The sequence below is a fragment of the Anastrepha obliqua genome, chromosome 2, assembly GCF_027943255.1.
Source record: "Anastrepha obliqua isolate idAnaObli1 chromosome 2, idAnaObli1_1.0, whole genome shotgun sequence".
NCBI lineage: Eukaryota > Metazoa > Arthropoda > Insecta > Diptera > Tephritidae > Anastrepha > Anastrepha obliqua.
The window spans coordinates 8337267-8481445 of NC_072893.1; the positions used below are offsets into that span (position 1 = coordinate 8337267).

The 144179-nt window shown below is 38.3% G+C and overlaps 5 protein-coding genes across 11 annotated transcripts; 2 read left to right on the forward strand and 3 right to left on the reverse strand.

Moving 5' to 3' along the window:
* The first annotated feature begins 11640 nt into the window (after positions 1–11640).
* LOC129238508 (clusterin-associated protein 1 homolog) lies at positions 11641–13733 on the forward strand. Its single transcript, XM_054873554.1, has 3 exons — positions 11641–11877; positions 11951–13312; positions 13377–13733. Exons 1-3 carry the CDS (start codon positions 11856–11858, stop codon positions 13484–13486), a joined length of 1494 nt encoding a protein of 497 aa, XP_054729529.1. The 5' UTR covers positions 11641–11855; the 3' UTR covers positions 13487–13733.
* Positions 13734–13778: 45 nt separating this feature from the next.
* Positions 13779–22156, reverse strand: LOC129238509 (uncharacterized). Its single transcript, XM_054873555.1, has 3 exons — positions 22047–22156; positions 21852–21971; positions 13779–14402 (listed from the first exon to the last, which is right to left on the reverse strand). The coding sequence occupies exons 1-3, from the start codon at positions 22068–22070 to the stop codon at positions 13914–13916; spliced, it is 633 nt and encodes a 210-aa protein (XP_054729530.1). The 5' UTR covers positions 22071–22156; the 3' UTR covers positions 13779–13913.
* LOC129238506 (ribosomal protein S6 kinase 2 beta) lies at positions 22055–58546 on the reverse strand. 2 transcript variants are annotated; one of them, XM_054873549.1, is made up of 2 exons: positions 56156–58546; positions 22055–22164 (listed from the first exon to the last, which is right to left on the reverse strand). In XM_054873549.1, exons 1-2 carry the CDS (start codon positions 58149–58151, stop codon positions 22061–22063), a joined length of 2100 nt encoding a protein of 699 aa, XP_054729524.1. In that variant the 5' UTR covers positions 58152–58546; the 3' UTR covers positions 22055–22060. The 2 variants fall into 2 exon arrangements, with proteins under 2 accessions (XP_054729524.1, XP_054729522.1); XM_054873547.1 differs by lacking the exon at positions 22055–22164 and adding an exon at positions 44949–56063.
* Positions 24399–28459, forward strand: LOC129238507 (protein phosphatase 1H). Of its 6 annotated transcripts, none has more exons than XR_008581794.1 (6): positions 24399–25682; positions 25918–26653; positions 26718–26886; positions 26958–27638; positions 27693–27764; positions 27867–27928. XR_008581794.1 is itself a non-coding variant. In XM_054873552.1 (6 exons), exons 1-5 carry the CDS (start codon positions 25321–25323, stop codon positions 27977–27979), a joined length of 2061 nt encoding a protein of 686 aa, XP_054729527.1. In that variant the 5' UTR covers positions 24399–25320; the 3' UTR covers positions 27980–28001; positions 28049–28459. The 6 variants fall into 6 exon arrangements, 4 of the variants coding, with proteins under 4 accessions (XP_054729527.1, XP_054729526.1, XP_054729525.1 ...); XM_054873552.1 differs by lacking the exon at positions 27693–27764 and adding an exon at positions 28049–28459 and having other exon boundaries at positions 27867–28001; XM_054873551.1 differs by lacking the exon at positions 27693–27764 and adding an exon at positions 28056–28459 and having other exon boundaries at positions 27867–28001.
* Positions 58518–60096, reverse strand: LOC129237005 (uncharacterized). Its single transcript, XM_054871357.1, has 3 exons — positions 59194–60096; positions 59006–59127; positions 58518–58668 (listed from the first exon to the last, which is right to left on the reverse strand). The coding sequence occupies exons 1-3, from the start codon at positions 60094–60096 to the stop codon at positions 58518–58520; spliced, it is 1176 nt and encodes a 391-aa protein (XP_054727332.1).
* Positions 60097–144179: the final 84083 nt, after the last annotated feature.

Genomic DNA, 144179 nt, shown 5'->3' on the forward strand with positions numbered 1-144179 from the left:
GTGAAAAAGCGGATATCCTCTAGTGATATTCTCTTTTCTAAGATAGTTTTCGCAGCACTGAACTCATAGGCAGTGAGAACTCGGAACATCAGTCAAATGGACCGTCGTTTTTATCCGCTTTCAATAGTATTTAGGTTGGATATTAAAGGAGGTGTAGGTACCAAGCCTAGGTGAGTTTTATTAAGTCGTTAACGAGATACACGCGCTTATCCACCGCCCGTTTTTCGGAAATTTGCTTGCACCATATTTCTTTTTTCGGTTCTTCATTTATACTAAATTCGAGCAATTTTGCTTCTTCATAACAGAGATATCATGTTTTTTTGCTAATTAGTTTGTGATCTTTGTAGAAAAAATGTATGTGGGAAATAAGCAGACTTATTCACCTATTTTGCCCGTTTCCAATATCAAACTTCCTTGTACTATTTACTCTTTTGCTCACTTACACAGACCGGATTGTATGGCAAGTTGGGATGTCTTGTTGGAACCAAATGTTGTGGAGATCACGAGCTTCAATTTCCGGCATTAAAAAGTCGTTTATCATGGCACGATACCGCTCGCCATTCACTGTTACATTGGCGCTAGCCACGCCTTTGGGTGTCGATGATTCCTCCAGCCCACAGGCCGCACTAAACAGTTGCTTTCAATAGATGTAAGGGCAGTTCTTGAATGGCTTAGGGTTGCTCCTTAGCCCGAATATGGAAATTTTTCCTATTGACGTAGCCATTAAGCCAAAAATGGGTCTTATCGATGATCATCGTAAGTTGACCTACAAATTATAATTTGTATAATTTGTAAACGTTGTCTAGACGTAAGTCTTTCCATGATGAAATTTCAATGAACACTGAAAAAAAAATGTATTTAGTTTGACACGCGTGATCTGTCAAAATAACTCTCTTGGAAAAAGTACCTCCAATCTGATCACCCGCAACTAAGTTCCCGCTGTTTGTCAATAGATGCCGCCAGTAGTGTGTGCTAGTTGATTCTAACATAAACTAAACGTCATAAACCAAGCTTAGACACATGGCAACCAAACTGTTTCGCCACATTAGTGATTTTGTTTTGGTATCATATACTTTTGGTTTTGTGAAAATGTCTGATTTTGTGCCGAATAATCGTAATTTGCGGGAAGTGTTGATTTTTCTCTTTCATTCGAAAAAACCGGCCGCTGAAGCGCATCGAGAACTACAAAAAGTTTATGGAGATGCTGCTTTATGTGAAACAACGTGCCGAGATTCAAAGACGGTGATTTTAAAGTTGACGACCGTCCGCGTGAAGGAAAGCCAAAAGCCTTCGAAAACGCTGAATTGGAAGCATTGCTCAATGAGGATCCGTGTCAAATGCAAGAAGAACTTGCTTCAGTATTAGGAGTTACCCGCCAATCCATTTCCAAGCAATTTCATGCTTTGGGAATGATTCAGAAACAGGGGACTTGGGTTCCTTATGAGTTAAAACCAAGGGATGTTGAAAGTCTTTTTTTTTTCTTTTTCGCCTGTGAACAACTGCTCCATCGGCAAAAAAGGAGGATTTTTCTTCATCGCATCGTGACGGGTGATGAAAAATGGATTAATTAGAGCAATCTAAAGAAAAGATAGTCATGGGGACTGCGCGGCCATGCTTCTACGATGTCGTGATGCTATGTATTTGGTGGGACCAAGATGGTGTTATTTGTTATGAACTGTTAGAACCAAGCGAAACCATCACTGGGGATCGGTATTGACTTCAATTGATGCACTACGCGAGAAGCGGCCGCAATACACGGGAAGGCATGAAAAATTTATTTTGCAGCATGACAATGCTCGGCCTCACGTTGCCAAACCCGTTAAAACCTACCTGAAAACACTGAAATGGGAAATCCTACCCCACCCGCCATATTCTCCACCTCTCACCGTCCGATTATCACCTGTTCTGATCGATGGCACAGGGTCTAGCTGGCCAGCAGTTCCATTCATATGAAGACATCAAAAAATTGTTTGATTGGTGGGTAGCGTCAAAAGATGAACAGTTTTACCGCGACGGTATACGAAATCTACCAGAAAGATAGGAAGAAATAGTAGCCAGCGCTGGGCAATACTTGCAAAGATTCACTTATGAGCATTTTTTTCAGAATAAAGTTGTATTTTCATCAAGGAAAACAGCGACAGCTTAGTTACGCACATAATATATATGTATATACATACTACAGAGTCCAATAAGTTCATAAGGTGAGGCATAGATGGCGGCGTCAATATCAAAAGCATATGGTATTTAGTGAGAACCGCCCTTTAGGAGCTACTTGTCAAAGTTTCATGACATTTTGCCGATTAGTATGTGAGTTACAGTCGTTTAAGTGAAGCTAGTCGGAAGATGGGTGCCGCGTTTTCTCACAATCAACCAAAAACAACAGCGAATAATGGATTCTGAGCATTGTTTGGAGCTGTTTCGCCGCAATCCAAGCGAGTTTTTGCGACGATTCATAACAATGGACGAAACATGGATCCACCACTACACGCCACAGTCGAATAAACAGTCGGCAGAGTGGTTGGAAGCCGACCAAAGCCCACCAAAACGTCCAAAGACGCAACAATCGGCTGGAAAGGTCTTGGCCAGCATTTTTTGGGATGCCTGCGGTGTAATCTTCATCGACTATCTTGAAAAGGGTAAAACGGTCACCGGCGAGTATTATGCCGTTGGGCCGTTTGAACGGCGAAACCAAGAAAAAGCGGCCTCATTTAGCAAAGAAAAAGTGTTGTTCCACCAAGACAATGCACTGGCTCACAAATCAACGCTTGTCATGGCAAAATTGCACGAATTGCTTCCCCATCCACCGTATTCTCCAGATTTGGCCCCCAGCGACTATTGGCTGTTTCCAAACTTGAAGACATGGCTTCAGGGAAAGAGATTTCGATCAAATGAAGAAGTTGAATGTGAAACAGACGCGTATTTTGAAGGACTTTCTATCGATAATTTTTTCGAATGGCATCAAAATGTTAGAAGACCGTTGGGAAAAGTGAATTTCGGTTGAAAAAATTGTTTTTATCCTCTCACCTTATGAACTTATTGGACCATGTAGTATATTTGATTATATTCGGCTGGCGCTTACATTCTTTATTGGGCATTTGGCGAGCTCCTCCTCCAATTTGTACTGTGAGTCTTGATGTTGTTCCACGAATGGAGGGACGCACAGTTTTATGCCTTCTCTGAGCAAATGCTTTTTTTTCTGAGTAGCCGGCATGCTCCTGTACTCGGTTTAATAAACCGCAAAATGATTGGCGACAGTATCAGAAAGCAAAAATCATTCGAAAAAATGCTGACAAAACCCAGCTTTTAAAAACTTCCAAAATTGTTTACTACTTTTGCTGCTGCTTAAACTTAAGCTTATGAGAAATTATCGGACACAGTCGCAGCAAAAACAATCGCTGAAATGGCCTCTGGTGACGATACAGCATGCTTGACTGCGCTTTGTATGTGTTAGTGCAGTCGGGTGGCGTCGTGTCACACATACTTCTTGTCGGTAAAAATCAAAAATTTTAGATATTAGCGTCAAGCACCCGACACGCACACATATAAAGTTCTTGTCAAACAATGCTTGACCGTCGCCAGAGGCCAAAAAAGACCGCGAAGTACTTCGGTAGTCGACAGCTTCGACAGTTTTTGGTTTGACCGACTGCAAATTTTGGCGAATTCCGAAGTTGAAGCAGCAGCATAGTTTCCCCTAATGTAACTGCAATTGCTGTTAATGGTTTTGTGGTGGTGCCTGTGTCTTTCTATTTAGCATTTTCATTGTCTGTTCCAATTTTTTCGACTGCTTGCTGCAACAAAAGCAATAAAAAATTATTGGAAGTTTTTAAACACCGCTAAAATTTGTTAATGTTGTTGTTGTAGTTTAGTAAACTGTCGAAGCTGCCGATTACTGATTGCCGAGCTACTTTACAGTTTTCCACGATCGTTTTTTGCTTTTGCTTCAACTGCGACGGATGAATTCTCAAAAGCGTAAAACAAAGTTAAAGCAGCAGTTCGTATTCGACTTAAGCGAATAGCTGCTGCGCAGACTTTTGCTACTTTGACTGCAGCTATGCACGCACTGCAAAAAGCTTGTGTAATTATTTTTTTTTTAACTTTGGAATAAAATATTAGCAGCTTAGTTTGCTAGTTATCTATTCATAACATTTACATATATTTAAAAAAAAACTACTCCAATAAATTCTTCTTCTTCTATACTTTTTCTCTCATTTTTCATGCAATTATTATTATTATTTTTTTCAGATGCATCATTTCAGAAAATCGCTAGCGAACCTTCTTACCCACTTTTACATACATATGTATACGCACTCTTAAATACTAGTGGATACATATATATGTATGTACGTATGTATGTATATACGCATGTATTTATTTACAAGCACTACACGCACCACACAAATTACTACGGATTTTTTTATTCGCTGCCGCTGCCTCTGCCGCTGCCTTAACAAAAAAAATAAGAACAAAAGACGAAAAAACAAACAGCAAGTCTTCGCTGGTTATGCCGCAGTCGACAGCTAGCGTTCATGTATTAATGCAAAGCTGTGTTACATACACATACGCACTCAACTATTTCGAATTCGAAACCTATTGTGGGGGCAATGAGCTCCATTCAACCACGTCGCGTTCCGTTGCTGCGCTCGAATGGTTCGTTAACGACTGCAACATGTTTGGAATCGAACAAAACACAACACGAGGGATGTACTAATCGCAGAAGGTTGGGAGAAGGTGGCGTATGATGGCGCAGAAACTCTCTCTGTAGCCACAACGCCGAACAGTTTTTTTGGTATCTGCAACATGTTGCTGGAACATATATTGTACATACATACATACTTATGTGACGAATTACAGGTAAAACTCAATAATTCACTTCGCTACAAAGAAATCCATTGGTACCAAAGTGGTTTGCTACTCGTAAATGTATAGCCATGACTAGTTCGCATTCATTTTATATGGTGACTTCATTTTATAATTTCAGAGTTTAAAAGTTTAATAATTTAAATTTAAATAAACTTTAAATGTGAAGAAAAAGTCATTATCTTCCACCACAACAACGAAGCAACAGCTTAGCGAATCAGAAGGCGTCGCAAACACTCGACTCCAAGTCATTATGTGCAAAGGGATTTGAACATACTTTTTTGCTTTGACACAAACACTTTTTTGCTATATTTGAGGTTATGTAACGGTAGACAAGGTACTCCTTTTCATTACGGTTTCCTTAGTATGATCTGGTGTTTTTTGTTTTGTTTATTTTTACTGTGAATACACCTCTTTGGTATGTATTCAGTATTCAGTTAATTTTTAAAATAAAAAAAATTGTTTTTATTTATAAAACGGTTTTAAATGTGCAGAAGAGTTGAGTGAAGAACTTCCAATATTCTTGCATAAACACAAAAGGAGCAAAAAAATATATTTGCACTTTCAAAACATCAAATTTTGTAAGAATCAACAAATTTAAAAGCGAAATCTTTAAATGTAAGAGTGGCCTTTTAGCCTTTTTTTTTAAATTATACAATTTTTTTAACGGACAATTTTGGTAAGCTTAAAATAAAAACCACATCAAGGCGTACACCAAAAAGAGGACGAGTTCGGCTAAATACCTAATAGAAGTGACCACTCCAATTACTTATTTGTTTACCTATTTTTTTAATAAAAAAAGCAACAAACGCCAAACTTAAAAGCTTTCGCGTTTTGGGTAAAAAAAAGCGCTAAATTTATTGCGAAGACCAAAGGGTAGGCAACACTCCACACCGCACTCTCTGATGGACACAAACTTATTTCTGTCATTCTTCGTTCAGACCAGTTCACACAACATCGAAGCGACATGAGTGAAAATTGTGTTGGATTCTTTTGCATACCACCGACGCAATTTCAGTTTTTTCATAAACAAACCGATGTCATAACCCCGGTTACGTCAGCCAATCAGCTCATTCTTTCAAATTCGCAGAGAGCCGGTTAACGATCTGATTCGACTGTCGGCCAATTGCGGTGCTTAACGCATTCAGCCTGACGTGCCTATCAGTTCAATGTAAGTCCAATGCGTACCTGCCGATAATTTTACGCGTTTTTCTTAAATCTACGTTTATCAAGTGGGCCGAACTCAAATCATTCGATTGAGGTAAACAAATTAAAAAAATATTTAGGCGCCCCGTGTTTGTAAACATTTATTTTTACTTTGAAAAATTATTTTGTACCGTATGCAAGTACAGGGCCGTCGAGGTACATCCGGAAAACATTTCGAAAGCTCTGGAGCAGTAGCGTTAAGTCTAAAACCGCTGATAAAGGGACATATTTTTAGTGTACTGTTTCCTGATTGACATTGGAGTGTCGGGGTAGGTGCTTCTGAAACGATGAGTCGAGAACAGGACAGAAGAGCTGCGATACTAGAGTCACTTTGCACCGGAAAAAGCCCTAGAGAGATAATTGAGTGGTTTGGCTACAAAAAAACGCAACCATGGATGGAGCGCGTGGCTGCTGGAAGAGAATATGTGTTTCAGCAGGACTCCACACCTGCTCAAAAGGCAAAGAAGACTCAACCTACCCTACCACTGGTCACCAGATTTTTGGCCACCTTCAAGCCCAGACTGTAATCCTCTTAATGATTACGTTGGGGCACAGTTGAAGCAAAAGTTAACGCGAAGCCTCATAGCACTAAGGGCGCTCTGAAGACAACCATCGAGGAAGTGATGACCACAATGGACAAAGAGGAGATAGCTCGCGCATGTGGGCGCTTCAGGTCTCGGCTGGAGTAGGTAATTGCACGAGATGGAGGTTACATTGAATAATTTTCAACTATGATACGTGTACTCACATTATTCAAAGTTAAGTGCAAATAAAATTATTTTTGAGGAAATAGTTTTGTTTTTAAGTTCAACTATTGCGGATTTACCTCGACGGCCCTGTGAAATCCTCTCTATTCGAACAAAAATGACGCGTGTCTCTCTTCCATTCTCTTATCTCTTTTATCATCGAATGGGACAAACTCCTGAAGTCGTTTTTTGTAGTGTTTGCGAAAAAGTTTCTGATTTACGGACTTCGTGAATATTACAGCCTAAGGGGCGCTGAGCGAATGGATTGAAATTTGTACTTTCTTTAGTGTTACAGTTAACACGAGAAGATAACAAGGCTCTTTTTTGAACTCCAAATGGTTTAAATCCGGAAGTACTAGAAAATTCCGTAAGTGAAAATATATTTCTAATACGAATTAATGTGATAAAAAAGTGAAAAAGATCATTATTAAATTATTTACTTATATTTACTTACATTTCTTCTATTTTTTCTTCATATTTTACATCATGATCTTCAGTATAACCCCTTGATGCAATTATTTATCTCAAAGCCTTTTCCGATTTTCCCAACATTGTCGAAATCGTTTTCCTAAACAATCTTTAAAATGCACGGCTATACGGTTCTGATCTCCTCAATTGTGTAGGCAGTGGGCCTTCAGTTTTACGCCGGCTCTGAACAGCAGACGATTTTCATGAAAACTTGTTTCATGTCGGAAATACACTTCGTTTTAGAGGTATGGTTCCTTCGGAAAAGTTTCTTATTTTTATCCCTAGAATATGATTTTCACAGAGCAATGGGCGATTTTTTTGCCACCCCACAAATCGACCCGGCCTAATCTATATATATAAAAATGAAATGATGTTCGTTTGTCCGCATTTTTTTGGGCCGATACGAGGCCAATTTTATTCGTTCTTTTTTCATATTATAGGGATCCACTAGGGGAAGGTTTTTAGCAAAAAAAAATTTCTTTTAAATATTTTCTTCATATAAAAAAAAGAAAAAATCAAAATATTGTCCAAAACAAAACTTGCTCGATTGTTAGATTAAAGTAAGTTTCGAATCGACATTCATTTTATGTGTAATTTTATGTGTACAACTTTTTTTGAATTTTTTGTATTTGTATTGTGATACAGAAATGTATTGTATACAGAAATTTCAAATGATTCGAATGAAATTTTTTTTTTTTTTTTTTATTTCTTCCATAAAATATTACACCTGTCGTTAGACAATAAGTAATTTGATTTACAAAAAGATGGAATGAGAGTGATATTGAAGGGCCAATGCCCCCAAGCTCATTTAGAGAAATATATACATATTATTTAAAAACAAGTGGTTAACAAACAATGATATATACGATTAGTTGACAATTGATTACAAGGATTTTGCAAGATCTGTTGGTGTTTGACGGTTAAGCCGACTTTGGGTAGATTTTTCTTTATTTGGTAGTCTTCTCATCATAGGATTTGTATGCCTTAATAGTCTATTTATGTGTCTTCTGCTAGCGCTTTGTATTGTTTCATCAATAGTATCGATGTCAAGGTCGCGATGAATATCTGCGTTAGGTATGTACCAAGGTGCATTAGTTAAGGTCCTAAGTATTTATGAAAATAATGTTTCAATTCAATTGAGCAATGCTTTCTTTGACAAATTCTATATGGAAATGAATGCGTTTGCAAACGATGTTTTCGGCTATGAATGAAAAAGGAAAGAAACGCGAAATGATAAAAAAGATTCTTGGAAAATTTAAAATGAATGGTGCTTCATTGGAAAAATTCAAAGGTAATAAGAACATACACAAGATAAAGTTAGAATTCGAATTTTTAGATTTATTTTGTTTATTTCTCATTTTTTCAGAAGTACACCACACAACAACTCATTCCAACTCTGATTTTGAAATCCTGTTGGAATTGGTGATCGATAATTTTGTCACTATAATGGTCAATGGAAATTTGCGTGTATCAGACCCTGCATATTATTTACCATATCAACTTTTTATGGAACATATGGACCAAATGAACACAAATAATTTAGTTTTGTTTTGATTTTTTGCAACATTTTGGTTTTCAGTTAATACAATAAAAACAATACTGTTTTTTCGTGAACACAAAATTCTAAATTTATTACGTTGTTTGTTTAGAATTTTTTTAGAAAAAAAGTAAATTTTTTGGTTTTGAGGAAATTTGTTTATTGTTGCTATTTGTGAAAGCGTAGATATTTGTAAGTATTTGACTATAATCCTAAAAGTTAATGGAATACCACTATGACACATAGAAAACATTTTTTCAAACGGGTGTTTTTCGAAAATTATAAATAAAATTGTTTTCAAAAATTTTGAAGAAATAAAGTAAAATAAAAAAATTTCGAAAGCATGAAATTTTTTCAAAACTAAATTTTCCTCAAAAAGATAAAAGAAATTTCTTCGAAGAGGTGTTTTTCTAAAATTACAAAAAAAAAAAAAATTCAAAAATTTTAAACAAATAAAATAAAATAAATCTTTTTCAAGGGCATGAAATTTTTTCAAAACAAAATTTTCAGAAAACCAAACAAAATTAAAAAAAAAATGGTGTTTTCAAAGCATTTCATATTCCACTATTAATAGAGAATACATTTTTTCGAGGGGGTGTTTTTCAAAGCGGAAAAAAATCTTTTTTAACAAATCAATTTATACTTTTACAAAAGTATGAAATTTTTTCAAGAACAAAATTTTCTCAAAAACGTTAAATTAAAAAAAAATAGTTTTTTCAAAATATTTAATTTTCAGAAATTAACTGAGAGAAAAATTGTTAGAGCCAAGTGTTTTTCAAAACTTCAAAAAAAACTTTTTAACCAAAAAAAATAAACCTTTTTTCAAAAACAACAGGAATGATAACATTGCCTAACAATTTCTGCACTTTTGCACAGTCTAAAGAGGCATTGATACAGAGTGTATTTCCAAACATAGTTCAACATTACAAAAACCATGATTGACTCAGCGAAAGAGCAATTTTAGCTGGGAAAAATAAGGACGTCAATGATATAAATTCAGCTATTTTAGATCAAATACCTGGTGACATAGTTGCGTATAAGTCAATGGACACTATTACTGATCAAGATGAGGTCGTAAATTATCCAACTGAATTCTTAAACTCACTCGATTTGCCAGGCTTACCACCTCATATTTTACGATTAAAAATTGGAGCACCGATTATTATGCTGCGCAATAGTAATGTGCCCCGACTTTGCAACGGTACCAGACTCGCTGTGAAGAAGCTAATGGGTAACGTTATCGAAGCAACAATTTTGAAAGGGAAGTACAAAGGAGAAGACATTTTGATACCCTGAATTCCACTGATTCCGGCGGATTTACCATTCGATTTCAAACGTTTGCAGTTCCCTATTCGCCTTGCCTTCGCTATGAGAATTAATAAGGCGCAAGGACAGTCTCTACAAATGTGCGGTATTAATTTAGAATACCCAATTTTTTCTCATGGACAATTGTATGTAGCTTGCTCACGAGTAGGCAAACCATCGTCATTATTCACGCGAAAGATGAAAAAACCAAAAACGTTGTCTACCAAAAAGTGTTACAATAAAGTTCGAATGAAATTGTATCAAAGAATTTGCTTTGTTTCGTATTAATTTTATTCTCTTTCAGCAAATCATTGAATTTTTCGCCTAGCGAAGCGGGCGAGGGTACGCTAGTATAATATATATATATATATATATATATATATATATATATATCCATATATATATATATATATATATATATATATATATATCCATATATATATATATATATATATATATATATATATATATATATATATATATATATCCATATATATATATATATATATATATATAATTGGCGCGTACACCCTTTTTGGGTGTTTGGCCGAGCTCGTCCTCCTATTTGTGGTGTGCGTCTTGATGTTGTCCCACAAATGGAGGGACCTACAGTTTCAAGCCGACTCCGAACGGCAGATATTTTTATGAGAAGCTTTTTCATGGCAGAAATACACTCGATGGTTTGCTATTGCCTGCCGAGGGGCTATTAGAAAAATCTTTTTCTTAATTTTGGTGTTTCACCGAGATTCGAACCGACGTTCTCTCTGTGAATTCCGAATGGTAGTCACGCACCAACCCATTCGGCTACGGCGGCCGAGGCAATATATATTTAAGTGAGGATTTTCTTGCCTACGCTATTTTCGCTTAAATTTTCGTGTAAGGAGAAGTATTCTTAACCTAAATGCGTAACCTTTGAAGACTGTACTTTTTACCGCCGGTAACTTGGGTGTCCCTGAAAACGTCATATGCAACTGCCCAATTTATAAAAATTTTCGTTTAGAGCATTTTGGTCAAAGGCGTTTTATTAAGATTAGATTTGTCCTGTTGTCTCAAATATAGGGAAGCAATTTGAAATGAATTGTCATAAGTCCTCTCTTGAGTTTAAATAATAATATTTTGTGCGTGCAGAAGTTTTAGTTATTTTTACATTATATAATACAACTTTTGAACCTGAATTCTTTGAATTTTATTTTATTACAAAATGGCTATTTGTGCATTAAGTCCTAAAAAGATATATTGCGCAGCCATGTAACCTACTCAAACACCCTAAAACTGCTGTAGGCTTAATTTCCTTCCAGGAGGTTTGGATCTATAACACCGCTTCCCAGGTAATTTAGTCATAGAGCATAGAACATGTTCTGTTATTTCTTGTGCCTCTTTACAGAGAAAATGATTCTTATTTTCTGGTACACCAATTTTTTTTCTTGTGGTAATTGAGTTTACAATGCCCCGTTAGCAGTTCAGTGACTTTGACTTTGAAAATTTAACGCACCATTTCTCCCGTTGCAGCGAAGGGTTAATATGGCATTTGTTTTGCCCTCAACCTGTTGCAGTGGACGCTACGCTCCAAGTAACAGTAGCCTAGCAACGGGCGCTTCAATGAGTCGTAAACAAATATTTTAGAGCCACAACAAACCGTTGTTAAGTGGGAAATTAAAGGTTTACTAAATTTTGACAGCAAGAAAAAATTTCATCTCCTCAAGAATAAACTTAACAAGAGCCCAAATAAAGCGATAATGTCATTCAAGGATGTGCGCGGTAGGTATTTGAATAGGAAATATATGAATAATAGCTTTATGAAAGAAGCTTCGCGACTTTATTACTTTTGCAGACCTTGCTGAGCACCTCAAGCTGCTCGGCTATCCGCATGTGTTCCCTCTGCAAGCACTGGCCAACAATTTCGGCAGTCTCGCCTCTTTTCATGTCGTCGCTGAGCTGCTGCAATGGCTGGCCGGTCTACTTGAGCCAGGCGCTGTGCTGGCCGGCAGCGTAGAGACCGAGAATGATCGCGTGCTGCTCATCCGTTCCGCCACCGAATTTTTCGTCACCAAATCGGCCATCAAACTGAATCCGCGCAAATTGTATGCCTCCTCCGCCGTTACCGCCGTAGAGCTGCAGAAGATCACGCGCATGTTAATAGCACCGCAGCAGTCGGGCGCAGACAAGGACGATGAGGAGAATTACCGCAGTCTCAATCAGGTGGATATCGGTGATAAAATGGACGATTTGCGACGCACGCGTGAGCTCTCGGCAGATTTAACGCAACGTGGCGCTGCGCTGCATGAGTTACTCGCTAAGGAAATGTTACACAGGGAAGCGCGTCTCGCGCAAGCCAATCGTCCCATGGAGCTGTCATCAGCAGAGCGCACGCTGAAGAATGCAATAGCGGCCGCTCAATTGAAATTGCAATCGAGTCGTGCACAGCTGGAGAATGCTCGAGTAGAAATGAATGCGCTCACTTCGAAATTGCAACGTAAACGCGCCGAACTGGAGCGTACTAAGCAGCGACTGGAAGCATTACAGAAAATACGGCCGGCACACATGCAAGAGTTCGAGGATTGCGAAAAGGAGCTGCAGGAGTTGTTTCAAAGGTACTTCTTGCGCTTGCACGTACGCGATGCGTTGCGCGCGCAATACGAGGCGCGCACCAAGCGTAGCACCCCCGTCGCCTCACCGATGTTGCAGAAGGCGCAAGAGTCGTCGATGCCCTTCATACCCGAAGGACTGATTGAGGATGATGATGATAATAATGGCGAGGCGGAGCTGGATGGCAGTGGCGTGTTGCGACATGGCAACTTCGGATTGGATGCCGAGATACCAGACATCCGGGATGAGGATATGATGCTGCGCAATAGGAGCTCATATAGTGGTTTGTTGGATGAAGCGGCACGAAAGATGAACAAGCGGCCCGGCACTGCCACTTCGCGTAATGGACGCCCAATTACGGGGCGCAATCGGCGGCCTCAAGCAGAGCGCGCAGCAGCCGATGACGGAGGTGATGGCGGCGCAATGAGCAGCATGCTGAGTAATCGCGCTACGTTGGGCGGCGTGGGCGACGAAGATGACAGCTCGTTTGGCAGCACCGATAGTGACTTGGGAATGGGCGGGATGCTTAGCATGGGACGCGGGCCGGCACCAAGTGGCTTATTGAGCAATTTGGACTCCGAATTGGGAGACTTTGTCGATGATGATTGTAAGTGTGTTTTGGAAAATAACTTGGACTTATTTGTGCTGATGTTAATTGGTTGCAATTACAGTTGACCTCAATTCAATGGACGATATAAGCATTTCGAAGATAACTGGAGAGTTGCCGTTGCGCCCAAAGACCGCAAGTAAGCCGGATCATCACAGCGATGAAGACTTCTAACACATTCCTCATGTAATTGAAAGCAATACAGTTTGTGAAATCCATAAAACGCCGTGGATTCGTAAGCCAGCACAGATTTGTTAGTGATCCTATCATTCCCGGATGGGTAAAAAACCTAGTTTGGGACCACTTATGACCTTTTTTTTAACATACATATATTTTTATATCAATATTACAAACCTATAATTAGTGTACAACATACAAAAGTTGCTATTTGCAGAAAGCATCATTACATCCTCGAAAAACTAAAGAATAAGTTTATATTATAGAGTTATTTACAATAGCAAACACGGAATAAGACATACGAATATTACAACATTACAATAGTACAGTTAGATATGTAAATTATACATAATATTTCGTTAGATGGTTCCCCGGATCGGACGCAACCCGCTAGAATGACTCGACTCAACTCAAAATCACTGGACTACATCACCACATCGCGACAAACGATTTTCGTCTTGGACGACGAGCGCGAACGCTGCTTGCCATATGTCTCACTAGCCGCCGTCGACGAAGATGAATAGTCTACGTGACTACCCGGCTGGCTATTTGTTTGCTCCTGACGCGCCAAGAAATTATCTGCTATATCGCGATCGAGCCCCGTATACTGGAAAGCTTCATTGTCGATCATATCCGTCTCAGATTTGCGTCGCTGGCGACGATTGGCGTTCATTTTGCCTGTGCGTAACGGTGGTGGTCCGGGACGGCGGCGACGATGTGGTGGTCCAGCAGATTTGCTGCTCTTGTGTGTGCGATAGGTGCCACTGGGCACACTGCCTGTGGGCGCATAAATCACTGAGCCAGGACGCATGTACGGTGGTAGAGTGTAGGTCATGCCAGGACGATATGGCATGCCGGGAACGACCATGGGGCCAGGTACAGACGGCACAGGTGGCGGAGGTGTGTTCAGCATCTGGGGAAAAGTATAAAATATAAGTTGTAAGTGTGAAAATAATTTGAGAAATGAAGTGAATGTCTGCATTGTAACGACGCCTAAGGCGATTGCATACTTTTGTTGCATGAATTGATGCCCTGCAGGAAAATTCTGAGACAGGGAATGGGATTTCTAAAAGCAAGTGCTATTCGGGTATAAATTAAACTATTTTTTTTAGTTACTACAATAGTTTCTGACTAGTTGAAAATAAATCAGTATAACTGATTGAATTGCGATAAAATTTTGCAAAAGTTTGACTTGTAAGAGTTTTATTCTATCATACTGTTAACACTACCAACGGCAGTCAATATGTACCCACACTAACGACTGGTATCTCTGGATATTAGACTATTAGGTGCAGTTTGTCAGTTAAGGCAAATGCTGGATTGTGCAGTTCGCGGCTCCTTCCGCTAACAAAACTCGGCTAGGAAATGCACCACTCAAAAACACCAATTGAAACCAATTAGAATCAGTTTAGCTGAAATATCCTATGATCTGAAAGTACCGGGAATGTTTAAATAAAACCAAACAGAGTTAAATTTCAGGCATATTTATTTTATCTCCTTCAAAATATGACCCTCCTGAAGCAAAACACACATGTGACAACGTTCAACCCAGTCCTCAATGCACCCCTAGTAGGCCGACGAAGGGATGGTCTTCAGCTCCTTCGTCGTATTCTCTTTGAGCTCCCCTATCGACTGAAATCTCCTCCCACGAAGTGGTAACTTCAAAAAGGAGTCGCACGGGGCCATGTCAGGTGAATACGGTGCTTGCATGATGGTATTTACTTGGTGTTTGGTCAAATAATCCAGCACAATTTGGGCTCGGTGCGAAGGCGCGTTATCATCATGCAAAATCCAAGAATTGTTTGCCCACATTTCCGGCCGGCAAGACAGACACTAATGTCCAATGGCGCTTAAAAGTGACAGATGTGAGTCCTACAGCCCTACCAACATACGAAAAAAATATGGACCGGTCCCCCGTGCGCGGTTCGTTTAAATTAAAAATTCCCAGTACTTTCTGATCATAGGTTATAAATATTTTTTCTTTAATAGACTACCAATAAAAGGTAAACTTCGAAATGATTGTAGATATTGTAAAAAATTAGATGTACCATTTTCAGTGGCACTCTCTGTATATTGTTAAAAACAAATATTATACATAATTGTATATTTGTAAACACAAAAACCTATTTGTAGAAAACATATATTGCAATTTTTTTTTTTTTTTTTGGTTTTTTGTATTTTTTTTATTTTTTTTTTTTTTTGAAAATTTGTTTTGTTTTTGCAAAATCTTTGTTGCAGAAAGATTTTAAATTTAGTTTCTAATTGAAAACTACGGATTTTTATATTTGAGAGCTGGTGTCTGAGAACCACAAACGTCTAGGGCCGTATAAGGATGCCAGAAAGGATTAAAGCTTTTACCGCCACTTCAAAGGCTGGAACTCATTTATTTCATTACGAAAATTGGCATTAACTTCATTTCTACCGAAAAAATAAATACTAGAATATTTTCCATGCAAAGAGGTTTGACGGATATTTTCTTCTGGGTCCAAGAAGGAAATAGACTCTGAAGCCGAGTGGACTTAAACAATATAAATAAGTATCATTACGCTATGGGAGAAATGGCAACTGTTTTCCCAACGGAAATGGATAATTGAGAGTAGATGAAGCGGGAAACAGATGGGAGTCTTTCGTGACAGTCAGGCTGCGCTCAAGGCTCTGGAGAATGCAAAGTTAACCTCAAAGATTGTTCTTGGCTCGACTTTTCGAATTGTTTTTATTTTCATAATATTTTCCGTGGAGTATTTCAAACAGTAAAAATAAATTCAGTGGCATCTCTTAGTCTAGTTTAACCCTTTTGCATCACCACTCGAAATGCGCGATGTACTCAAAAATCCGACCCTTAGATGGTCGCTGACAAACTGATAACTAATCTTACAATGCATAGAAGTCGATTCTAAGAAATAAATATAAGCCGTTATTTGCGGATTATTCCGCTCTTGTTGATTAAAGAGAGTTTTTGTTTGCCGACTTTTTCGTCGGATGATGCAAAAGGGTTAAGGTCACAGTAGCCATAGCTTTAGGCTTATTGTATTTTGTAGTTAATTGTAAATATGATATAATTATCAATAAAAAAATTTAAGGAGAGTTACCTTATAGGAAAAAGATTTTGGTCTTCAGATTAAGTGTGGAGATTTGTCAATATTCAAAGAGAGATAATTTGATGCATATCAAGAGTGGGCTTTATTAGGTTGGGGAGGAGGAATAGCATTAGAGTCCTGCAATTTTTGATCTCTTCATAAATATATGTATATCTTAAGTCCATTTGTCCAATGAAGAGGGAGGGACAAATGGAGGGGCCTACAGTTTAAAGCCGACTTCGAACTCCAACTGGTTTCTTATGAGGAGCTTTTTCATGGCAGAAATACACTCGGAGGTTTGCCTTTGCCTGCCTAGGGGCGCCCGCTATTAGAAAAAAATGTTTCTATTATTTGATGTTCATGCACGAAGATTCGAACCTACGCACCAACCCATTCGGCTACGGTGACCGAATAACTGTCTTTTTATAACTCCCTCACTGATTTTCGACTCAACTTTTAAATTTGTCAAAATATACACTCTGACCAATCAATTTAAAATTTAAAATAGCAAAGTTTAGTTTTAATTTTACAACTTTAATTTTCAACAGCCTGATATTTTATAATTGATTGATAAAACCGGGTTATGGTTGGTTAATGGTTGTAAAGGGTTAAGGTGTGGTCCTTTAGCACTGCGACCATATTGATCTATTGTGCACCCTGTGCTGTCTATTGACTGTTAAGTATGCTTATGAATTGTACCAGCTCCTTCTGAGGGAGTGATTGAAGGTATTCATCTGTAAGCATGAACTTGTTTAGAAACCTTTTCCTTCTATGCGTCCACCCCGGACATTCGATAATGAGATGTTCTATAGACATAAAACCGGGTATTAGGGCCAGCTTATCAGTGTTCATTTAAAATTTTGTGAATTTATAGACAGAGCTTACGCCTGCAAAGTTGGTCACTTAAACTTAGTTTAGCTTAAAGCCACAGAGAAACTACAATAGTTAGCACCACCCAAAAACTGGTCGCAATTCTGCCCTTGAAAAACTACGCCGTTCATACGAAACAGTAATCCTATAAAATTCACAAATCCGAGTATACCGAATACACCAATACTACTAAACCCGTTCAAAACCACCCAGCAAGAAGAGTGGCGGTCATGTTACCCTTCACGTAACCGCCACGCGTGGTCGTTAAACTATCACTAACCACGCCCCTTTACAATCACGTTGTTAAAAGCGTTGGGAAAATCGTGCCAAAAATTTTGTGTACGTGTGATTTTTTATCCCTTTCATACATATGGATTCGTTTGCCAGTGCCAGTTTCATATAAACGTAGCGACGAACAAAATAACTTTTAGGCCAGCGGCGACAGCACAGCGCGATAGCCCAGCGGCTAGCAATGTGGGCTTCCGATCCGAAATCCTTGGTTCGAATTACAAAAAAAAATTTTTTTTTTTATACATTTATTTCATTTTGTTTTATGATATGTTTATGAGCAGATTTTTTTCATGGTAGAAATACACTCGGTGTTTTGCCATTGCCTGCTGATGGGCGACCGCTACTAAAAAATGTTTTTATTAATTTTGCTTTCACCGAGATTCGAACTGACGTTTTCTCTGTGAATTCTGAATAGTAGTCACGCACCAACCCACTCGGCTACGGCGTTTGTTTACTTTGACTGATTCAAAAATGAGCAAAACTATATGAATGAAATTTGCTTACTGCTTACATATTTGCCAAAGGTTGACAATTTGATTCTCGGCCTACTTTGATATCAAAAAGAGAGAAAAGATATCTTTTTGACTTATGGCTTTGACAGCCACTTGCCGTTTTTTTTGTTTTTTTTTTCTATTGATGCAAAAATGAGAAAAAATATATGAATGAAGTTTGCTTACTGCTTACACCTTTTCCAAAGGGGACGGAGCATAAAAAAAAAGTCGATTTCCAAACAAATACGAGTGCATATGTGTTAGTAACATACAAAAAAGTGTAATTGTGTTAGAGTTTCGGTCACGCAGGTTTTGCTGGGCAATTGCTTTTCACACAGGGTACTTCAAATGTCACCATACCAAGAACGATGGAATTCTGTACCTACAGCGTGTCAGTGTCACTATATGTACATATAATATATACATACATACTTTGCCACGGAACAATGGCTTTTGATAGCAATGCTCCATTGAGCTTCAGGCAATTAAATGGATATGCAACACGAGAATCGTCCATAAATTGTCAAGTAAAATGAAAATAAGGTGAAGGGAAACATCTTCCGGAGTGACGAAATCTGCCGGAAAGGAAAATTTATTGCCTCATTAGTGAGGAAGAAAGGGCTGGTGCATTTATCGCTTTAAATGTCAGAATAGAGCTGCCTCTCTACATTGTAAATTTATGTAAAATAAAAATTTGATACTGTAAAAATGGATTTAAAAGGTTCTAAGGAAAAATATATCAATTGAACTTAGCTGTTATGTTTTTTTTTTTGCATTTATTTGTTACTATTTTTGCTGTAGTAAAATATTGCCACTCTTTAGTGCTCACATGTACCTTATGGGAAATGGACGAAATTAAATCCCCCAATTATATTTTTTTTTCCTACGCATAAAAACATAATTTAACAATTTCCAATTATATTAAGAGAAATCAAATAATCTCTAAATTCAATAACTGTCAAAATTGCCTAGAGAAGCAGAGATTAGAGCGAATATATTTAAATACATCCCCTATATTTTTGCATTTAAAAGCTGTTTCTGTGTTTGTGAGTTTTTAAAGGCATGATTCCTTGGTCACCGATATGTATTTAGGGTGGAGGCTAATTGAACTATTAGTCAAACTCAAGATCTGTATTCAAGTCTTAAAGATTTTTAATGGTATGGCCAATACCCATGATTCAATAATAAAAGGTTTGCTCAGTAAGCAGCTTTCTCATTCCCTCTTGACAAATCGGCTCCCTTAGCAAGACACTGGGTTGCTAACTCTAGAAATTTTTAGCAAAAGTGGAAGAAATGTAAAATTTGTAGGAAAAACATTTCGTTTTCAAAAGCGTGTATAAGCACTTGCTCGGTATGTGAACAACCAAGACGATATGGAAAACATACTGACATACAGCTTAAATCAGGATATCACAAAGCATCTTTTTGGGGCAATGAACGTGAAAGATGGACGTCTTGACAATTTGAGTCCAATCCCTTTCAAATACAGGTTGGGGATGTACTTACTACGTTACTTTAAAGATATATAAGTTACCAACAAGAGCTCATTTAGCACTATGTAATTAATTATAGCCTCCTGATGGCAGATGGCTTTTTAGGAGGAGTTTTTTCATGGCAGAAATACACTCGGAGGTGTGCCATTGCCTGTCGAGGAGCCTCTGCTATTACAAACAACACTTTCTATCATTTGGTGTTACATGTCCGTGGTAGTTTGTCAAGTAGTTAGGAATGAATAATTGCGACTTGGGGGTCAAAACTCCAAACTTACGTGGGCATAGCATAGTAAAGCAAGGCGCAAGGAATTCATTACGGCCATACTGTTTAGGTAATATAATAGATTCATATTGGTAAAACTTCCCAACTTCGTGATCAGTTTTCAATTTAAAAATTAATTCACAAAATATCAATCTGGGCTTAACTTAATAACATTTTTTTTAATATCATTCCTGGCTATTTCTGTTTGTACCAGTTATAATTTAAGTAAAAAGAAAACGTTTTTGCTACCATTTTTACCAAAAAGGTATTTAATTTTTCCACTTTCTGCGCCCTTCTTAAATGCGACCTTTTGTAAGGGAGTGTCAAAATTCTAATGCCACAAGTGAGCAAACCTTTAATAATTGAATCATGGCCAATACCACACCGTTAAGCGGCTCTCAGCGAATTTGACAGAATCAGCTGATGGGCTGACATAAGGCCTCTTCTGTTCGTCATTTCCTCGCTCCCTATCTCTATCGAAGTCAAGCAAGTAATGCCAGCCTGCATTTGGCCAGCACCTATACTAGTGGGTTTTCCAATAAGAGGTGTTATTCCCAATGGTTTCGTTGCTTATTTTGCACGTAGCGCCGTCTTGTTGAAAATTAACGTTGTCCAGATCAATATCATCCAATTCCAGCCATAAAAAATTGTTAATCATCTCTCGATAGCGCAATCCATTCACTGTAACTGTTCCTCCAGCTTCATTTTCGAAAAGGTAAGGTTCAATGACTCCGCCGGACCATAAACCGCACCAAACAGTCACACGACATCAACAACAACAATAACTCTTGGATTTTCTGAGCCCCAGATCCAACGATTTTGCTTGTTGACGAAGTCACCGAGATGGAAATGGGCCTCATCACTCAAGATGATTTTTCGATTGATTTCCGGATCATTTTCATGCCTTTCAACGACCCAATCAGCAAAGATACGACGTTGTTGATGATCGACCGGCTTGAGTTCTTGTGTTAACTGGCCTTTATAAACCTTAAGACTCAAATCTTTAAGCAAAATACGGTGTAATGACGTTTGTGGAATGCCAAATTCCAAAAAACGACGAGGAATTGACAAACCTGGGGTTTCTTCAACACTTTCGGCTACAACAGTAATATTTTCGATTTTCGGCTGTTCTTGAGCGACGTGCACGGAATTTATTCTTCACATAACTATCTTGTCCCAACAGCTCGAACTTTTTCACCAATTTCTGTATTGCGGTCCGACAAGGTGCTTCCCGGTGGCCCAAAAGTGTTCGAGTTTTACGAACCGTCTCTGCCAATGGCGTAATTTCTACTTGTCAAATATCAAAAAATTACATCTTCAAAAGTGACATCTACCGAAATAGCGGGAGGTTCAAAATAACACCTGTTATTGGAAAACCCTTTATTTTTAAAAAAGCTTGGAAGCTCAAACAAAATTGAGAGAAAAAATAGCTCACTAAATGAAAAAAGGTAATAAAAGATAAAATAATTTTTTTTTTGATTTTTCTGCTTGTTTGTAAAAATTTACAAAACCAGTTGTTGAGCTGATGTCATTTAAGTAGTTTGGTTCGATATTTTGAATTACAAATAAGCTTTCCTTTCCATGTTAAACATGTTTTCTTATTAAGCTAACCTAACTTTAATTTTTTTTGTCACTATTTTGACAGTTTTCTCTCCACGGTCACCTAAAACTACGTCATTATCAAAGTTCTTCTCTAATATGTTATCTTTTCTTTCCTAATAAGGGCTACTAAAATAAGTTGCTTGCCATAAAGAGACCTGAAAATATATAGTACATATGCACTTTGACCTTCTTTAAAAACTAGAATTCTGATTTTTCTAATTCTCTTCTTTTTTTTTTGTAATAAGTCCTCAATATTTTTTATACTAGTTGGCTTACATTTGTGCTGCCAGCGGGGATCAACATAATCGGCCGACTACCTCCAGTTTGTGCCAAATTGCGAGAGCTGCCCATCTGCGCTGTGTACATCCATAGAGCGGCCAATTTTTCCGCATTCTCCTGTTATTTGTAAGTAATAGCAGTTTGATATTCGGTTAAAAAAATAGGGTATAATACTTTAAATTTTTAGTTTACCTTCTCACTGCCAGTCAAGGACATAGCCTTAATATATTGATCAACTTTTTCCTGATCCAATACAACTCCGGTAGCTTTTGAATTAATGATGACGTCGCGCAGCTCAGCAGTTTCATTTCTGGAAAATAAATTTATGTTTGTTAAATTAATTTGAATCTGAGGCAAATGGGATCATAAATATAAGTCTTTTTTCGAAATACTTGACAGCAGCGACATCTAGTGGGATAAAAAATTAACTGAAATGTGTGCTGAAATGTCTTCGACTTGTCATAAAGTGGTTTTGGTTGAGATTATGTTAATCGGAATATATCAGAACTTAACTGAATACGCAATAAAGTAAAAAAAAAACAGCAAAATGCAATATATTCTAAAATTTATTCGGACCTCCAAAAGTAACTTTGTTTTGCTTTATCTGAGGCGAGTGTGTCGAATATTGAATGCTGATTCAGCGCCCAGAGTAGCAAGTCCCCGGTTTTTGACGAGCGTAAATGGTAAAAATTTTCCAATGGTTTCCTTTTTTTACAATTATCGAAAAATCCGAGCACACCAGACCGAGACGAAGTGTATTATTTATAGGCTTTCTTTTTTTCAATTTTTATTAAAATGGCGGGATGAAAATCCACCAAACGCGACCGTATTCCACCATTTGTGAGTCAAATTGTATTTTGAAGTAATAATAACCGTTATTACAAGGCAAACCGATTAAAGGTGGTATCAGTAAATCAGCTGTTTTGTTTTTTTTTTTTTGAAATGAAACTTCTCAGGCGTCGATGGACGAGCGAGAATGAAGAGTAAAATTTCAAGGCATTTTCGTTCCGCGAGAAGGAAAAAAGATATAACGTAGAGGAAAAGGAGAAAGAGAGCTACACCTTATATATTATATTATATATCTTAGATACACTTTAGGCTATTTTTCCTGAATTTTTCCTTGTGGTTGCTAATTCCTAGTGAGAAATAACACTGCCTACATTTTGGTGCTTGTTTGTTGGTGCAAACTTGTAGGAAATATATTTTTGGTGCCTACTTTTTGGCGTTATATTTCCTTGATGCCTATTGTTTGGGGCGTTTTTTGTCCCCAATTTTTAGGCGTTTTTTTTGGTGCCTACTTTTTGGCGCTTAGTTCCGTTCCCTGGCTAGTGCTTGTGCGTACTAAAAAGTGCTATCCATTCCGGTGTCGGATTTTTTGGTATTGCCTTGCGGTAATTTGTGCCGTGGCTGCGGTCCTGGAATCGCTGCGTTTGTGCGGGTGATAAACGCTCGGAGTAGTGCACGTTGTTGCCACGGTTTGTGTTCCGCGTTTACCTACACCGGTCGACCCTTCTCCGTATTCTGTAAATTTTGTCTATTTGTATTCTCTGTAAATGTTGTGAATTCATTTAGATATATATTCTTTCTCTCTCTCTCTCTCTCACTCTCTCTCGGGTCTCTCCCTCTTTCTTTGTCTGCTTTGAATGTTTCACTTCTGTTATGTGTACTACGCTAAACGCACTTTTTTTACTTTCGCCGTGTCCATGTGGCTGTCAGCCCAGAATAAAGCAAGGCGAATACATTGTTTATTTTCCACATTGCCAAAACTTTTCTTTGACAATCAAACGTACAAAATTTTGTTGTTGGACTAGTGCCACCACCTTTAATAAATGCGCCTTGTAAGGTAACTTCTATTTTTTTTATGATTTCTGTCATCTAATTTTTTAAATTAAATACATTTTTTTATTTTTATTTTGTTTCATTGGCTAATTAAATTTGATTTGCTAATTAAATTTCATTTAATTTTGCATATGTTTTTATGTTGTCTTGGAAGCATATTACTTCCCGCCATTTAAATAAAAGTTACAAATAAAAAAAAGTATATGCATTAACTTTAGCGAAATTGTCTTGTTATTTTATTTATTTTTATGTCGTTGCGGTTTCTTTAGATAGATTGGCGTGTATGTATGTATATGTAGTTGTTTATTTCTATTGTACTCGCAATGTCTACACGACCTTCTAATCGGGTAGCCATTTTGTAACTGTTTACAGACTTTCGTATATTATTTATTGCTTTTTATTTCATTTAATATTTTCTTCCAAAATTCTTAATTCAATTAAACTTAACTATTTATTTATTAAAATAAAGCAGAAACTCTGAAAAACCACCGATTTTAAATATGTTTCTAATTAATTTATGAATTTCTTGCAAATTTACTATATTATTGTACCCGCATGCATACAAAACGGCTCACGGCTCTTCAAAAGCCAATTATTAACTTTATTGCTATCCGTACAAATATCTCTATACAAATACACTTCGAAATGGCACATCAATATTATCCGTTCTCTTCTGTGTATGTGTCAAAATAATTCTGTTACACCATTTCCGGTTTTTAAACGAAATAAAAAATATTCATAAATAAAATTCGTATAAAATTTCTATGTATACTACATCAAATTCTAGTGAAAAGCTCAACTGAGAAAAGCTTTGCCGTTATAATAAAGAGCTTTTTAAAAATTTGCAAAGAGACCTGCGTATTTGACACTAGCGACAGCTTGCGCGGTGGCTGATGGCAATTTGACGTTTAACGTTGGCAATGTAAAAACAAAAAAGAGAAGAAAATTAAGAAACACGAAATATTCAGCGAAGTGAAAAGTTGCTTAAGGCAGTATACTAGAAAGAAAACAAATATTTTACCAATAAAATTTGTTTATATCTTCAATTTTGATGAAAAACACGATAAACTTTGTAGCTGCTGTGCTCACCAATGTTAAAGAGATTAGGAAATCTGCGGTGGATTATTGATTTCTGCGTACGCTGACGAAACAACAAACACGGACGTGGTGGCAGCAGCAGCAATAGCAGTAGCAGTGGTTGGTTGGCGAACAACGAAAAGTGGACAACGTAGTGACAAAGCTACGAGCAATGTAAAAGGTGTCGAGAACAAAAACATTCATTGTGGTACTAAGTAAACGCGCGAAAGTGGAAGGGGAAACGTTGCGAGCATCCAGTTACGTAGCGAACATAAACAGACAACAAAGGAATTGGTGCGATTTTCTATCGGCCCTGTGATCTTTAACAATAGTTTGATAGCTCACTTTTGCGTGTGCAAGTGAGAGATTTAATTGCTGCGCTGGCGAGGAGCGTTATTGTCAACAAAAATTACAAGTAACTGCTGTTGTAACTACTACTCTGGTCACCACTAAATAAGCAGCTGTTAACATATCGGATAGCTTCCAGTGGCTCACATTCCATAAACTCAGTTCAGTTTTTTTTAGAACATCGCTTGCCACTGGCGCAGAGATGTCTAATATGTTCAGCATAACCAATATCAAAAACCGATTGATTTCGGTAATTGCGCCGGATATACCACCGCTGCCATCAGCGCCCAGCCATCAGCTACATCGTGGTGGCATAATCAGCGCTGCATCAAATTACCAGATGCGAATGGCTCATCAACAGAATAAACGCGACAAATTCGCGTATGCACGTCCGCCATTTCTGCAACTCTTGACAATCGACGAATTGCGCGCCTCTGCCGACCACAATGTACGCCCCATCATTGTGCCACGGGACATCTACTTACTGCCTTGGGGCACTGGCTACGCAGAGTGCGTGAATTCCGGCAAATCGGAGTGGAATGAAGACCAGGCAGCCTTTTGCAGGCAAGTTCAAATACTTATGGAATAGGCAAGAAAATGGATCAAAAACAGCTTATCGCTTGTGTTACAACGTTAAACAGAATGCTGAGTCAACGCTTATCAGTTTGCTTTGTATACCTAATTCCACAAGCATTTGCATAGTTTTAACACCAAAGTAACTGAAGCGATAAGGTGATCCATTTTCCATTGTAAAATAAGTAAAATTTGAGTTTTTGTTTTTCTTTTTTCAAACCCTTAGGCGAGTACTTTCTGACCCGACTCATAGCCACCCAGGCTTACCATACACGTATTATGGCATTTTTGATGGCCACGCCGGCTATGGTGCCGCTTTGGCGGCCTCGCATCAATTCCACCATATTCTACATGAAAAACTGGTGGATTGCTTAGAACTACTACTTCGTCCGGATGAGGAGTCAGTCAATGCAAATCCAAATAGTGGCTTCCTGCATCCCAGTCAATTACATCGGCGCGTCTCCAAGGATGACCTCATTATTGGTGCACTTGAAAGCGCTTTTTTCAGTATGGATGCATTAATTGCACAAGATCGTAATCGGTATCGGGATGCTGGCGGTTGCACAGCTTGCGTTGCGCTGTTCATCAATGGTAAGCTGTTTGTGGCTAACGCTGGCGACAGTCGCGCCGTCTTATGTCAGCGTAGAAGCGGCACCGCGCATGATGAAAAACACAAGTCGGCTACTAGTACGACGTCGGTGATTAGTGCTGAGCGCAATGCCGATGCGCAGGAAGTTTTTGCGGTGCCGTTTTCATTCGATCACACTCCCGAGACGGAGAGGCAACGCTTGCTCACAGTAGCACTCTTGGTGCCACATTTGATAGGGGAGCAGTATACCGCCATGGAGTATTCAAAAAGACCAAACGCAAAGGATTTGGGTCAGCGCATACTTTGCCGTCAAGGCACCATGAAAGGTTGGACTTACAAGACATTGACCAGCGAAGATTTGCGAATGCCAGTGGTGAGTGCATGCGTTCGTTTACATTGCATGCATTTTTTTACCCACGTTGTTGTTGTATTTGCAGGTGACGGGCGAAGGAAAGCGTAGCCGATTGTTGGGCACACTGGGCGTAACACGTGGATTCGGCGATCATGATCTCTTGGCCATCAGTACAGGCACCAAAATCAAACCATTTCTGACGCCCCATCCGGAAGTGGTTGTGCGCGACCTTTCCAAAATCGTCAGCATTCCAGGCGAGTTGTGCAAGCAGCAACAAAGTAAAACTCAATCATACCCGTGTAAAATGTACAAATTTTCTTTTTAGGGGAAAATAACGAGGATGGTGACTATGGCATACTGGTTATGGCCACCGACGGTCTATGGGATGTTTCCGAGAATGAGGCAGTAGCACGCACCGTTTTTCAAACACTGACCAAATACCCTACAGAAGAGCACCGCTACACAATGGTAGCACAGGAATTGGTGGCGCGAGCGCGTGGTAAAATCAATGATTCGGGTCATTGGCGTTTGGCCGACAGCAAAGCTGCTGCAACAGTTGACGATATCTCAGTGATTGTGATTCCCGTCTATCAGTATTACAAAGAGGCTGCCGAATGGGAAAAGAAGTGTGTACAATTGCAAAAAGAGCTTAAAGAGCGACGCGCTAAGATGACACAAAGCGCCACCGAAGCGTGTGAGGATGAGACATTGGTGAATGGCGTGACAAAAGCACAAGTAGAAATAGGACACGACGAGGAGGAAGAGGAAGAAGTGGTTGTAGAAGTGAATAGACAACAAGCACAGGCCACTGTTGAGATAGAAGAGGATGTACATAAAAAATCCGAAAATGGCGAACAAGCGCAATTGGCCAATTCTGAAGCAAGCAAAGTTGGCTTAACAATGACGGCAAACGATATGAATGAATTGATCGAAAATGAGCTGACTGCGGCAATATCTACCTTGGATGCTATTGAGCAGGCGGAAGATGATAAAAAGGAGGAAACAGGTGCGTGAAATATTTAGTCAGTAGCAGTTACTCAACGCTTTTTGTCTTTTAAAGGCTTCGAATAAGTGCAGAGGGCGCTTGCCGATGCGCTGAAGAGGCTCAAATTTTTCATAGCAAGTGGCTAACGTAAAAGAAGATGTACAGTGCATTGTTGATGACATTATTCATCTCCCTATTTCACTCGTTCTCTCTCTCTCTCTCTCTCTCCCTCTCTATATGTTATTCCAGGAACGTTTGCCACAATTCAGGAGAAGACGAATCAAGAAGAGAAATCAAAGCAGCACCAACAGCAACAGCAACATCAACAACATCGCAATCGTAATCGCAAAGATAAGCGTTGAGAAAACAAAAGCGTACGCTTAGGTTAGCGTATATATTTTATACTAAATAAATAAATAATTAATAATTAGTACATAGACAGCAAACTTAACTAGCAAAAAGAAACGCACTTAAATAAAGAAATCAAGTATGAGAAGTACGCGAAGTAACGTAAAAAGCGAAGTAAATGAAACGTCAAAAAAGTAGCGCAATGTTGCGGAAGTGAAATTTAGCAAGTGAAAGTTTATGAATCATTACCAGAGAGAAACTAATAATCGATAATATGAACATAATAATTTATTTTGTTTACGTACACCTGCGTATCTTATGGCCGCATTTAAGGTCACAAATCGGCTCTAGCCCCAACCCGCTACCATGCGAACTTAAATCTTTATACTGAGTAGAGATGAAAGTCATTTATAAATTGAAAATTCAACTTAACACTACAAATGTGAGAAAAATTTATAAACATTTTAATATTGTTCAATAAAAAATGTAATAATTCATGATTTTCAAAAGAATAGAATTATAGTTTTATTAAGAAAAAAAAATGGCTGGGTTATTTTGGTATTTTAGACTAATTTTAGTATTTTAGATTAAAGGTTGAAAATATTTAGCTCATTTATTTAACACATTTTTCGTTTGACTTGAATCACCCCACAGTGGTTCCGCCATAGGACATTGGATGAGAATAGTCATGTTAAAATTATGCAACAATATTTAGCTAAATGTTAGTTCATTAGTCATAGTAACTTAGAGTATAAAAGAAATTTCAACTGCACAAACAATTCACTTGTAATTGTGCCTCCAAAGTAAGAGAATTTGAAAAGTGATAGTTAGCGTGGTCTCCGCTCCGTACTTACGCCGTTCCGGGAAGTGTTATTTTTCTAAGCATTACTGTGTTTATGACCTGTTGTACAATGGAAATTCAAGTTGAAGGTATGTACGACATGTTGAACGTTTTGTTATCTTTTTTAATTATTATTTAATAGGTTTTCAGACCGTACGAAATACGTACTTTAAAATTTGCCGTTTATTTTTGAAGTGAAAACCTCTTTAGAATCGTTGGGAGCGATTTGAGAAAAAGTGAAACGAAAAAAGCGACACTCTTGGCTACGAAGCGTTATATTATATGTTGATATAAACGTAGCGACGAACTAAATAACTTTTAGGCCAGCGCCGACAGCATGGCGCGATAGCCGAGCGGCTAGCAATGTGAGCTTCCGATCCAAAATCCTTGGTTCGAATCACAAGAAAAAAAATGTTTTTATACAGTTATTTTATTTTATTTTATGATATGTTTATGAGGAGCTTTTTTTCATGGCAGAAATACACTCGGTGTTTTGCCATTGCCTGCTGAGGGGTGAGCGCTATTAGAAAAATAGTTTTCCTTAATTTTGGTGTTTTCACCGAGATTCGAACTGACGTTCTCTCTGTGAATTCTGAATAGTAGTCACGCACCAACCCATTCGGCTACGGCGTTTGTTTAATTTTACTGATGCAAAAATGAGGAAAAATATATGAATAAAGTTTGCTTACTGTTTACACATTTTCCAAAGGTGACGGAGAACCAAAAAAAAAAAGTCGATTTTCAAACAAATACGAGTGCATATGTGTAATTGTTAGAGTTTCGGTCACGCCCCAGCAAAACCTGCGTGCATATGTGTTTGTAACATTCAAAAAAATGTAATTGTGTTAGAGTTTCGGTCACGCAGGTTTTGCTGGGGACGCTCATAATAGCAACCGCGTGTGTATTTTTATATTCGTAAATATTTTCATTTTTAAATATTTACCGCAATTATGCCGAAAAATAATGCAGAAAAGTGTCGTGAATATCGACAGAAAAAAAATCAATAAATAGCATCACGGAATTCATTCACGAAAATTTAATAAAGTATACACCAGAAGTATCGCGGATACTTAGAAAAGATTATGATAAAGTTCCAATGATTTTAAGTGGCGATTTTAACGTAAATTTTGCATTGGACACAGCGGTTCCTTTAATTGACGTTCTCAATACAACATTCAATTTAAAAATGTGTAACAATCGAACTGAATCGACAACACGATCAAGAACAACAATTGACGCGGTATTTCAAAGATATGTTGACAACATCGAAACCAAAGCATTTGTATCATATTTTAGCTATCATAAGCCACTCGTATCATTTGTTGAAATTGAAAACATTGAGGATGAATAATAATAAAATGAAGAAAATAAAATATAAACTTTATACTTTGGTAGTAGTATTATAATGAACCTATAATTATCCCGCTCCTAATGCTGCTTTCGTCTCATTCTCTCTCAGTTTGTTTTACGGAAGGTTTCACTTCTATCGCGTCTAACCGTTAGACTGGTATTTTTTTTTATAAGAAGTTTGTAAAGTTTTAACTAAGTTCACACGAATCTGCACAAATGAAACACACATTAAAATATTCTTACGTATGTCCTCTTTAAGGAAAAATAATTTCCAAGTGCGATGACCTGCGACTGCGCTTGATATAGGGTCTAATCTGTACCTATGTGTAGGATTTTGAAAAATGTGATTCTACCAAAATTGTTGATAAAGATTTTTTTTGTTTTAGGTGTAAATTTGAAGTGTTCATTTACGCGCATGCATATTCTGGGCACGTGGTTATGTTACAATAGCATTAATAATGATGTTGATAGATGTCGCCACGTACTGAAGAACATAATTCAAGCTTTACCAAACTCTGAGAATTTAACCTTAGAAGACGTTGAAAATCGTGTTTCTTGGATCTGTTCACGGATTTCTCGATACTGGAAAAAAGTGCAAAGATCAAAAACAAGGCTGATTGCCAAGTACAGTAATTGGTTAACTGGTTAATTTGTTAATATATTAAGAGACTTTATTCATTCAAAATTGCCTAACGCTTTACCATCTTATAAAAAAGTTCTTGACCCAAAAAAAATGGTTTTACCCAACAGGAATTGGCGTTACAGAATCATCTGCCGAAATTAATTTACAATGTTTGTTGGACCACACATGCTCTCGAATTATCGAATCTCAAAAACCAGTATTGGTAAATATATCTGAATCAAGTTGCACTGAGTATGAATTAGTAGGTAAATGGGGTTTCGATGGCAGCACTGGAGATAGCGAATACAAGCAAAGTTTTTCTGATCCGAGAACGGAAGATGGAAGTTTAATTGTTACATCCTATGTACCCTTGAAATTAATTTGTAAATTGATTACCTCTGACCCAGATAAGATAATTTGGAAAAACCCTCGCCCATCGTTCACAAGGTTTTGTCGGCCTATGCGTTTTCAATTTGCTAAAGAAACTAAAGCTCTTTGTGTTCAAGAAGAAGAGTATTTTAAAAAAGCTATTAGTGACTTAAATCCGACTGTTGTTAAAATTGATAACCATAGTTATAAAGTAAGTCATTCTTTACAATTAACTATGGTTGATGGTAAAGTGTGCTGTGCTCTTAGTGACTCATCTACGAGTAAATGTTATATTTGTGGTGCGACACCTAAAGAAATGAATGACTTAGAAAAGTGTAGAAACAAACAAGTAAACTCCAGTAGATTTGAATTTGGTTTATCACCCCTGCATTCTTGGATTCGATTTTTTGAATACTGTATTCATGTTTCTTATAGAATCGAATTTAAAAGGTGGCAAGCACGTTCATCTGAGGAAAAAGCACTTTTAGCTAAGAGAAAGGAATTTGTTCAGAGGGAGTTTAGAGAACAATTAGGCTTGATAGTTGACAAACCGCGATGTGGAGGAAGTGGCAACTCTAATGATGGAAATACAGCACGAAAATTTTTCCTTCATTCAACCATATCATCCGAAATCACAGGAATATACAAACACGTTATAGACAGATGTAGTTGTCTCCTACAATGTCTTTCATCTGCTTTTAAAACTAATTCGAATAAATTCAAAATATACGCACTAGACACTGCTAAAATTCTAGTTAGTAAATATTCATGGTATAATTTACCTGCATCAGTTCATAAAGTGCTCATTCATGGGTCGGAGGTAATCGATCATTGTTTATTATCAATTGGAGAATTATCAGAGGAGGCAGCTGAATCATGTAATAAATTAGTGAATCAATTCAGACGTGACAATACCAGAAAGCACTCAAGAACTGTAACTAACACGGATCTTTTGCACAGGCTTCTTCTTAATTCCGATCCATTTATATCTAGTCTACGAAAACTACCATGTAAAAAGAAATCTATGATGTCAAAAGAAGTTTTAGATTTATTGAATTAAGAGTTTTGTATTTCTAAGTACATTAACTTTTTGGGAAGTGAATATTTTATTGTTTTCATAAATAAGAATAAGTTAACTGGCATCAAAGTATACTTTATGCTCATCCTTTCGGAATTAATGTTTTTTTCTATTATTGTTTATAATTTAAGATTTATGCAAAACTTTAAACGAAACAAAAAATTTTATATAAAAAATGTGTGTACCTAATTTTCCTTTGACTTTTTATATTAATTACAATATATATTACTTTATTATATTATATATTATAATTATTATATCTTATATATATTCTTATTATATATATATATATTACTTTTTATATGTCTTAATGTTTTTTTAACAAATAAAAACATTTCTCAACTTAAAAACATACTAAAAAGTCATTTATCACGCCAAAAGTTCTTATGACCGCTCTTCCTACGCGGCGGGACCACTGTGCACCCGTTTAAAACTCGTTTGTAGGCTTGTAAGAAATAAAAAAAAAATTATTTTTATTTTTTTATTTTTAAAAGCTTACATGATAATAAAATTATAAGTTAACTTAAGCAAACGCAGCGCTAGCAGCAGAGGCTTTCGGCTGGCTGGTGATGTGAGTTGTATCAGATACGACGGAGTAGGTCGGTGTCCTTCAGAAATTTGTAAATTTGTTTAATGTTTTCTTCAGTGGCTTCTCTTAAAAGTAGGAGAGGATCCGTGTTGCTGAAGTGGTGATGCCTTTGAGAAGCAAGTTCTGGGCAGGATACCAGTAAATGATGTACACTGACTGTTGCTTGGCAGAAGGGGCAGGTGTTGGATATCTTACCCTATAATAGGTGTACGCTAGTAATTATGGTGTGCCCGATACGGAGTCGTGTGTATGGGGTAATGTGGTTGGTGGGTGTGGATGATGGATAAGCAGGTTTTGAACGTTTGGGGTTAATGTTCGAATAATGGTGTTTGTAATACGACCATTCACGAAGTAACTTAGTGTGCCTCTGTTCATGAATAAGTCGGTATATGTCGCTAGGTAGGATGACTTCTGATGTGACTGTTGGTGTAATGGACATGTCTTTGGCAATTGTATCTGCCAGTGTGTTACCCTGGATGCCGGAGTGCCCAGGTATCCACATAATTTTGATGCTACTCCGATGGGTAATTAGTATGTTTTTAATACTGTCGATTATTTTGCTTGATTTTTTGTGATTTTTGATGGCATGGAAGCAGGACAAACTGTCGAAGCAAATTATATGTTTACCCTTACTTTTGGCGCAGTATTGAACGGCTTGTAATATTGCGATTGCTTCAACGGTGAAAATAGAGCAGTATGAAAATAGAAGGCCGTACACGATAACCTCCTGATTTTCCTTTACCACTGCGTAAGAAGTGTGGGATCCTTTTGACCCGTCAGTAAAAACCAATTGCTACCCGTTAAATTTGTAGTCTGCGATAGATTCGGAGAACTTGGCCCTGTAAATGGCGTTTGGAGTATTATCTTTCCGTAAATTAACTAGGTCGTTGATAAGATTTTTTGCTAACCGCCCACGGTGGGTGATTAGTGTACCGCAGAGTGTGTAGTTTAGAGGGCAGTTCCGCATGTTTAGCAAATAAGGCGCATGTGTGTATTGATGAAAAGTCTTTGCCAATAAGAAGGTTGAAAGATTGAAAGTCTTTGCCAATAAGCAGGTTGAGGCTTAGAGTAAGTTTTGGATAGAGCCTGAATATTTTGTCCTCCATGTTGTCGTATAGAGACGGAAGGCCCGATTCGGCAAGAATGGCCTTTATGGGCGATGTAGGAAACGCGCGTATGGATCCGCGCACTGCGGCATGGTAGGGGGCAGCAAGCACCTTTAGATTTTGTTTGCCGTGTAATCCATAAACAGCGAGACCGTAATTAATGGTTGATAGGATGAGGGTTTTTAATAAAATTAAATTCACTAAAATTTTTCACATTAATATCCACTCTAACTGCTAAGCCAGTGGTCGGCAACCTGCGGCGCGAACCACATGCGGCTCTTTGGATATGAAGTTGCGACTCTTTAGTTCCATACGCAAATACTATTTACTTTATAAAAAAAAAAAAATTTTATAATCGTTCCGATCCGATTAACGAGAATTAGCCATCGATTCCATCTTTTAGCCACTTGTAGGCGCAGACTGTAAAGAATTCTTAAACGAAGTGAAGACTCAGTATTCCAACTTCCTTCTTCACAATAACGTGCGTTGGCTCTTCAAAGGTAGAGTGTTGAAACGTTTTGCTTTGTGCTTGAATGGAATAAATAAATTCCTAAATGAAAAGGACAGTAATCACCTTGAATTAGAGAACGACAAATGGTTACAAAAATTTTACTTTATGGTTGATATCACAGCGAAATCACACGAGCTGAATCTAAAACTGCAAGGAAAGGGGAATCCAACCTATGTTTAGGTAGAAGAATTGATTTGTTTTGTAGAAGAATTAATTCTTTTTGCAGATATTCATAAATATTCATAGCGGTAAATTATTTAATTTTTTCGTGCCCGCGAGAGTTGGTTCTACGTAACCGGAGCGGCCCTAATTTACATATATCCAGCAGAGACCTGCACCGGTTGAGTGTAAAACATTCATACGCTTCGCTTGAACAAAAAAACAGGCCTTTGCGTTCAAACGATCGAACTTGTTCAAATAAGTTATTGTCACTGTTTATTTCAGCTCAATCAAATCATGTGCTGCGTTTTAGCTCTCCGATGTTATCACCAATCGTCTTCATAGCAGCCGTTTCGGGTATTTGCTCGTTCGGCTGTACATTCATTTTTTTGAGCAAGAATAAAAGGGCTCTATAGCCGGTTTGAACACGTATGATCCCGCATGAGTTTTTGCATGTAACGATAGCAAAGTAAAAGCAAAATTTTAAAGCAAAGACACTATATTTTCATATTTGTTTTTTTTTTTCTTAAAACTTATAATAATCGTTTGACATTATTTTACAACGGCTGAAACCAACTAATCCTTTCAAATACGAAACGCAATTTACAGCGCACATTGTACGCCAACGCTCGTTTGCTCGAACATGTGCTATTTACAATAATGACAATTACTTCTTTGAACAAGTTTGATCGTTTGAACGCAAAGGCCGATGCTAATTTCATTCAATGCTGCTTTTTGCTCAATGATTAGATTTGAGCCGAAGACATTAGATCATACATACGTGTTGACTGAGCTGAACTACGCGTTCGCCTGCATGAGCTGACTGCACTTGACCAAATATTTTGGTTCAATTGACTGAATGTGAGCAAGAAATTTAGCGTATGAAGAACTCAAGAAAACAGTGAGCCATGCAGGTCTCTGATATCCAGCCAAGAACTGTCACTTCAACAGCATTCCCCGTATATGTATAGGGAATACTTATGCTACTACAACAACAACAACTTCCATTTCAATTTCTATTTTCAAAAATCAGTGCAATAATATCCGTGCAACTTTTGACACGAGTTACTTCAGCACAGTTATTGGAAAAATTAGAGGTGAATTTGGCAGCAAATCTGAGCAATTCAAAACCAACAAAACCACCCTACGATTCATAGTAAATTCTGTCAACACAAATAGTAGCCACATCCACATGGAGCTATCTGGAATTGATACTGGATCTCTAGAAATGCAGCTGATCGATTTAAAAAGTAAAGCTTTGTGGAGTGGAAAATTTGTAGAGTTTAAAAACAAGTTGGAGTACTATTAAATGTTGGCCAGAAAACATATTGTGGCTCTTTAAACACTTTGAAATTTTATAAATTGTAATTTTTGACTCTTCCGACTCAAAAAATTGCCGACTCCTGTCCCAAGCCAATTTCTTTGCAAACCAAATATCGGATAATCGCATATCTATTAAAATTTTAGGGTGTGGATTGAGTTCAGCGATCTTTTTGACTCCAAATTTTGCCTGAAATGTATCAAGCAGGTAGACACACAGCCGAGTATTTCGTCAACCAAGAGGGTATGACATGCGATATTTCTCCTTTCCTTAGTAGTGGCAGCACTTCACACGCCCATATTAGCCCAGCAGCCTACTATCGTGCAGTCGTCAGCGTATGAGACCAGGGATACTCCCTTTGGTAGTTAGGGGAGCTTCGATAGAGACAAGTTGAACAGCAAGGGTGAAAGGGCACCATCCTGCGGAACACTTTGTTTGGATGCTTGTCTCCGAAAAATCACTGACGAGTGACGACCGCTCAGATAGTTGGCGGATCACCTCTTCAGCCCTGGCGGGAGTGTCGACTAAAAAATATCATCTTGTAGCGTGGAATGGCTGACAGTATCGAAAAACCTCTTCAAGTCCAACGCAGTCCTCTTGCAGGGGGGTTTTGGTTAAGCCCGCGGTTTATCTGGGCGATAATGACGGTGAGTACTGTGGTGGGGCTGTGCACTCATCGGAAACCATACCAATGTGGGGCTGGGACCAGGTGTTTCGTAAAGAGTGGGAGTAGGAGGGCTTCCAGTGTCCTCACTACTGGGGAAAGGAGAGTTATCGGCCGATAAAATTCGCCTTGGTTGGCGGGTTTCTCAGGTTTCAGTAGCGGCACCACTCTCTCTGCTTTCCACTTGACAAGAATAATGTAAGTGGCCAAGGACAGATTGAAAACCCTTGTAAGAAATCCTACTCCCAATGGACCCAGGTGCTTCAGCATCAATTTGTTAAGTCCGTCAGAGCCAATCGCTTTAGATGGTTTGGTTTTGTTGATAGGCCCTCTGAACTTCACCACAGGAGAAAGTAAGTGGCGCACTGTCGTTCGTCAGTTTGTGCAGCCGTCTGGTGGCACGGCGCTTGAATCTGTCTGCCGGAGGATGCAATGTGAATAGTCGGCTAAAATAGCTCGAACATCTCTTCGAGTTCGACAAAGTGCAACTGTTAAAGGTGATGGCCACTTTGTAGTTGTGCTTCATCGGGTTCGACAGTGACCTAACGATGGATCACACAGCGGGTGCATTTTTCTCATTTGCTGACGAAGACGATATTGATTTTCGGTACTGGCAACTGCTACAACAACAACTTAACTTAAATATGTTGTATGTCATTTATGACTAAATATTGTACTTAGGCGTAGTATTTAGCATAAATAACGGATCCGTCCTTATCAACACAAGACCGTACTCAGGCAACTAACAGATCATACTTTGGCTATATTAAACTTTTGAAGTCTTCATTGATATCAAAGGAACAAAAGCTCCAGATGTACAAAACTATAATAAGACGGTTTCTTTCCTGGTTCCTTAAAGTTAATGACGTCAATTTGCTGATGCGATTTGAAAGAAAAATTCTCAGAAAAAACATCCGGTCCTATACGATTAGAAGACGTTACATACCGTATACGATGTTACCACGAGCTTAGTGCTTTAATCGCGGGACGAAATGTAACGCGGTTTATAAAGTCGCAAAGATTACGGTGGTATGGGCACGTCCTAAGCGCGACCAAAAAAGTTTTTGCAGCAAATCTTAAAGAAGCGAGAAGGGGAGGCCGGCCAAGGTGACAATGATTGCAAGACGTAGAAGATGATATGCGAACGTTAATCACAACGTAGAGCGAAAGCGGGCTGAACCGAGAAGAATGGGGACGTATTGTAGAGGAGGCAATGATCCACCCCGGACTGTAATGCCAATATGATGATGATGATGACTCTTCTTCCATAGGGAAGGGATTCATAGAGGAAATGGAAAATCATTTATTTTTTCTCTGGTTGTGACGGATGCCCATTTTGGCTGCTTGTTCCCCGACAAACCAAAAGCCAGTTATGGCTGCCGTGAATTTCCAAACGTCTCGTCGTTTCATGTTTATCAATGTTGACGTTTCTTTGTGGTTGTAACGCTCTGCTAATTGTGCGTGTCGTCTGGTGTTTCTCCATCTACTTATACAATCTGCGATTCGGAAGTATTTGGAAGAAATAGTACTAATGATTGCACCCAGTGGTGTGAATACCGATTCTGCAAGAACAGCAGGTTCCCTCTTCCCCCAGTTCATCTGCCTTTTCGTTACCTTCAATGTTCCGATGTCCCGGAACCCAGATGAAGTTGGCGTTATGGTATTCACTCAAGGTGCTAAGGTCATTCCTACTTTGTTGGACCAGTTTAGTTGTAGCTGAGTCCAGTGCCGGGATTGCAGCTTGGCTATCCGAAAGAAAAGCGATATTGCCCTTAAAAGAGAAATCTGTGATTAGTAGCCTACAAGCATCCCCAATTGTCAGTGCTTCCGCCTGGAAGAAAGTATTAGGAAGATGCATAGATTTTTCAATTCTAAGTCTATGAGAATATGTACCAACTCCGACACCACAATCCATTTTAGAGCCAGCTGTATAGACTGTAGTGTCCGTCCCTTATTAAGTGAGAGTCCCTTCCTTCATTCCTCCTGAGACGGAAAGAGAGTGACTATATTCCTGTTGAATGTCACCGTCGGGGCGATGTAATCCGTGCTGTCCGAGGTGTACAGAGCTCGTCGCAATAATAGACTGGTATGACCATACGTTTTTTCCTTCCAGCGACCCGCTTCATTCAACCTAAATTCACTCAGGGTTGCCATCTTCTGGGTATGGAGATCTACCGGAATTGCAAGAGTCAATGCAATAACACCCTCCCTAGGACTTTGATCTGATTGCACTATTGCACAAGCTGATCTTTGTATTCTGCCGAGTAGTTTGGTATTGTAATCTCTCCCTGGCGGAGTCGGCTTAAAACTGTAGGTCCCTCCATTTGTGGAACAACATCAAGTCGCACACCACAAATAGGAGGAGGAGCTCGGCCAAACACCCAAAAAGGGTGGATATATATATAATCTCTCCTTGGAGCTTTCTACCAAACTACCGATCCGTATGATAAAATTAGTCGTATAACCGTCTTATACAGTTATAACGGATACTTAGGTTGAAGACCTCAATTTCTTCCTAGATACAAAAGCGATTTCTACTTCCCTCGTTGTTGTTGTTGTAGTGGTTGAGTGTTCGTAATTAGCGACCAGCACCGTTTTACTATCACTATTCTCGTGTGATGATGTCTTGTTTTTTTTTTTTCAGATCAATTTTGTGAGATACAAGTACAGCAGCAAATTCTTTACCTCGATGTCTGAGATCTCATTAATTTGCTGTAAGAAAGGCTTACCGAAAGAGCGAAGTCGTGCCCTAGCTAGCCCTAGAAATTCACATAAGTGGAAAAGACTTTCCTTCACCTCTTCCGCTTGACAGTTTCTGCAGATGGGATTGAAAGGGAGGTTGAGTCTGCCTGCATGATCCTCTTCCTTCCCCTTCCAATGAGCTGTAAGGGTTGCAGTTATACGTGAAACGTTTGGCCGAGAGCATCCTAACAGGGAATACGTCCATTGGATTTTTTACGATGGCTATGTGTTTCTTTCGGCTAAAGCATGATAGTGTGAAGCTATGGATGCTTTTATTGTGTTGAGTGGGGTGGCGACTGCCCCCGCCTCTACTATGTCTAGTGCCGAATCTTTACTTGCTAGCTCATCCGCTATCTCATTACCCTCTATGTTCCTATGGCTGAGATCCCATATCAGAGTAATTTTAAACCGTTGACCAAGCAGCTCTAATTCCTTTCTGCACTGTAAAACTAGCTTGGATAAAATGGAATTGGAATCTAAGGCCTTAATAGCTGCTTCACTGTCTGAAAAGATAGCTACTTTTGCAATATTTTATTTCTAGTATTTTAGTGATTTGCATGCTTCTCTGATTGCTAGTAGTTCTGCTTGGAACGCTGGTATAGTAAGGAAGTAGGATTGATTTGGATATGTTGAGCGGCTCAGAGCAGAGGCCAGCTCCAACACCACAGTTCATCTTAGAACTATCAGTGTAGATTTCAATGTCGAATGTACCAATCACGTTTCCTTTCCTCGGCTCTCGTGGAAAACGTACCCTAAAGTCTTTCTTGAAGTTAAGGTCGCGGACGACTGTGTAGTGGGTGTAGTGGGCTGTGGGAGGGTCTTGCTGTGACCGTACGATCTTGTTGTCCAGCTTCCTTTATCTCTGCAATCTCACCGCGCTGCAAATAGTACTTCCCTTATCCGTTCTTCAATGTCCAGTTTCCAGCTAAGTTGAGAGTCCAGGATTACCCCAAAGTACTTTACACTGGGCGCAAGTGAAATTTGGTACCTTGTATCTGGTGGTAAATAGCAAAAGTTCTTTGAATCTCGTATGTGGCTAAAAAAAATTGATAATTTCTAAACTTTAATCATCTCAGACGCGTCTACGTCATCTAAGTGATACGGATTTACAACAGCTCAAAGTCCGCCACTTCCGCAGCATTCTCCAAAATTTTATGTGCGAGAGTTGTACTCTGTGCAAACGACAAATTCAAAAGCTATTTTTGTAACAATTTTTGTTTAGCTTTTAGTTTAAAATTTGCTTGTACTGCCTCGCTGTTTTGTGAGTAATTTCCTGTATAATTAGATAACTAACAAATTGCGGTGTTATCAACCTGTGAAGATAAGCAGCTATCACCGTCGAGCTTGGCACGAACTGGCTTTCATTTCCTCTTGCGGCTATAAAATGCCTCCAGATAACAGTTTGAGATCAGGAAATGGTTTATTACCATTGCGTAAATGGTTGATTGCCATCGGTCATGGTCGTGCACCTAATGTTGCATTAAATCAGTAAGCGCTGCGGCTTGATGCCAATTTTTTTATTTTTTTTTTGAATTGAAATATTGATTGCATATAGTAAACCGACACAATTTTATTCGTCTGCAGAAATAAGAATAAGACAATACTTTCTGGTAGGTTTTTGACGATGAATTCGATTCTGAACTGCGTTGGATTTCCAAGATATTAAAAAATGGGAAAATATTTTTTTTTTACAATATTTTGGGTCGCTAATATCAGGAGATAATATGATACTTTCCGCTCAAAGGGTGTTTTTTATTATCATACAAATGCCAACGTTTGACGAGTCAACTCAGTAAATATTTCTTGGTTAAAGACAAAGATTTTTTATACCCCAAAACTTTTTTCAACATGAAGACTAGTACCTTCAGACCCTGCTATGATTCTTTTGAGAAAAAAGTAACTTCAGTAAAGCCTAAAGCATAATTTTCACACTTTCAGAGCTATTCTTTCAGCGAAATTCGATTTCATCTTTAGGAATGCAGGGTGTAATTCTTTGTTCCAAACTCTATCGGCCAGTGTTCAGTGTTGGTGTGACTCTATTAGCGCGCGAATATCTTTTCCCACGGATATTCTGATGAAATTTGGCAATTTCGACAGCCCTGAACTGTAGATTTTCATATTATTTCGATTTAGGTGGGTTCACCTACCCATAGGTGAAGTACCAGACTAAAGCACTAAAACGCCGTTTTGATACCATTTTGAGACCGTCAGCGCGCAGATATCTACAGCCAATCAGAGCTGTTGATGTAACGCAGAAGGTTGATGGGATTTAGGTTGGAGCACTGCCTCAGGTTGCTGAAGAAAGGAGTACCCAGTACCCTTAATCATCTAACTGCCAAAACTGGGCATTTACAGAGAAAATGCTCAAGAGTATTCTTCTCTGAAAGCCCCCCACAGCTTCTGCAAAGGGGATTATATGGTAAACCAAGCGTTTCTGCGTGAGTGCCAATCGCACAGAGTGACCGGTAAGCACAGCTACAAGTTTAAAAATTGAATCGCGTGAACTACCCAAGACTATCTGCGTCCTGCTTCTATTGCACGAGGCCATAGATTTTTCGAAATACCAAACACTGACGAAATGGAGCTCCATCTGTCCAGCACTCTTCTGAGAAATAAGTTGCAATTTTCCTTTCTTATAAGCTTCTTAATCCGCTCAGACTGGATATAGTTGTACTGTAAATAACCGTTAAACAAATTAGTAACAAGGATGTGGCAACAAAAAGGTGCGAAAACGCTAGTTGAATGCTGGATGAATCACCACTTCAACCAACCAACGAAATTCAAAGATTTCGATGTACTCGGGAAACTCCTTAGTCGGGAAGAACCCGAGTCAACTACTGGACCGAACAGTATTTAGACGGACGCTAAATGACATTCATCGGGAGACACTTACCACCTGAAGGGAATGAAATTGCCAATGAATTGGCCAAGTGTGCATCAGCGGTTCCCCCACAGGGACCAGAGCCAATAATCGGAATCAGTTCTGCAGGAATCAAAAAGTGGATCAGCGACTGCAAAGTATGCGGAACTGCAAAGTATTTTGAATTTTTGAACAGAAAACTGTCGGACTTTCTTCTGAAACTTGGACGTTTCGGTTGATGGTCGGTATTATTATAGGACACAATTTAATGGAGTCAACATATGACCACCATTTTAATTATTGAGGACCCGATTTGCCTGTCTTGCTTAGAGGGGACTAATAGCACTGAGCACTTTCACTGTAAGTGTTCCGAATTTACTAGAACAAGGTTACGAATTTTGGATTCCGACGCCATGAGAACAAATTAAAATCGTTTTCAACAAACTGGAGGATATTTTCAGATTGATCAAAGAATCTGGAAAATTCTCACAAATCTAACTACCCATATTCCTCTATTCTATCCTATCTTTTTCCTTCTGATACTTCTCTTCTTTCCTCCTTGACTATCTACCTTTTCACTTTCCAGAGCTTTAAATACAATGGGCTTTTTAGCCTGAGTGTTTTAAGAGTTGCCAAATCTGTCAGTGCTTCTTGGCTCGGCTTTTCAAATTTCAAATTTCAATTTCTTCTTCTTCTTAATTGGCGCGATAACCGCTTACGCGATTTTGGTCGAGTTTAAGAAAGCGTGTCAGTCGTTTCTTTCTCGTGCTAACCGGCGCCAATTGGACACACCAAGTGAAGCCAAGTCCTTCTCCACCTGATCTTTCCAACGCAAAGGAGACCTTCTTCCACCTCTGCTACCACCAGCTGGTACCGCATCGCCGGATCGTTTGTATCCATTCGGACGACATGACCCAGCCAACGTAGCCGCTCGATCTTTATTCGCTGCGCTATGTCTATGTCGTCGTAAAGCTCATACAGCTCATTGTTCGCTCATCGTTCCATCGCCTGCGATATTCGCCGTTGCCAACGTGCAAAGGTACAAAAATCTTCAGCAGAATCTTTCACTCCAAGCGTCGCTTCATCGGATGTTGTCATCGTCCACGCTTCTGCGCCATAAATTAGGAGGGGCATGATGAGAGCCTTGTAGAGTGATATTTTCGTTCGTCGAGAGAGGACTTTACTACGCAATTGCCTACTTAGTCCAAAGCAGCACTCGTTGGCAGGAGAGATTCTTTGTTGAATTTCAAGGCTGACATTGTTATCGGTGTTGATGTTGGCTCCTAAATAAACGAAGTCCTTTACAACCTCGAAATCATAACTGTCAACAGTGACGTGGGTGCCGATACGCGAGTGCGCCGACTGTTTGTTTGAAGACAGGAGGTACTTTGTTTTGTTCTCGTTCACCACCAAACACATTCGCTTTGCCTCTTTATCCAGTTTGGAGAAGGCAGAACTAACATCTCGGTTATTAAGACCGATTAAGACATCAGGTTAAAGAAGTCACACGACAGCGAAACACCCTGTCTGAAAACTCGTTTGGTATCAAACGGCTCGGAGAGGTCCTTTCCAATTCTGACGGCGCTGCTCGTATTGAACAACGCCATCTTGCATAGCCGTATTAGTTTTGCGGCGATACCAAATTCAAACATCGCGGCATACAGGGAACCCCTTTCCGTACTGTCGAATGCAGCTTTGAAATCGACGAAAATATGGTGTGTGTCGATTCTCCTTTCATGGGTCTTTTCCAAGATTTGTAGACGTATTGTGAATATTTGGTCGATGGTAGACTTTCCAGGTCTAAAGCCACAGTGATAAGGTGCAATCAGTTGGTTGACGGTCGGCTTCAGCCTTTCACACAATACGCTCGCTAGAACCTTATAGGCGATATTTAGAAGACTAATCCCGCGACATTTTTCTAATAGCGGTCGCCCCTCGGCAGGCAATGGCAAACCTCCGAGTGTATTGCTGCCATGAAAAAGCTCCTCATAAAAATATCTGCCGTTCGGAGTCGGCTTGAAACTGTAGGTACCTCCATTTATGGAACAACAACAACACACACACCACAAATAGGAGGAGGAGCTCGGCCAAACACCTAACAGAAGTGTACGCGCCAATTATTTATTTTTTTTTTTAATCCCGCAATAATTGGCATAGATTGCAGGAACGCCCTTCTTATGGATTGGGCAGAGCACACTTAATTTCCAATCGGCAGGCATGCTTTTTTCAATTCAATTTCAATTTCACCACCTTCCTAAACTCCCGACCTCTGAATGTCCTAATCGGAGTCCAACCACCACCCACAAGAGATGAAGAGCTTCAGCCACCCCGAGACTTAGCTCAGCGTAACTTTGGCACAATTACGTTCTGGATACTGTAGCAGACTAAACTCCTATCTAGAATTGACCCCGACATACCCATACCACGTTTTCACATGTCCCATCAAACCTACTCACCTAACACCCCTCTCTCTCTGGACCCAACCTGTCGAAATAGTACGTTTCCTGCGCCTACCGAAGACGACCGGTAACTACATTGAGCTGACAGGGTTTAATAAGCTGCTACAATAACAACAACATTCAAAGATTTCGAAGCAACGTAGCAAGACCTTCAAAGGGATTACTCCAAAAAATATGAAAATTTCAAATAAAAATCAGTGGTCATTTTTCAAGATATCAACTTTATTCAATCGATAATTAATTAATTTTAAATTAAAGGAAAACATGCAATGCATCTTTATCAATTTTAAATACTTTTAATTATCTCTTCTTTTAATTTTTATATATTGAATCGTAATAAATCTGGAATATTTAATGTGGAAAAGTACACAACTTTGTTAATCACTGATGCATAGAATTTTCGTAATTTTACAATTTTTGTTTTTTAAATATGTATGTATGTATGTACGCACGTACATATGTATGTATGTATATAGTATTAGAAATGCACGACAATACGAAGCAAATATTTGCCGAAGTATTGGCGCGCACTTGAATGTGGGCATCGAATAACCGATATACTCGCATGTATGTATGTGCGTGTCTATGTATGTACATGCGACAGCAGTTTTGTAAAATTCACTAATAAGTATATAAAATCTAAATGCAAATGAATGACCTTTTGTTCTAACGCTAAATACAAGTCAATAAATACATTTTGACGTATGAAATAAAATTAGTAAATACAACAATAAAGTGAACTGCATTCACATACAAGTGTATGTATGTATGTATGTGAGTATGTGTGTGTATGCAAGGTGCGTTTAAAATGATATAAATGCTTATATAATGCAATATATGTATGCATGTGTGTACATACCAGATGCGTATGTATGTATGTATGTGTGTAGTTGAATTCTTCACACAATCGTAAATATTAAAAATGTCACACAAAACATCAAATTTTCAATACATTTTTTTTAATACATTTGTAGGTAAAATGTTAACAATTAAAATTAGTAGTAGTGTGTTTGTAAAATGTCATAAAATATATGAATGCACATATATAGGGTGTAAATGTAGGTGAGTAAACATATTTGCACAATAATTGTAGAGTGAATTGACAACTTAGTGGGGCGGAGGATATACATAATTTTTCTAAAATTTTCTACTTCACTGATGGTCGAACACCACAAAAAATGCATTTGTCGCAAATTTAATTTGCTTTTTATTTTTTATTATTTTTTTTTTTTTGGTAATTTTGGAAGCGATTTTTTCATAATTTTTCACTCATTTCAGCATTTTTTGTTGCTTAGCTTGGCACTGATACGACGCGAACGCAAGCCAATGGCGCGCAGAAAGGAAATGATAATTAGCGTTTAATTTTGCCATTTTTTTTTTAGTATTTTTTCATTATTTTAAAATATTAGCGCACAAGTGGCGTTTGTGGTAAATGATGGCGCCGGTGTAGGTGGCAAAACAAATGTCGTATCGGTGCGATGGGAAGCTTTAAAATTTTGACTTTTTTGAATTCTAGCTGATATATTTTTAATTGGCAAGCAAATGTTTGTGATTGGCTTTTTGAAATTCACTGCTAAAAGCGCCTACATGGGAAATAAATATTAGTTGGCAGAATTTGAACCGAAATCGCAGAAAAAAATTAAATACAAAAAAAAAAATTATAATGATAGTCTACCTCAGCGAAATAAATAATGAAACAAATAGTTTAAAAACTACTGGGTTGCCCATATTCGACGGACCCGACGGATTTCGATGACTCTTTGGGCCCATTCCAATCGACGAGGCTTGTCCGCAGGCAACAATCTTTGCGTCAATTGAATCTTATACGGGAATAAATGCAAATCAATGCGGATAATTCATTGTAAAGTGGTCCGAGCAATGCCCAACTGCTGAGAACGGCGATTTCGGGATGGCGACGTCTCAACACTGGTCCGTACAAGAGCAAGGTCGGTTTTGATTTGACCTCTTTGGATTAGAAAGAGCATCACCAGTCGAAAACCTTTCGTACAAACGTTTAATGGAGTTCTTAGAAGGCGCACTTTCCACATTCTTTAATTTTTTATACGCACGTTGAATTTTCACAATTCACTTCTTTTGTTGAATGTAAATTTCAACAATTTGGGAGCGCTCGCGTGGCATGTACTGCTCCATGGTAAAAATCTGCTTGGACAGACGCTTCCAACCCGGTATGTCATTAAGCGATCTGACGTCTCTGTCAAAAGATACAGGGCTTCCAGATGGGTCCGTCGAATATGGGCAACCCTGTATACAACTGGACCGGACAGTGTTTAGACAGATGCTAAATGGCATTCATCGGTAGACACTTACCACCTGAAGGAGATGAAATTGCCGATGATTGGCCAACTGTGACCAACAATTTATCCAAACTGTGACCAACAACTTAGCCAACAACTTAACCAAAGCCGATAATCGGAATCAGTTCTGCAGAAATCAAGAAGTGCATCAGCGACTATGTAAGCGAATTTACATAAAGAGCGATGTTTCGGTCTTGAACGCTGCAGAACTGCATGGTGTTTTGTGACAAGACCGAACAGAAAACAGTCGGACTTTCTTCTAAAACTGTATCTTCCAAGTTCGGTTGATTGTCAGTATTATTACAGGATACAATCCATGAGGTCAACATATGACCATCATTGGAATCATTGAGGACCCGATTTGCCTGTCTTGCTTGGAGGAGGCGGATGGCACTGTACATTTTCTCTGTGAGTCCCGTGCATTTGCTAGAGCAAAGCTACGAATTTTGGGTTCCGATGCCATGAGAACAAATAAAATTCGTACTCTCAAACTGGATGATATTTTCAGATTTAACAAAGAATCTAGAAAATTCTCACAGGTCTAACTACTTTTATTCCTCTATTCTATCCTATCTTTCTCCTTCTGCTACTTCTCTCCTTTCCTTTTTGACTCTCTACCCTTTCCAGAGCTTTAAGAACAATGGGCTTATAGGCCTGAATGTTTAGGAGTTACCAAATCTCTCTGTGCTTCTTGGCTCGACCTGTCAAATTTCCAATTTCAATTTCACCACCTTTCTAGACTCCCAACTTCTGAATGCCGTTATCGGAATCCAACCACCAACCATAGCAGATGAAAAGCTTCAGCTACCCCTAGAGACACAGAGAGAGAACAGACTAAACTTCTACCTATCCAGAATTGATTCCGACATATCCAATATATGTTCACCATGTGAAGGCACTCCGCACGGCACTTACCACCTTTTCACAAGTCCCATCAAACCTACTCATCTAACACCTCTCTCCCTCTGGACGCGCCAACCTGTCGAAACAGCTAGTTTCCTGGGCCCACCGTTAGATGAGCGAGACGAAGACGACCAGTAATCTACACTACACTGACAGGGTTAATTATACTGCTACAACAACAACAATTTTGATAATATTTCTTACGACATAAAAGCAAAAATGCCGTCCGGAAAGTCACTTTCAGAATTCACGATAAAAAACTAGTTGTCCATTTGAGTGAGGAATGTAAAAAAAAAATAAGGGAAATTGCAAAAATTGGTGAAATAAGTGCAACTACTGTGGGAAAGATTCTTACAAAACCCAAAGATTACTTAAAACAAGGAACGCGTGGCCGTCCTTCTATTACTGATGACAGAATAAAGCGCCGTATTAAGCATTTAGCAGTTAATACGTCGTTAAGTGCAGGTGAGACATTAAGTCCCAGTTATCATTAGAAGTCACTGAACGTCGAATTTAGCAAATTTTGAGTACTGACTTTAACATCATATAGGAAAAAGAGCTGCACAAACCTAAGTTAAAACGTGACATAAATACGCTCGAATGCAACTCGCTGCAAAATATAAAGAGGGATCGGAAGAGTGGCTTAAAACCATTTTTGGTGATGAGAAAAAGTGCAACTTGGACGAGCCAGATGAAAAGATGAAGTATTGGAGGGCACACGCCTCGAAAGCAAAAATTGCTATGCTTGAAATTTTGAAAAAACAAAAAAAAATCATGCCTGATCGAAGGAGTTTTTTTCCCAAAAATTTCGATTTTTTTTTAAACAATTAATTGTCGGTTATTTTCTCGAAAATCTGAAAAATATTTCCTGAGGCCGCCATATTGTTAACTTTGAGAAAAAAAAAGCTATTAATAAAACTAATTTCTCCTGTCCGATTGATTTTAGTTGAACCTCCAAGCACTTGTGGAGAAACGGGCTCCACACAAACAGCGATAACTTTTACAATTATTAATTTTTTTTTTTGAAATTTTGTTAAAGTCAAGTCGAAATATGAACTGTGAATGTTTGGGGACTACTACCTAGTATTGTTTACCAAAACGGACGGCAATTTGAACGTTTAATTGATTTACAAACAAACAAAAAACATTGTGGAAGAATGGGACAAAATTGAGGTTACGTATCTCGAAAAGCGCATTTCCTAAATGCCCAATCGTTTAAATGAAGTTCTTTCTAACAGTAGACGAAGACACTAAGTACTCCTATGCCACAGGACAGATGGAAGTCTATGCCATCTTGAATGTGGCATACTGGCTAATTAAGAAAAAGTGGCGCGGTAGCAGTATTGAAATTTTTAGTGACAGTCAAGCTGCACTGAAATCCCTTGCTAACCCACGCTGCTCTTCGAAATTAGTCGGCGAATGCAAGTCAAAATTGAACAGTGTTGCAAAACACAACAAAGTTAGTCTTATTTGGATGCCTGTACATTGTGGTATTGCAGGGAACGAGTTAGCTGATAAATTGGCTAATGAAGGCTCTGCAAGTATGCCACTAGGCTCTGAACCCTTTCTAGTTGTCAATTCCGCATCGATTCAACTATGAATTGACGACTTCATGAGGTCTACCCATAGGGAATGTTGGGTTGAACTCGTGCAGAGTAGCCAAGTGCTTTTAGAAAGCACCAAACAGGAAAATAGCGACGCGACCTTTCTCCTAAAACTCAGTAGAAAGTACCTAAGAGTACTGGTGGGTGTAATCACGGGGCACAACACCTGTGGTCAGCAAATAGCTGCTTCTGTCTTGAGGATGACGACACTGCAGAGCATTTTCTCCGTAGCTGTCCAGCGTTTTTCAGAATCAGACTTAGGATATTGGGTTGCGATATACTGAATATGGATACAGTTCATGCTCGTCCTCTTCCGGATCTCTTAAAATTCATCAATGAATCCAAGAGATTTGTGGAAGAGTGACCTCGAACAAAGTTTTCCGTCTTACCACCCACATTTTATCTTTCCTATGTCTATTCTTTCTACTGAAATCTATTCGGGTGTAGTATAATGGTCTCCTGGCTGAGTGCTTGGACTTGCCCAACCCTCCACAAATCTAATCTAAAAGTGGGGCCAGCGCACACTATTAAATATTAAAAAAATTTTTTTTTTTTTTTTTATCAACTTTACAAGTATTTGTTACACTAATAATTTCGTATTGTTTGGTTATGTTTCACTTATGAAATATAAAATGAATTTTTATGAAATTGTCCTCAAAGCCCTGTCCTTTGCTTCCTTTTTTATGCACTTAGAATTCCAAAAAAAAACCCGAAGTACGCATTTTGATTTCTTAAAAAAACTGTTTGTTTAATTATATTTTTTTTTCGCTGAGGTACTGCAATGAAGTGAAATGTTTTATGCGGGCGTTAATGAATGTATGAAACAAACAATGTATGTATGCATGTATGTGTGTACGTATGTATATTTGTAAGCTTTCACAGCATTCGGTCACACAGGCATTGAGCGTAAACATCTAATTTTTCTTTATGCCTTCTATTTATATACGTTTTATGATCCATGTATGTATGTGGCACCCCTGCCCACCCCAACACATGTGCAACCGGGTGCTGCTCGCTTTAACATGGCACTGACCTTACTATTCTTTTATTTCTTTAAAAAGTGTTTTGCTAACAATTCGTTTCTGAAATCGAAATTCTATACCGTTTTGTTCATTTTGCATTTATATAAGTGTGTTTGTATGTATGTATGTACATATTTATGTTCAACAACAGCTGTGTGTGTGTGTGTGTGTACTTTCTTGGCCAAAATGTATATATATTTGCATGTATGTACATGTGTGTGTACGCATGTTTGGGTACACACTTCAACAATTTTCGTAAAATTACTATTTCACTCAGCCAGTGAGTTGTAAAGCCTAAAAGTTGGCTACATAATACAACTTTACAAAGCTCGACAAGTGTGGTAATTGCAGAATTTATGCATTAATGCAGATTTTATGTAATTTTCTTTGGGTAAATAATATGTATGTATGTACACATGTAGGCGGCCACCGTAGCCAAAGGGGTTAGAGCGTGACTAGCATTCGGTAGGGCACGAGTTCGAAACCCACTGTGGGCATGAAGTACTAAATGATAGAAGGTGTTTGTTTTTTAATAGACAATGACAAACTGTCGAGTGTATTTCTGCCATGCAAAGACGCCCCATAAAATCCATCTGCCGTTCGGAGGCGGCATAAAACTGTAGGCCCCTCCATTTGTGCAAAAACAGCAAGACGCACACCACAAGTTGGAGGAGGAGCTCGTTATGTTTAAGTGGTAGGTAGTTAGTTACATAAATTTTCTCTAAATATATATGTACATTTATTTATTAATAATATAACGGGTGTTTTTTTAGCTGCATGAGAACTAGCGATTTTGATAACGATGGTTTGACGGCGGAGAATGGCAAAATGTGTCAAATTTCGGATCGTAAGATTTGGCAAGTCTTCATGATTCGTTTAATGCCAGAAAGCCTCGCTTACAAATTGTGGAAATTTACTTTACAAAAAAAAAATTAATCTGTTCGCAAAGCTCATAGATGGAAATGTTGAAAAAGTCACCGAAATGTTGCCTAATCGCGTTACGGATATTGTAGCAGGTTAAACTCATACCTATCCAGAATCGACCGCGACATGTCCAATATACATATGTTCAACATGTCCAGGCAAGACAGTAACTATTTACATGCGCTATCAAATAGATGGTCACCTAACACCCCTCTCCTTTCGGACCCTGTCGAAACAGCACGTTTTCCGAGTCTAGATAAGTTAGACGAAGATGACAGGTGACTACATCGTACATACACGGTTGGGGAAGCTGCTAGAACAATATCACCGAAATGTCGACTCGTCGTCGTACTCAACTTGTTGGTTGCCTTTGTCATTCGACTATGTGGAAAATTTTACGCAAGAACCTTGGCTTACGTGCCTATAAACGACAGCTTGTGGAAGAGGTTAAAGCAAATGGCCATGCGGTACGGTGCACTTGACAGCGCTAGTTTATTGGGTGGCGCCAGCCCTTGGTCGGGGAAAAAACCGAAGCATTCCCTTAACGTAGAACCGGCTGTCATGGGAATCACCAAATGATCATCATTGCCTCGCATTTTTGTTGTTTGGCGGTATTTAGATTTATTAATCAGATTTATTAGAAAAAGTAGTCTAAAAGTACGTATAATTAAAAATAAATCCACAAAATCAATCTGTCCGTTAACATATGGCTACTAGATTAGATTAGATTTGTGGAGGGTTGGACAAGTCCAAGCACTCAGCCAGGAGAACATTGTACGACACCCGGATAGATTTCAGTAGAAAGAATAGAGCTAGGAAAGATAAAATGTGGGTGGTAAGACGGAAAACTTTGTTTGAGGTCACTCTTCCACAAATATCTTGAATTCATTGATGAATTTTAAGAGATCCGGAAGAGGAAGATTATGAACTTTATCCAAACTCAGTATATCGCATACTAAGTCTGATTCTGGAAAACGCCTGTCAATACTGCTTTGAAAGGTTTTTCTTCATATGAAAATTGGTTTTATTCCATTTTTTGGAATTTGGTTTTGGAGTTTTTGGTTTATTTAATTATTACTAACGATATGAAGACCAGGTGAAGGAATAGCCAATTTAATTGCGCAAATGGCTACTATATATAATAGTAATAAACATTTGGAGGAAATCCGTAAACGACGTTTGCTGAGGTTTCAAAAATTTATGGCAGCAATACGCATGCGAAATTCGATATTACACTTTATAGTAAGTAATAAAGGGACAAAGCCAAGGCGAATCTCTTAAAGGTGTTGGTAAAACAGCTGAGTTGTTTTTCTTTCCTTCGCCGTGGCCATGTGGCTGTCACCTCAGAATGATACAAGGCGAATTCATTATTTGTTGTCTAGTTTCTCAATACTTTGCTTTGACAATCAAATGTACAGAACAGTGTTGTTGATCTAGTGCTATCCCCTTTAATGAATGCGCGCCTTGGACAAAGCGTCTATGGAGTCACGCTTCTTTCTGTAACACCACTATTAATATTTCTGCTTTCTAAAGGGTTTTCCAATAACAGGTGATATTTTGGAATGGATTGCGCTATCGAGAGATGATTTAACGATTTTTATGGCCGAAATTGGATGGTATTGATCTGGACAACGTTTATTTTCAACAAGACGGTGCACGTGCCACACAAGCAACGAAACCATTGATCTTTTACGTGAAAACTTTCCGGACCGTGTTAACTCTCGAAGAGGTGATCACAATTGGCCACCGAGATCTTGTGATTTAATGCCTTGTGACTTTTTTCTTTGAGGCCACGCCAACAGCCCCGGGTCGATTCAAGACCCCAAAGTTGGAATTCGTTAGGCTATGGAGGACATAGGGCAGCCACTTTGCAATTCGGTTATGGAAAATTTCATGAAAAGGATATTGTCTTGTAAGCGTGGTCATGGTGATCATTTGCCTGATGTTATTTTCCACTATTAACGGCATACCTTCCTCTTTATAATGAAATAAACATCCGATCATTTATATAAAAAAATAACACTTTTCTTTGGATATCAAAATAACACCTCTTATTGGAAAACCCTATATTATCATTTGAAGTTCTCAAGCTCTTAAAAAACACCCTTTATATAAATATATATAACTGTTATGTGTGTATATTTCATATATATATATTATATTATATATGTACATACCCATACACAGCTATGTATGTATGTATGCTTAGTTATATGCATTTTTTTGCAGTTTGTTTTTAATAAATTAAACTTTTCTTCCTTTTTTTACATATTGATAAAATACTTAGACTAAAATCTTTCGATAAGCTGATTGAGTTGAATTAATTATATAAACTGTTTTCGACCACATTTGCTTCTCTGTTATACTCATATGTACGTATGTGCTGGTTGTTTTTTTTTTTTGTTTTCGTTATCAATTATTTTCAACATCAAATTATGCTCTTTTTACTATTAACATTTACATTAACTTGTATCTCTGTATGTATGTATATTATTTATGTAATTAGAAGCGGCATTGTAAATACAACATATATGTATGTATGTATATATACGAGTCTACAGCCGAGTTATAAAAGTTCGAACTTTAAATTTACTAAAACTACAAATGTCTGCTTGTATAATTATTACAATCACTCAACTATTAATCTAAATCCTCTTTTGTGTTACTTGCAGAAGCAGTGATGCTTGACATTGACAGTTTTACATTTTTACTGTTTCACACAACATTTTAGAAGCACAGAAACTGCACAGTAAATATTATATATATGTTTGTATGGAGCAGAAATGTTATTTATTCACTATAGTGAACGTCCTTTATTATAGCTTTAGCTTAGATCTCGAATTGGCATAAAATCACTGTTGCTCTTTGCTGCACTCAAATTTGTGCTTTTGTGTGTGTTCATCATTCAAGCAACACCACCACCTTCTTTAGCTAAACTTTTTCGCATATCTGTATGTACATAATTTAATCTTTTTACAAACAGTTCTTTAAATGGCCTTTATATATACAAATTTGTATGTATGTATGTATGTGTGCACACATGCACGTTACCAAAGTCTGTATACTTATTTTCAAAAGGCAAATCACAATCTTGTATTAATTTCACAATGCAATTTCAATACAATTAAGCATGAAATTTGTAACTGTAGATACATATTTATGTATGTATGTATTTATCAACTTTTTTTATATATATAAATTTTGCTTGTAATTCATTAATAGTTAAAATTCGCGTATATAATTCGTGTATAGTTTTTGATTTCAAACGCAAAAGTGCTCTGAGAGTGACAATAAATTTGGCATAACCGTTAGAAAGTCAATGGGAATTGGATTTAGGGAAGGTTTTCGAATGTTTCTTCTGCTGAATTGCAGCAACTTGCATTGCTTCGACTGTCCACTACGAACACTAAATGTGATTGAAATCGCTTTAGACATTTTCTTTAGAATCTTAAAACAGCGCACGCTGCGAGTACCAATATACAATATACACATATATTTTCAATTATTTAGCATATTTTTGTCCGTTATGTATTTTTTGTGTTTTTTGGTAAGCATCTTAACTTTGACCATTATTTACGGGTAAATAGCTTTGCAAAAAATATCTTTTGTTACGTTTATCTAGTCAATAATTTTATAAATTTGTATTCGCATTATAGACAACAATTATTGTTTAAAAAATACATAATTAACTTGTTCACAAAATGTTGAACTTCACATACGCGCAGCACACGCACACACACAAAGCTTACTCCTTCCCCTATGTGCCGCCACTGATTGTGCGTACATATGGAAGTCGCGCGTTGGAAGCCGACAAAACGCCTAAAAATATATATTTTGTGCCTGCTTCGCGCCCCCCACTTCTAGTTAGTTTACGTGTTTTATTAATAAATACGCTAACAATGTGTGCTGTCGTTGAATGGTGGCTATTTGCTGTTCCACGCACGCACCAACAGCTACTATACAAATTTCCAATCAGCACACAAAACAGCTTTCACATAACCGCCAACATGATTCACTTAAGTTTCGCCTAAAAAATTTACGAGTGCAAGTTGGCTCGGTCTTTGGCACGTCGTTTTGCCAGTTTCGACATTTCTACTGGTCCCACATTGGCCGCTTGTGGTATTGCAATTGCGCGGAACGTAGCATCAACGGCACCGCGTAACGCCGCTGTCGCTTCGCGCACCGAATTGGCGTTGGGTTGCGCCAACCCCACGCCACCTTCGCCTGCGGCATTGTTGCCCGCAACCGACATTTGCGTGGGTATTATGGCGTATTCTGTGAGGCGCACTGAACCCGCCGACTGTTCGCGCAGCCAAGGATGTTGCAGTATTTGCGCCGCTGTTGGTCTATTTTCCGGCACGATGTGTAGCATTTGACGCAGGAGATCTTTCACTTCGCTGCCGGTCATTGCCCAACGATTTGAGGTGAAATCCACATGCCCGGAACCGATACGTTTCAATATCACCTCGGGTGAGTCGTTTGGTGTTGAGGCAAAAGGCGTGCGGCCAGAGAGCATAATGTAGAGCAACACGCCCAATGACCAGATGTCACAGGCCAAGTCATAGCCTTGACGCTTTAGCACTTCCGGCGCCACAAAGTTGGCTGTGTAGCAGGGTGTCATCAGCAGGCCATTGTCGGCACGTAGTTGCTTTGCGAATCCTAAACGTTATCAGTTTACATAAGTGGAAGCACAAATCATAATACGGCGCGTTATTATTTGTATTTTCTGCAACATTTAGTTTATTACTTACCCAGGTCACATAGTTTTAGCGTCTCCGGCGTCTGTCGCATGCTAGCGTAAATCATGTTCGATGGTTTCAGGTCACGATGCACTACGCCATGCTCGTGCAGGTACGCCAAGGCCGACACGACCGTTCTTAGCACTGCACTCGCCTCGCTCTCGCACATCTGCCCCACGGCAAGTATGCGATCGAGCAGCTCGCCGCCCTTCAGCAGCTCCATAACCAAATACGCTGATGTCACGTCCTCGTACACTGAGAATAAAGTGACAATATTTGGGTGATTACCGTAGCGCAACATTATTTCCACCTCCTCCCAACAGTCTGCGGAACTAGCTGATGCTGCCGCAGCGGCTTTTTCAATAATTTTGACAGCAAAATGCTTTTTCGTTGAGCGATGTTCGCATAAACGGCAGACAGAAAATGTGCCACGTCCTAATTCCTGCAGGAGGTTGTATTCGGAATGAAAGTTCCCGGGTAGAACACCGGGCAAACTGCGCTGCTGGGGATGTGCATTGGGCACGAATGGCGACAAAGGACTTGAACTGTTGGAGGTTTGATCCAGTAGCACTGGCGCTACAAAGCTAAAGCCGCGAAAAATCTCATGTGCCGAAGCCGATATGGGACCGCCCGGCGAGTCGCGTGGTGACTTTGACGTATATTCGACATCAAAGTAAAACGCATCGTCACGTGACACCGCTGGTATGAATGGTGGACGCACTTCTTTCCGTTCCAGCCTTACCCAGTCAATCGTAGCAAAAAAACAATGCGCCTTAATATCCAGTATGCCGTTGGGTCCAGCGCCTAGTCGATTTTGTGGATTCCTCTTGAACAGTGCGCGCAACAGCGATTGCGCTTCCGGCGAGAGATTCTCGGGCATGCCCAATTTCGAGCGTAATATTTGGTTCATAGTTTCTTGTCGCGTTTGCCCGTGGAATGGCAAATTTCCTGTTAACATTTCGTACATCAGCACGCCAAACGACCACCAGTCGGCGGCAAAGTCGTGTCCTTTGCGATTCACAATTTCCGGTGCCATGTACTCTACAGTACCACAAAAGCTGTAGGTTTTCGAACCGTCTAAAGGTTGTTTCGATAGGCCAAAATCAGTAAGCGCTATGTGGCCATGTTCGTCTAGCAAAATGTTCTCTGGTTTCAAATCGCGGTAGATAATGCCCAGCGAGTGCAGGTGATTCAAGGCCAATGCCAATTCGGCTAGATAAAATTTGACATCTTCCTCTGTGAACATAACCTCCTTGGACAGTCGTGTGAAAAGATCGCCGCCCCGCAGAAAATCTAATATCAAATACAATTTGCCGGGTGTCTGAAAGGCGTAGTGCAATTTTACAATAAACGCATGGCCCACGTCGGCTAGTATTTTACGTTCGTTTGTACTACGCACACGGTCCTTAACCTTCAGTGTGGCTTTTTTCAATACTTTCATGGCATACAATGTGCCTGCATCCTTGCCAATCACCTTGCGCACTAAAAACACTTTGCCGAAGCTGCCCTCACCCAGCACGCGCAGCAGTTCGAATTGCGAGGGGTCGGCTTTTTCATGGCCTTCCTTGACTACTTCGCGTAACTCAAACTCATTCTCACGCAACTCTGTATCTCCGGCAGCTGGTGCATAGCCTTCCGAGTCACTCAAATCCATTAACTCAGCCGTGTCCGCTGTAACCGAACTGATGTGATGGTGCTCCAATGCTGCCTGCAGTGCTGTTTGCTGCACCTGTTGCAAATGTTTTTGTTGCTGCTGCTGTGCCTGTTGTCTGCGCTGGGATGACGTCACGGTGGTCACACCCCCACTTTCTTCGTCGGTGGGTGTGTGCTCCATCGGTGTCACGGCCAGACTACTACATCCGGACGATGTGATCTGCATGCGCTGACGCAGATGCTGCTGGCCCAAAGCGCCATTCGCATTGTCCAGGTGAGCATTGTTGCCAATGCCAATGCCCACGCCTAGCTGCTGCTGTTGGCGCAAATCTTTATTCAAATCAGCCAGTGGCATTGCACCGGTAACGCTGATGACCTCCGTAGACGTGGGCGTTTTTGATGTCGCCGTGATCCAATTAAAATGTGCTATGATTTTCGGAACTTTCAACAGTTTTCGCTGAGTTTGAAGCTGTCACAGTGAATGCAATCGGGGAGGGGGTATTGTGTGTATGGTTAGTGGGAGGAAGGCGTGGGCGAGATTTTCACAGGTCGTTTTGTTTATTTGTACACAATCAATTTGTTGTTACACACACAGCGTTATAACATTCAAATGCACACGGAACACAGCGACGCGACACTTACACGCTATTAACAGCATTTATACACAGTTTTCCACATTCTACATTAACTTTTGTTAAATTGAATGCATTAAATGACTTTTTCACTTCACTACTACTGCTGCTAGCTTATTGTCCGATTTGCACTGATTCGTCAGCATTTGACAGTTTGCGAAGCGCTGCCACATATGACGAAATGAGTACGTAAATTGAGGAATTTGCGAGGTACTGGTGGCAAATTTGTTATGGTAACCACTATAATACAATATGAGTTATGAAAGTAATTAACAATTAAATAGTCTTTTAAACATCTAAACAATTCTCTGCTTCGTTCTGTTTACCAAATTCTGATATCTGTTACTGATATGAGATGCATGCAATCTCTAGTAAATTTTGAATTTTAATACACCTGGCATCTTCAACATTTTTGTAATAGATTTTGTCAGTTGCCATTTGATCTAAAGCATAAATAACTTTAAATTATTTGAACATCCGTGTAATAAACCGGATGCAAAATTTGTGTTGAATATTTAACGTGTTTTATGAAAAAAGAAACCGTTTAAGTGTAATTACATAAGCACCCCTCACTTACCTTGAACATATCTGCAATGCGCATCGATAAACCGAAACAATACTAACCACGAAATGCAAAAACAAAGTCAAAATCAAACCCGAAGCAGCCGAGACTACACTGCTCGCATTCAACAGGTCAAACTAATGAAAGAAATTTTGAAAAGTCAAAATATTTGCTCATCACGCACACCCACACATTTGTCTCACCTTTTCCTCCATGCGGTTGACATCCCTAGATAGGCCCACACCGGAAACTGCCAAGGCCAAAGTGCTCGTCGCAATGCACACCAGGCTCAACGCCAAGAAGGCAGTCTGTGTCTTCCGTATGCTTACCACACCCAGTGAACCCGTAATGGCGGCCACCAAACCAGTCCAAATGCCACAACCAGCCGTGGATAGTGCTGCTTCGCGCACAATTAGCAGCGAACCGAGCGCCACCAGGGTAATGGCCAGCATTAGCTGTAATGAGCCCAAAACGATTTGCCATGGGAAGGCCGAACAGCAGTCGGCGCTGGATTTGGCACGTCTTTGATATTTTGCCGCTTTTGCCGAATTCAAAGAGCTGCCGTCGCCATCTTTGATTTTAATCAATCCCGGTGGAAAACGCTGCTTCTTGCTGATACGTGAATCGAGTGTGGTAGCACGTGAAGCAATTGTTGCCTCTAATTGTTGTTGGAATTCTTCGTGCGTCATCAATTTCGGTTTTTTTGCATCATCCGTGTTATTGCCTGTGCCAGTGTTATTGTTGTTGGTTGTGACGGAGGCGACCAATGTGGCGGCCGTTAATTTCAGTGGTGGCTTCTGATCGTACACAGGGCTCGAGTAGATGTGACTCTGCGCATCGGCGTGTAGTTGCTGTTGTTTTTGTTGGCTTAACTGTTGTTGGTGTTCCTCGGTATCACTGCAACTGCTGCTATTTGGCTGCAATATGGATTTTTGTGAATTAGTGAGACTGTCATGTTGTGCATTCGTCGTATTCATGCTCTGCTCAATAGCAGCTTGCAATAGCTCCTCGCGATTAACGCTGCGATCCACAATCGTGTCCATGCTGTCGACGGTAGAGTCGTGCGAATCGATTGTGCGTGCCGGTGACTCTGATTGCCGAATCATGTCGCTGCTGCTGCTGCTGCTGCTGTTACTATTATTATTGTTGTTATTGTTAACATTGCTCGTGCTCATATTTGTGTTGCTGTCGTCGTGATTACTGTTTGACATACTAATGAAATTGTTGGTGTTGGCGTTCATGTCTTCCATTTTGTGTTTGAGTGCTTGTGAGTTATTATTGGTGTTTGTTGGTTGTTGGCTCGTTTCCTTAACTTTAATTACTCATTTATGCTGTTTCCGGTGGAATTCGAGTGTGGGGTATTTATATTGTTAATTGTTATTGCGGAATGCCACTAGCGACTGTAAGAAATTTTATAGAAAAAATTATAATTATCAAATTATATTTAAATACTTGTGGGTTTTTCATTACTGTGGTTTTTTTTTCATTTATTTTTTATTTATCTTTTCTGCATACATATCTGTTGATCAAAGTTATGAATGGAAAACGAACATAAATATTCCAGTAGCAGGCAGTAGACAAAATTACAAAATTATGATTAAAATTTTACTGAAAATTATTATTATGATTGCAGATCGATACGACGATAAATGTGTTGGAAAAAACCTTTTATTGGTTTGCACAATGGGTCTGAAGCGCCCATCTTGATGTGTGATATAAAAATTGTGGTAAGGTGGTCAAATAAATTTTTTTATTAAATTATAAATATGTGTATTTTTATATTTGAAAAAAAAGTGTTTTTATTCAATTTTCTGCATAAATTATATAATTTTGTTGTTATGGATAATAATTCAAATTTATTATGAAAATGCGTTAAATATCTAGCGAAAAAGAGGCTATGTGCAATAGCTGCCGTAGCTGAATGAGTTGAGAGGAGCTCCTTTCCAAATAAATATTTTTACTAATACTAAGTCTTAAAATACAGTTAAAGGATAACATAGTATGTGTACAAGTTTTTAGATCAATAAATTTAAAAGTTTTTTCAGAAAAAAATCTGGAAAATTCGCTGTTTTTTGGCCTTCTAACTGTATTGAACCCTTATCTACAAACTGATGAAGAAAGTCGGTTTAAAATCTTCTAGGGATGTACGAGACGTACTTTTATTAAATTTATACATACATATACATATGTATAAGAGCTAGCTGTTTGAACTAACTCGCACTGATGCTGATGTTAACTAAAAAAAATAACAGTTGAAGTTAAAGATCAAAAAAGCTCACTAACTTGAGTTGGCGGATGTCTGCCACTGGAACTTAAATATTAAAACTTCTCTATAACAAACTATTCGGTAAAATACGGATCCATTAACAGCAACAAATTTGGTTTACAATTAAGGAAAAGAAAATCAAGCGTAAAAAAAGTTATAGCAAATATTCTGGTCTTCAAAACCAGAGCCGTGCGAATAAAAACAAATTAAATGAACTAATAATACAGAATTTAAAAAATCAACACAAAACGAAAGAGAAAATATACTGTTTTGATTTTAAGTTTCCTTTCTCTTTTTTTTTATAAAGCAAAAATGCCTCTTTAGAAGTGCTTAATTTGTCTGAGTTTTTTACTCTAAATTTTCTTCTCACTCGCAACTTCGAATCCGCTTTTACTTTCTAATCGCTTACTATATTCGAGGCGGAATTTAAATGAAGCATATAATTACTAAAATTCTTCAAACTTATTTCAGCTTTCTTCACTTACTCAGCCTCTAATGTTTTAAAGTCACAAAAGAAGGCGATCTATGCCAACGACCTCTCTTAAAAATCTACAGGACGCTAATAAGTCCGTTACCAACATATGGCTGCGAAGCATGGGTACTGACATCTAACATAAAGAACTACTTTCTCCGCTTTGCGTAAAATCCTAAGAAGGATATTTGGACCAATAGGGGAAGCTGATGGAGCACAATGATTAGATCGAACAGCTGATATCAGGTCAAAATATTGTGCGTTTCGCTAAAGTTCAGCAACTGAGATGGTTTGACACCTACTCAGGAAAGAGGAAAGAAATACCTTCAACTCTCTTATTAAGTGTAGTAAAAGGGTGGAAGACCGCCAAGAAGATGGGCAGACGATGTTGATGCAGACAATATTGTTTGTGTTTCCATTAAGCGCTATTCTGTTGCACTGGTGACGTTCTCAATAGCGTAAAACGCACCAGAGAGTCCGTTGAAAAAGTTGGTTTTATGTTTCTTTCGTGCCCAAATACTGTAATATTTTTGCGTGTTTCAGAGTGCACTATTTTTAAAATAGAAATTCGAAGGGATGTAGTTTTAGTGAAAAGAATTAAAAGTTAAGTTAGAAGTTTTGTATTTTAAACTTGCCCTTAACACTGAGTAGACTCTTTCCATTCACGGAAGAGCTAAAATATGATTCAGTTTTTTTTTGTGTAACTTGTTTTGGTTCTTGTTTTTTGTTTCTTTGTGAAACTTGGGCATAGAATACGGAATGGGAGTTATTCACAGCCTATGGGTTATTCATAGTGCTATTTACAGTTTACCCATTTCCGTTTTATATTTTTACTTTTGTACGCTGGCTATATGAATTTGCAAAATATATCCACTTATGTTTAAAAACTTAAAAACTAAATTCTTCTTACGTAATCAGCAGTTTCTATCCGTATTCTACGAATTCCAGTTCTATTCTTCCAACCAATTTTAAAACTCTATAAGTAATATCCGTGGATAATTTGGAATTGTTTATTTACTGTGCAAACCAATTTTTGCGATCATTTATCAAAGTATTTGAAATAAGAGCGATTGTCTCGGGCAACTTGTTGCTTTGAATAAACCTATAATCAACGCAAAATGACACACTTGTTTGCTTTAGTTCAAATGCAGAATAGGCAAAGAAACGAGTATGGCAAATTACGCCTAACAGCGCTCAAGGCGAACGAAAATCGAACAGATCAAACTCAAAATCTAGCAGACACAATGGCGCAACTAATGGGCCACTCAGCGCGGAATTGACACTGAAAACAGGCCAATGGATGACGAAATGGCTCAATTTACGCCGAAGGCAACAGAGAGTGACAAAAACGAGTATGGGTAGTTGGCAATGGAAGTTATGTGCTTTGGGGCAGTTTTGGGGGAGGTTAAATGTTAGGAAATGCCAGTAGGTGAGGAGTAATTGAGGTAGAATAAAAATTTAAACAACAATAAAAAATAAATAAAAAATTAACAACAGCAAATTAAGTAATTTCACAATAAATAAAATTTACAATTTTCAGTTGGAGCAAGCGACCTGTTCGTATTTGTGATCGAAATTTGACGCTTAATTTAACATACTTAGAATTATACGATTCAAGTCAAATATGCCCCGTTTTGTTCGCAAACTTGTTGCCATTTAGAGGCAACTTCATTATTCCCCCTTTATAAAAACCCCCCTCCTTATTTGCAAAAAACTCAGACAACCAGTTTTCGCAAGCCTCTTTTGAGGCCAACTTGATATCACCAAGGGCGTTTTGCATGGACCGGAAGATATGACAGTCACTTGGTGCCAGGTCCGGACTATATGGTGGGTGCGATAGGACATCCCAACCGAGCTCCCGTAGCTTCTGGCGGGTCATCAAAGATGTGTGAGGACAAGCGTTGTCCTGGTGGAACACAACACCATTCCTATTGACCAATTCAGGCCGCTTCTGGTCAATCGCCTGCTTCAAACGGTCAAGTTGCTCATAGTACAGGACCGAATTAAGGGTCTGGCCATAGTTGAGCAGCTCATAGTGGATAATTCCCTTCCAATCCCACCAAACACACAGCAAAACCTTCTTGGCGGTCAATCCGGACTCGCAGTTTCTCGACCACGATCTTTTTCGCTTGGCGTTGTCGTGCGTGATCCACTTTTCATCGCCAGTCACCATCCGCTTTCAAAATGGGTCAAGTTCGTTCCGTTTTAACAGAGAATCGCAAACGTTGATTCGATCCAAGAGATTTTTTTGCGTCAATACGTGTGGCACCCAAATATCCAGCTTTTTTTGGAATCCAATCTTCTGCAAATGGTTCCTAACGGTTTTGTGGTCTACACCTAGTTCCTGACTAATCGAGCGAATGCTCACATGCCGGTCTCTTTGGATAATTTCAACGATTTTATCAGTCTCTACGACGGTTGGCCTACCAGTACGGGGTGAATCTTTGACATCTACTACACCAGAACGAAATCGATCGAACCAAGGCTGTGCTGTGCGAATTGTTACAGTATAAGGCCCCTAAACTTCACAAATTTTTGCCGCCGCCTTCGTTGCATTTTTACCTCTAAGGTAGTAAAAACCTCAAATATGACGAATATCTTGCTTGGTGGCCTCCATCTTTGACGCGCTTTAATTTAAGACTGAAACGAACGATCATAACACTGTCAAAGAGACACTTATAGTAAAGATTGTCGTCTTCAAATCGCCGTTTAGTGTGACCCGATGCAATAAGTACAACGCAAGATGTTTAAAAGTCCCGCTCAATTCACAAAATACGACTTTACTTTTTCCCCAACCCAATATATCATGAGTAGACCATTTTTTGTAGAACAAAGCTATGGTCGAATATGTCTCAATTTTTTACAGTGGTCAAGGTTTCTTAAGCTTTGGTTATATAACTCTTCATATTACATATTATTATTTATTTATTTATCTGAGATAAGTAAACAATTGTTCTTACTCCCTACTTCAATCCATGAGGAGTGCAAGCAATAGCTTTTATTGCAGGTATAATTTGTTCTGAACCTACTCGGGTAGAAACGAAATTTTTTACATAAAGACCTGGTAAATTTCACCTATGAAAATATTAAACAAAAAAGACAGTGGCAAAATCGTGGTTTTACTTTCTACTTGTTTAAGATTAACTAGAAATAGGCGGGATTTATTTGATGGGTCAAGTTGATTTTTGAGGGATATATTTGATATATAATTATTTAATAGCTCACAATGATAATTATATACACTTCAACTCCCTGGATTCCCTTTTTTCGGGTATCCTGAAATATAACATCGGCATAGGCCATAGACCATATCTCAGTATTTTGGAGTTAAGCTTTTATTGATTACCATGCTGATCTTCAACAGGAAAATTAGAGGGTATTATATCATCGCTAAATATTTAGAAGTAAAAGAATTGTGGATAGAACTGTGGGCAAAAAGTAAGGTGAATTTATTTGTCAAACTTCGCTCTAGTTATTTTTTTCATGAGTTGGCAGCACTGTTAATAACATCTGGGCCAACTTGCATCTGAATGTCATTATCAGTAATATATTTACGCTTGTGTTTACCAAACGACCAAGAGTGCATTTTTCGATTTTTACAATGTCTGATTTGATTGAGCAGAGAAGTGCCATCAAATTTTGTTTGCGGAATGAAATTTCGGCTGCGGAAACGTTTAGCATGTTGCAGAAGGCATTTGGGGATTCGACCATGTCGCAGAAAAATGTTTATAAGTGGTACAAAGATTTTAAAGAGGGTCGAGACCGTGTTGATGACTTGGAGCGCTCCGGACGACCATCGACGTCAACAGATGACCAACACGTGAATAAAGTGAAGGAGTTAATGCTCAAAAATCGTTAAAGACCTTACTGATATGATCGGAATATCAGAAGGATCTGTGAAAACCATTTTGAAAGACCATTTGGGCCTACGAAATGTCAAATCTCGTTTGGTACCGAAAACTCTCAATATCTTGGAAAAAAGTCGTCGCGTTGATGTGTGTGAAACAATGCTTTCAGACTATCAGGACAAGTTCAAATGCATCATTACGAGAGATGAGACTTGGATTTATGCTTACGACCCTGAAACAACCGACCAATCAAGCGAATATCGTGCTAAGGCGAGGCCAGACCGAAAAGAGCACGTCAAAGTCGTTGAAAAATAAAGGTCATGATGACAGTTTTTTTCGATTTTTGTGGTGTGGTGCACTATGAATTCCTTCCACCTGGCCAAACTGTTAATAAGGAATATTATTTGAGCGTTATGCGTCGTTTACGTGAAGCGATTCGTCTAAAAAGACCAGAATTATGGGCCAACAACTCTTGGTTTTTGCATCACGATAATGCACCGTCTCACACTGCACTCGTTCTTCGTGACCATTACGCCAAAAATTCCACGCATATCGTTCCGCAACCACCGTATTCGCCTGATTTGGCTCCGTGTGACTTCTGGCTATTCCCAAAACTCAAGAGACCAATCCGGGGAACGCGTTTCGAGTCGATTGAGGAGATAAAAGCTGAATCGAAGAAGGTGCTGATGGCTATACCGGAAATGGACTATTTGGCATGTTTCGGGGATTGGAAAAGTCGTTGGCATAAGTGTATTTCATCGAGAGGGGTTATTTTGAAGGGGCTGAAATTAATTTACAAGAATAAATAAAGATTTTTCATTTTACAACCTAATACACCTTACTTTTTGCCCACAGTAGTACACTCTTCATGCACTCCACTTTCAACTCCAAAAGGCTCTAGCAACGCTCTTCGCTGGAGCACACGGCAGTTTGCACTGTAGGAGCTATCTTTAAGAATAGTTACGAGTTTTTCTGGAATACCCCTTCTCCGGCTCATATTCATTCACTTCTTCGAAGTTAATGAAAGAAACAGAACAGAAACTTTAAAATAAAACATATGGAATTAAACCTTAAAACGCAAAAATTAAATTGGCTTATAGGACGAAGTTCATCTCAATCGAAAAAGCTTTATAAAAACGCAGCAAACACACCAAAGTATGTAAGGAACACTGACTTACATCGTGATTTCAAGATAACTTCCATATCAGAACATACGAACCCCGAAGCTCGGCTATTTGCCAACCCAGATGAGCAATGCCGGAGACTTAAACAAAAAAATCTTGATCTTTCCAACGCAGAGGATGTCTCAATCTTCCTCTGCTACCACCAGCTGGTACCACATCGCATACTTTTAGAGCCGGGGTGTTCGTTTCTATTCGGACGACATGACCCAACCAACGTAGCCGCTGGGTCTTTATTCACTGCACTATGTTTATGTCTTTGTAAAGCTCATAGAGCTCATCTTTCCATCGCCTGCGCTACTCGCCGTCTCCAAAGTGCAAAGCTCAAAAAATCTGCCGCAGAATCTTTTTCTCAAACACTCCGAGAGACGCGCTGCTTATTCACATACTTATTAAATCAGAAGTGACGTGAGCTAAGTAGCTGAGTAAGTTTGATGCATAAAATACGAGTTTTGTAAACGCCATTTCCGCAATTTTTAAAGCTGCTCGATTTATTAGTCTTTGTGAGAGAGAAGGGTGATCCTCAAGAAGAGCCCATAGCCCTACAAACTAAGTAAAGCACCGTTGGATTAGTCATATTAATGTCGCATACCAGGTCCTATCGAGCGTATTATGTGAGAGACTGAAGCACATCGTCAAATAACTGATTGGGCCTTATCAGTACGGCTTCAGGCCTGGTAAGTCTACTATTGACCAGATCTTAACGATACGCCAAATCCTTTTCTTCGATTTCAAAGCTGCTTTCGATAGCACAAACAGGAACGGCCTCTATAGCACTACGTCTGACTTTGGTATCCCAGCAAAACTTGTACGGCTATAAGATCCGTTAGGACCAGAAAGAACTATCTACTACAAAGGTTCATGTTATTCGCGCATGCTAACGTTATTTATATAACCTGCCTGAACGACCGCGTCGTGTGGTTAGCTTGTTTCAGTCTGGAAAAGGAAGCAGACAAAGTGGGTCTTGCGATGAACGAGAAGAAAACAAACTACCTGCTGTCGACGGACCCATGTGTTTTTTTTTAATTATTTAAATTGTTTGATGTTGACGATAGTAATCATTTTATTTGATTCAAGTAGATTTGTTGACATCACTTTTTGAATATGATATCTCTCAAATGGCCGCCTTGAGCCTGTACGGCGTATTGTGCCCGTTTTGCAGCATTTTCCATAGTTTTAGCTAACATTTCGGCTGGAATAGCGGCTATTTCCTCACGGCTGTTGTTCTTGAGCTCTTCTATGGTCTTTGGCTTATTAATATAAACCTTTGATTTTAAATATCCCCATAAGAAGAAGTCAGGTGACGCTAAATCGGGCGAACGCGGTGGCCAGTCAAAACCGCAATTTTTCGGCATCAAACGACGAGGAAACAATTTCTTCAAAAAATCGATTGTGGTGCGAGCTGTGTGTGGTGGAGCGCCATCTTATTGAAACTAGAACTGCCTCATACGCTTTCGACGAATAATTGGCATCAAAATTTTCTTCTTTTCTTCTTCTTCTTTTCACAATTGACTTCTTGTGTTGAATGTAAATTTCAACAATTTGGGAGCGCTCGCGTGGCGTGTACTGTTCCATGGTAAAAATCTGCTTGGACTGACGCTTCCAACGCGGTATGTCATTAAGCGATCTGACGTCTCTGTCAAAAGATACAGTGTTGCCAGATGGGTCCGTCGAATATGAGCAACCCTGTACAAATAATTCTCGCGTCACAGTTGGCAACCGCGCATTTGAAGTGTGGAAGGCCTTTTTTTATCTAGGACCCAGTATTAACAGCCAGAACGACGTCAGCCTAGAGATTAAATAAAGGATAACTCTTACTAACAGGTGTTACTTTGGGCTCACTAGGCAATTGAGAAGTAGAACCCTCGCTCGAAAAACGAAAACAATGATGGACAAAAGCCTATTCATCCCCGTCCTTGTATATGGCGCAGAAGCTTGGACTATGACAGCAACTGCTGCAGAAGATTGGACTATGACGGCACTGGAAGCGTTCGAGAGAAAGATTCTCCGGAAAATCTTTGATCTTCTTAGCGTAGGCGAGAATGAGTTCCGCATCCGATGGACCAGCGAGCTGTATGAACTATACAGAGATGTGGACATAGTAAAGCGTTTGAAAATACAGCGGCTGTGCAAGCCTGGCCATGTGCCGTTATGAACCAAAGTGCTCCGGTACGGCAGTCCTTCGAGAGGTAACTCACTGATGGATGACGAGGAAGAAGAATACCTAATTTACGTTGAAGAGATCAAGTGAGGCATAACCTGGCAGCACTTGGTGTCACCAACTGGCGCCAGCAAGCAACGAACCGAGCTGGTTGGCGCTATGTTTTAGATTTGGTCAAAACCGACATATGGTTGTAGTGCCATCTAAGTAAATAAGTAAGTGTGAGGGAGAGAGAGAAAGCTTTTTCGGAGACTAGTATAGAAAAAATTCAAAGGTATGCGCTTATACGTTTAGTTAGACCAGTTTTTTGGCAAGTGCTTTTATCAAACCTTCCATGCGTTTAAAAAAAGCACCCGTTATGTGCATGATAAACTTATATGAATATATTTCTACCTTTCCAATTTCGCTGCGAATTTCAAAGTCACTCATATCTTGGCTGAACGCAATATAAAATGTAATTATACAACAACAATGCCAACAACAGTGACGGCTAACTGCTGTATAACAAGCGCAGCAACATTTAATAGCTTAATAACTAGCAAAAGTTAACATTTTCAATGTAGCAATGCGTAGCGCGAAAACCAAAGTGGTTCTCCTTAGAACAGAAAATCACGACGGCAGCAAGTAACCGGTTCCCGGCACAGCATAAAGACCATGACAAGCGCGGTGACGAGAATTTTTCGCTTTCAAAAAACAATAAAAGTGAAATAATGCAGTGAAAAAATCTCAAAGAATACAATAGAAAATAAGAGAAAAAACAAAACGAACAGCGGCTAAGCGCGCAATTACATAAACAAATGGCGATGGCTGAGATAAAAGAAGGACAGTGAGTTCAGAAATATGTGTATGAATTTGAGAGCAAATGCATGTATGTATTTGTGGCAGCGATAAACAATGTATGACAGCTGCAGGTTGTAGATATGTATATGTATTTGTAAAGGGTGATTTTTTAAGAGCTATAGAAAAGTTTTTCAAAAAAATACTCGTAAAATTCAGAAAAATGAATGAAATTTTTAATTTAATTTAATTTTTTAATTTCATGTTTGAAGATTATTTCATGCAAATGTTGACCGCGACTGCGCTTCAAATGGTCCACCAAATTAGTCCAATTTTGGCATACTCTTTCCAATGTTTTGGCCGGTATCTCACATATAAATGCTTTAATGTTGTCTTCCGATGCGTTAATTGAAGCAGACTTGTCTGAATAGACATGAGCTTTAAGGGGGTAGTATGGTTAATTCGGTGTAAAACAAGCATATTTTTCGAAATTTCTTTTGTCGACACAGTTGATTTATTCAAAATTTTAAAATTACTTCATTATAAAGTCATATTTAAAGAATATTGTGTGAAATTTTCATTGATTTTTATGAAGAATTGAGTTGGTGGAAGCGAATCTTCGCGGACGTCTCATAAAAAAGTTTTATTGCGGTGTCCCTCAGAACTCATTACTGGATCAACTAAAATCAAAAAACCAAATTGATTTCATCAGCTAATAAAGTTTCGCAGGTAACAACGTCGAATTTTTTTTTTTTTTTTTTTAATTTTTTAAAGCGCTTTGAAGTCAAAACACCGATTTTTCATAAAAAAAACTTGAAAACTTTGTTGTTTTAAAATATGACAAAATTAAAAAAAAAAAAAACTTGACGTCATTACCTCGTGAATAAAGTAAAGAAACAAAAAAACCAAATTTGAAAAGAATCGGTGCAGTAGATATGAATCTACAGTGGACACCGACCGTAAAAAAGGCAAGTGTGAGAAAAATGCGTTTAAAGATTTTCGGCAGCGTGAAATCCGGTTGGAGAGGTAGATACTTAATCCTTTGTGTCTTTGCCAATTTTACTCTAATGCACTTCAAACTTTCACACAATAATCTTAAGATGTTATAGAATAATTTAAAAAAAAAAAAAAAAAATGAAAAAAAAAAATACCATACTACCCCCTTAACATAGCCCCACAAAAGATAATCTAAAGGCGTTATATCGCACGATCTGGGTGGCCAATTGTCCCGAACGTGAACTAAAATGTTCACCGAACTCGCCCGTCTTGCTGAAACCACATGTCATGCAAGATAAGCTCTTGCATTTTGGGCAAAAAAAAGTTGGATATCATTCCACGGTAGCGTTCACCATTCACAGTTACGTTACGATTCGCAGCATCTTTGAAGAAGTACGGTTCAATGATACCTCCAGTCCATAAGCCGCACCGAACTGTGACCTTTTCTGGATACATTGGTAGCTCTTGCAATTCTTCTGGCTGATCTTCACTCCAAAATCGACAATTCTGCTTAATTCTGCTGAACACAATTTTTCGATAAAAAAGTGGATCTTCGGCCAACTTTCCAAGAGTCCATTCACCAAAAATTCTGCGTTGCGGTAGGTCGTTCGGCTTTAATTCTTGCAGCAGCTGCATTTTGAAAGGCCTCACACCTAAATCCTCTCGCAAAATTTTCCACGTTGTTGAGTAACAGAGACCCAATTGCTGCGAACGGCGACGAATCGATTGATCGAATTGATGGTCATCATTAACACCGGCCGATACAGCTGCGATATTTTCGTCAGTTCGCACTCTACGTAAGCGTGTTGGTGGTGGTTTGATGTCCAATAATGTAAATTTGGTTCTAAATTTAGTCACAATAGCTCGAATAGCCGCTTCAGTGGGTCGATTAAACTGGCCATAAAATGGAAGAACACGCATTTTTATAATAAAATTCAAAGATTTGCAAGCGTTGTTCGTTTTAAGACGATTCATGGTTAAATTATAGACCAAACTGAAGATGTTTGACAGTGAAACAAAACATAAAACGTGCGTCAGCTGTTTAAACCAAGTGTTTAAAAAGATAATAGCTGAAAAATCACCCGTTATAATGAAAATAACAGCGCCAACAGCAGCAGTGGTCGTAAAAATGCGAAAATTGTCAACAACATCAGAATTGACATTTCGCATTGGCAGTCAAATAAATATGAAAATAAAACCAATTATGTGGACACACAAGAATTTATGTTTAAACGGCCCATTCGCCAGCAGGTGCTTTTGCTGCTGAACCACTTAGAACTGCATGAACTGTTAACCGCGATTTATGTGCAAAATAACAAACCATTTTTCAATTGCGCACTCAGCATTGCGTCATTGCAGAATTTATTGCGCTTGCACAAATTACACAAGCAGACAAATAAAAACTATGTACAAAATACGTCGAATTAATAAGAGTTAGTTTTATATGCAATTAAATGAGGAAATATGGCAGTCTGCATACAAAAGACTTAAGTGCCGAACTTTTACCGCAGTACCTCTGCGCCAGCAAACTGTTGAGCGAATCATAAAAAGCTTCAATATACATTTGGAGACATGCGTAAAGGCCATAAATGTGCATGCAAATCTGACAGTTATGTGCGTTTTTTATGCAATCCTAGCGCATACTATGTTGCCGTCAGTTAGAGCGCAAAAATACTTAGAGTATGTAAATTTTCCCACCATTTTCGGGTATTACTAAAGTGACGCCGTTTTAGGCTTAGCTGCAACTATTGCAATTACACAGATAACAAGTACCATTAGCTCAGCCACAGGCAAAAGTAGCCGCTTGGCGGTGATTACAAAATAAGTAAATTTAAGAAAATAAGCGCCGCACTAAAAATCATAAACTTTTTTCTTTTTCTCAGAAGTAGCTCTTAGCCAATCTGCAGACAACCTGCAACAAATCGATTTTGAGGTGTACTGGTGAAACCGATTGAAAATGGGAAACGCGTCGAAGCGCAACTGAAAATGAAACCGATACGGTAACGAAAAATCATTACCCTGATAAGTGGCTCGTATGTAAGCAACTTGCAACCAGAATAAAGCGAAAAAATCATTATGACTGCGCTGAAATATCGATTTCGTTGTCATAAATTGCGAACGCAGTGTGATTGGATTCTCGATTGCAAAAGATAATTTTTGTTTTTTTTTGTACCAAGGTATTAAATTGAGTTAAGTGGGGTGGGCAAAAACTAGTATGCACTACTGGAAAATTTGGGTTTGGCCGAGAATCATTAGAGTCAGTAGATAAATCATCTTCATTGTTGGCTGGTCAACCCTGGCCGGGTCTTCGACTGCCGCATATACCTCCAATTGTCTCGGTTTCATGCCTGTGTCCTCCATGCCCGAAATCCCAATAAGCCTGCGTCTACTTCTATATATAAATACGCTACACTAAAATATTTAGACCTCTTCTTTAAGTGTCCAATTCACTCGATTTCAATGAAATATGCGCCGATTTGAAGGAAATAATTTCCTTTAGCCCTAAATGTGAAAACCAACATATATCTGAAACCAATAAAGTAGGTGAACTGAAACTTGGCATACATCCTTGGCATATATTCCGTAATTATAGTGAAAAATGGTAGGTATTGTAAAAGTGGGCGTGGTACCTTCTATACAAACTGAAATTTCCACATGGCTTTTCTCCGGAACCAGAAGATAATGAAATTTGATGCAGTTACACAAATTGTCAACGACTGTATATATGGTGAAAAGTGGCAGATATTGGGAAGGAGGGCGTGACACCTCATATATAGAAATTTTAAACAATTTCCAAATCGCCTTTTTTCCTTCATATAACTTTTCCTCGGAACTAGAAAAGCTGAGATAATGGAATTTGATACAGTTATATGGATTTTCAATACCTACCTCATGGTGAAAAGTGGTGGGTATTGGGAAAGGGTGGCATAGCACCTCCTATACAAACTGAAGCCTTTTCATAGCTTTTCTCCGGAACCACGAAAGCTAAGGTAATAGATTTTAATACAGTTACACAAATTGTTAATAACTATATAGTGGTGAAAAGTGGCAGATATTAGGAAGGAGGGCGTGGTACCTCATATATACAAATTATAAATTATTTCCAAATCGGCTTTCTTTCCTTCATATAACTTTTTTCCGGGTTTAGAAAACCTAAGGTAATGAAATTTGATACAGTGAGACAGATTGCCAATACCTACCTCATGGTGAAAAGTTGTGGGTATTGGGAAAGAGTGGCATAGCACCTCCTATACAAACTGAAGCCTGCATATAGTTTTGCTCCCAAACCACGTAAGCTAAGATAATGAAATTTGATACAATTAGACAACTTACCAATAACCTACCTCATGGTGAAAAGTGGTGGATATTGGAAAAGGGTGACGGAACAACAAAAGCTAAGATAATGATAGGAAGAAATAATTGCCAGCTGGAGAAAAAGAACTGGACAGATCTGGCTAAAACTAGGTATGTATTCTTTGAAGTGATGCTACTCACTAAACATAAAAACAGTTGTCATCTCTCTGACCTTGCATGGACGTTTCAAATGACCCTCGAAAGCTTTTTTACATTCTTGACATTTATAGAGCTGAGTTCTTTAAGTTCATTAAAGAAGTGCATTTCGATGGTTTAAACTTTTTCCCCAGATAGTGCCAAACAGTGGCACGCGCAGGCAAATAGTATCACACTGTTTTGTAGTTCGACACTGAAGTCTTCGCAAGTTTTTAATTTGCAAACTATTTTCAGCGTTTTTCGGTAGATACTCATTTCACATACTAAGTATTTTTTACATTTTCAAAGTTTATTTTTTTTTATCAATTCTCTGCTCGCTAGCAGGTTTACTCCTCACAAAATGAAATTAAAGTTTTTTGCATTTAAAATTTTTGTTGCCTCAAATTGCAATCACAGCCAGTTTCGGTAGTGCGGCACACTAAAATAATCACCAGCTGAGTGCCACCAATAACACGCTTGTCTCGCTTTTTGCTGTCGCCGTCGTCGCTGCTGCTGCCACATTTGGTCAGCGACTTTTGGCTGCTCAAAAATTCACTTTCACTTACCTCTTGGCTATAGCAAGCATATCCATGTATGTGTGTGTGTGCGTATGTATATTAGTTGGTTAACTTAACACGCCAATGTCTAATTTAGTTAAAGTGATTTGTAAAAATCGACTTTTAGCTGAGGCCAGCGGCAAACGAATAAAAGTAATGAAAAACTATGCGCTGCTGTTGTTGTCTGCTGGTTTTGCCTGCCTGCCTGCCTATCTAAACAGCAACTAAACTTAGTGAAGCGAGCCATATCGACCACAAGAAAGTTTGATTTCATCTCGTGAGTTTCTGTTGATACATTTTTCCAATCATTACTACGTTTGAGGTTTTTCTATTTTGTTTCTGTTTTTGTTTTTTTGTATTTAAGCCACATTTGGTAACCATTTGGTAAGTTTCGGGTGTGTTAATCACAAGAATTCGGTAATTTGACCCTAATTGCGGCTCTTGTTGTTGTGTACAAACAGTTTATAGCTGACATAAGATTTTCGTATATTGAAAGGGCTTGCACAGGGTGCATCAAGTACGAGTATATTGCTGTTAGCTGTTTATTGACATATGTACGAGGGTCGTTTGAAAAGTTCGTGCAAAAATAAAAACTACTTTTTTGTTTGGGGTAAATCACACTTCGTCTAATGATGTTTCAGTTTGTTGATCCCTTCGAATAATAGGATTTGCCCAATATAAAATACCCAGAGCCCAACTCCCCTCGATGGGGGGCACTCCGTTGATACTTTCTGACAAGGTGAAGTACCTAGGTCTAATCCTTGACAGTAAGCTAACGTGGAAGCCCAACATTGAGGAGAGAGTAAGGAAGGCAGCAATCGCCTTGTATTGATGCAAGGGCGCAATTGGCCAAAGGTGGGGCCTCTCGCCTAGAGTTGTACTTTGGCTCTATAATACCGTAATAAAGCCAATCTTGTTATATGGAGTCGTTGTCTGGTGGAACTCACTGGAGAGGATGACATCAGTTAAAAAGCTAGAGAGAGCTCAAAGGTCTGCACTCATTGGAGTCAGTGGGGCGCTCGAACTACTCCTACTCTAGCGCTTAATGTAATATTAAATGTGGTACCTATAGACATCGCAGGCAGAATTGCCGCTGCACCTACCACAATCAGACTAAGAGGCTTGGACTATAAGCTCAATCTCCCACATGGGCACTCAAGCATCCTCAGAAACTTTGAGCTCACGTCCCCCCCGTCGACGGATCAGTGTGTGCCCTCGCTTAGTCCAAGCGGAACTTTCTTCACCCATATTCCATCAAGAGAGGAGTGGCCCGGGGGCAACACTTGGGGGCAGGGCCTAGTTAACCTGTTCACGGATGGCTCCAAGTTGGACGGTAGTGTTGGAGGAGGAGTATTCTGCAAAGAGCTCCCAATCAAACTCAAATTCAGCTTTCCGTATCACTGCAGTGTGTTCCAAGCAGAGGTGGCCGCAAGGAAGCAGTTGGCTGGCTACTTACTTGGGTAATAACTGATAAGAAGGTAAATATTTACTCCGATAGCCAAGCGGCAATTAGGGCCCTAGGCTCTATTATGGTGCATTCGAAACTGGTCAGGGAATGCCTGGTCTCTCACTCGATTGCATCAGAATTCTTCGATATAAAGATAATTTGGGTACCTGGTCACAGTGCCATTGCTGGAAACTGCGAAGCCGATGAGCTGGCCAGACAAGGGACCTGTGAGGTAGTGTGCCCGTGAAAGGAGAGGATCGGGATCCCCTTGACAACCTGCACTCTATTCCTGGAAGGATGGGCTTTGCACCAACTCAGAGAGAGCTGGGAAAGTACACGAAAGTGTAAGATCGCGAAATCCTTCTGGCCACGTGTGGATCTGGGGCGCTCGAGGGATATTCTGAGGATGACAAAATCTCATCTCTCAAATTTCGTGAGCATCCTCACATGCCGTGAGACTCGGAATTACTTCGAGCCCTTTTTGCGGCAGCTGTATGGAGGATGAGGTGAAATCATGTCAGCACCTGCTCCTTAGCTGCCCAGCATCTTGGTTCTCACTACTTTGCGTCTGCTGATATAGCAGGTCCTGATACCAGCAGCATAAAGAGGCTAACACAACTGCAAATTTGTCATCGTTCATAGTCCACAAATACTCAACCCTCTCCACCCCTTTCCATTTCATCCTGCCGTTTTTTCCTTCACCTATTTTTCCCCTCTTGTAATGGTATCACAAAAGATGAACCAAACTTCTTTCGTCATAGGAGAGTGTGATATGAGTTGGAACCCAATTTTCAAAAATTGTATGTCCTTACCCATAATTGCTGAAATATGAGCTGGTGCATTGTCGTCTTTTAAAAGGATCATACGAATTTTTTTTTCCGTCAATTTTTTTCAAATTCACTCGACTTCTTCGACTCAAATGAATACCAAACACAAAGAAATGGACCGATCTGGCTGAAACTTGGTGTGTGTTCTGCCAAGAGATTCTACTAACTAAACGTAACCTCGATAAGTGCCAGTAGTGTCACTCGGACTTTTCAAACATGTCTGGCATTTGCATTTTTGAAGAGAACTTAATCCTTTGGATATGAATTTAAAGCTAAATTATATTACGAAATTCGAAATTGGACATACAATTAATTCCTTGTTCAAGTATTCCTTGTCTATTACAAAGAAACTCAAGCATATTCGTCTCTATATGCAGTTCATCTTATTATTGATTTCTTCCGCTTAAATTTTGATGTAAACTCGGACTTGATTTATGAGTGTCACTTGAACGTAAATTACTAAGTCAATCTGGGTTTGTTAGCCTTAATGCTTTCTGATGTTGAAGATGGAATTTCCAACTCAAGGCAACAACAAAAGCTGATGCAGATTGGCTATTTTCGTATCTTTTTAAAAACTGCTCTGCGGTTGCCTATCTACTTTTATTAATGTTAAAAAAATCCCTTGACAAGAGTTCATAGATGCCTGGAAAGTAACAACTATTATTGCGGTATTAAAAAGTGGTTAGAAGAAAAATCCAATTAGCAATATTTTATTATTAATATATTTAATATTTATAGACCAATCTCCAAATTAACCAAGATTTCCTATTGTGAACTTATTAGAAACTTATTGAGATGATATTCGGTTTATAAATCATGCGCACATATGAAAGGGTAGCGAAATTTTGCTACCTTATCTGCAATTTTGCTACCAAAGGCGGCTCTGAGGTAAATGTTGAGTGTAGCATTTCATCCTTTGGCAATGTTCTACTGACTCTAGCGATTTTGGAGCTGCCTGAATATCTGAGTAGACTTCTCTTATAGTTATAGTGTCTTCTTTAAGAGACAATAAGCCCTCTCTTATGGCGACAACTTCTGACTGAAAGCCACTACACTGATAAGGCAAGCGAAAGGCAGCACTGATGCCCAATCTTTCAGTGTAAAGTCCTGCAACCACCTGTTCGTCAAGCTTAGATCCGTTAGTAAATACACTGACTCTATTTTTATCATCTAGCCTACGACTGTCCCACTCTTTTTTTTTTTTTTTCTCCATTTTTCTTTATTTATTGAATCTTTCTTGTATAAGAAACTAACAATAAGTTTACAAATCTTATATACTAGAGTAATATGTTTCCTTGCCAGTGCTAAGAAACGAATTATTTGCTCAAATGAACATATATTTACGTATATGATTAAATCGGTTGTGAATCTGCAATTCTTCATAGCTGGGAGCCGGAAAGGCCTAGTTTCCAGTCTCCCTTAGAGCTTCCGTTGTCCCTCATGTCGATTGTGAAAATGATGTTGTTTTTTGTTTTTTTTTTTTCGAATATGATAGATGTGGTTGGAGGACTCTTTTGAAGTGAATGTTGTGGTAAAAAATCCATTACAATGCAGCTCTACACTGCTCATTCAACTCAAATGTCTCAATTTAATTTTTTATTCCGGTATTTGTTTGAGGTTTATGATTTCCTTTTTTTCCTTGTTCACTTCCCTCGAGAGCATAGGGCCTCGACAAGACTTGTCTTATGTTGATTAACGTTTTGATTTCTGACAGAGTAGGTGATTAGCTTGCCGCTATCAGTTCTAAGTAGTGGGAATGCCCACCTTCTTACTGCTTAGAGCGCCATCTGTGTGTCATATTTTTCTGCCAGAAGGATAACACAGATGGTTGAGGACTTAGCTAATCCGAACTGATGCAATGTGTAACTGTGTGTTTCTCTTTGCTTTTGCTTTGACTATTGTGCGGGGGTAAGGATGAAAAGGATAAGTTTTTGGGTTTGAGGATTTTTTTTGTAGAGTTAAGAAAAGGTAAATTTGGAAAAGTGCGAGGATCGTGCTTTACGTGGATTTACGAAATATAGATTTCCCATGTCCATCATGTGTCTTGCAGATTTTTGTTATTTCTTTTTTTTTTTAATTCTAGATTTCCTACTTAGTTTATGTTAAAAAGGCGCTGTAGAGTTGTGACAGCTCAAAATATAACACTGCTAAAAAACTCAAATCATAAAAGTCCCTGTATTTCGTGTACTTTAATTTAAGAAGAAAATATTGTGCAACTTTCAGCTTGATGCTTTACTAGGCCACATGCATATTTTAATGTATTATAAAACACCAACAAAAAGCATGCACAAAAGTGCTTCTGTACTCGCTTTATCGATCTAAGCTTAAGAATTGACTTACCCAAGTCGAGGCCAGTCAGTCCGTTCATTTTGTTTCGTAATAAATATTATTTAATTTTTAAATTACAGATATTGTTTTACTGTTACTTTTAATTATAGGTTTATTGACATAAGTGTTTTAGTTGGGAAATAAATAATTGCCGAACAATTACTTTTCAACTTTGCCTTAGTCAACAGAATTTGGCTATGAAGTGCTCTAGCAACTATTTCTTCTAGCTGCCCATCGACCAAAGCAAAGGGAGTGAATTCTTACCAACTTTTATTGATTTCAATGATTTTACTTATTTATTACCAATCATAAAAAGGCATAAGCAAAAATTCAATCGCTCAGTATGCCGTGTTTTCGTTTCATTCGGCCATACGTGGGTCATCATTAAGTTGTATTAATGGAATAATTGTTTTGAAAAACAAAACAAAAAATACTTTAGTCTGAAGTTTGATTATATTCATCTAGAGTATTTATTGTTTATAAATATATTTATTTGCTACCAGCGGCGCTACTGAGCAATCCCACGTGCTGGCTTTTCTTTCTCACGTTTTTTGCCCATCCACATAACCTTGCGCTGCCTGAGGCATAAAAAAGCAATCAAAATAGTAATACACTCAAATTTAAATTAAATTGGAATCATTTGAGTTTTAATGAAGACTGAGTGTGCGAAAATTTAATCAAGATTTGTAAGAAAAGGTTGAAAAGGAAAAGAAAATAAATTAGTAAAAAGTAAATAGTAAATGGCTTGTACGCTCTGTGAGACGGTATTTGAAATATTAAAAAAAAAATTGTTTTTTTTTTTTTTTTTTGCATTAGATTACATGGACGGATATTTTGTACATAAATTAATGCAAAGAGGTTTAGAAAATAATTGCAATTTAAATGTTTCTTGTTTTTGGTGTTAAAAATATCTCTTTCTTACTGAAAGTCGTTGGTTTCTAGAAAATAATTTTTCCAAATTATTCTCAAAAATATCTGGTATTCAAAACTCTTTTCTCTGCTCACCTCTTGCATTACAGCTCAATTTATCATGTCAAAAGCTTATTAAGGTCTTAAGGGTAGCCAGAATGTCAATTGTAATACTTTTATAATATTTTCCTGTATCATAATGCTTCAGAAATATTCTCTGAAAACTTCAAGTCAATCGAATAAATAGTTACCGCAATATGATGGCCATGATGAAATACATCGTAACGTTCTTCTCAAAACTGTTCACTTCGAAATTTCCCAGTGTACATCTGCCATCCATCAAAAAGCTACTCAAAAAAAATCAACTACCGTAGGTCCCTCTATTTGTGAAAAAACATCAAGACGCATAGCGCAGACCAAAAACAGACCAAAACTAGTTGAAAATATTGTTGCTGTAGCACAAAGTATTGCTGAACAACCTGCAACATCGACATATCGACATTCTCAATAATTTTGAATTCATGAATCGACTATTTGACACATTTTACTTAAGGTTTTGCATTCGCATCCCTACAAATTCAATTACCATAAGAATTGTAGCCAAATAAATCATTCATGAATGCAGAAATTTTGTGAATTGGTTCTTCGAACAAGATTCTGGTTTTTCACGCAAGCTTATCTTTAGTGATGAAGCGCATTTCTCACTGAATTGATTTGCCAACGAACAAAATTGTCTCATCTGGGGGGGAAAAAAACGCTCGAGTAATTGCAGAAAAATCATTACATCTACTAAAATGTAATGTTAGGTGTTATTTTTGGACTGGTGGAATAATTGGCTCGTTTTTCTTCGAAGCTGAAACTGAATGAGTTGCGACTGTCAATGAACGCCGCTATAGGTACTGATAGACATTTTTTTGCGGCCTGAGTTTGAAGGAATAGTCTTAGGCAATCTTTATTTTCAACAAAATATTTCACTATTGCGGTCTAAGTTTCTCGTTTGATTAATTTGTCCATTTAGTCATGCGATCTAACTCCACTAGACTACTTTTTGTGAGGTTTTTTTAAAGTAAAGTCTATGTGAATGAGCCAACAATGATTCCAGAACTGAAACGTAACATTCAAATCGATATTGCTAATGCGATTATGTGTGTGAGAGAGTCCTTAAAAATTTTAATTCTTACGAGAGAATGTAGACCTGCTCATGGCAGGAAAAAAATTTAATTTTCAAAATGGTCTACTTACGAGCAATACCTCGCTCAAGAGTTTTTATGAGTATGTCTATTACTAGTACGACATGGAATACATCCTGACATACCGCTTATATCAGAAAATGATATAGCAATTGAGGCAACCGAGATCGATATATTAATGGAGAATTTGAAAAGCTTTATTTCTTAGGATGTGGTGATTTTGAAAGAAAGAGCCAGCATCTCCCAAAAAATTTACAACAGGCAAATTCATTGGATAGTCTCGACTCGATCGATAACTTTGCAGGAACTTGTTTCCAGTGAGCATGTGAAAGCCAGCGCCGACGCCATGAAGATTTATCAAAACAGGAATGTAAGAATGTAGTTAGTAATGTAGTAATAATCGTGACTTAGAGGTCTAAACTCCATATAAATATGAAATATATATATATAATATAGGACTATGAATAAGTTCCTTGCGGTTTTACAACAGATGGCGTAACTTGATTATTATTCCATCGATCCACATTTCCAAACATTCATTGGAGAGCTACTGTCGTAAGGCACAAACGTCAGTATAAGTTTTTTATTTGAAGCGTAAACAACAATATTTTTACCACACTTGAAAATGTCGAATTTCGTGCCAAATAATGTGTTTTTGCGGGGAATTCTTCTTCATTATTTTAATATGAAGAAAAAAGCAGCCGAAAGTCATCGTATCTTGGTGGAAGTTTATGGTGAGCATGCTCTAGCTGAGCGAACGTGCCAGAAGTGGTTTGCACGCTTTAAAAGTGGTGATTTTGGCTTGGAAGACGAAGAACGCGAGGGTGCGCCGCCAAAGTTCATGGATACCGAATTGGAGGAATTGCTCGATCAAGATCCGGCTCAAACGCAAGAAGAGGTTGCAAAAACTTTGGGAGTTGATCAATCAACCATTTCCAAACGTTTAAAAGCCATGGGAATGATCCGAAAGGTAGGCCATTGGGTGCCGTATGAATTGAAGCCAAGAGACGTTGAACGCCGTTTTATGGCATGCGAACAACTGCTTCAACGGCACAAAAGAAAGGGTTTTTTGCATCGAATTGTGACTGGCGATGAAAAGTGGGTCCATTACGACAATCCAAAACGTCGGGCAACGTATGGATACCCTGGCCATGCTTCAACATCGACGTCGGCGCAGAATATTCATGGCCTGAAGGTTATGCTGTGTATCTGGTGGGACCAGCTGGGTGTTGTGTATTATGAGCTACTGAAACCGAATGAAACGATTACGGGGGATGTCTACCGACGACAATTGATGCGTTTGAGCCGAGCACTGCGAGAAAAACGGCCGCAATACGCCGATAGACACGACAAAGTTATTTTGCAACATGACAATGCTCGGCCACATGTTGCACAAGTGGTCAAAACATACTTAGAAACGCTCAAATGGGATGTCCTACCCCACCCGCCGTATAGTCCAGACCTTGCGCCATCCGATTACTATCTCTTCCGATCGATGCAACATTGTCTGGCTGACCAGCACTTCCGTAATTACGATGAAGTCAAAAAATGGATCGATTCGTGGATTGCGGCAAAACCGACCGAATTTTTCACAAAGGGAATCCGTGAATTGCCAGAAAGATGGGAAAAAGTAGTAGTAAGCGATGGACAATACTTTGAATATTAAATTTGTAACCATTTTACGTCAATAAAGTTTCAAATTTCGAAAAAAACCGCACGAACTTATTCATAGTCCATTGTGCATAAAATATATTATTCACATCCAAATATAAATTAAAATTGATTTTTTTTCAACTTAGTTAAAAAAAAGGATTTACTTTTTTCCACTTTCTTCACCTTCTTAAATGCAACCTTTTGTTAGAGAATGTCTCAAGTGAGCAAATCTTTAATAATTGACAGGGTGGGCATTTAAATTATTTCATTTTTGAAATATAATTGTTACGATCGGTATTTTGAAAGAATTTTAATTTTTCACTTTTTTTAAACAGCATCTAGGCGCGTCTTTTAAAAGACCCTTTAGTACATACTACAGTATGGTTAGATTAGGTTAGCCAGGTTGCTTGTCTAAGACAAGATACTAGGTGTCCTTAAGGCTCATTGTAATACCTGCATTTGATTTTCATTCACCAACTCAGTTGCCTAAACCACATACATCTTTTTAACAAGATGGAGGGCCTATGAGTAAGACATTTTGCGAATTTGCCAGGTCTTCGAAGAAATAATCGCCAAGATATTTAACGCGGCTCCTTTAAAGTGAGAACATTCAAAGAGGAGGTGTTATACCGACTCAATTTCTTCTTCATCTTTACAACTCCTGCAGAAGTCATTGTGAGGTGCACCCATTCTACTGACTAGTGTGCCAGTAATGCAGCAACCACTTATAATACCTGTGAGGACGATGGTAGTTGATCTCTTGAATCCAAGCAGATATTTTGTCCCTTTAAGATTCAGTCAGCGCATTATTTGAATTGTGGTTGTTAAAACAAAGAAAAATACACAGTTACATATTGCATCAGTGGCGCCAGCAAGAAAAAGCAGGCAACCGTGTTAATAGCGCAGACACACCAAATTTAGCGAAACCCTCAACCATCTGTGCGATCCTTCTGCCAGAAAAATATGCAACACAGATGGCGCTCCAAGCAGTAAGAATGTGTTGTTCCTAAGCAACGACAGGTAGGACTGGTAGCGGTAGGCTAATCACCTACCCTATCAGAAATCAAAATAGATTAACGAAACCAACGCAAGACACGCCTTGTCGAGGCCCTATGCTCCCGAGAGGAGTGAACAAGGAAAAAAAGAAAAAAAGATTCAGTTTTGGCCAGGGCACTTTGGAGACCCTGCAGTTAGCTGAAGGTCAAGCTCAGAGTCTTTCCTCATATACTCATCCGCTCTTTCAATTCATCCACTCCAGAGTGGCCGAGAACCCAACACAGTGCGGTGTTGTGTTGTTAGATAAGCGAGAGCGACCTCCTTCATTCTCTAACACATTTTGAGCGAATGTGCGCTGAGGCCAGTGCCTTAATCGCTGCTTGACTATCAACATAAAAGGTAGAGTTTGCTGGAGGTAAGTCCATCAGTCTCATCGTTTTTGCTCTTTTGTCTATAGTGTAGATCTCAGCTTGGAAGACGCTAAATCAGTCTGGGAGTCTAAAAGAGTAATTTAAGGATAATTGTTCCGAGTACACTGTCGATCCAGTGTCATTGTTCATCTGAATATCTTCATCATCATCATCATCCGCTGCTTGAGACGCATTCTACGTATCGAATTACATCGACGATGCCATGAAAAACCAATTTGAACTGAAATAAGAGAACGTAAATGGAGATAGCTTGGCCATACCCTACAGTAAGGTGGCACTGAAATCAGCAAACAAGCGCTGGACTGGAACCCCCACGCACAGCGCAGAAGAGGCAGCCCTAGGGGCTCTTGGCTGCATCGAAGAGGAATACAAATACGTGGACAAAACCATGAAGAGGCAGCAAGTGAAAAATATATGCGTGAATCACATCAAATGAAAAATTTTACTTTGGCACTATGCTCCGCAACGGAGACGAAGGAAAGACGATGATGATGACACTACCGATTCAGTGCCATTGTTCATCTGACTATCTTTGGAATCAGATAGTTTTTTTTCGATGCGTCTGTTCCGATGCAAGTGTTCCACAGATAGTAGAACTGCTATATATCAATGAATGGAATATGTTGGATCACCTCCAGCACCGCCTGAGGCGTTGATCGGAGCACACCTGTTATTCCTACACAAGCTAATCGTTGGACTTTTATGAGAGTATACATGCGACTACAATATAAAATATATCTGCATTGCTGAGAGATATCAAGAAAGAGATCTGAGCAGATAATTTACACTGATAATTTAGTAGTGTTGCTCAATATGAACTCTTCATTATTCTGCGACGGGCCAGCTACTATTAACTACCTGGTTCCTTTCGATTCAGACAAAAAAATGTGTTAGTGGCTTACTTATTTGAGCAATCCATACATGCAACTACTGAGCATTTCTTAATATGACCAGCTGACCAGCTCCCTTACTTGCATTACCACACATTCAAGAGACAAGTAAACCCTCGCCTAAGCTGGCTTTGCACAATTTCCAATCCTTACGTGTTTGCAATTTTATTTCTCTATAGCGTTGCGATATTTTTTCTTTTGAAATCCGATATGACTTTAGTAACACCAAACAATGTTGCAAATTTACAATAATCGCGTGCAATTTTCGGCAATGCAGGCATTTGTGTTATAACCAATTAGTCCACCGATTGCATTTAATGACCTCCTGCAGGCAAAAACTAGAAAAGGAAAACACAGAAAAGCAAAACCAAAATGCAAAGTAAGAGCTTAAAAGGCAATAACTTTGAAAAGCTAATTTAAAAAAAATATAATTGCAAACGCTTAAGCACTTAAAAATTCATTATTGCAATGCGCCAATTTCGCATGTGAAGCGTGAAATTTTAATTACGGCCACAAAAAAAATATATTAAAAACTAAGTAAATTGTAGAAATATCTACACTAATGATTACGTATTCATTAGAGAGACAAAAAGAAAATTAATGAAATTGGATTCAGTGGCTAAAATATATCGATTATGGCAGCATAAATTACGAATCGAATTGTGCACTTTCAAAGCAACACCTCCGAAATATTGAGCAAAAAGCGCTTTGACTAGCAATGTAAGCAACCGAATACAAAGAAAGAAGTTAAATTACAGGTGAAAAAACTGGCATCGACACAAACGACTTTGGGCGTACAATACGAAAGACTTAAGTAGCAAACTCGATAGGTGCGCGCAGCTGTCGCAATGAGTTGCATAATTGTTCGGAGATCAAACAGAATTATAAGACTGTGAAAAGTGCAAAATTAACATATGAAAGCAAAAATATTTTATTTTACTTCATTCATTTACGCAATGCTATGTGAACAAACCAATAAGCCACGCATTAGAAAAAAAGTAACAACCTAACAGCCGAACAACCTGAGCTGGGTGTGTGTTTAAATTGTAAAGGCTTACTGATGATGCATTGTAGAGCTGATATATTTTTGCGTAAATTTGCATGTCTACGCTGAGTAATAACTGGCGTAAAATGAAAAATATGAGACGCTGCACACAACACTCAGCCAATCAAGGCGCCAGCTGGGCGCACGCACATAACAACAATAACCAGCGACTGTGCAGCTATGAGTGCGAATATCTTATTGAAAAATTCACTAATTACACGCAGCTGTGCGAGCCAGAATTTTTCATACAAAATATTCATTCGAGCACATCGCGAAACGCTGATGTGTGGTGCGAAGTGCTGTTCTGTTGTTCGCCATTCACAGCCGCAACAAAGAGGAAAAATGAAAGACTTTGCAGAAGCGCAACAAAAAATGGTTACGTAAATAAAGGTGTCATCATGAATTGCAATTGCACGGCAGACGCATATGGTTGGATGCAGGCCCCGTAGAGAAATTTTGAATTTGAGGAAATTAAAAATTTGCCTAAACGTTGGGAAGGCATTGTAAATAATGAAGGAAAATATATTATTTATATATATTATATAATTGGCGCATACACTCTTTTTGGGTGTTTGGCCGAGCTCCTCCTCCTATTTGTGGTGCGCGTCTTGATGTTGTTCCACAAATGGAGGGACCTACAGTTTCAAGCCGACTCCGAACGGAAACTTTTTTTATGAGTAGCTTTTTCATGGCAGAAATACACTCGGAGGTTTGCCATTACCTGCTGAGTGGCAACCGCTATTAGAAAAATCTTTTTCTTAATTTTGGTGTTACACTGAGATTCGAACCAATGTTCTCTCTGTGAATTCCGAATGGTAGTCGCGCACCAACCCATTCGGCTACGGCGGCCGCTGAAGGAAAATATATTATTGATTAAAAAATACTTTAAACACCTTTTTTATTAATTTTAAAACCACCTTTAAAAAACGCACGAACTTATGGACTGATCTGATACGATGAATCTCGTATCTATTAATTTCAATTTTATATTTTGTGTTATGTGTAAGTGTTTTATGTAGTACAAAGAGCAAAAATCTGACAATTTAATTGCCTAATAAATACAACGCAAATATGAAAAATTATTGCAGCGGTGCCCCTCCTAAAAACACTGACATATAAAGTTCATCAGCGTTTGTATTGAAGAGAGAGACAGAGAGAAAGAGAACGCGACCTATGTAGTCATATTTTCAAATTCATTAAACCGTTTTTATTGTGAAATCAATGAATTTCCCTGCAGGGCGCTTACTACATATGTTGCGCCTCCATGTTGCGCCTCTATGTTGCTTCCTGATTGCAACAGCCATCAAAATTAGAAAAAGAAAAAAAATCTGAAAAAAAAATTAATCAAAGCAGCGATGAAACTAGCATTTGTCTGTAATTTTTAACACAGCGGGGTCAAAATGGGAGAGGAGAAGTGTGCTGCAGAGAAGGGGAAACCCACCGCTTAATGGGAGAGCAGAAGTGTGCTGCAGAGAAGGGGAAACCCATTCTACATCACACAGCACTTTTAACTCATTTTCATGTTTTCAACGGCAATTTGATTGTTCTGACTACGCTGATACTCATGATAATGATGATGCGAAAGACTGAGGCTGATATTGTTGTTGCTGATGTTGCAGTTGATGACTGCAAATGCTGAGAAAATGAGCCAAGTGATGAATTGAATTAACTTCATACATTTACTTGTTTTTGTGAATAATAGTGATGCCTACAAATCTCTAACATACAAACACTCTGTTGCACATAAATACGTGTCCAACTCTGATGAGCTTGCGTATGTGTGTGTGTGTGGTAATCGAAGTAATTCATCTGCTGACATACATATCCACAACGAACACCTCAAATATTACCACTGGCTCTCAAAAAATCTGTTATACGCCTGTACACACATCCATCCTCAAATTCATAAATGCACATATACAAGTGTGTGTGTGTGTATGTATAAGTGCCAGCAGCTAACTTGTCACACAAATGTTGTAACTGCGAAATGTGACACCGTTGCATCGTTGCGCGCTGCTGCAGTGCCAGCTGCATAGTTGTTGTGCTGCTTGTTTTCACGTTTTTTGCTTGCTTCGTTTTTTGCAAACTTTTAATTCACCGACTGCACCACTTTGGGTGGTTATCTTATTTATTTTGCCGGCTGTGTGTCGCACTGACAACAAGACACGACGTCAGCGTCAACGTCAACGTTAACATTATAAAATTATTAATTGGCTTGTTATGCTTGCTTGCCGTCATCACAGTTGTTGTTCTCCTTGTTGTTGTTGTTAATGCTATCATTGTGATGTAATATTTTGATAGATTTTTTCTTACGATAATCATTCGATGACAGCAACGTCAGTTCCATCTTTATATGAGATGAAAATGTTGCAACTTTTACGCGAACGACTTGTCAATGTTTTTCCTATTAAAAGTTGGTTGAGAAATCTTAAGTGTATCGTTTCTGCATACTTCAAAAAAATAAAAATTACAACATTTGTGTGTAACGAAGTACACATAACAGAAATGAAGCTTTCAAGGCGGACAAAGAAAGAGCGGGAGACCGGAGAGAGAGAAAGAGAAAGAAAGAGAGAGAAAAAATATATATCTAAATAAACTCACAACATTTGCAGAGAATACTAATAGACAAAATTTACAAAAAACGGATAAGGGTCGACCGGTGTAAGTAAACGCCAGACACAAACCGTGGCAACAACGCGCACTACTCCGAGCGTTTATCACCCGCACAAACGCAGCGATTCCAGGTCACAGCTACGGCACAAATTACCGCAAGGCAATACCAATAAATCCGACGCCGGAATGGGTAGCACTTTATAGTACGCACAATCACTAGCCAAGAAACGGAAATAAGCGCCAAAAAGTAGGCACCAAAAATATATTTCCTAAAAGTTTGCACCAACAAACAAGCGGCAAAAAGTAGGCACTTTTATTTCTCACTAGAAATTAGCAACTACAAGGAAAAACTCAGAAAAATAGCGTAAAGTGTATCTAAGATATATATAAGATATAGCTCTCTCTCTCTCCTTTTCCTCCACGTTATATCTTTTTTCTCTCTCGCGGAACGAAAATGCCCTAAACGTTGCATGGCCTTGAAATTTTACTCTCCATTCTCGCTCGTCAATCGATGCCTAAGAAGTTTCACTTCAAAAACTGCTAATTATTGACTCAAGTGAGCACACTTTCAATCGGCAATCTATTGCCGTAAAGGTTATTTAAAAATATGCGTGAGGGAAATGAGAGAAACCCACATTTACGTACTTTCAGATAGTTAGGCGGATTTAAAAGTCCCTTTATCAATGGTAGTCACCTCAAAAATGGTGAATGATTGCCTGAATGTTCTTAACACTTTAGGGAACTTAAATACAGTATTTTTAGGTTGAGTTCCTGAATACGAGGAGTGTGAGGGAAATGAAATTGCTGACAATTGAGCTAAAAATGGGGCTAACATGCCTCTAAGTGATCCTGAATCTTTCTGTTGACTTACGAAAATCCACCTTAACAAGTTTTTCAGAAAATGGGAGGAGAAGAAATTTGTTGAACACTGGCGAAATTCTATAGGCCAGCGACAAGTGGAACAAGCAACTAACGCCGGACAGAGGAATGTCTGATAAACTAAATACTGGCCTTTGCCACGACCTTCTGCGGCCATCACAGCCACGGCTAGCAAATGGGTAACTACCACCCACAAGAGAGCTTGGCATGCTGATTGAGGCTGCAGATGGACTAAACTGATGTTATCTGTCATGTCCGATCGACTGTCGCAAACCCTTCTGTCATTAAGCAGAGGGGAGTGCAGACGGTTGGTTGGATTGATTACGGGCAACTTTCTGTGGGCGAAGCACATGGAAAGCTTGGCCACCTCAGACAGTGTACTCTGCCCAGCTTCTACTACTTCCTGTGCGTCTGCCCCGCCTTCGCTCGAATCAGGTTTGAGGTCTTTGGCACTGATGTGTTAAGAAGCGACCATCTTGGGGAATCTACTCAGATTTCTTCGGAGGTCGGGTAGATTTAAAGAAAATTAAAAGGGAATCCAAGTGTAGTATGTACACTGGACTTAATTAATGTCTGAGTGCTGCACTTGCTAGTTGTCCCGACAAAAAATACAAAAAGACATGCAACTTTTAACTAACATTTAACTTTTAACTTTAAAGGCTTCACATGCCACTATAGCCTGAGATATCACTTACATAGAATTGAGCTCATCATCACCATCAGTTGAACCATCGTCTGTTGATTCTGTGAGTACTTAACATTACATATGTCCAGAATTTTTAAAAGATCAATGTTTTTTTACAAATTGTTATTCTTTATAGTTTTAGGCGTATTTCTGTGGAAGTCGATTGTAAAAATTCTCCATAGATACAGAATTATTGTAGAAAATGTAACTGCCCGACGAGAGTATGATACGCACAGGTAGCTGTCCTTAGTTTGAGGCACTTGAAAGTTTAAGTTCGTTTTTCTCGAAAGTGCTTTTTACGGCACGGTCTGCATGATAACTCATACAACTTTTAAAATTTTTTTGATGGGGTTTTTTTTAAATACTCCAAGATGTTTTCTCTATAGTCCGATTTTTTATTAAAAAATTTATAAACATAATTATAGTGTGACATTTATGACGTAAACGCATACTTTTTTTTAAAATGCCGTAAATTGTAAAATTTTTCGAAATTCAAAAATCCGGCCCGACATATATACTCGACTATAACTACAAATAAATTGTATAAGATTTTTTTTATATATTACTTAAAATTCAAAACACATACTTTGTCAATATCCTGAACTAGACAGAAAACGGCTACACTATTTGGTGGTAGGTCCATGCATCCATATAAATTACGGAGGAACCAAACACAGAGGGTATTAAAATTAAAAAAAAAAACCTTGAAATGTAAGGTACCTCAGCAGGCTTTGCGCATTAGATCTATTTTGATCGCGGTACGTAGCAGCCTAATAATAAGAGTAATATTTAAGGCTTCATAAAGAAGGATTTTAATTAACCATGTTTTTATAACAAGGAGAAAAAATTGATTTTCTTTGTTTGTTTATAAGGCACGAAAGGAAGAGTTCCTATACAACAAACCATGACCAGCTCATTTAACCCCTTGCCGGAGTCTGACTCGTGATGAAAATGTTGACCCAAACATGAATATGACGAACCAGGCTCGTGAATAGATCGTCGGGCCAAACATAAATATCACGAGCCGAGGTCATGTACAGATAGTCGGATCAAACACAAACATCTTGAGCGTGGGTCGTGATTAAATGTTAGTTTCTATCTGCACGTCACTAGAGTTAATTGCTGTTACATCATCTCGCGCATCAATCTGATCTGTTTACAACGCGTTGACGCGTAACACTTGGGCCGTGTCCAAATTAACATGTCTTGGTGTACTAATAAATCAACGACAACAGCATGCAGGAGTGTATATCTGAAAGGATAAAGGTGGTGAATCGTGCATAGTACGATTAACATAAAACTTACAAAAAAAAATCTCTCCCACACAGATGCAAACTCGCTAATTAAAAATCGCTCGTTCAAGCCGTGGTGGGCTACGGTGCAGCCATTTGTAGCATGAATCTTACAGATAAGCAACTCTTGAAAATATTTGAGCACAAAATATTGCGTAATTTGTGAAACAACATTAAGACGCACACCACAAATAGGAGGAGGAGCTCGGCTAAACACCCAAAAAGGGTGTACGCGCCAATTATATATATATATATATATATATTTTACCCAATACGCGAAGAAGATGACGAGTACAGAATCACGCGTAATAAGGAGCTGCTAAGTCTCTGCAATGGCGAAGATATTATAAAAATGTACCAAATCGCAACACATCAAATGAGCAGATCAAATCATCCGCATGGAAGCTAGGCCTGCTGACACAACAGCAACAACTTGGCTGCAGAACGTTACGGAGGACCTAAAAAAGTTAGGCGTGAAAACTGAAAATCTCTAGCGCTGGATCGGGTGGAATGGAGGCAGATTACTGAGGCAGCGGACTGTAACGTTAATAGATGATGATGATATACGTAAAGACCACCGTAGCCGAATGGGTAAAATGATAGAAAAGGTATTTTCTATTTCTGCTATCAAAAATATGTTCATACAAACATACATATCGCCCTTCGGAGGCGGCATAACAATGTAGGTCCCTCCATTGGAGGAAGAACGTCAAGAAACACACCACAAATTGAAGAAGGAGTCCGGCCAAGCAATTAACGAAAGATGTAAGCGCCAATATATGTTATACATATAAGTTCGGAGCTACTTAACCGATTCTGAAAATGTTCTCACTTGAAGAAAGCCAGAATATTCCTAAGTGTTGTAGGCCCATTTTGACACCTCAAACAATGTCACAACAAGCCTAAAATCGATACCTTTCGATAGATTCAAAGCAAGCCTAGGACGATTTGAGATATTTAAAAAGCTTCATTGAAGCGATAGTACACGAAGTTAAATAGCCATATCAAACGGGTAATCTAGAAACGATTTAGACTCTTACGCTTAATATCAGCTAATTCATATACCATTCAATAGAGCCAGAAGCTGGCAATATATTTTTATTATTTCCTATAGTTCCAGGGAGGAATAAAGCGCTACTGTCAATATGGTTTTGAAAACTTGGGCGGCAAGTACTGCTTGCAGAGATAGCTGGGGAAGCCATTCTATTGAGGCAAAAATCATTAGAAATTATTGAACAAGAGTTCCTTTTTTGTAAAGTATTTCCAAAAAGCAAACAGCTGATAATCCACACTTTACATGCATATATTATAATACATAATATGTATTTAACGAATATAAAAATAAAGATTTTATCTGCTTAAGATACCGTTGTAAGACAAATGAATATTAAGTTATTTAGAAATCTGAAATTCCAACTCGTCAAGCAATTAAGTTGAGTTTTGAATGTAAATTTTTTAATTGACACCCATTGACTTCACTGGCTGCTGCGCAAAACAGAAACACTAAATAAACCCATCAAATTTCAATATCGTTATTAGGCAATTAAATACATGAAAGACGTACGCCACGCAGCTACCAACATTGAAATACTTGTATGGAAATAAATACCAACTAATTACGAGGCTTGCGGGTAAATAATAATTTGGAATATGAAGCGAAGCAAAAAATGGTGTACAAGGTCAACGGATTAAAGCCAAGCGAAGTGTGATTGGTAGAAGAGATGAAGAATATTTTGCATAGATACCCGAGAGGGTTGGAGGTAATCAGAGGAAGAACAGAATTTAGAGGTTAGATTTTTAGTGATTTATCAAATGTTAAATTAATGATAATTCATATACATTAGGGTGCTACCCATTTTTAAACTTTAGAAAAGTCTACTCGCCGTTCGCCTCTATCACTTAAATAACGAACAGATGATATTTTTAGATTGAGTTTTAGGGGTCACTACCACGTGTCAGGTTCGAAAAAATAATGATATGTGTTTTACAAATTGTCATATGTGAAAGAATGGATTAAGAATGGATTTAGTTGTACAATCGTGAAAAATAATGCCATTGCTTATCTTTTAATGAAGCGGTAAGCTCTTATTCCTTCCCTGCAAACATTGGCACGCCACTGCTGGCTCTTTTCTGACGCAGGTCGAGCCAAGGAGCACCGTGACATTTGGTGGCTCCTAAAATACTTAGGCTTAGAGCTCTAGAAAGTGATACGGTAGATAGTCAAGGAGGAAAGGAGAGAAGTAGAAGAAGGAAAAATATAGGATAGAATAGAGGAATAGATGTAGTTAGTCCTGTGAGAATTTTCCTGATTCTTTGACAAATCTGTAAATATCCTTCAGTTTTAGAGAACCAATTTTACTCATTCTCGTGACATCGGAACCCAAAACTCGTAGCCGTGCTGGCAAAGGTAGGACACTCATAGAGAAAGTGCTCAGTGTTATCCGTCTCCTCCAAGCATGACAGGCATACCGGGTCCTCGATGATTCCAATGGTGGTCATATGCTGACCCCCATGGGTTGTGCCCTGTAATGATGCCGACCATCAACCGAATGTCTTTCCCTCTAAGTTTTTGTAGAAAGTTTGACAGTTTTCTGTTCGGACTTGTCACAAAACACTTTGCAGTTCTGCAGCGTTCTAGACCGGACCACCGCTCTTTATGTAGATTGCCTACATAATCGTTGATCCAGTTCTTGATTCCTGCGGGACTGATTCCGATTATTGGCTCTGGCCCCTATGGGGGCACCGCTGATCCACGGTTGGCCAATTCGTCGGCAATTTCGTTTCCTTGAACACCGGAGTGTCCCGGAACCCTTATAAGTACAAGCCTGTTTTGTCTTGCGACAGAATTAAGCTTCTTCTTACATTCTTGAACAATCTTTGAGGTTTGCTTCGCGTTCTCCAGGGCCTAAATGCAGCCTGACTGTCACTGAAGACTCCAATCTGTTTCCCGCTCCATCTCCTTTCGATTATCCATTCGGTTACTTTTAGGATGGCAAGAACGTTTGTTTGGAAAACAGTTGCCATTCCCCCCATAGCATAGTGATACTTATTACTATCGTCTAAATACCATCCGGCTCCAGACCCTATTTCTTTCTTGGACCCATCAGTAAAGAAAATATCCGTCAAACCTCCCTGCACGCATTCTGGATTACTCCATTGCTCCCGCAATGGAAATCTGACATAAAATTTCCTTCCAAATGAAACTGTGGGTATCAGGTCTTCTTTAGGTGCCAAAAACAGTGGATACTGCTCCAACAGCAACTTAAAGAAAACCATATTTATGGAGTCTACACATTGCTTTTATTGCTTCCTGTTGTATCTTAAGATCCAGGGAGAGCAAATCAAGCATAGCATTTAGGGCATCACCAGAGGTTGTACTCATGGCACCCGTGATGCATAAACATACACTTCTTTGCAGCCTGTATAGTTCCCGGATTGTGGACTTAACCATGCTCCGTCGCCACCAGACCACAGAAGCGTAAGTGATGATTGTGTGTCTCCCAAGTCAGCTTCTTCTCCAAGATTACTCCTAGATATTTCAGAGACTGAGTGTCACACCTTTCAGTGTTGGAAGACTAAAATCATCCAATTTCCGTTTTCTCGTAAACAAGACTATGGTTGTTTTGTTCGGATTAACGGAAAGACCTTGTCTCATGCACCAGTCATCGATTGTGTCAAGAATCCTCTGTACTTTCGTGCAAAGCCTCTTTAAGGATTTATCCGATGCTTAGCCCTGACTGTGATTTGTTCGCCACTGCTCCCACCAGCGGTTAATAGCCTCTCAGAGAGCATGGAATATTTTATAATGGCTTGATTAACTCCGACTCGTTCGGCAGAAGAACATATCGAGCCGAAAGTGGCATTATCAAAAGACCCTCAATGTCCACGAACAAGATCGTGTAAGGCGGATTGACTCTGGTAAGCGTGTTGATTTCCACTAAGTGGACTTTTCGGCAATACCCCCACTCGAATATGTTTCTCCACCACTCGTTCCAGACTTTTTATTGTTTGTTGTTGATTGATTTATGTTATATTTTTGTATAAGTATAATATTTTTTTAATTAATAAAAATCCTGAAAATAATATCTTTTTAAAAGTTTTCATTTACTTTGAATTTGTCATTTGCCTTTAAAGATGCGAAATACTACTTATCATTTTTTTAGGTCTTAAAATTGAGTAAAAGTATGGCATGAGATAAAAAGAAAAAACAATTTTTTTGGTAAAATAAGAATCACCCTAATGTACATAAAGCAATGGGATAGATATAATCTAAAACAAAAAATAGTATACAGCTAGATTTAAATCCACTGCATTAAAAAAAGTAAATATATTTATAAGTAATTAATATAAATACTGAAAATAATACTTTTTTTAGCTTTTTATTTGCTAATTGTGACTTTAAAAATGCGATAAAATACTTCGTTTATGTCTTACAATAGAGTAAAAGTATGACATGACACAAAAATTTCAAAAACAAAAAATATGTTATTGTCAAATAAGAATCACCCTAATGTACATAAGCAATGGGATAAATACAATCTGAGAGAAATAATAATATTATATAATATATAGCCAGTTTCGAAGCCACTTCATTCAAATAATTTAAATGCTTGTTCTGAAATATTTAGTATTTTTTATTAAAAGTGCTTGAACTTGACAGTATATGAGAAAATAAAAATTTAAGTGATATTGCAAGAATTATTTTTTCATAAAAAACGATGACGTCATATGCGGGATTCTCTTTTACTTTGTCCTTGATGTTTGTTTTTGATATTATTTGTGATTCTGCTGGTTGTCCCTAAGCTCTTGAATAGATTAGCTTCAATATTCTTCACAAAGCTTTGCCATTTTGCAATCCATTTAACGTAAAAATAGTCAAATCAGCTACTACTCAACAAAGTAATCTACTTGACTACTATAATTTTGTCTCTATTTCGTGGGCTCTTGCTAAGTTAAATATTAATTACAGACTGCTCAACCTAGATTTTGCTATGCTGAGATTTATTTTCCATTTGAGAATTACGTACACTATTCATAATAGCTCTCTTTTGTTCTGGTATGTGAGAATTACTATTAAGTAAATATATGAATCGAATTTGTAAGGTTCTTGCAATTAAACTTAAATAAATAAGTGAAATTAAATTTAATGGAATAGCCGTCTCCACTCATCTACAGGTGGCGTATCCTAGTAAACCACTGTTGGATTAAAATATTCGCCTAAACGCAACTCAATTTCATGAAGAATGTCAGTTATGCTGGGCTTCAGGGTGGCAATCAACTGCGGTATTCCAGAGTAATCTAAAGATTTTGTGAACATAAAGAATGGTCACGAAAAATATTGGTGGGGTGAAAATCGTTATAACATCAAATTAGTATAAGCTATGAAAATAATTTTTCTTTTATTTTTTTGACGTGATAACGTCTTATAATTCGATTTAGCCGGCTGCATGCACGAAAAAATGTGTCGTTATCTTGCTCAATCGTCGTTATCTTGCTCATGGTCGTTACCTTGCTTGAACTGCAAGCGAAAGCGCGGAACGAACGACAAAGCGCTCAATCGGCCCCCGCGTTCGGTAACGTTCGACATCTGGCGCTCTCCTACTTGAGTGAGCATATATATGGATGTATATGTATGTATATGCGCATTTGTATATAAATTCACATATTTGTATTTGCATATGCCTTCTTCCTGTTTGCTTGGTAATGAACCATTTCTCTGTTGAGAATAGGACGATGAGAGGAAAAGTAGGAAATATGAGAGGTGTTTCGAGCGTAATGTTTCTTGAAAAAGTCAAATCGATAATGGTGCCTCTTCGTGTTGTTGACTTATTAACGTCTGAAGCACAATCGAAATTGAACATTTCTTTCATGAATTTGATAAATGTTTCGTCATTTTTCACGTTTGTGTAAATTTAACTTGATCAATTGCATTGCCATTCCATTTACCTCCTTCTCTATATCCATACAAAATATCTATCAAACAAATAAAATTAAAATTTTGTTTTGAAAATTGCAACCATTACATCAGTATTTTCTTATGACCTTGTCACGTTAAACTATCACCAGTAAACCGACTTTACAGACAACCTCTTTTTTTCTATATTAAGCGTCCAATGTTAAACAAAAAATGCATATCAATTCTGTTTGTTATAAACAAAATGGCGCAATTTAGATTTGACTTCTCTCATTATGGCGATGGACATTAGTTCTTGTTACGGTATCTGCCGCTCTATGCCAATTGATTTTGAACTGCTGCTGATTTTTAATTTTTTTTTTTTGTTTTTCGAAATATTCTTTTAAATATTGCCCTCAATATTTCTCAATGGGTCGCAATTGTGGACAATTTGTTAAGTCGTCGTTCTTTTGAACAATAATTACTCTAGAGTTTTCACACCATTTCATAAATCAGCCTAGAATAGAACTAAGTCTGTTTGTTGTTTTATGAATGGCAGCAAGCACTTCTTCATGTAAATTTCTTGATTTATAATGCCCGTGCTAATGGAGGTTTTACTTTTCATACCGCATTGATATTTTTTAGCGAACCCGTCTAACTTTTTTAGCTTAAAGGCACCTCGGACTCCTCCTCTCTTCATTGTAGTATACTTGTAAAACTCAGCGGCCTGAATCTATATAAAATCTGCTTTAATGTATGTTTCATCGTACATAGCTACACAGCCATATTTATGGATGTCTTGTCTGTATAATTTTCACGCACTTGCTTTAGTACTCTTATTTGGCTTATCATTTCGTTTGGGTGCTACAATATTTTTATAGGATCGTAGATCTTCACTTTAGTGGCCTTTTTTGACGCAATCTTGCGACATATGGATCTGTTTCGTAGCATCTCGAAGTGAATGGCAAGGTTTCTTTCGAAATAATGATACCACTTCTTTGGCTTGTAACTGCTTCAGAAATCCTTTTTTCTTTCACTTTCAAAACCAACTTTCAGATTCGACCATCAAAGTTTCATTAAACTTTTTTATTCCATAAGTTGCCGTATTTTTCGGACTATTTAAAGTTTTTGATATGCCATTGTGCGCCAAATTACCATTTTTTTGCTTTTTGCGCATTTTCTTGCTTTTTTTTCACGAGCTCACAAATTTTGAAGAATACGAAGAAGTTACAAAAAGTGAATTCGCTAAATTAATAATGACCATAAACACTAATGAATGAATGTACTAATTTTTTATTTACAGTTAATTCTACGCAAGTGATGAGTAAACACATTCAACTAGTTTTTTTTCTTTTTGAGTCGCCACCAAACGTTATGAAGCAATCGAGTTTCTCATCCAAAAATTTCAATATTATCCGCGTAGTATTGTTACGGTGCCCTACTATGAGATCCACTTCATTCATCTTCACCCAAAAAAAATTAATTACTATCGTCCGCTATCGGTCGCCATTGACAGTAAGCGCAATTCACATCGAGTGATAATTATAATAAATAAGGGATAAGGGATGAAGCCACTGGATCCAAATTCTTGCCAAATAGTGACTTTTTCAGATTATTGAGTAAAATGTATGAGAAGCAATACGTCTGTTCATTTTATAATGAAGAATTCAAGTGACGTTTATTTCCTATTAATTCATTTTGGCAGTTCTATGCTGTCACAAATCATTTACAGTGTTGGATATGTTAATGTATATGTAGGTATGCGCAAGTCTTAAAGTATTACAAATAATCATCTGATATTATCAACTTATGCACATCATCAATATCTACTCACATATCCATCCGAGATACGAGACTCATTCTTAGACAAAGCAGCTGCGAGATTAAATCCAAGCTAACCTTCCACAATAACAAAGGATGGCGTTTGATTACCTGGAAGGGAAATTAATTTACCGAAACACACATGTTTTTATAGTCCATAACGAAACTAATGACAATTCACCGCATACAAATTTCCATTTAGTTTTCTTGTGATATAAAACATTTTTATGGAATTTTAAATACCACAAATTACTTTGAAGTAACTCTGTAATCTGTGATCAAATAGAAAGGTGACTTTCCAATTGAAGTTTCGCCATTTTAGTGATGCGAAAAAATGTTGCTTTAACTTGGTAGTGCCGTCATTGATATCTGAGTTCAACTTCGTGTTATTGTCTCCATTGGTTTTATAGCTAAGCTTTGCGTTTTGTGAGTAATCAAAAGTGAATTTGGCGTTTTTACAGTGGCTGGTTCTATAAAGCAAATCAGTTAAGTTGTATACAATTTTGCTTGCGGAATGAAAGTCCTGCTGCAGAAAGACTGACAATATTGGAAAATGCATTGATAAACATAGTAAAAAAATGCTTACACGTGGTGCAGGGATGCCAGAGAAAGGCCAGCCGCAAACAGAACGTTGCATATCTTAGCTGGTCAGAAAGGTATTACGAGAAACGAAGTAGTAGATGAAATAGCAAAAAGTGCTCTTAGACTACCATTTGAACAAGTGAACGACATGCAAAAATCGCTAAATACAGTATACAACGAAATGGACGACTACATGAAAAAGCGAGTGGAATCTAGATGGACACATGCAAAACAGGACTGCAGAACTATCATAGGTATGCTAACAGGTCATAATCTATTGGCTGTACATGCGTACAAGATAGGGATTGCTAACACGGACAAATGTAGGAAATGCAGAGAGGATGTTAAGGAAACTTTGGAACACCTTCTGTGTGTTTTTCCGGAATTATTAAAACCGCGTTTAAAATGTCTGGAATCCTCGCTGTTTGAGGGTCTGGGTGACGTCTCAAAAGCGGATCTCCCAGCTCTGCTTAAATTCGCCAAAAAACCTTGACATCCTACATGATGTCTACTTTCAGAATTCATAGAGGTCGGTCGCAATCTGGTATCGCTAGGGAACAAAAGGTCTATGCGTGGCTTAATGCCAACGAGGCTAACCAAATCTAACCTAGGTTCTATTTACTTTTAAATTATAATAGAAACAAGGTCATGAATAATCTCCGATATCCTAGATAAACTTAGATAGCAAAGCCTAACTTCAATAAAAAATTCCATTCACATCATTAGTGGCATTTCCGAGAAAACAAAAGAAATGTTTCATCGACTATGTTCAGACATTTGTGATGTTAGAGAAAATGTTGATAAAATCACAGAACAAAGCCGTTCAAGCATGTATGGTAAGTAGTCATAGCATCGCCCAGGAGTCAAAGATCGACCATAAAACAGTTTTAAACCAATTGCGCAAAAATTTTACGCAGAAATAATGTACTTCCTTTTCCTCAAACTTTATGGACTCCCAAACCTCTTTAACTGAAAAACTTTAAGTTATTGTGTGCATACTTGTGAAGGCTTACAAGATTCTATAAACCTGATAAATGGCGCTGGAGGATAGATATTTGCAAAAATCGTATTTATAGCCCGGTTTGGCTTATTCTCGAAAATTATATTAGGTGCCTAAAAATAATTGTATTTCGACCGATAGGTAGCGCTGGAATCGATATAATTTTAGAAATCGTATAAATGCTCTAATTGGCTTATAGAAGCAAAATAGTTTGGTTAACTAAAAAGAAATGTAACTTATAAGGAAAAAATTGGCTTGATAGCTGTTGCTGGAGTCGAAATATTTATTGCAATCGTATTTATTTATATATTGCTTGATTTCATCATAAACGGTAAATTTTTTAACTACCTGAAAAGAAATGTTTTTGGAAAAATTTAGCCTGTTAGCTGACGCTCTTGACGAAATATTTATAAGAATTTGCTGGTATAAAATAATAAAATTTACGCCTCTTCGCCTCTTACATTCGCTACGCATTTCATTGATAAATTAGTCGTTCAAATTAAAAAGAAACCGAAAGCAATTATTTTGCCATTCACTTGCATTGCTTTAGCAGATAACCTGTTTTGCTGCTCTACTTTAAGGCTTTTAGGTTGCGTATACGCCCAGCTGAATAACAACGAGTACTTTATCAAACAATTGCCGTTCCTTTGTAATTACGTACGGGTGTCAGCAACACAAATGGGGTAAAATCAATGAAATTGTTTTGATTAGTGCTCACTTATTTACAAGCAGCTTATTCTACTGTAATATTTATTTGCAATCAATAGCGAAATGACTATTTTTCACGCAGGTCATGGCTCATGTATTAATACACATACAAAACAAAAAAAAAATGCACAATCGAATTGTTTTCTGAAGAAAATAAACAAAAATAAAGTACAAAAATATTGTCTCTGCACCTTGCTTTCGTGAAGGCCGTAGTGTGTTGATGAAAGAGTAAAGAAAATATAAATAAGCAGCTGCTATCAAAATGCACGCCAGCGGTAGCAGCTTCGTTGAGCGTCGCGAAAAAAAAAAAACAAAAACAAGCATTGCAAAAAGCAAAATATAAAATTGGTGTTAAGAAAATACAAATTATTTGTTGATGCGCAGCGCAGAAACCTTCAGAATTAATCTGTGACTAAAGAGGAAGAATCAACAAAGAAAAGAAAACAGCAAAGAATTAACTCATTGTTGTATTTGTGGTAATGCATTGGCACTGCTTTGCGCTCATTAGTAAAGAAAACTTTGTAGTTGCGCAGATTATCGATTATTTGCTGTGTTTGAGTTAAGAAAATTAGTCTGTTGTAGCTGAACAGTTGTTTAGGACAAAGACAGATCTACTTCGTATTATTGCAAAATACTCGGAGATAAATACGTGTGTGTGTGTGTATGTGTGTAAGCGTGTGAATGTGTGAATGCTTGTGAAGCGTGAGAGCATTACGTAAGGTACTTTGAACGCTTTGACATTTAAACGCCAGAGTTCAATATACCGTTAAATGAAGCAACGAAAGCACCAATACAAAAATAAAACATCAAAATAAAAATCTGGAAAAAAACAATGAATACCAATTAAATCCCTATAAAAAGCATTACAATGAAGATGCAATAAAAACCGAAAAACAAACAAGAAAGTTTGTGCGCGCGCTGGCGAATGATGAAAAGCACGCAAGCGCCCGAAATGAAATCAAAAGTGATCAAGGCGGTTCCACTAACGATTTACATAAAATGCCGCTGCACAAGCCGCACGACTGGCAGGTGGGCTATTTACATTCACACAACAATCAGCGCTTATTAACAACCGCACAAGAGGCTAATCGAACGGATGTGGTGGCGGCGGCAGCCTCTCGTGCGTGCCACATGCGTGTTGTGTATGTAAAAATTGGAAATGAAAAGCTTTGATTTGCAATTTTGATTTAAATTTTTAGCGCACCGCATACACACCGCCATACAATTGCAGACAATCGCACATTGGCCAGCACTTTCAATACAAAATCAACAAAAGCAAAAACTAACTTGAACCATAGCTAATATATTTTGGCCGCTGTAGGATGAGTTGCAGATTCACCGTTGAAGTACCAAAAAGTTATGTAGTTTTTTGTCTGCGTGCAGGCAATTAAATGAGCGTGGAAAAATACGCTACGTCACATGAAATTGAGGAAGTTGAAATTAGCGCAGTTCAAGTGTCTAAGTCTTATCGTACTTATATGTGTGTGTGTGCGTGCTTGTGGGGTGTGAATGACTTTTCACGTTTGGCGCGTGAAAAACGTAAGACTTGAGACACGAACTGGCATTTTGAGATGGGAACAAGCAAGTGCACTTCTGAGACTCAAAGCACTTACATAACTTTAGCTCTGCCAGACAATTCATAGCATGGTGTGTTGCTCAAGATAATTAGAACAGCAAAACAAAAAATAAATAAATGGTGTTCGAAAACACTTAAATGTGTGTATGTATATATAATTATGCCTCACAGTGCCATATTCAGGTGAGAGATAATTTTTCACTTGAGCCACAGTTGTGCTATGTAGTACTTAAAAAAAACTTAAAAATTGGTCACAAACGTCATTACTTCATGTCCGGCATTGGTAACAATTCTGGATTAGAAGCCGAGCTTCTATGAATAAAAAATAGATGCCGCTAAAAGCGGTAACTTGGCGATTTAAATATGAGTAGAAGTACTTATATAAACAAATATAAGTATATATACAAAGTGGCGCAAAATTAATCATACTTTGTTTTTGAATAACTTTAATTTAATAAATAAAACAAATGAATTTTTTACTAAATAAAAAATAAATAAATTCAGGTGGCGCAAATATAATCATACTTTTTTAAATAATTAAATTGAATTCATTTTTTAAATTAATAAATGAAATAAATGCATTTTTTACTAAATAAAGAAAAAAAATTCAGGTGGCGCAAAATTAATCATCTTTTTTTATTATTATTTTTTTTTTTAAGTAAAATAAATTCAGGTAGCGCAAAATTAATCATCCTTTGTTAAAAATATTTTTTTACTAATAGGACTATGTTTAAGTTCGTGCGGTTTTTTTTCGAAATTTGAAACTTTATTGACGTAAAATGGTTACAAATTTAATATTCAAAGTATTGTCCATCGCTTACTACTACTTTTTCCCATCTTTCTGGCAATTCACGGATTCCCTTTGTGAAAAATTCGGTCGGTTTTGCCGCAATCCACGAATCGATCCATTTTTTGACTTCATCGTAATTACGGAAGTGCTGGTCAGCCAGGCCATGTTGCATCGATCGGAAGAGATAGTAATCGGATGGCGCAAGGTCTGGACTATACAGCGGGTGGGGTAGGACATCCCATTTGAGCGTTTCTAAGTATGTTTTGACCACTTGTGCAACATGTGGCCGAGCATTGTCATGTTGCAAAATAACTTTGTCGTGTCTATCGGCGTATTGCGGCCGTTTTTCTCGCAGTGCTCGGCTCAAACGCATCAATTGTCGTCGGTAGACATCCCCCGTAATCGTTTCATTCGGTTTCAGTAGCTCATAATACACAACACCCAGCTGGTCCCACCAGATACACAGCATAACCTTCAGGCCATGAATATTCTGCGCCGACGTCGATGTTGAAGCATGGCCAGGGTATCCATACGTTGCCCGACGTTTTGGATTGTCGTAATGGACCCACTTTTCATCACCAGTCACAATTCGATGCAAAAAACCCTTTCTTTTGTGCCGTTGAAGCAGTTGTTCGCATGCCATAAAACGGCGTTCAACGTCTCTTGGCTTCAATTCATACGGCACCCAATGGCCTACCTTTCGGATCATTCGCATGGCTTTTAAACGTTTGGAAATGGTTGATTGATCAACTCCCAAAGTTTTTGCAACCTCTTCTTGCGTTTGAGCCGGATCTTGATCGAGCAATTCCTCCAATTCGGTATCCATGAACTTTGGCGGCGCACCCTCGCGTTCTTCGTCTTCCAAGCCAAAATCACCACTTTTAAAGCGTGCAAACCACTTCTGGCACGTTCGCTCAGCTAGAGCATGCTCACCATAAACTTCCACCAAGATACGATGACTTTCGGCTGCTTTTTTCTTCATATTAAAAAATTCCCCGCAAAAACACATTATTTGGCACGAAATTCGACATTTTCAAGTGTGGTAAAAATATTGTTGTTTACGCTTCAAATAAAAAACTTATACTGACGTTTGTGCCTTACGACAGTAGCTCTCCAATGAATGTTTGGAAATGTGGATCGATGGAATAATAATCAAGTTACGCCATCTGTTGTAAAACCGCACGAACTTATCGATAGACCTATTAAATAAAAAAAAAATATTTTTTCCCTATAATAAATAAAACAAAATGATTTCGAATGATGGAAATCTTTATTTTGATCTTTACCCGCTACATTGCTTCTCTGTTTGTATACTGCCGCTATCTAGGTTACAGCTTTTAAATATGTTGCAAAAATTATATGTACATCTTCCGATAGGGTGATTAATTTTGCGCCACCTTTTAATATCTGCATTACTTCAAATAGAAATTATTAAGTACTGCAATTTTAAAACATAGCAGCAATAAAACCATAAAAACCATAAAATACTTTCTTCGCATACACCACTAATTTGTCATTTCCCAACTGGTCCAAGTCTAGTCGCTTAGGAACTAGTACTCGTATAACTTCATACAACAAATATCAGTCCAAGAACGACAATACTTGCTGGCAGGGCAAATGCAATTGTCAAATATGATTAACGAAGGATGCGATTTGCAAAACTTATAAACCTCCCGATAGAGTGATTACTTTTGCCCCACCTTGTAATATCTGTACTACATTATTGATAGCAACCGACTTATATTTCTGCACTGCGGTAAATAAATCTACCGCAGAGAATTATTGCCTATTTATTGGCTTCTCATAATTTTTTAAATTATTTTATAAAATTGTGATACATTCTTTTACAAAAACCATACACATACAATTTTTAAATTTTGTGCAAAACAAAATTCAATTAAATTTAAAAAAAATCAGCGACATTTTTTCAAAATTTCACACTTTTAAATCAGCATTTTTATAAAAATTTCGGGCCCATTGAATTTTATATATAAAGGTGCAAGTTTCAAGTAACAAAGAAGTGAAAGAAGAAAACAACGTGATTTTTGGGCCACTTCACGCATGCCTTTTAAAACAATAAATTAATTGGATATTTGAAAACAAATCAGTTTTTTTTTTCTTTTAAGTTCTATTTATTTCAGAATAATCCTTACAGCATAGCAACCCTTAATGAATATATACCACGAGACGTAGTCCATTATTATTCTCCAAAAGGAACAGGTTCCTGAAAGGCGCTCTTAGAAAACTGTAAGGCTATAGAACACCTTTGTTATGTTTTGACAACAATCTGTGCCCAAGAAACCTAGTGAAACTCAAAGCAGTCAATATGACTGGCGATGCAATATAAACTCAAAATTCTTACTGCATGTAACGATGCCTTTCCGTAATGATATCACGACTTTTGCAGCTGTTACTATTGAATAGAAATATATTTTTTCTTATTGACACTTATACAAGTACCGGTCAAAATGATTGCTGCCAGTTTCTATGTCATGAAAATATAATATATGGGAAATGATTCCGAGAAAACTATAATTCTAATGCAGGAAGTGTAGCTTCCCTCTGTGTCAACTTATTTTTTATAGTCATCACAAGACCCCGAAAATGAAAATGGCAAAACGAACGAATCTTTCTGCGTATTTGGAAAATCAAACCTGGATGCATATACGATATAAATATATTTATGTACTACAATGAATATTATTCAAATTATTTTGGCAGTTTTAAACGTAAATAAAGAATGGAAACCTCACTAAGTATTTCTTCAAAAGACCAGTCATTTTGAGCGGGTTTGGTATAAATATACCTATTAAACATCTTATATTTAACGACCGGTAAATCTAGAGTTAAAAGTCCTCGCCTATTTTCGCAGATACCTAGAGTAGAATGGGGTAAGATAGGTATGGGGGCATAATAGGTAGGTGAGGTTTTCGTCGCACTGTTTTTGCAGAGGTCACTCGTCTTATGTGATTTGAATACGTGGTGGGGAACAACGTTCGCGACTGTCATTTCGGCCGTCACCATTGATTAGTTATCCTAGTTCTGGCGCCGTTTAGTTTTTTGTGAGCTTTTCTCCGACATAGCATTTTTTTTATTCTACGGTGCAGTGCATTTAATGTATGTAAATATTTGTCAGGTGAAATTTATTTTACGTAGAAAATAATGCTGAACACGAATAATGTGTCAGTTTTTTGATATTTTTGGTTTTAAAAAAAATATCGACACTAACATAAAACAAGTGCTTGAGGGCACTATAGGTCAGCCGTCGGGGGGCATTATAGGTCACTACTTTTAATTGAATAAAATAAATTTTAATTGTTTTTGCAGCAAAATGGTGCGTAATTATGTGCGAAAAACGCCGAAACGAAGTGTAGAGGACATGAAAAACGCAATCGCTTCAGTCCGAGATGGCGCTAGTGTTCGATCAGCACTTCAAAAATTATGCGATTCGATCCAGTACTGAAAAAACTTTGCTTATCATGGATAACCACGAATCTCACATGACAATTGCTGGATTAGACTTTTGTAAGAATAATAATATTGAAGTATTAACTCTACCTCCGCACACCAGCCATCGTTTGCAGCCTCTCGATAGGGGAGTATTTGGGCCGCTCAAAACTTATTTTGACCATTCCTGCAAGGCGTGGATGTTAAATCATTCCGGCATTCCTATTACCATCGACCGAATAGCTGAACTGGTAGCTGAACCCTTGTTGAAAGGTGCTTCCAGCATCAATATCATCGCTGAATTCAGATCAACTGGCATTTGGCCATTTAATCGCGACATTTTTTCGGAAGATGATTTCACGCCAGCATTCGTAACTGATCGTCCGTACGAGGACGAACCAGATCAAGAGATTGGTCCATCGAATGCCCATGAAGAGCCTGTTTTATCGAATGCCGATCAAGAGCCAGATCGATCGAATCTCGACCTATTAATTCCAATTGAGGACATTCGGCTGTTTCCTAAAGCTCCACTGCGCAAACCATCAAATCGAGGCCGGAAGCGACGTAAAGCTGCACTTCTCACAGATGCCAAACAGACCAAACTGACTGCAAAAAAGGAAAACGCGCTTTAATTCATAACCTCTCGCGTTACTGAATCACAATTTACACTTATCAGGTAGCAGGGGAAATTGGGACTAAACTCGATAAAAAAGTCTATCCCCTTGCTAGTCTGTAGTTCAGTAAAAGTTCCCGCCCAACAATTTCTGTCGCATTTTTACAGAGAAGTAGAAAGTGGAGAGTCGTGTCCATTATCACTGCTACTCGCCCTGTTTTGAGAAGATGATTATACTTGCATACGGTAAAATTATATTACTTAGAGCTCTCTAGGGCCTAACCGTTCGAATAACCAAAATTATTGTTATTGCACAGAGTTTTCTCATAGTCAAATGCTTTTGCAACTCGTTCTTTTGATATCTTTTCAATGTCGGCTAACTCACGCAACTTCACTTTTCGATCATTCAAAACGATGGCTTATTTTGATGTTTTCTGGTGCTACCGCCTCATTTGGACGTCCACTGCGTTGTGTCTCTACGACCGCGTTTGAAGTTCGCAAACCATCGTTCTATTATTGTTTTTGATAGAGCGGAGTCTCCACAACACTTAACAAACCATTGCTTTGCTTGAACGGTATTTTTCCCGATCTGTAAAATTTAAACACGAAACTCTTTTTTGGATCCATTGCTTTGAAAATGACAAAAGTAGCGACACTCTTAGCACGAAACTCTCGAATTAATGAAGAGAATATCATGAAATTTTAACAACTGTCTTTTTAAGGTTAGTACTAACTGAAGGAGAGGTGAATGCAATAAAACTAGTGCCATTTATGTGTTAGGCCGGGCACTTTTCAACCCATGAGTTAAAGCATTCTATTCCTTTTGGTGCCGAGATGTACATTTCTGTACATGAAAAGGCTTTTTTGGTCATGGCTGATATGCGCTTAGCTGGTTTTGCTGAATAACTGAATGAACCCCTTAAAGGAAAGGAATTTTTGGTTAAAGTTGTTTTTAGAGTCACAGGCAGTACTCTTTTTTTCTATACAAAAGTGCGTCGAACACATTTTTGATGACTTTAACTTTATTCCCGTATCTGGCTTTTTAAAAATGTTGTATTTTTATTTCATTAGGAAATTATGTAGTTTTACTTGTTTTCGGTTGCTTTTTTGACCAGGAAAGATATATTGCGAATTACAGCCTATATTTCACCAAAGTATTTACATAGCTGGCTAGTGAAAGTTTCGCATGGTAAACATAGTAATTTCAAGGCCGCTAAAATAAAAAAACACAGCGCGTACCCGACAAAGGTCAAAACGAAATACATAGCGAAAGGCTACATTTTTCAATGGTCGTAAAAAGTATGACCGCAACGCACACCGAAAGAAACCTCGGCAGCATTAAATAAATCATGCAAGCAAAAAAAAAAAAAAAAAAACAAAAAATGCTGGTGGACACCGCCTTAGAGCAATAAACCGAAAATTAGTGAAAAAAACCAACACCTAACAAAAATTAACAAAAATTAGTCATCATTAATTGGCAACGCTTTGCCAGTGACGAGAAAGCAAACAAATTATCAACAAAACAGGCGCCTTGCATAATCTTGCCTGCCGATTGCCCATTAAAAATTAAAGGGCTTAGATGTAATTACAAAATGAAAAAATGGAAAAAGGTGAAAACCGTTAAACTCTTCATAGTTTTAAATACCTTCTTCAATAAACAGACTTACTCATGTAATGAGATTACATTTCCAACTTGGGGTTACATTGACCTGTCGACTAAATTATCAAGTGACAAATGTCGAACTTAAACAGAAATTGCAACTATGAAAATTAAAATTTCTTATTTCCACACAAAAAGACGCGGAAGAGTGAGTGTACAATTGAAAAAAAAAAATCATGTAAAAAGAAATGTTGTGCTTTTTTAGAAAGCAACTTTTACTAAATATGGAAAAGAGAAACAAATCAAGTAGCGAAATGTTTGGAAACAAAAGCCAATGGCAAGCAAAACAAAAGCAAAATAACGAAAAGCAATGACAACAACAGATCGTTGACCAATTAATCACAGGCAGCGCGGCAGCTTAAGGCCGCAGAGGCGTTAGTGAGGCGCTCTTCAGCAGGCGCAACACAGCAGCAAACTCACATTCAGTCGGCAGCAAATTTTAAGCCGATTAGCCAATTGAGCTGATAGCCGTGCAAAATGCCAATACAAAAGAAAAACTAAAACAACTAAAAATTAGTTGCCGCGCAGAAAGCAGGAAAACTGTAACAAAATTAGCGCCACGCCAAATGCAACAAAAACATGTCAACAACACTGAGTTTGCTTCCTGCAATGCATGGCGAATTTTTGCTGCACTGACCAGTCAACTAAACTACTTGTCGCCGCATGTTTGGTGGCGTTAAAACAAGTGACACTAAAGAAAGTCGTAAACATTTAGCCAGGCATTTTGCTCGCATTGACTCACATAAAGGTTAATCATTTTCGTATTCGTTTCGCTCTCTTCGCCTTGGGATAGTGGCTCGTTTAGCGGTTGTTAAAAATTAAAATCAAACTGAAAAAACTTGAAAATTGTAATGAAAATGAGATGCCATAATAACTGGCGGTCAGTTAAAGTAAGCGTGGACATTGGTAACGCGGCCAGCGACCAGCAGCAAGCAACAAAATATTTGCTTCCTACTAACGGCAACCAAGCCACCCATTATGTCGACGAAACTGGGATTGGTTAGTTGTTGTATTTCAAATTTGGAAATGTGCGCCTGCGCCGTGCAGCCTTAGTGGCTTTCTGCCTTGCCAGCATGCAGGCGTTGCATAGCCAACAGCGAAGCTCTTGGCTAAAATGCGCTACATACCTTTAAAATTTTCCGCTTATCCAGAAAAAGTGCCGTGAGGGAATCGAAATCAAATTAGTCGCCGACGGACAGTTTTTAATTGCATTTTTTTCCGAAATACTTTAATTTCACGTATGTGTATGTACATATGTGTGCGTGTAATCGAAGCTTTCGTAACTAAAAGTTGAAATGTATTACAAATTCCCAAGAGGTATGTGGGTTTTTTTTTCTGCTTAATTTTTATAACTGCTTTATTTTATTGTATTAATAAAAAATGCATACAAGCTGAAATTATGACCATACTAAATGTTACTGGGCTTAATGAATTTTCGTATTGTTATGATTGTTTAAATTTTATAATTTATGTAATACGTAAAGCAATAATAACACTGTGCAGCAGCAAAAAAAAGACAAGAATGCGGTCTGGCATTTACGAGCAAATTAGTAGCGCACTTTTATCCGTTACCGCGCTCTGCTTTCGTTTGACAAGACTGAATATTTCAAGTCTCTGTCGGCCTTACAAACTTAATATTTTTCAGACTTCTCAAAATTACGGGCGAACGATATGAAGTGTTACCAATTTCACACCGCTTGTATCTGTAAAATAGCTCATGACATCAACGTCAAAATTGTTCTAATGACAGTTCAATATATTGTTTATAAGCCAACAAAAGCATTTGCGTCTCAGTTTTGTAGAATTTTTTTTTCGGTGATGGAATTTAAACGTAATAGTGTGATTGCGTTATATTTAGCTGGAAAATCACAACCAGCCATTGTTCGTGAGCTCAGTCACCTCAAAGTGAGTAAAATGTTTCTGTATCGCACTATAAAACGTTACAATGATACTGGTAGCATTGCAAAACGCTATGGAGGTGAACCAAAAAAAAAAACCGCAACCACGCCAGAAATGATTCGGAAAGCGAAGGCTCGACTTGAACGAAATTCACGTCGAAGTGGAAGAAAAATTGCCAAAAATATCGCAAGACAGCATTCGACGGATGCTGAAAAATAAGCTCAAGGGCAAGTTCCAAAAAGCACACGATCTTTCACCCCAGCAAAATAAGTTCGGTGCGAAAAGGCAAAGGAGTTGTTCCGCTTGCACGAACGTGGCGAATTTCCTAACATTGTGTTTTCTGATGAAAAAAATTTCCCAATTGAGCAGTTCATAAACACTAAAAACGATCGTGTTTACTTCACCGAACGCGCATGTAATGGTTTGGGCCGCAGTGGCCGCTGATGGACGCTCTCCAATCGTTTTTGTCGAGCCTGGTGTCAAAGTGAATGCGACTTATTATCGGGAAAATGTTTTAGAAGCTGCTTTAGAGCCGTAGACACGCAAACAATTTCGGTCGTAGACCATGGACGTTCCAACAGCACCGTCTCATAAAGCTCGTGTGAAACAAGAATGGTTAAAAAATAATGTTCCACACTTCATTTCGTTCACACAATGGCTTTTGAATTCGGCAGACGCAAGTCCGATGGACTATTCCATCTGGTCCATTTTGGAGAGCAAGGTGAGGACTAAAAAATATGCCAGTATGAATGCGCTGAAAAAAGCGATTATATGTGAATGGGCCAAAATACCTCAAGATCACAGTCGCGCAGCATGCAACTAATTTTTTTACCGTTTGAAGGCAAAAGGTGGTCATATAGAGCTAAAGTGAATATATGTTAAAATTTTAATCATTTTTGAACAATTTTGTCTTTGAAATCAATAAAAACTAGTTTCACACAAAAAAGTTATGGTGTTTTGAATAGGTAACACTTCATATCGTTCACCCTGTAGGGCTAAAAAGACTCAACACGTGAAGGAAATTTTGGGATGAAATTTTTCACATAAATTAATTTCGCCATTAAATTTTAGTATAGACTCTTAAAGACAATATAAACTCTCCGTTGGGCACCCACGTCTGGCCAGACTTTTTTCGACGTTGGACGTGAATTTAACACATTTAACAACCATATTTGATACTTGTAAACCGAACAGCTGCAATAGGGAAACAGACAAGAAATGGAGCGCCATATTCCGCAAGAGTGTGGTTTAATTGTGATGATTTTTTCGACCAATAATCGCTCAATGGTGTTGGCGCAGCGTAAATGTCAACATCGATTTCCTAATCGTGTCGCGCCAACTAGGCAAACATTCCGCCGCTTAGCTGCCTGACTCGATCAAACTTGAACCACATCTGCTGTTGCTGGCATAGCGCCAGCTGAGGTGACTTAAAACTTGTCTTTCCACGAGCAGATCGTAGGTAGCCAAAACAGCTCCCATAAAAATATACACTATCACCCGCATTAGTTTTAAACGCAAAAAATCAGAGCTGGCTGAAGAAGACGACAGAAATCTCCAAACTAACTTGAAACGTGTTGCCTTGATTTTTACTTGTCTAATAAAATGGATGTGAATATTGAGCTTAGATTGAAATACACTTACAATAATATGAAAATCTAAATTCAAAACTAATGAACTGATGTTGGAAAACACATTAGAAAGGCAGTCAACTTTAAGTAGGAGGACTGGAATTCAGCCAACAACTGTTATAAACAAATCAACTCATCTAAAACACAAATTAAAGAAATTCTTAGCAACAAGAATTACAAAAACACAAACGACAAAGACATAATGACATTTGAAAAACTTCCACTCGAATACTTCACTCCAACTCGACAAATGTTGCTTGACAGCTGAGACTGGGCAAACTGTGTTGCTAAACTGGATTCAGTAAGGCTTGGCAAGTCGCTATGAATCGTTTAACACTAGAACAACGCTTCCAAATTGCAGAAATTTGCTTAGAAAAAAATATGTTTGCGAAGTTCATAGAGAGAAGCGTTGAAGAAGACGTCGAAATGTCGAGTCGTCGTTGTTCTCAACTTGTGGACCTTTGTCTTTCAACTACGTGGAACATTTTACGTAAGGATTTTGGCTTACGTGCCTAGAATTTGGGCCAAATGTCCATCGTTTGCGTCGCATTTTGCTGATTGGGCTCATTTCGATTAGTTATTCAGATCTATTGGAGAAAGTAATCAAATATTGGACTGATGGAATAGGTCATGTAACTGGTGGCCGCGGCTATGAAATTACCTACCAGATTATAATAAAAAAAAAATCATTCCAACAATTTATTTGGTTTGTATAGCCATTTTAAGCTCTCAAGCTCAAAAACTCCTGATGCTTATTAACTCAGCTTCAAAGACGCTACAATAGTCAGGTAGCAGTGGACTTAAGCCCAGTTGCAGCACTTCATAATAAAAAAAACCACCACTTATCACTTTTTTCAAGACTGTTCACAATAATTGATCCATAGAAAATAAATTTCCAACAATTCAAACACCTTTCACACCGGTACAGCCTCTCAACGAATTCAAGCCCGTAATTAAAAAATTTGCGCAATCGTTACATGGAGAAAATGCGCAACTTCATCAAGGAAACAAATTAAAAAAAAACAAGGATATTTTTCAGCCCGTAATTTGATCCCTAATTAGTGTAGTATATTTTAAGCTGAAATGTATGTATGTCGCAACAAATCGAGTTAAATTGGCTCTGGAATTAAGCCCTCCTCAGTACTCGAACAAACATTTTCATTGATAGCCAAACGGCTATCTGCGTCTTTTGCAAATCTAAGTAAGCTCTGAAGCTCTAACCCCGAGAGACATTCTAACCTCTCATACTGTAGTGCTCCTAAACTTTTCATTCGAGTTCTAGCTAATGCAGGGCAAGAGCATAGAAGATGTTCTAGAGTCACTCGTCGAGTTCATTGCAAAATCTACAGCTATCGTTGTTTGCAATTCCCATCTGGTACGCGCGTGCCGCTAACAAATTGTGGCCTGTCAGTATAACTGTCATAGTTCTGCGGTCCTTTCTAGACAGGGCTAGTACGAACCTGGCGTATTTGTCTGCATTCTGTGTACACATTATTTTTACGGTTTCACAAGTGGCTAGATTATTTCACCTTCTGTCTATCCGTGTTTTCATGTCCACAGCAGTGTCATTGTATACCGCATTTAAAGGTCTCAGTATGTCGTTTTCTTGTTCGAATTGTATGTAAACAACGTTTTTGGCAATCTCATCTACAACTTCGTGTCCTGCAATGCCCTTATGTCCGGGTACCTAATGGATGTGTAACCGTCTGTCTGCAGCTAGTATCTCTATGGCTTCCCTGGTCTTTAGAACGTTTTTAGATGGAATTTCATATGAGTTTATTGCCTTCATTGCCGCTTGACTGTCAACGTAGATATTTATGTTGGAGTGGTGCATTGAGAATTACATAAAATAATGTCTTCGACCCCAAATACATAGAACTGGGTGGAACTCTGTGAGATCTTTTTACAGATCAGCTAGCACTACCTAACATTTCCGCAGGTTTGACACCGCACCTTATGGTACTAAAATTTAATAAGCCATAAAACTGCATACCAAAAATCTTTCTGGAGTTTCTAATTACAGACGGAGGAATTGATATAGACATTTCTGGAATATTTCTAATTTTTTTATTAAGTTTGAAATTGGATTTATTTGGGTTTTCTTCAAAAAAATTATCTGTACTTTTGTAAACAAATTATGAATAAAAATAAAAAAACAAAAAAAAAAGTTAAAAAAAAATATAGTCAAAATCGGTTCAAATGTTGAGCTGTTGAGTTGTTGCAGGGCGTACCGTACCGCACGGCGGTTGAAATAATTGTAAAAATGTATTTATTTATTAGGTAATTATGTCTGCAGTTTTATTTATATATAATAAAGCGTTTTTCAGTAAGAGCGCTTAAACTTTTTTTTTGAATAAAACACAAACGGTTTGACTTTTTTAACTAATTTTTTTTCTATTATCGAGTTTGAACATATACATTTAAGTATGAAATTCGATTTCTTTTGCATGACCACCGCGTGCACGTTTTACGAAGTCCAATCGTTGAACCCAATTTTCGACCACTCTTTTGCATAATTTGGCCGAAATTCCAGCAATTTCGCGTTCAATATTGGCTCTGAGCTCACAAATCGTCGCCGGCTTGTTACTGTAGACCAATGACTTCACATAACCCCAAAGAAAATAGTCTAGAGGCGTCAAATCACACGAGCGCGGCGGCCATTCGACCGGTCCATTTCTGGAAATAATGCGCTCATCGAACTTACTCTTCAACAAATCAATTGTAGCGTGTGCTGTGTGGCTTGTGGCCCCGTCCTGTTGAAACCACATGTCGTCTAAGTCCATACCATTCAATTGCGGCCAAAAATAATCGTTTATCATGTCGCGGTATCGATTTCCATTCACAGTAACGTGGCGATCGTTCTCGTCAACGAAAAAATATGGGCCAATTACGCCGCCGGCATGTAAACCGCACCAAACAGTCACTCTTTGTGGGTACATTGGTTTTTCGGCAATCTCTCTTGGATTATCTTTCGCCCAAATGCGGAAATTCTGCTTATTGACGAATCCACTGAGGTGAAAATGTGCCTCATTACTGAAGACGATTTTCTTCACGAAGGGCGCGATTTGCATTTTGATTTGAACGCCCGTTTTCATAATAAGCCTGAATAACTTTAACGCGTTGCTCAAGTGTGTAGCGTTCCATGATGAAATGTATACTAATGAAGTTTACAAATGACAAGCGAAAAATAAAAAATATAGCGACGTTCGCCCTCCCTATCGGAAAAAAGTTGAAGCACACCTATTGAAAAACGCTTTATATATTTTATTTTATTGAGTCTCTAAATTTGATTTATCATGTAATCTCACCTCCATAAATCATTTCTCATCCAGATATGTGTCGCCCTTACTTAGCCAAATAATAGATTTTTCGAAAACCAAAATTCGTGAATAATTCCTGGCGCGCCATTTTAGCTGCCCGAAAAAGTGAGGAAAAGATTCAACTTTCCGCCTGCCAATAGCAAATTTACATACTTCTTTTCTAAATTTCTCATCACAAATTTCCAAAAGTGTACAATCCAATTTTTGGATTTCTGCGTTGTTTTCAATCTACTTCTCATTTCTGGTACCCCAACTTGCCTACGTGATTTTTGAAAAGCTTCCTTTTAAGTCGGTACTGATTTCTGATATGAGTATTTCTATTCTGCACCACGTCTCTGTCACAGCTTTCTGCTATTCCATGTAAACAAACAAGTATGTGAATATTTCTATGTGAGGGAGCAGCGCTGGCATTGCCAAAATTGGATTAGAAATTCGCCAGCCGTCTGCTGCTGCATTGTTGCACGCGAAACTTATTTTTGGCGGTGTTTTGAAATTTTCTGCACGTTTTACGAATAATTATTGAAAACGTTGATAGGAGTTGAGAGATATTAGCATTTTAATTAATTCTGTGCAATTGTTGACTAATATGGGAAATTTTTTAAAGAAACAAAAATGGTTAGAAAATGGATGAGAGGCACAACCATTGAAAAGTCCGAGTGCTTGCGGGTAACTAGTTCTCAGCACAACAAGAGTGTACCCAAATAATAATCCCTAAAGTGACGAGTTCTACATCAAACTCAAGTTCAGGCCAATGTTTTCCGAGCGGAGGTAGCCGCAATCAAAGAAGCAGCTAATTGGGTGCTCACTAATGCATCAACTATCAGGGTATGGAAATTATAGCCCGATGAAGGTGCATTGGAAACTAGTCGCGGATTGTAGGACATTCCTCTCAATTGCATACGAACACTTCAAAATTAAGCTCAGATGGGTACCTGGTCACAGTAGCATTGCAAGTAACTTCTTGGCGGACGAGTTAGCTAGGCAGGTCGACCCTGAAGTGGTTTTCCTCCGAAATTAGTAGATGGCAGTTCCCTTAACTACCTGCGATCTGCTCATGGAAAGATGAGTTTCACATTAATTCATCGAGCCAACGAGCGTTAGGCAAGAACATGAACTTGCAAGCTCGTTAAAACCCTGTCCAAGGGTGGATCGGAGGTACTCGAGGAAACTTCTAAGGCTAACAAGGCCTCAACTTTGGAGCTTTGTGGGTATTATTTCCGCACACTATGCATTCGGCATAAATGCGTTGAGACTTGGTACTAATTTCAGTTATTTTTTGCAGTGGCTGAATGGAGGATGATTTTTTCATAAGCACTATGGTAGCGCGCTACCCACAAGTGGACTTCTGAAGTGGTTTATACTAATCTCTTCTTCCCGTAGAACTACCGTCAAGTATCATATTTCATCGAGGGAGAGGCAAGAGGATTAGACGCCGCTGTTGTGGCGCACTCTTTTCAGACGCCTCATCTCTTTCATAGTCTCGGTCACCAAGTCGTATATCGCATTTCGCAATTCCCCTGAGCGTGCAGATGTAGCCCGAATGTGTCTGGCAAAGCAGCTCCTCCAAAGTCTCTGCAAAGTTTTTCTCGTGTCTAATGGATTTGCGAGCATATGTATGGGGAATGAGGTGGAATCATCTCACGTTTAGACATCACGCTCACGACGAATTTCATGAGTATTACGAAGCAGTTGACCCGGTAAGAGTATCAAAAAGAACATATTTTGATGCATCGCCCAAGTGGGCCCTCTCATGGGCAACGATGAAAGCTGACCTAACCTACCCTTACTTCAGGATTTCAATTTACGTAAAAGAAAGTCGTAGAGCTCGTCAAAATCTTTCTTCTTTCCTCAATGGTTTACGGCACAACGCCAAAAGAGTGGCCCATTAAAGTATAATAAATCAGTCCCTCCTCTTAATTTGATATGAAATGAATACTTTGGCGGACTTTTGCGGTTTTTCATCTGGAAAAAGATTATAATTCTACTGGCCCTTCATGCAGTACTAGCCTTTTGTAAGAAGAGCTGTCTAGGTGGGTAGGTAGGTAGGTATAGTGGTTGTCGGTTGACACACCTAGACCTGCTGTAGTCCCATTGTGATACCACCAGGGCTGTCTCCTCTCCTCAATCTACATTGTCCTCATTGAACCAACCTGTGGCTTTAATATATCTAACAAGGCTTATTATTTTTATATTGGCTACTTCTGCCAAGTTACTTAGGAGACTTTTTCATAAAATATTGAACCTTCTTCTATCCAGAGCCATGCACCCGCATAGAAAGTGTTCTATAGTATCTTCTTCTTCAATGTCGTTACAGTTTCTGCAATAGTCGTTATAGGGTGCTCCCAGTCTACTGGCATGCCTGCCAAACAGACAATGCCCTTTTAGGACCCCAAGAAGATTTAGCAGCTCTGATAGTGTGTTTGTCTATAATCATCTTACAAGTTGCTAAAGGTATAGGTATGTTCGCTTAGTCTGGCTGAATCGGTAATGTGGTACCCAATCTCGCTAGTTCATCTGCTTTGCAGTTGCTTTCTATGTTTCTATGACCCGGCACCCAGAGCAGGCTTATTACAAAGTACTCTGATACATAGTACTGTCAAAACGTCGATACATTCTTTTACTGTCTTCAAGTTAATATTAGGCGTTTTTAAAGCTTTCAGGGCCGATTGGCTATCTGAATATATGTTTATATCTCTTGTGGTGAGGATACTTTTATTTAGGGCTAACAGGCCTTCCCTGATAGCCAGAGCTCATTAAGTCACAGAGACATCCAGACACTTAAGAATGTAGAAGACTTCTGATAATCCAAAAATGCCTCAGGTCAGGTTAGGTTGAAGCGATTGCCACTCAGGCTTATAGCCCATTGAGATGCCGCATGGAGAACTTTACCCTATCTCTCCTGCTGCTGTCTGCTTTTCAAAAACTTTAGAATATCTCTGATTTCTGCAGAACTGAGATATTCCAATTCATTAAAAATTTGTCTACTTAGAATAGTAAACCTACGTCTTAACATGAGAAGAAGCGTTAGGAAGCGACCACCTTGGCTCCTTGCGACCACAAGATTTACGCAGAATTCTTTGGAGGACGGGTAGATTTGAGAAAACTAAAAAGGGAACCCCAGTGCAGTGCAATGGACTTAATGTTATCTGAGTGCTGTACTTGGACAGTGGAGATTAACTGTTTTAGACGAACCGGCCACAGATACAGACGCTTGAGTCAAAGACTCACAAAAGTACTAAACTGAAGACTAGACAATAGTTTGTGAGTATCGGACTATGTTTCATTTCCTCCACAGTCGCTTGAAAAGGCAGTGGGAGGAGTGAATACTATCGCTGGCGTAAAGTCTCCATACGTCCACAGGAGCGGAACATGAACGCAGTAACCTGTTGTGTCAATTGACATAAACGCAGATTCACCTTGAAGATATGTCAAAGCGGTCCCAGGATGAGAATGTTTTAGTGTTAGTGGGAGCATTTCCCGCATACCATTGGTGTGATGATGTTTCCGGCATTTTGATTTACACCTCCTGCCAAAAAAAAAAAATAAATAAAAAAAAACTACGTCTGGATAGGGCAGGACAATGGCACAGTAGTCTTGTACCTTCGTCTCCCCCTCATCTAGGCAGCTTCTGTAGAAGTCAAGTGTTTGCACACCCATCCTGTACCTCTTAGGCAGTGCCCCATTATAACTGAGATCCTTAATATAATAAAATATGTCTCCTTAAATGTAATTTGGTCTTAGCTTTTGCTTCAGCTAAGCATTTCCTCCAGCTATCAAATGCATTTACTAAAGTCGTTCATTTGAAATATGCGCACGATCGCAACTCGCGTGAGGTCGACAGTTTCTTAGCACATTTACTTGTAATTTTCCACTGACGGCAACATTCTAAATATTTTATGTAATCTAATCTGCGCACAATCGACGCCAACAACGACTGGTCATTAAAAATATTTTTTGTTTTTTTTTTTGTATTTTCACACCAACAAAATAAGAAAAAAGTTTTCGTTTTTCATGCGCTTGTAAAATGGGCATTGCATGACCAGCGCGCATGCGCAGGCGCACACTTCAACACGTTGGATTGTGAGGAAAAAACAAAAACAACAACTAATATGTTGAATGTAAACAACACCGACAAGGCGCATAAATACCAATCAGAAAGTGATGCGGAAAAAGTACGCGAAAATACAGAAAACAACAACAACAACAACAACTAAGCAACAATTGCACCAACGACAAGAAGTGCATGAGGCAAGTGAGAGGTGTGAGAGGAGTGGTTTGGCTAAATTGTGCGTTTATCGCATGTATCACAAATTAATAGTCGAAAATGAGTCAGAGGCGGTCGGTGGAGAAGAAAAGTGTTGTTGTTGTTGCAAATACCAGCTGTGCGGCATTTTGCGCATTTTATTGAGGAAAGAAAGCAAAAGTCAAACAAAAACGAAAGGTGCGAAAAGAGAAATGGCTGAAAAATCACACGCAAGCAACCACATAGCTTAGAGTTAAGAAGAGGCATGCAAGAGAGCGCAGTTGAGGTGAATTGAGGCAGGCTGGTTGAAAAAAAAATAGCACTTTCGTTTTTCATAACTTTGTTTACCTGCCGACTACTCTTTGCAGCAAAGAAGCAAATAAGCAATTATCTCTACTATAAATAAAAATAGCATTGGCAATTAAACTCCAACTGTTTGCCACTTCGGCGCTCGTTGAATGAGCAAAGGCGTGCAAGAAATATAAGCGAAAAAAATTTCATAAAAATTTAAATTTCTTGTACCAATTAACGCCCCCGAAAAGCGCGATTGTTCAATTATAACGCTGGTTGTGCAAATTTGTGTTGCTGTTGTTTTTGTCGTTGTTGTTGTTCTTATTGCTTTTGCTGATCTATGCCATAAATAAGCAAATTAGAAGCATTAGCAGCTAGCGGTCAAAACAAACTGTCTTGCGACTTGGTACAGACCCAGAACGCAGACTGCGCGCCGTTGCCATTTTTGCGGCTATTGTCAATTTTTTTTTCCTGAGCAAGCGGCAACAGCACCGCACCTGTTTCTATAGATACATTTCGCAGTACTTTTTTCACACCACATAAACTATTTATTGCAATTTACAAAGCACGGCAGCTACAAGTCGCTTGAAAATTAAGAAAAAAAGAAGCAAACCATTTTTTTTATTAACTTTAACGCAAATAAGGTAGAACAAATTCCGTAGCGGAAATTATCAAAATTAAGCATCGAATTCTCACAGTTCTTTGTCTTGGACTGAGCGGAGTTTTAGCGCCAATTATGTTATTACTATTGAATACAGAAATGTTTTTGTTTTTTGCTGCTGTATTGTTTTATTTTACAACATTAAGTAGTGCACAGTACCATACCCATGCGCCATATGCCATGACGTGTGTGTGTGTGAGAATGTGTTTTTCTGCGTTTATGTTCTTTTTCACAGCAAATTATCTTCGCGAATTTTTGGGTTGGCCCGAAATCGTTATGGTGGTTGCTCGAATGCCATCAGCTTGCAACCGGCTTTGTTAGTTATTTGTGGCAAATTAATATATGCACACATATATACATACATACATGTATATGTACATACATGGACTTATACTTCACGTTGTCGTTGCTAAAGCTAATGGGTTCAGCTGTGTTAGTTTTTTGGCTTCATCAGCCCACAGCATCAAATACCTGCAATTATAATGTGGCTCTTTTTTTAAGCATATTTACTCGCATTTGGTATGACACACACTGTTGTTGGCTCTTGACATACTCTGCCACCTAATGTGCGATTTTGGCTGGAATCAAGTTGCAATTATTGCATTTTATTATTGAAAAAAAAAAACAGAAAACTGGTAAGCCTGTGCACAGCTGTCATTTTGGCAGATCGGTATTTTGCGGTTGTGGCATAATTATGCCGCCGACCACCTCAAACTCGTAATTGCCATATGGCAACTATTAGCTGTTACTTATTGACTAGGAATATTTGGATAAGCTGCTTTTGGGCGCAGTCGATTGAGAATTTTATAAAAGTTAAGTTGAAGCGGCCATCGTAGCTGAATGGATTGGTGACTACCATTCGGGAATGCATAGGCTCGAATACCCGTGCATTAAACAGCAAAATAAGAGAAAAGTTGTTTCTAATAGCGGTAGCCCCTCGGCATGGAATAGCATACCTCCGAGTGTATTTTTGTCAGAGAAAAGCGCCTCATAAACCACCATTGATCGTTCGGAGTCGATTTAAACCGATGGGTCCCTCCATTTGTGGAACAACATCAAGACGCACGCTGCAAATAGGAGGCGGAGTTCAGCCAAATACCTAACTGAAGTGTAAGCGCCTATTAATTATTATTTTTATTTAATGTTGAGTTCCACTTTGTCGCCATAGCAGTAATTTTTGTACCATTTGAATCTCCAATGAAAAATATAAAGTATGGGCTGTTTTTTTAGCTACATAAGAACTATCGATATCGATAAATGTTTCGACAGCTGAGAAAGGCAAACTGTTTTGACCTTGACTGTTCAGTAAGTTTGGGAAGTCATAATGAATCGGCACCACGAAAGGGGAAGTGCTAGCTGATCTTACCAAATGATGCTTCTCACCTTTCACTATCAATCTCCTGGCCGATCGCTCACGTTGGTGTTGCTTCTAATTTCTTTACCTTATTCGAGACTGGGTAGGCCATCATCGCATGGAAAATCTCAATAAAGAGTAAGAGAACATATAAAGCAAGATGAACACCGTCCGGAGACGGACTAGGGTTTCGAGGCCGACAACCTCTTAACCGAAACTTGTTGTCGCGAAACCGCTACAACAGCCTCGAATTAATAATCGAACCCAACGATGTAGACCAACGCAAAAGTTAAAAGCCAATGATTACATAGGCGAAAGCAATGTTCCGCTCAGGACTGTCATGCTACAAAAAAAAAATTCATCGTTTAATGCCAGAAAAACGATTCAAAATTGTGGAAATTTACTTTGAAAAAAAAAAAAAAAATAAATCTGTTCGCGAAGTTCATACAGCGAAGTGTTGAAGAAGATGGCGAAATGTTCTCACGACAGTTGGATCTATGTAACCGGAACGACCCGGATTTTAAGAACTGTCATTCTCTGTATATATATGGGGAATGATTAAGCTGATACAACAACAACAACGCCGATTCGTCGTCATTCTCAACTTATTGGTATTTGTCGTTCGGCTACGTGGAAAATTTCATGCAAGGATCTTGGATTATATAATATATATATAATTGGCGCGTACACCCTTTTTGGGTGTTTGGCCGAGCTTCTCTTTCTATTTGTGGTGTGCGTCTTGATGCTGTTTCACAAATAGAGGGACCTACAGTTTCAAGCCGACTCCGAACGGCAGATATTTGTATGAGGAGCTTTTTCATGGCAGAAATACTCTCGGAGGTTTGCCATTGCCTGCCGAGGGGCGACCGCTATTAGAAAAATGTTTTTCTTAATTTTGGTGTTTCCCCGAGATTTAAACCTACGTTCTCTCTGTGAATTCCGAATGGTAGTCACGCACCAACCCATTCGGCTACGGCGGCCCCTTGGACTTACTTCTACGGATTACTTTTTATAAATACAGCTCGTGTAAGAATTGAAGCCAAATGACCATCGTTTGCTTCACATTTCTGCTAATTGAACCCATTTAGATTTATTATTGAGATCTATTCGAAAAAGTAGTCAAAAAGTGAGCTGATCGAGTGGGCCATGTAACTCGTAGCCACGGCTATAAAGACACCTTAAGGTCTATTCTGCGTTCTTCAAAGATTTGGAGAGTGTTTTTTAATTATACTTCCCAGAGGAGCTTTAGCTTGGCACATAAGTTCCTCAAACTCATTTTAAAGCCTTTGCTTAAGTATGTATAGCAGCTAGCAGTTTCGTTTTCTACTCTGCTGAATCTACTGATTTCATATGAATAAATTTCTTAAAAGAACGAATCTTTATCATAGAATCTAAAATAAAATTTGTTTAAGAAGGGAAATATGTATGAAATTATCGAGCTTAAGGCGTAGCTACTAGAGCCCTGACATAAATAGCTTATACGATTTACGTTGTAAGCTAATTTTATACAAATAAATAAAATAAATTCCCATTTAACCCAGTGATAATTCTACTAATTCTTAGATTGTTCTTGAATCTTTCTCAGGCGTTTCTTAAACCATTTTTGGTTGTGGATCTCAAAATTGCTCTGTTCTGCTCTAAGGTTTTCTTCCAGTTTGTCTTTTTTTTTTTTGGGAAAATACGAGTATTACTTTTTCTTCAATACTTATGCCACCTAAAACCAAGGAATCCAAACTTTATTGGTCGTATCAAGTATGCTCATCTTTCTAAGGCACTTCATCGGCAATATAAAGGTAGCCTGACTGTATTCAATGTTCTTAATAGCTGCTTGGAAGTACAACAAAATTGTAATGCCCCGATTCTGGTATTGCGAATGACGCTGAAGTGTGCAAATATTTCTATTACATATACAGTTTGTCAAGAAAATGTTTTGACATACTAAAATATTCAAGTAATTTGCACTTCTTTAATTAAAGCCACCGCTTCTTATTGAATCTGGAGAGCCTTCAGAATTATTTCATTAACTTATATCGTTACCTCACTAAGTTTCACCCACGCGTTACTCATCAATCAGTCATAAAAAGATCGTAAGAGAGATTTGTTGATCACAATATCACATCGTACGTACATTATAAATAACGCAGAAATGCCTGGAAAACGGACATCGTTTGAGGTGACACAATCGGTCTATTATAAATATAAAATAGAAAAAAGTGTGCAACAGTTCTGTATGTTTTATTTAACCCGACAAACTTGTCATAATTTCATAAACCGACAAAAAATTTAAATAGACAGGAGCCAAAACCTGCAATTGGAAGACCACGGAAAATATCTGACCGCGCCGAACGTATTTGTTAAAAAAATTAGTTCCAAACCCACATATATTGACAAGAAATATTGCAAGAGAGCATAGAAATGAGTGTGGGATCGAAATTTCTCATACAGAATTCCGCCAAGTTTTCCGAAAGCACAATTACAAATCACGATTTGCGCGAAAAAAGTCCTTAAGCTCTGCACAACATAATGAAAAGCGATTATCTTTCGTCAGAACGTACCAAGCCCAGCCAGGTAGCAACTGGGATGATGTGATATTCTGCGATGAGAATAAATTCAAGTGCTATAGTGATGCATCCAATAAAGTATGGAGGCAGCCATTAAAAGCACTAGAAAGGCGGAATATATACCGACAAAGAAATTTGACAAACTTTCGGTCATGATGTGGCGATGCATTTCCTCCAAGAGATCGAGTGATTCATTGTTTATAGAAGATAGAATATATGCACGACGATATTTGAATATTATACAATGCCATATAAGAAATAGTGCAAAGAAACTCGGCTTCATTGTTGACAATAAACCTCAGTGTAAACATTAAGCTCAAATGGTCGGAGTATCGCTTCCTTTTATTGCATTAAAGTATTGAAGGCACCAGCTCATGGGCAGATATTAATCTAATAGAAAATTTGTGGGCATATTTGGAGAAAAAAGGTGCCAAAAATACCCAAAAGTAGAGCAGAGCTCAAAAACACTTTAATTTAGACGAATGTCATATCCTAGGACTATGATGTTCAAAAATTTCTTAATTCTATGAGAAGCAGACTAAAAAGTGTTTAGTTCCTCTGGACACACATAAACAATATTGATTCACACTTAATTTGTTTTTAAATATAACTTAACTGCAAATGTTAAAGGACTTTCACGGCAACTGGGTTTGAAGTTTACTTTTACTTTTTTTTTTTTGCTTTTACTTTCTTCTTTTGTGCTATTTTTAAATGAAATAACGTATTTTTACTATTGGCTTATTACATTAGTAGATGTTAAAATACTTTCTTCACAAACTGCGCTTCCGCCTGAATGATGAACACCTGATTTTTCTTGTTATCGCCTGATTTATCAGAGTATCTTAAACTAAGATCAAATGGACCAAATTTTGTGCCTTTTTGAGACCCTCTTTCAGGCCAAAGTTCACATGTGCACTAGATTTGTTTTTTATGGTACTTTATTGGTTAGATGTTATAGATACACCTTCCCAATTTTATTGCAAAGTGTCATCCTTAAACTTTTTATATAGCTACATTTCGACTGTTTTATCCAACGACATTGCGATTTCTGTGTAATGATTCGTAGAGCATTAATCTTTCTAAAATTCAGATAACCTCCATTTTCTATAGCGGTAGCAGTCATCCACAGAAAAGGAGTGGCTCTTCTAAATAAAATTCATAACTTCTTATTTAAATGAATACAATTTGACTTGTGCCATCAAAATCTCATAAATTACTAATTTTATAAACTCTATAGTAAAATCTTGTTACTTTTTCATGACCTTTTACAAGCGCTTAATCATTGTTTTTACTTGAATGAAATTACTCAAATAAATGATGAATATTTAGTTCTCAGGCTTTGTGGTTATAACATAACTGATCGTGCCGGATCTAGTAAAGTTTCTCTGAAGCTTTATTTATTTATTGAGAAACAAAAACTTTGTAGTAATAATTTGAATTCGCTCATTAATTTTAAAGCGCATATGCACTGGAATCGCAGCGTCAAGGAAAGACTTAAGAAGCGAACTTGTTTACAATTTTTTTTCTTTTAATTTTGTTGTCATACCTGCAGCTAACTGCTGAATAAATATTTATAAAACTGATGAAAAAAGTTTACCATCACTAATTGCAATATATCAATACCAATGAATTTTACATCAACTCTCTTTACAGCAAATAGTTTTGAGGTTTTGGAATTTTTTATTTCCAAATAAACCTCGAAAACAAAAAAAAAAAATAAAAATGTAAATTAATGCATAGTAATGCATGGTAATATGTACAGTAAACGGTTATCGCGCCAATCAAAAAGAAGAAGAATATGTACAGTAAAACCTCGCCAATGCAAACACCTTTGATCTGGGTAATTTTAATTACAAAAAAATGATATAAAATATTAAAAAAAAATTAATAAAATTTTTTAAAATTAATAAAAATTTTTTTTTATAAAATTTATTTTTTTACAGTAGGAGGTATTCTAATTTTCCTTCGGCTTATTTATTTATATGATTACATAATAATAATTTAGTATCTGTCATGTGCCCAGTGGCTAACACTTCAACCTAAAGATGCTTGGATCCTACTAAATGTTTAGCAGTAATGAATGAAGTATTCAATTAAGGCGGACAAAATTAAAGCGGGACAAAGGATACAATACTGAGGCGTGCTGAGAGTGAGCTGAAAGAGGAGTATTGTTTGTTTTGCTTTTCGTATTCTTAAAAATTAAAAATTTTCGATATAAAAGGACTTTTATATCTAACATTTTTCTAGAGCATGCTGCTATTTGCATAAGGGAACAATTTATTCAAGTGACCGTAAACAGTGATTTTAAAGTAGTCGTAAAAGTGAAAACGTGGAAGAAATGTGGACAAAATATATTACATTATCATTACGTTATAAATTTAACCTTTAAATTACAATTAGTGCCACCTTGATTCCAGACCAATCTGATTTGTTGAAAGATTTCCTCTGGAAATATAACTCCCGGCTCCATCCTCTTTAAAAAAAGAGTGTTAGAATAGCTTGTAATAGCTTTCTTGTTTACTTAAAGTCCACTTAAATAGTGAGAATTGAAAAACATGCCGAGCACCGGGCCGGACAAATAAGAGAAATTTACAATTTTGTAAAGATTTATTTTCCTATATTTATTTTCTGACCCAAGACCATTTTAAATATAAATAAATAAAACAAATAATTGATTTTATTTATTGCCGATATTTTCACCTCAAGAACTCTTGACTGACCCAAGTAAAGTTTGTGCCTGCATTTTTTGGTAAATTTAAATTTTCTTGTACAGGGTAGGCCATTTAAAGCGGGCCCATCGGGCAACCCTATAACTTTTGACAGGAACGTCAGATCGACTAATGACATAGCGCGTTGGAAGCGTCAGTCCAAGACAATTTTTACCATGGAGCAGTACACTCCAAAAGAACGCGCTGAAATAATTCAGCTTTACATCCAAAATAACTTCTCAATTGTGAAAACTCAACGTGCGTTTAAAAAAAAAAATAAAGTTAAAAGTGCGCCATCCAAAAGCACTTTACAGCGTTTATACGCAAAATTTATTAACCACGGTAGTCTCAGCAATACCAGCCACGCATCCAGACAACGTACACGACGTTCTGCTGAAAATATCGAGGCTGTACGAGCCAGTGTTGAGGAGGCTCCGCGAACATCGAGTTATCGTCGTTCTCAGGAATTAGGCATCGCCAGGACAACACTCAGGCGCATAATTCGCATCGATTTGAAAATGTTTCCGTACAAAATTCAAATTCACGCGCTACAATCGATTTTTTGAAGCCATTGTTCCCTGGAAGGTTGATTTCGAAAAATGGTGATTTTCCGTGGCCACCGAGATCACCAGATTTGACGCCACCGGACTTTTATTTGTGGGGTTATCTGAAATCCAAGGTATACATCAACAAGCCAAGGACTCTAACTCAACTTAAAAACAATATCCGACGCGAAATCGCCGCCATACCGGCCGAAATATTGGCCAAAACGATGGAAAACGCCGAAAAAAGGACACATTTGGCCATCAAGGCCAGAGGCAAACATTTGAAGGATATCATTTTCAAAAACTAGCTGGAACAAATCTCCTTGAATCAAAATAAATGATTTTTCATATCAACACAAAAAAAAATGTTTTTTTCAATGTTTTTTTTCAGAAACAAATGGGCCCGCTTTAAATGGCCTACCCTGTATTTCACGGAGAATCTCCCACTGTCGCGACCATTTTTTAGGTATTCAATGTATGTGGCTAAGTTGGGTTATGGCAACTGGCTGCTCATGTAAGAGTCCACTTGAAAAAGAATGAAATTCGTCCATTCGGATGTCATACAGAGGAAAACAGAGGGAGAGGAACCGAATCAGGGGGCAAAAGGAAGAAAGGCTTTGAATTAGAGAAGCAAGACAGCCAAACGGTGGTTAATTAGAATTGCGTTAACTACTTCAAGCTGCTGATGAAATTCACCAAGTGTGTGATATCCAGCTCTACTATGCCCGCAGGTCTAGCAAAAAAACGCGAGCCAAGAAGTATGAGAAGGTGCTAAGATGATTCCAACTCATATCCCAGGCAGCTTTTGCCGAAAATACTTGAAGCAATCCCAAGTCTCAATTGATTGATATTTAACAGATAAACAGGAAAATTTGAGAGCTGCAGCTTTGCTAGCCTTAGTAGTTTCCTCGGGTACCTCCAATCCTAGAAGGATCTCGCGACTTTCCACGTTTGTGCACGCTGCATTGGCGCGAATCCCATCCTTCAGAAGTAGACCACAAGCTCTCAAGGGAACCCCAAACCTCCCATTTCGCCGTGAAACCGTCTACATGATTCTCTGTCTAGTTAGTTGATCAGCCCATCATTTTCTCGCTATAACCGGAGACCCAAATGAGTATAATATTGAAGTATTTGGAGGCAGTTGAAATTGAAATCAGGCATTACTCAACTAATTTCGAATTCATCAACAATAATTTACAGGCCCCGAATTGCCGCTTAGCTATCAGAGTAAATGTTTACTTCCCTTACAGTAGATACAGAAGTAAGCAACCAGCCCACCACTGGTTTAAATGCGGCTACATTCGCTTGGAAAACACTACAGTGGTACGGTAGTTTAAATTTGAGCTTGATGGGGTGCTGCTCGCAGAATACTCCTCCATCAACCCATTCGTCTAACTTCGTAGCATTCGTAAACATGTTTGCCATATCTTATCTCCAAATGATCCACCTCGCCTACTCCACTCTTGAGAGAATATGAATGGAAAATGTCTTGATCACACCCAGCCAGGATCGTTCCGAGGGCCAAGCCTCATGGGGATGAACTCAAAGTTTCTAAGAATACTAGGGTATTCATATAGTGATAGATGGACCATTGGGATACCTATGACAACGTGCAAACTAATAATCAAAAACCACATTATCTAAGAGCCCAATAGGTCATGGCGAAATGACGGCACATGCGTAGCAGCTAGGCTACTCTGGCCGCAAATAAATAAGAAAAAGAAAAAGGATCCTTTCAAGAGAAGAAGGTTGTGGCTTGTATAACTGGTCATTTGCTATTTGGCAGGCATTCTTCCTTGAGACTAGGAGTTTTTTCCCGTGCTTATTGTAGAAGTTGTACAGATATGAGGAGGAGAGAAGAAACAGTTGAGTTCTTCCTTTGCAATTGTCTAGCCTTAGTTAAAATCAGAGCAGGTTTTCTAAGTAGATACTTTTCCAATTCTCTTACAAAACTGTCTGACGCTGGGATTAGGCCAATCCTGCGCTTCATAGGAGCCACAAATGATAGTAGATAATTAAAAGAGATTCCTGGGTCGCACAGTGGTATCACAATGGACCTGTAAGGTCTAATTGAGTTGATCGTACAAGCCGACTACCACCATAACCTATCCTAACCTAGGGTGTCCATAGCTTAGGCCTAGCTTATGCCGCAAACACCTCAATCTGATTGCGGCACGTGTAGCGACAGCTTTGCCAGCGATGTCCACGGGTACCACATTCAGCATTGCGTTAAGCGTAAGAGCAGAAGTACTCCAAAGCGCCTCACTGTTTTCAATGAGGGCAGACTTTTGGACCTTCTCCACTTTCTTAACTGATGTCGTTCTATCCACGTTTAAAGACAAGTTTGAATGAGTTATAAAGCAAAATTAAATCATATTCCCGCAATGTAGCAGAGGTCGCGATCGGTCAAAAAATACTTGGCGAAGGTCGATCTTGCGCGAACCAGCAGAGGCCGACATCACATGGGACGGCGCAAAAACAACAGCTCAGAGCCATTTACGATAGAAGAGTCTTGTCACGGTCCTATGCTTCCGAGCAGAGTGAACAAAGATATAAAAAAAGTATATTCATTTAACTATGAAGGGTGAAGAAAAAAATTATTGTTTTTTAAATCTTAAAATTTTTCAAAATCATCATAAATTCATACATACATACGTATTGAAGAGTTTATTGTATCCACTTTATCACCCACATGCAAACACTTTATCTTTAACAATAAAATTTATATGAAACAGTATAAATAAAATCTTTTTCACTTCAAACAGATTCTGGTTTATTGATTTTTTTTCTCCATCAAATCACAAATCAACACATAAAATAATTTTCTCACAAAATTCAGATAAAAACGGGCATGCAACATTACCACTTTCCACTATAGCAGAAATATTGTTTTCACAACAATAATAACAAATATATGCATTCCTTTTTTTTCTTGTTTACTATGTCACTTTGGTAAGCTCACTTTGTCACTCGTTGGCGCACTACACCTGTAAATTTCTATGTTTCTCCGTTTATTATAGCCACAATAAAAGAATCGATGAAGTTTAAATGCAATAAAAGAAATCAGACATGTCAATTTGGTGACTTTCTACAGAGATGCGCGCACGCATCAACAGCATCACTGGCACAAGATAACACAGCGTAGAAAAACAATAAACTCGCAATACAAATACATGCAGAAAAAAACTGTGGACAAATTTTGTACGCAGTAGAATCAGAAACGTAACTTCACAAATATTACCGTTGATCGTGTGTACGCGTGCGCGCCAACTGAATGGCAGACAAACAATAATACCAAGGAATCGAACAATTTAATTGCTGAATGGTTGATTGAAACTCGTTGCCCGCTGCTCACTGTTCACTGCTCACTGTTTAGTGCTCTTACTTGCGCGCTGTTGTGTTGCTAACACCTGAAGGTTTCGTCGTTGACTGACTGCATGCCAAGCGAACGGGTATTCATGCGCGAAACTATTCGTATGCGCATGACTTTTGATGCTTTTGCTTTTTCTACAAAAATGCGCTATGGAATGCTTTTGTTGCTGCTACAACTCGCCATTGTTGTGTATTCGTGTTGTTATTGTTGACAGTAAAGCTCGTTCAACGGCAACCTGTTCACTTGGAAGCATGTTTTTGCGCGCGTGCGAGCATGTGTGTGTGTGTGTAAAAAGTGCAGCCAGCGAGCAGCAGTTGTGAAGGCACCAAAATCACCTGTGCCATTGCAGAAGCGGCAAGTAAATCACCAAAGCCGGCTTAAGCTTACGCTCGCGTACTCACGCGTCAACTCTCCCACTGGGCGCTCACACTTTGGCATGCACCTAGAAAGCTTCGGTTGCTTGCATTGGTGCATTGGTGACACTCTCATGGCTTTCATCTACTGGTCGCATGCCAATAGGCCTCAACCAAAGGTAGGTAAGTTATTCAATTGCAGCCGAATTTATTTTGTTCCATTTGTTTTACATTTTTTTTTCTTTTATTAAATTTTTGTTTTTACTTTCTGTTGTTGTTTTCATGCGATTTGTGGTTGTTGCGTTACATACATGGAAGCAGACTGCATTTTGGGCCCCGCCACGTTGGTAAGCTGCGCGCTGCTCGGACGGCATAACTCGCTTGTGCCCACATTTGAGGTCGTTTGTTGCGAAAATTCTCGAAGCTTGCAAACTTGTCAATAACTTAGCCAATTTATTATTTATGCAATCAGAGCATGATTTATTTTATTTCAATTGTGCAACATTCGTTGGTTTTTGTGCCGCTTATTAGGCCTAAGAATATCAGGTTTCGCCAATATTTTGCAATTATTAATTTATGAGAACTCAAAGAATTTTTTTAAGTAATACGAGACTTAGAAGCCAATTGCAGAGCGTGTATGGAGTATTTTCTTGCAAACTGGATGGATTTGGACAAGAATTGATCCCCGCATTCTTGGTTTGGCTGACATTTTTGTCAATGATTTTTTTTTATATTTTTCAAAATAAAGTAAAACACGCAAAAATGCAGAACTGCTATTTTTTCGCTACAGGCACATTTTTGGTTAGCTTGAGGATGAAAAATGAGTTATATAAAAAATCTGAGGAGCTGCGATAGGAAAAGTCATGCGATTTTGACTTAAAGTCCCAAAATTTCCCAAAAGTGATACATAGATACAGAAATCAATATGTCAAAAAAAAAAATATATATGAGAAATAATTATAAAGGGTTTTCCAATAAGAGGTGTTATTCCCGTAAAAGATCATGGCTTTCGCCGTCTTCTTGAAAATAAACGTTGTCCAGATCATTACCACCCAATTCCGGCCATAAAAAGTCGTTAATCATCTCTCGATAGCGCAATCCAATCACCGTAACTTTTGCTCCAGCTTCATTTTCGAAAAAGTTAGGGATGGCGGTCTAGTGCACTTACGTTAGACTACCGAGGCTGCTGTGTGTACTTACGTAAATAAAAATTTTTTTTTTTTATTTGCATCTCATGTATGCCACTAGAGGTAATTTAACATCGTCTCTCTGCTCTTTACCATACGTCAAATGATGAGGCTCTCGAAGCTAAGTGCTGGAATTGATATTACTGTGAGACAAGAATTTTAGCTAATTAATTATCTATATGAATACTTTTACTAAAGAGTGCCGGCCACAGTAGACTTCGGAATGAAAGTATCTTCCAGGGCAAGTTTGACATTTTACGGATTCGTTCATTTTATGTTTGCTGTAGTAACTGCGCCGATTATTTTTGCTGAGTTATTCAAAGAACAAGCTAAGCAAAGGCAGAGCTAAACGAGGACTGGCAATCCTCATTTCTTTCTCTCCCTGTTGACTGACACTAAAATAAAACGAAAAGGAAGCCAAATATTTTTAAACAAGATATTGCCAATGCCAAGAAAACACTTTTCTTCCTCTGCTACCACCAAAAAGATGCCATAGAATATCTCCTGAAAGTGGACGCTTTCTTTTAGAAATTTCGAAAGCGTACGTTGTTTCTACAAAACGCAAAAAAAGGAATGCTGCTTTCATTTCCATGTCCACACCCTAAGTGTATCAAAATGTCACATGCATCTTCATCAAAATATTTGAAGAAGTTGAAGACGTTGAAGACATTCATGAATAATGGTATAAAACTAAAAATAAATACTTTGCGCGTACATTTCTGTTAGGTGTTTGGCCGAGTTCCGCCTCCTATTTGTGGCGTGGTCGAAGATGGCATACAATAAATGGAGGGACCCACAGTTTCATACCGCCTCCGAATGCCAGATGATTTTTTATGAGGAGCCTTTCCATGGCAGAAATATACTCGGAAACTTCTATCATTTTGCTGTTTCTTACGGGGATTCGAACCTACGCACTCACGAATGGTAGTCACGCATCAACCCATTCGGCTATGGCGGCCGCAATGGTATTCCGAAGTTAAAAACATTGACGACTTCCCGAGACGAGGTAAAAAAAAAACGTCTCTCCAAAGCAATATCAGAAAATCATCAAAAACGTAATATTCACAGATTAGTTTTCCTTTTTGGTGAATACTAGTTACTGATGTACTGCTGATAATCGACCACTTCAACCAACAGTTGAACATCCAGTTAATGTTCATGCTTGCGGCTGCTTCTTTGAAAAGGATTTGAATGTTTATTTGTTTTTACCGCCAATTTGAATGCCGTTTTGATGAATGAAATTTACCAAAAAAGTATTATTATCGTCAGCTGTGAAGATATTTGGAAGAACTAGCTAACCTTACATCTTACAGAAGACAACGATCCCACGCATTGAAGCCAAAGGTGTATAGAATGGAAACAGCCAAACGGCATTGAAATATTGGATTGGCTTTCACTGTCGCCTAGTGTCAACCCTATTGAAAATGTATAGACAATAGTTAAGTAAAACCTCAAATATGGATGGGCAAATAGTTATCAAGGGAACTTCGGCTGATTTGATTTGCTTTGGCCGATTACCTCCACGACTTGCTCAAGTATTAACACAAAGTGTGACTCGAAGATATGAAGCCATTATAGCTAATACTGGTGTGACAGTTTGAAGCCAACCTACAGTTCAAACCGACTCCGCATGGCAATGATTTTCATGTGGAGCTTTTTCATGGCACAAATACACTCAGATGTTTGCCATTACCTGCCGAGGGTAATTCTTTAATTTGATGTTTATGCACGGAGATTCGAAACTACGCACTCCCAAATGGTAGTCACGAATCAACCCAAACGGCTAAGGTAGCCGCTTTTATTGAACAAATAATAAATAAGATTGTTTACGATATTCGGCGCCCCAAAGGGCAATAGAATCATTCCCATAAACTATATCTCAAAAACCGCAAGAGTCGCAAGATAACCATGCTGCGTTGAGCAGGTATGCGAACTTTTGGCTTTATGACCAGAGATAACTAGTCTTATTATCTTTCACCTCCAGATCTATCCGCAATAAGTTTTCATTAAGTTTATATGTAAAAGGAAGAACTGGCAACCGTTTGTTGGGGCTGAAAATATTAAGACCATCGTCATCCAAGAGTTATTGGGGTGGTAGTGGTGGTAGAGATGTTGCTTGAGTGACACAATCCACACCCAATTGGCACAAAATATGCTATTTTGATGCACCGTTCAAAGGACCACTGTGTTTTGTTAGTCGAACAATCTTCATTTGACCGTGAATTTGCATATGTCATCTATTTTCTTTTCTGCAATTTCTTTCAAGTTAAGCTATTGTACTCTCTTATAAAAAATTATATCTTAGTCATTTAGTTTACAAATCGACTTATTTTTTCCCCATCTTTTAATAAAAACCACATAGCTAGAAGTCACCTCGTTCAATATTAAGCCACACTAAGGGGTCCGGACAAAGCTGAGAGTTTCAGTAAATATAGCCATAAAATCTTTGCGGGGACACACAGTGCGGCCGATTCCCAAAAAGCTGGCCAAAAGTCGAAAAAAAAAGTTTCTAGATAGAGTTTTTTTGTCTTTGGGTTGGCTACAGTAATGCCTTGAGTAGTGAAAACCGTTCATAGCAACGTCCTGTACCCTAAGTATCCTCTGTATTTTCAGTCGCAACGTGGCCTTCGTTTGAGCATCGTATTACTGTCGATGAATAGTGAAAGTTGTACACATTTGAAAGATTTTGTAATGGAGTAAATTGAACAAAACCAAATGGAATCATCTTCGGAAGGTTAGTAAAATACGAGAAATCTTTAGTACATATCAATACCTCGACACAAAATTTTTAGCTGCAGCAATACGTAGATACATTTTTTGCAATTTTTTTATAAAATTTGAGTTTTCAAACTGTATAGTAATGCAACGCCGTCATATGCTGCTTTGAAACCTATTAAAGGTTACTCAAAAAAGTAATGGTTACTGAATAAAACAAGATTCAGCTGCTACCACTTGCTACCTTGCGACCCCGAAAACATATAAATTTACATGCATCTTGTGAGGGGGTGGCCAATAGGGGTGGAAGGGGGTGGATTTTCAAAATTTTAAGATCAAATTCGTAATCAACGACCCGACAACCCCCGAGTAAGAAATTTTGAATCAATTACTTAATTTTTTGAGTTTTGGCCAGCTTTTCGGGAATCGGCCGCACTGTGGGACACCAAGTGACACATAGACGGCTTTCAAATTGACAAAGAGAAGGAATGCGTTGATTTCTTTCTATAGGGTATTTTCCTAGAAGTGCGTCGAGGGTATCCGCCTGATGGTAGTTTTACTCCGCCTAAAACCATACTGAAAAGGTTTCATCACTTGATTGAGAAAGACTTTACTCGCTCCACCAATTGGTTTCATAAATTTCTCATAAATATTAACTGCCAGCCCGAATGAGATTTCATTGCATTACTATATTAATAGCTGATGCTTCTAAGGTAGGTAGATAAGTGAAATGGTTGAAGTACCACTCTGATACTCCCCAAGTAGCATTAAAGCGCCATTTTGATACTATTTTGAGACCAACGGGCAGATATCTACAGCCAACCTGAGCTGTTGATGTAATGGAGAACGTTGATGAGACTCAGGTTGGAGCACTGCCCCAGGCCGTCGAAGATAGGACCACCCAAAGGAGTGACCGTCTTGCTGCCAGACCTGGCCCTTTACAGAGAAAATACTCAAGAGTCTCCTTCAAGTCACAGCTTCTGCAAAGAACATTAATGGTAAAGCAGGAAAGCTAGCTGCGTGTGTGCCGATCGTTCAATGACCGGTAAACAAAGCAATGTTCTAACAATATTTTTGGTTTTTTTTCTAAATCATAAATGGTATTATTTTTTACGGTAGGCAAAGAGTTAAGGGTATGGCGGCTGCCATAGTCGAATAGGTTGGTGAGCGGCTAACATTCGATAGTGCCCCGTGTTCGAAACCCACTGTGGGCATGAAGCACAAAATGAGAGAAAAAGTAGTTTCTGATAGCGACCATTCCTGGCAGACAATCGCAAATCTCTGAGTTTATTTCTGTCATTCGGAGGCGGCACAAAAATCATGCATAGGTGCCTCCATATGTGAAAGGGAAGGACATACGTTGCTTTGATCTTCTGCTATAAGCTTTTCAAATTTGACTCAGAAAACGTCTTTTACTTTTTGAATCAACCATATCAAGCCACATGCAATTGCAAAATGCACTCATCACATAACTAACTCATCATACACCTGTACATACATGCACATACATACACATACATATACATACACACGTTGGTTAAAATCAGATTTTGTCTAAAGTTTCGCAACAAGAGCTCAGCATCTCAAAAGTAGGCTCAAGAGTACTTCATCTTTTGCTAAATTTGTTACCGCTTTTTTAGTTGCTAAAGTGATTTAAGGCAATTTTTCAAACGCCACAACGTAAATATATAATTTTTTTATGAAATGCAGAAGCAACCACAAAATCAGCATCAATCCAAAGCCAGCTGTAGCAACCAAAGTAATCAATAAGCTGATAATTTAGGTGTGCCAGAAACAACAATAAAAACTTAACTTCAAAAGCACACATCATCTTCGGTGATGAAAAATTGAAACAAAATGTAAATGGGATACAAATCAACAAAAAACAAAAGCAACGGTAATGACAGCAACAAAGGTACAGCAGCAGCCTTAGCACCCATGGAGCAGCCCATTGGCAGCATTTGAGTGGCATGCAAATATTTTTGTACACTTGCCGTGAATAGCGACATACATACATGTGCACAATTGTGTATGAGTTGGGTGATGCACACAGAAGTTATTACTTTTAAATGTTGCCTGCAAAAATATGGCGAAAGGTAATCATCAGCGAAGAAAAGGCGAGGGGAGCGCAAAAATACTTGAACAAAATTTTGCTTAAATTATTTGATAGGTAATAAATAAGTAAAAAAAAAGATAAGGAATGCAAAAAAGAGTGAAAGTTTGTGGCTGCTCACAAAAAAAAAAACAACCACAGCAACAACAACTAAAATAAAGAAATGTTCGCGCGAAGTGAAAAGGTGCCGCACTAAGCCACAAAATTCAACCGCAGCCGCAGCCGCAGCTGCACTGCGTACCGAAATTTTTGATTTTTAGTACCTACTCATTCTACCGTTCAACAACGAATATTTACCTTCCTTTTTATTTATTTGCTTGCTACGCTCAAGACCACTTACACTGCTTGGAGTTGCGTTCACGCGCTTTGGCGTTCATTGACACATTTACATTCGATTATGAATTGATATTTTTTTTTTCAGTTTGTCAGTGCCACAGCAACGGTTTCACTGATCTGGGCCGAGCCGACAGTGGCGGCTGGCAGGTGAAACTGTTTATTTTAGGTTGTAATTTTCTGTTGGGCGTGGATTTGATATCTGCTGTCTTTGATTGCTTTTTTTTTACTTTCACAGGCGCGTGCTGTGCAATTCATTCTGAGGTGACTCGAATTGCTTCTAAGCTTAGTAGCAAAATACTTCTTCAAATATTAAGTCACTGCTCGAAAGTTTGCGAATCAATAATTCAGAGAGCGTAGTAAAGCTCATTAAGGGTTTAATCCATATGGGCCAAATTTGTTTTTGAGATTCAAATGACATTGCTATCAATTCTTCTAAAAATTAGTTTATTTGTAGGCTTGAGTATAATCAGAAGTTAACTTGAAACATTTTTTGTTTTTTAATAAAAACCGCGAAAATTTTGGTTTATAGTTTTTTAAAAAGAAACATCTTTAGTTCTTTTGAACATTTATATTATTTCTAATTTGTAGCATAAAATACATATGTTTATGAAAATTATTTTTTACTTTATGTTTTTTTTTTGTTAAAAAATCTTCGAACATTTTTTTTCATTTTTGGGAATTCCCCCATCAAAATTTTTCTTTTTTTTAATAATAATTAAAACTATTTATTTACTTATTTTGTTTCACTCACTTATTACTAACACAACCGCAACCAAGAGAAAATCGGATAAATGGCTGCCCATTCGAGGGTCTACTTGAACAGAGGATCAAATTCGTCCATTCTGATGCCATACAGGGGAAAACAGAGAGAAGAACAGAGCAGGGGAAAAAAGAAAGAAAGGGCTTTGGATTTGACGGTGACGACCAAACGGCGGCTAAATACATTTGCGTTAACCGCTTCAAGCTGCTGATGGGACTCACCAGATATCAAGCGAATTTAAATTCATATTTATTTTTTTTATCTATTTACTGGTTCGATCTTAACACAGCGAGGAAAAACCTTATAATTATTTTGCTGGTCACAATAGGTTACAATTTCCACGGTAAAATTTATTATTATAGATATTTTAAGTTACAAAGAAATTTTTTTTTTTATTTAAAAATTGGAAAAGTAATGAATTACATTGTGAATGTAATGAATTACATTACTTTTCGAATTTACAAAAAAAAAATAAAAAAATTTTCTTTATAAAAAAAAATATAAATTGATTTGTTACTGTGTCATTACTTATGATTAAAATTAAAATTATCTCTCTTAGTGCTAATATACCTCTAAAATTCGCATTTAAAAATGTTCTTGCTACTTATAGATATTAAATTTTGGGGAAGAAAATTCGAAAGTGGAGCCGGATGCACCAGGAACTGTCTTTCTATTATTATTATTATTATTTATTAAAATGTAATTAAAATTATAGATTAATCTAAGATAAAAGCTCTAGCTACCAGGGCTATCGGTTTGCTGTCTTTCTAGCTTTAGTGTTTTGTATCTAGCAGCGAAAAGTTTAGAGTTTCTCACTGATTTCGTGGCAGTTATTCTGAGGGAGAGGTATCGAGGTTCTTTCGAGTAGTAGATTTAGATAAAATAAGAGGGATCTAAACTGAAAAAGCGTATCCAAGGACATGGAGTAAATTGTGTCAGATATATGAGAAGCGTTGTCTCTTGCTTTGATCCCGAGCACATAACGAGAAAGAAGAATTTTAGTCAAAAACTACTTTAAGGTCTTTGATCTCATTCGCAGGTTGGAGGACGTCATTAGAGAACCAGTGAAAAAATACTATGCATCTTCCTACTGATTTACGTAGCGCTTCGCTAGAGTAAATGAATTGATCGTATTTTTCGTTTTACAAAAAGTTTAAAGTTTATAAGTACTTTATAAAGTACTAAAATATATTTATGTACAGTTTAATCAGTAAATTTACTGTCGGCTCACACAATCTCATACAACTCTTTTTTAGCAAGTTCGCTTCTTAAGTCTTTTGAATTTAGAATCATTTTTTATGAGTTCAAAGAAAGTTCAATGCTTTCTTTTCATTGACTGTTGCGGGTGTTAATTTATTTCTTTCTCCTTTCATTTCTATTCACCGCAAGAACGCTACCGTTCAAAGCACGTTTCGATATTATGGCTAAGGCATTGTATTTTAAATAAAAGATTTACGAGCGCAAAAGTTTACGATTTTGAATTTTGATTTTGCTACAGTCTCGTATACCCACTTTTGCAGTTCGTTTACGTTACAATACGCCAAACAAAATATGCAAAGCACAGGCGAGTGCCGTTGTTGGCGTCTATGCCATCATAGAACCGTTCAAATTGGCATTGCCACATAATAAGGGATCCGAGATACACACACATACACACGTGCATATATTCATTATGCTCACCAAACAGCTAATTCGTGTTGCTATTACGTGCTAGGCATTCAATTGGAAATTAAATAGAGCGTTGAACTTTGATATTCAGTAAATTTAAACCTCATTTTCTCGTTCTCTTTCAAAATTTTCAAATCAAATGGGGTAAACAAAAAATGAATGTCTGCAAAATATGCATTCAAAAGTCAAATTACTTAAATAAGTCGCAGCGGTAAAATCTCATACAAAAGAATTTAAGGTTGAGCAATTTCCAAGCTGAAGTTCGAACGCCACTCACCCAGCGCTGCCAACTCGAACGCTACCTGCTTAAGCGATTCTCGCATAAGTGAAAGCCCGTTAGACTTGAGTAAACAGGTTGCTCGGCTGCTTACTTAGTGGCGCTGGCTGGCTGGCTGGCTTGGAAGTTATTTAAAATGTTGTCAGCGTTCAGTTTTTAAACCAAATGCAGTAGTGCAAAAATCTGCTGGAAATGCAAAGAATACTCGCACGCAAGCAAAAAGCGAAGCAATTCGTAATGAGTAAAAATAAATTTAAGGTTCGGCATTGGCTTTGCATGTCATCCAACCAAGCCGTGCATAGCTCTCTGTCATGCGGTTGCTGTCATTAGCACCTGCAGCAACAATGCTAGTGCTAAAAAATAGTAAAAATAATACAAATTGAAGTAGTAACAAGAATACTGAACAAAATAAGACACATAACCACTGAGAACTCTTCGGTATGCTGCTCTTGATGACTGCTTTTATCATCGCCATCAACTTCGAACGATTTGCCCATTTGCGCGTCATGCGACACTAAATAAGTAGTTTAGTGACATTTTCCTGCAGCAAGCATTAAAAATGAAAAATGAAAAATTTAAAAAAACGTATATGCATCAGAAAAAAAATAAAAAAGTCTTATTGCAAAAAAATACACTCGAAAGAGGCGCAGGCATACTGGCGCGCCTTGAGGTCGGCACGCCGCAAGCTGTACGTTTTATTGAAAATGCAAGGTAGGTAGGTGGGGTGGCTGTCGCAATGACACACTGAGACCTTTCATAGGTCCAGTGTGATACCACTGGAACTTATCCTTACCCTATGGGTTCCTTTTCAAACCATCCGGTAGTTTTAATCCATAAGCAGAGCTTCGTTAGTTTTAGATGCGCTATGTCTGCTACATCAACTAAAAATGCCATGTCAAGAGTGCGGAGCCTCCTTGTTGCTAAGCGTTCACACTCACATAAAAGGTGTCTGGCTGTTTCCTCTTCTTCTGTATTTAGCCAGCTTCTACAGAAATTGAAGTACGGGAGTTCTAACCCCTGTTAAAATATTAACAAGCTTTTTGATCGACCTTTGTTCCATTTCGGCCATGTCTGTCTGCTTAGTTCGCATGTGGTGAGGTTTTGCCAACTTTTATTTACCTTGCTGATGGTTTCTCTATCTATAAGTAATTTGCAGTGGCTATAGGCATAGATATCAGCGTTTTATCCTTTTGAAGGTCAAGCGTTGTACCGGTTCGAGCAAGTTCATCTGCCTTGCAGTTCCTTGCTATATTCCTGTGGCCTGGCACCCAATATACCATCCTCTCTATAACATCGTCTACACACCATAATCCATTTACACAGTATTACTACATTTGCGGATGTCTGCAATATCACAGCTACTTCGAAGTGGTTTAATATAAGACTAAGCGGCAAAAGAAAGATTTACTGCTACCCACATATATACATAGACGGGTCAAAACTCGAGGGGACAGTGGTTGAAGGTGTATATTCTGATTATCTGGGGATCTCATGCAGCTCCCCGAGTGTTTTTCAGGCCAAACTGGGGTAATAATCAAAACGGTGGCACTGTATTGTGATACCAGGAGCAGATATATACACTTTCATTGAGAGCCAGGCTATGATAAGATAAGGTAGTCAACAACTTCTAAGGTACTCATGAAATGCCGTATATCTCTTAGCAAGGTGCCTTAGTCATTTTGCACAAATGTCATATGGGCTCCTGACCATTGCGACATCGGAGGGAACTGTGGGGTACATATACAGACAAGGTAATAGGTGCGCAGCCACACAACTTCAGCAAAAGTTATCTAGATGTGAAAAAGAAATACATGATTTTACATCCTCCATTCCACTGTCCTGCTCTATCCAGGTGTAGATTCGCCTCTTTAGGTAGAAAACTTTTCAATGAGTCGGAAGTCCTCAGCACTGTGATCAGAGACCTTTCAAAGTTTTTAAACAATTTACATTGATTTTAGGAGAGGTAACCACAAGTTCCTCAAGTTCGGGATCATAATGGCCTAAGGTCGTCTCATAGTCGAATGTGCTGTTGGTACTGTTGTACGGTAACTCTATCTGGAAAATCACCGAGGCTTACAAATTTTTTCAACCACTGCCTAAAGATTTCATTCCTAGTTCTCTGGTCAAAACTAATGCCAAACAAGGAACTACTCGAAAAAGCAAATGTGGAGTAGC

Excerpts from the sequence above, each read along its gene's own strand:
- LOC129238508 (XM_054873554.1), top strand. The coding sequence starts at position 11,856 with ATGTCATTCAAGGATGTGCGCG. Across the intron at positions 11,878-11,950 it reads GTCATTCAAGGATGTGCGCG|ACCTTGCTGAGCACCTCAAG; the intron begins GTAGGTATTTGA and ends TTACTTTTGCAG. Across the intron at positions 13,313-13,376 it reads AGACTTTGTCGATGATGATT|TTGACCTCAATTCAATGGAC; the intron begins GTAAGTGTGTTT and ends TTGCAATTACAG.
- LOC129237005 (XM_054871357.1), bottom strand. The coding sequence starts at position 60,096 with ATGATTCGGCAATCAGAGTCACCGGCACGCACAATCGATTCGCACGAC. Across the intron at positions 59,128-59,193 it reads TCAACCGCATGGAGGAAAAG|TTTGACCTGTTGAATGCGAG; the intron begins GTGAGACAAATG and ends TTCTTTCATTAG. Across the intron at positions 58,669-59,005 it reads GCATTGCAGATATGTTCAAG|TGGTTACCATAACAAATTTG; the intron begins GTAAGTGAGGGG and ends ATTGTATTATAG.
- LOC129238509 (XM_054873555.1), bottom strand. The coding sequence starts at position 22,070 with ATGTCCTTGACTGGCAGTGAGAAG. Across the intron at positions 21,972-22,046 it reads CCTTGACTGGCAGTGAGAAG|GAGAATGCGGAAAAATTGGC; the intron begins GTAAACTAAAAA and ends TACAAATAACAG. Across the intron at positions 14,403-21,851 it reads TCCCCGCTGGCAGCACAAAT|ATGCTGAACACACCTCCGCC; the intron begins GTAAGCCAACTA and ends ACTTTTCCCCAG.
- LOC129238506 (XM_054873547.1), bottom strand. The coding sequence starts at position 58,151 with ATGCCACTGGCTGATTTGAATAAAGATTTGCGCCAACAGCAGCAGCTA. Across the intron at positions 56,064-56,155 it reads GCTAAAACTATGTGACCTGG|GATTCGCAAAGCAACTACGT; the intron begins GTAAGTAATAAA and ends GATAACGTTTAG.
- LOC129238507 (XM_054873550.1), top strand. The coding sequence starts at position 25,321 with ATGTCTAATATGTTCAGCATAACCAATATCAAAAACCGATTGATTTCG. Across the intron at positions 25,683-25,917 it reads GACCAGGCAGCCTTTTGCAG|GCGAGTACTTTCTGACCCGA; the intron begins GCAAGTTCAAAT and ends TCAAACCCTTAG. Across the intron at positions 27,639-27,866 it reads TGATAAAAAGGAGGAAACAG|GAACGTTTGCCACAATTCAG; the intron begins GTGCGTGAAATA and ends ATGTTATTCCAG.